Source organism: Anolis carolinensis, chromosome 2 (genome assembly GCF_035594765.1).
Source record: "Anolis carolinensis isolate JA03-04 chromosome 2, rAnoCar3.1.pri, whole genome shotgun sequence".
Classification (NCBI taxonomy): Eukaryota; Metazoa; Chordata; class Lepidosauria; order Squamata; family Dactyloidae; genus Anolis; species Anolis carolinensis.
This window is the reverse complement of record NC_085842.1, coordinates 94,475,630-94,619,808: the sequence shown is the minus strand read 5'-3', so window position 1 is coordinate 94,619,808 and position 144,179 is coordinate 94,475,630. Positions and strand designations below refer to the sequence as shown.

General features: G+C 39.7%; 2 protein-coding genes across 2 annotated transcripts; both read left to right on the top strand.

The window, feature by feature from the left end:
* The first annotated feature begins 29,704 nt into the window (after positions 1 to 29,704).
* galnt10 (polypeptide N-acetylgalactosaminyltransferase 10) lies at positions 29,705 to 116,470 on the top strand. The gene is made up of 12 exons (XM_008114777.3): positions 29,705 to 30,070; positions 66,364 to 66,466; positions 68,732 to 68,870; positions 70,594 to 70,760; positions 75,969 to 76,154; positions 79,115 to 79,298; positions 80,404 to 80,521; positions 89,738 to 89,845; positions 99,255 to 99,476; positions 100,883 to 100,999; positions 107,406 to 107,555; positions 108,610 to 116,470. Exons 1-12 carry the CDS (start codon positions 29,873 to 29,875, stop codon positions 108,775 to 108,777), a joined length of 1,860 nt encoding a protein of 619 aa, XP_008112984.2. The 5' UTR covers positions 29,705 to 29,872; the 3' UTR covers positions 108,778 to 116,470.
* Positions 116,471 to 126,427: 9,957 nt separating this feature from the next.
* On the top strand, positions 126,428 to 142,154 carry sap30l (SAP30 like). The gene is made up of 4 exons (XM_003223457.3): positions 126,428 to 127,042; positions 132,083 to 132,205; positions 133,627 to 133,725; positions 137,776 to 142,154. The coding sequence occupies exons 1-4, from the start codon at positions 126,854 to 126,856 to the stop codon at positions 137,899 to 137,901; spliced, it is 537 nt and encodes a 178-aa protein (XP_003223505.1). The 5' UTR covers positions 126,428 to 126,853; the 3' UTR covers positions 137,902 to 142,154.
* Positions 142,155 to 144,179: the final 2,025 nt, after the last annotated feature.

Here is a 144,179-nt window from a genome sequence, read left to right as displayed (position 1 = left end):
TGGGTTTAAAAACACAGGAACCCCACAAAAGAGGGAAATACTATTTTTTTATCCAACAAAACACCTCCACTGGAAGTTGACCATAGAATTGCACTGGAGGACCTAGAAAGATGTTCTCTCTGTGAATCTCCAGGTCCTCCAAAGTGTCTCTATGTTCAACTTCCACTGGTAGTTAGTTAGCCATAAAGTCATGCTATAGTCCCTAAAGATACCTTGAGAAAACATTTTAACCAAATCTATAAAAGTCAACTCCATAGGAATGCAAAAAAACAAACAAACACGTGTTTCTGTAGAATAGATCCTGGGAAATATGACTAGGATAGCAATGGTATTGTGTTCATGCCCTGCTTGTTAGGCATTTGGTCTGATCAATCATAGCTCTACTTATATAGTTAAGATTGGTGTGGATATGTGCAGATACTCAGTGGGAATAGTTAGGTATTGCAATGTTGTTTTACAAAATAAAATCTCTGATCTGTAACAAAACTCACTTCATATTGCAAGTGTATTTGATTTATATCTCCACGAGTGCAAATAGAGTTAAAAGGCACAATCAACATTTTTTTTACAAGATGAAGGGGGGCAGAAAACAAAACTAGATATAACTTTGGAAATAAGATTGTTGAATAGTGTAAGATACCAGCACCACATATTCATCCAATTGACTCATGTATTGCTTTAAGAAAATATATTCAGGAATTTACTACATGATAGGAGGGAAGGAATGAAAGAAGCAAAAAATAAATCACATGCGAAAGCCAAATTACTCTGAAAGCTGAAATGAAAATCATTAAATCTACTGTGTAGTTTGTGACCCTTCATGCTACTGAAGAACCTGACACTTTTTGTTTACAGTCTAATAAACCTAGCTATAAAACTTGATGTGGAAAAAAAACATGAGCTCTCCCTACCAGAACAAAAATACGTTACTGCCTAGATCAGAGGACCGGGAACCTGTACCCCTCCAGATATTGTTCAAGCCCAGTACCCGCAATCTCTAAGAAGGGATCACCTATGTTTTTTGCTGCATTATAAAAATGTAATTAAAATTTTATTTGGCACCTCAGTCAATATGCAGTATTTTAAAATTAAGTCCAAATCTAATTGAGCAGACACTCTCAACTGTGAATTCATGTAAGTGGCCTTTGAAAATGAATAACATTTCTTGACAGTGGAAATTTGACTGAATAAGATACATCCTTAATTTAATTTGGTGTCTGTTTTACTCTGAAGTATTTGGTGATGAAAATAACATGTAAATGCTAGCAATCCGAATATGTTTGTTGACACCAAGTCATGCATATTCAAGGCTATGGTTTACTTGGCTGAGTCTATCCATCTCTGCTGAAAAAACCAGATTTAGATCATTCGGTTCCCTCCAGCTACCGCCCAGTTTCGAATCTTTCATTTCTGGGCAAGGTGATTGAGAGGGCAGTAGCGGTGCAGCTGCAGCAGTTCCTAGATGACACAGCCGGACTGGATCCTTTCCAGTCCGGCGTCCGTGCGGGGCATGGGACAGAGACTGTATTGGTTTCCATCACGGATCATCTCCGATGCCAGCTTGACCAGGGCGGGTCGGTGCTGCTTGTGTTATTGGATCTCACAGCAGCATTTGACACAGTCAATCACAATCTTCTGACCCACCGCCTTGCCATTGCTGGAGTTAGGGGGACAGCTTTAAATTGGCTGGCCTCCTTTCTTCACAACCGTGGACAGCGAGTGGAGAGGGGAGGCCTGGTCTCTGAGAGGTCCCCTCTACATTGTGGGGTTCCTCAGGGGGCCATTCTCTCCCCTCTGTTGTTTAACATCTATATGCGACCACTTGCTCAGCTGGTCCGAGATTTCGGGCTCGAGTGTTATCAATACGCTGACGACACTCAGCTTGTGTTAAAGATGGAAGGCCGACCGGAGTCTGTACCCGACAGTTTTCATCAGTGCCTCAAGGCCATTATTGGATGGTTGTGTTCCAGTAGGTTGAGGGTGAATCCAGCAAAGACAGAGGTCCTATGGCTGGGCCGACCGGGCAGTGGGGATATCCAGTTGCCACCCCTGGATGGCGAAGTGCTACGCCCGTCTTTACTGGTAAAGAGTCTGAGAGTCCTCTTGGACCCTTCATTGACGATGGAGGCCCAGGTCTCCGCCGTTACCAAAACTGCCTTTTTTCATCTTCGGCAGGCTAGACGGCTAGCCCCCTATCTGTCTAGGGACAACCTGGCTACGGTGATCCAGGCTACAGTCATCTCAAGACTGGATTACTGTAATGCCCTTTACATTGGCCTTCCTGTGTCGGTGATCCGGAAGCTCAAATTGGTGCAAAATGCAGCTGCTTGGCTCCTTGCGGGAGTCCCGATAAGATGCCACATAACACCAATCTTACGGCAGCTGCACTGGTTACCAATTGAGCACCGGATCACTTTCAAAGTGATGGTGCTTACCTTCAAGGCCTTTCATGGTCTAGGGCCGATGTACCTGAGGGACCGCCTCACTCACTACAAACCCCAGAGATCCCTCCGTTTTGAGGACCAAGACCTATTGGAAGTCCCCAGTTTTAAGACCTTGCATCTAACAACAACTAGACGCAGAGCCTTTTCAGTAGTGGCACCATCTCTCTGGAACACCTTGCCACCTGAAGTTCGTGCCTTGCGGGACTTGTCGGCCTTCCACAGGGCATGTAAGACACATCTGTTTCGACAGGCTTTTGAGTTCTGTTGTTGATGTTTTAAAAGGTGCTTTTAGGATGTTTTTTAAGATGTTTTTAAGATGTTTTTTAAATTGTTGATTTTAGCCGGTTCTTGTAAGCCGCTCCGAGCCCTAGGGGAGTGGCGGCATATAAGTTTGAAAAATAAATAAATAAATAAAAATCTGTAATGTGCTCTTCCTCTTTTCCTACTGCCTTTTACTTTCCCAAGTATTTTTTTTTTTAGTAAGACACATCTTCTCATGGTATGTCCCAAGTACGATACTCTCAGTTTAGTCATCTTGAGTCCTAAGAGTTCATTTTTTATTTGCTCTGTGGTTCTCAACCTGGGATCCCCAGATGTTTTTGGCTTACAATTCCTGGAAATCCCAGCCAGTTTATCAGCTGGTAGGATTTCTGGGAGTTGAAGGCCAAAAAAATCTGGGGACCCCAGATTGAGAACCACTGCGCTAGGACCATTAATCATCATCATCATCATCATTTAATTACTTATTAATCGCCCTCCATCCACGATGCTCTAGGCGATTTACAAGATAAAATTGTAAAGGATAAAAATACATACATACAAATATTAATAAAATTAACATAGATTAAAAGCTCTAGTAAAGAGCCAGGTCTTGAGTGCTATTGTAAAAGGCCCTAACTCACGCATGGCTCTCATATAGGGCGGCAAGGCATTCCATAAGGCAGGGGCAGAAATAGAAAAAGCTCTGTGTCTGGTGCTTTCCAAGTGCACTTCTCTAGGACCCGGTACATAAAGTTAAGTGTTGTTGGGATGGTCGTTGCGACCTCCGATGATGGGAGAAGGAGAGACAGTCCCTAAGGTACAATGGGCCCTGGCCGTAAAGAGTTTTAAAGGTCAGAACTAGCATCTTATATAGACCACGGTAATCAGTTGGAAGCCAATGCAGATGCTGCAGCACTGGTGTTATGTGGCATTTCATGGGTGTTCTTGTGAGTAGCCTGGCTGCCGCATTCTGAACAATACAGAGCTTTCGGGTCGTGGACATCGGAAGGCCAACATACAGGGCGTTGAAATAGTCCAGCCTAGACGTGACCGTGGCATGGATGACTGTTGCCAGCGCCTCATCAGATAGATAGGGTGCCAGTTGCCTCGCTTGTCGTAGGTGGAAAAAGGCCTGTTTGCTGGCAGCAGCGACTTGAGCTTCCATTGTCAGCTGCGAATCTAAAACGACACCCAGGCTCTTAACGGTGGGCAAAGGAGATAGGGCAGCACCATCGAAGGTGGGTAGCAAGTGGGTCAGACCAGTCGAGCGGCCATGCCAGAGAATCTCAGTCTTTGCCGGGTTCACCTTCAGTCTACTAGCACGTAGCCAGTTCGACAGAGCCTCCAGACATAAGGTGAAATTGTCTGGTATTGACATTGCTCCAAGCTCCAAGCGCAGAAGGAGTTGGGTGTCGTCCGCATATTGATAGCAGTCTAGGCCGAAACTCCGAACCAAACTAGCAAGAGGTCTAACGTAGATGTTGAAGAGAAGAGGGGAGAGAATTGCACCTTGGGGTACCCCACATAGGAGGGGAGATCTGTCAGAGACTTGATCCATATACTCCACGCATTGGCTCCGGTTTCGCAGAAATGAGTTGAACCAATTGAGGGCCTGACCGCGAATTCCGGACATGGCGAGACGGTGGATCATTAGATCATAGTCAACGGTGTCAAACGCTGCGGTAAGGTCGAGAAGTACCAGTAGCGCTGATCCGCCGCTATCAGACTGGCGACGAACTGCGCTAGGACCATTAATCTTTTTGGCAATCCACAGTATCTGTAGAACTCTTCTCCAACACATTTCAAATGAGTTGATTTTCTTCCTATCAGTTTTCTTCAATGTTCAGTTTTCACAACAATGCATAGTAATGGAAAATGTAATACTATTGGCAATTTTAACTATACTATTCAATGAATACTAGTTAGAATTATCCATTTCCATTGTATGCCTAGTCCCTTTATAGCTGCTCTTCCAAGTCCTAGTCTTCTGATTTCTTGACTGCATTCTCTGACTAATGACTGAGCTAAAATATGGAAGATCTTGAACTCCTTCAAGGTCTTCATCCTGGCTGCTTCTTACCTAGGGGAATCCTATGTTGGCCTACTTGAATACCTTTGAATCACCTTGAAGTTTCAAAGCCTGGCTGCTACCTACCTAGGGAAATCCTTTGTTGGCCAGCTTCAATACCATTGAACAGCCTTGCAGTTACAAACCCTGGCTACTTCTCATTACTTTATTTTTCCATACCATCAGACTATACCACAGCAACGCGTGGCTGGGCATGGCTAGTGTCATCTAATTCATCTTTTTGTTTTAGAAATATTCAGCTACAATTTTGTCTTTGCACTTTCTGCCTTGACTTTCTACAGTAATCATTCCACGTTCATGCTATTTTCTATTAGTAGCATGTTGTCATCTACATATCTTACATCATTTATGCCTTCTTCCTCCAATCTACTGCTTTACATATTGTCAACATGCAAGTTGAATAGAAAAGGTGATAAGATGCATCCTTGTGTAATCTCCTTGCCAACTGAAAAACATTATGTCCTAACAATAGCCTCCCATCACAAGATTATGCATCAATCAAATGTTTCTTTCAGAGTGATCCAGTTTTTATGATCTACACAACCAAAGGCTTTGATATCTATATAAATAAAAATGTAATGTCCATTTGTGATGACCTGATATCTCCCAAGCTACTTCCCCTATTGCTACAAAATTTGGACACAATGTAGCATTCAAAATGATGAGTTTTAAGGTATTCACATACTTACTATCACAAGCCTGTCACACCTGAGATAGGTAAAACTATGCCTTTTAGGAACAGCCAATCAGTCCCCTCCTCCCTTAGCAACTGCCATAGCAGATGTCTCCTCCACTTAGTAATGGTGCTAGCAATGGCCAAGCAGTCTCCTCCCTTTAGCAACTGGCATGGGTGGGGCCACAATGGATGGCTAGGCCTGCCTCCTCACCACTCAGTTCGGCTTGGCAAGTTACGTGAAGCCGAGGTTCTGTGGCCTAGCCATGGAAAGGAGGGATACCGAGAGTGAAAATCCTTATTGTGGGCCCCAGCGAGGTGAACGAGAGATGCCACTACTTATATATTATTATAATTGTATTACATAATTACTATACTTTATTATTATACTTAATTATTATAATATCATATTATAACTGTATTATAGTATAATTAAATAAAATAATTATATAAATATATCTGTGGAAGGTCTAGGGTGGGAGAAAGAACTCTTTTCTGCTTGATGTAAGTGTGAATGATGCAGTTGGCCAGCTTGAATAGCATTGAATAGCCTTGCAGCTTCAAAGCCTGGCTGCTTTCTGCTTGGGGGAATCCTTTGTTGGGAGGTGTTAGCTGGCCCTAATTATTTGTCTGGAATTCCTCTGTTTTCTGAGTTGTATTCTTCATTTACTGTTTTGATTTTAGAGTTTTTAAATACTGGTAGTCAGATTTTCAATAATGGGGAGGAGGAGACACTGGGGGCGCTCCCTGGGAGGGGTCTATGGCCACTCCCAGCAGGAAAAAAAACATGATTCTCTATACTTTTTCCCACTGAATCAGACTGGGCCACAAGCAACGCGTGGCTAGGTACAGCTAGTTTATAAAGCACAAGTTGATTTTCTTATGAAATTCTTGGGTGCACTCCATTATGCAATGTATCTTCCTTCCCTGGCCACAGCTTGGGCATCTGACATTTCTCTATATTGATCATTATAGTAGTTCTCTTTGTCCCTGTGCAAATGCTCCTAAACTGTTGTATTCAATGTTCTGGCTTTATTTCGGTGTATTTACTTCTCATTTATCCTTAACTTCTTGAAGATTTTCATCCGTTATTAATTGAAATTTATCTTTGGACACAGATATCTTTCTGGATTCACCATGACAATAGCTCTGGATTCAGTCCAGAGTTCTTCTGCCTCCCAATCAATTAAGCTTAATAAATCTATTTTTTACATTACCTTTAAATTCTTTTTTTAGCATTTTTATTCAAGAAAGAAAACCTACAAACATACAAACAAAAACAAATACAGAGAAACAAATTACGCAAAGCAAAATTACACACACACACACAAAATATATTTAAATTTTATGGGGATGTTCTTCAGATTGATTTTTATATGTGTATACTTCATATACGTTTGAATTTTTCTATCTGTATACTTCTTTCTCATTCTGGGTAGTACCATAGTGCCTCTAAGGGCCCTTCCAGACAGGCCCAAAAATGCAGAACCTGTTGCGCATTTACCGGAGGTGTCCAAATTGTGATTCTGGTATTTTTTTATTTCGTGTCAAAAGCATTGTACAACAAATACATTTCAAATAATGAAAATAAAAAAAAATCACAAGCAACTAAATAGTTTTGGACCAAAAGCGGGCAACAGCAACCGCATTGTCTGTAGCTTTAAACAACTCCTCCTCCGTACATGAGGCAGGGCATTGTGGGCAAGCATACATATGCTGAGTTGTTTGTTCAGCTCCACAGTCACACAAGGTGGAGGATTCCTCCAGGTAGTGCCACCTTGCCAAGTTGTCTTTTGATCTGCCCACTCCACTTCTGAGTCTGTTCAGTGACTTCCAAGTTGCCCATTCTTGGTTTGCCCCTGGAGGAAGACCCTCATGGGGGGCCATCCAGTTGGAATTGCCAGGTTTAGCTGCCCAGAGAGACACCCTTGTTGTTGCTGGAGGAACATCAAGAGGAGTGGTGGTTCTCATGAAACCCTTCCTTGATTTGAGTCTGGTGGGAGGAGGCTGATAGCCATGCAGTGGGTGGCTTTCACAATGTTCGACCTTTTTTCTCTCACCGTTAGCAGCAACTTCCCGTCGCATGTCAGGAGGGGCAATGCCAGCTAACTTGTAGAGTTTATCAACAGGTGTAGGTTTAAGGCATCCCGTGATGATTCTGCATGTTTCATTCAGTGCTATGTCCACCTGCTTTGCATGGACAGACTTGTGCCAAACAGGACAGGCATACTCTGCAGTTGAGAAAGACAAGGCCAGGGCTGATGTTCTTATTACTTGTGGGTCTGCACCCCATGCGCTGCCAGTCAGTTTCCGCAGGATGTTGTTGCGTGCAGCTACTTTGTGCTTGATGTTCATGCAGTGTTTCCTATATGTTAGTGTTCGGTCTAAGGTGACACCAAGGTATTTAGGATGGAAACAGTGTTCGAGCTCTTGGCCTTCCCAAGTAACTTTCAGTTTCCTGTTGGCTTCGCGGTTACGTAGGTGGAAAGCACACACTTGTGTCTTGGCAGGGTTAGGCTTCAGGTGGTTCTCTTTGTAGTAGCTGGAGAGATCTTTCAAGGCATTGGTGAGTTGCTTTTCAACTGTTTCAAAATCTTTTGCTTGTGTTGTAAGGCCAAGGTCAACACATCTTTTGCTTGTGTTGTAAGGTTACCAGATGTCTAACTCAGGGAAACCCTGCTTTGTTCCAAATTAATTCCCTTTTACCAGAAGCACATCCAATTCACACAGCATTGAATGTGCTTCTGGTAAAAGTGAATTAATTTGGAACAAAGCAGGGTTTCCCTGAGTTAGACATCTGGTAAGAGCTGGAACTTAGGTAAGGTGTGGTCTCAGTATGAATTAGGCCTGGGGACTGCGTCACACAATCCCCAGACTCAACCCATACACCCATCTCGGTGTTCCGAGGTCCATGAGCCCAAAAACCCATAACGGGCCACACCCCTCCTTCAAAACCCCTTAAATAAGCCCCTTTTTAAAAAAGATATTTTTGTTTATTTTATCATAATTCAATACATTTGTTATACACCATTTGTTTTACAGCAGACACATAATATTCAATACAATCTACCATACATTAACTTTTGTCATCTACTATTATTTTAATGTTTATACATATTTTCTGTCCCTCACCACCATGTTCCCCTTCCCCCTGTTGTGGAATTTCGTTTGGACGCGGGTGAAGAAAGCAGACTGACAGCAGAAGTTGTCTTCAAGATAGTTTACTTTTGGCCAAGAGCAGGTGACAATGTTAGCTAATGCCCAAGAAACGCAATGCCACACCTTGCCTGTAGTGGCTTTCCAATTTATACAATTTTACAGAGCATGCGCAGAAAGCTAACTGACAATGGAATTTGCTGACTATTACAATCCTTTTGGACATGCGTAGTTGCCTTGTAACTTATATAACTCATTACTCATCACATCAGGTGAAGTGTCCATAGTTCGCTCCACGTATGCACTATCCTCAGGTGACATGTTCATAGTTCATCCCACGTATACATCCGGGCAGCCAAATCATTACTGCAGTTTGCATGACCTTATATTGTGAGCAAAGAGCAAATGTCAGGCAGAACATGTCCTGTCAACACTTTCATGGAAAAACAAGATTTTTGAGTAAGGGTCATCTAGGTAAGGGATTTTTAGGGTCTTTAAATAAAATATTCAAGAGCTGCTACATTATTCCCCCCTTTTTGCAAAGTGATGGTTTACAGAAGCTTTAGCAAACCCATTGTTAGCATATATATTTATATTTGATCCCATGTTGTAATAACATTACTTTTCAGCCTCAGTCAGGCTTTCTGGTGGTGGCACTTAATTTTTGGTTAAGAATTTTCAGTCCTCAGTAAGCTTCAGACCATTCTCAATTGATAAGGCAGACCCAATGGAAACTAAACTCCTATGTGTCGGCCCTGTATCAGGGGCTGGAAACACAAAGGAAAACAATATATCAATAAATAAAATAAGCAATTATCAATGGAAGTTGTTAACTATCCCTTAATTTCCAGTCATGGGACAGAACCCCCCTTTTGCTGATTGATGAACAATCCAGAACTACCTATGGTTGTATTATCATTTAACTCAGGTTTTAATTTCAGTGTACAGCGTATGACCAATCCAATTATCAGCATTATTTTCACTCAAAACAGCATGCTAAAGACCAATATAATGAAAATTAGTAGCTCATTTGTGTCAAAAAGAAATCTCATATCTGGATCTTGAATTTGTTATCCGGAACAAACACTGAAACATAGGGTATTTAGGACATCTCGGCCCAAAAAGTGTATTTCAAGGCGCGGCTGACAGCAGAGGTGGAATTGTATATGTCTTGAAGACAATTTTCACAACAAAGTCACATTCCAGCCATCGTTGCCTTATCTCTCATGTGTCTGATCCTAATGGCATCTAGGCCATCAGGGACATGTGAGAATATATTTTGAGGGCCTATGACAATACCTTGTAACCCTTTTAGAACAACCTCTGGATGTCATAACCAGAGCCAGCAGACATGATGAGCTCTCTCCTGTTTCAGGCTGTATATAGTAGAATAACAGTGTTGTGATCCAATTTCCCCATAAATCGTTAACATAGAACAAAATATAGACCATCTGTTGCAATTTCATATAAACTATCTTCATGGAACAATGTATGATTTGGGCCACCTGAGGTCAGCTTAGGTCCACTCAGACTTGTTTGAAAGGTATTTTCAGTATCCAAAAGCTTGTGTCTATAAAAATACAGAAACTTAAAGAAAGCAAGGGTCAAAACCAAAGTATCACTATAAATAAACAAAGGATATGACAGTTCACATATATCCATGGATTCACAGGTGCAGACTGTACGCTGGGCAAGACAGCGTGTCTTGTGGTAGAGTCTAGTCTTAATTTTTCTCATCCTTCTGCAGGTGTAAACAGGGCATATGTTGCGTCAGTATCTTCCAGTGTAGGTGCTGATAGGTAGGCACCTATTCAATCTTATTAGTAGTCTTTAGTCCTGAGGAATCCTGAAAATCAAAAATTATCTACCAATTTTTAATGCTGCCATTTCTCCAACTGTAGCCCACAATATTAGAAATATAGATTTTATCACCTCTTCTGTAGCTAGGTTAGTGAAAATCACAATACAAGTGTGCAGTATACACTTCTTTCATTTTCAGGTAAAACCTCATAAACATATTATCTGAAAGCCATCAAAATCATTGATTTGATTTATAAAAATCAACCTTTGGGTACTTTTGGTTAAAATAATAAAGCAATTATCTTGATTGTGTACCATTATTGTACTTAAAACTGCATTGTTAATTTTCAACATCTTTTGACAAGGTACCCTATAAGCCAAAAATTAAAATGAGCAAAGCCCTTAATGCTAGTGTAGGGCCATTGATCCTGGCGGCCCTTTCCATGAGTTTGAATGTCCTTCTTTAGTTTACCATGTCTCCAGGGCAGCCTTTAAACACTGAACCCTCTGTTGTTGCTTTCTGCTTCTCTCTTTTCTTCTTTTATTTATCATTATTTTGTCCAATCAAAACATATATACCTTGGAATTCCAGCATTTCCCAATAATTATCATACTTTCCAGGCTTCATCTTAGGATGGTATCACTAGACCATATGTTTTATACAGTTTTATTTAAACTATAAATCAAATCTTTCCATTTGTCTGTTTTCCCAGCACCCAAGTAAATGTAGACCTTTTAAAATGTAAAACCTTTATTTAACTGTAGAAATCACTTTTAACTTTTGATTAACCATGTGTATGTGATTTGAACCCCAGTTCCACTGTACCTTTCTTAATGCTGTAAAAGCAATGTTTGCACTTCCTTTCCCCTGTACCATTAATCATTAATTCTCTTGAAATGAGCAAATTCTGTTTATTCCAGAAATCTGAGGCTGCCAGCTCTGACTTTCTGAAACAAACATATATAGTCAGTAATCATTGACACAAAATTATGAATAACCAATGTCATCATTTCCAGCATGTGTGGTTTTTTTTAATGTACTCTTTTTTTCCTATTCTGGTTCTTTTGAAAACTACAAAACACAAACAATATGTGCATATTATTTATTATTCAATTGATACTGTAACTCTCAATGTATTATGGCAATTGCAATTTTCTTCATAAACTTGGTCTTCTGTAGATGGTGGCCACTTTAAATTCCTGTTAAACTTAAACAAAGTTGTTAGTTCACTTGCCAGCCTTCAAAAAGGCTTTTTCTGATGTCTCCAGTACTTTCCTTATTCTCCTGCAATTTAAATAAATACAATTAACAATCATAAAAGTTCTCAGATCCTATACATGCATATCATCTTCTGAAGCCTTTTCTTTCCTGGATCACCTCCCCCCTTTGAATCTTGATCAAAACAGGAGCCTTTTCTCCTTTTTTTTCTTTTTGGTTCTCCATGTCCTTTTGACTTTAGAGCCCTAATGCAAATATACCCAGTGGAAGAGGCCTGATTATAGTAAGATAACCCAGGATTTCAATAAAGCAGAATAAAACACAATGCTTTAACCATTAACCCCATATAACTGAAAGAGAGGGAGGAAACTGCTTAAACCATGTATCACAAACCCTCACTTTACTGTTACTATAAGATCCAAATAAAGGACTACTGAAATTCAGGAACACAGATACTAATATCACCTTTTCGTGAGGCAGGTCTCCTAACCTTTAAGAAGAAGGGAAAGGCCACCATTTCAAATATTCAAGTTTCTACATTATAGAACAACACAGATTTGCTTCAACATGAATCACAGTATACAACATAAGTTTGGCTCCTGAATCACAAACATAAGAAGGCTCATGTTTGAACCACTGACCACATAACAGAACTGATAAAAAAACACAACATACAAACAATCTACAGATCTACTAAGAAAATCCAACAAATGCTATGTACAAGAGAGATCCTCTCGCTTCTGCAAGAGTCTACCGTATACCATGCAGCTGACGACAAGTTCACATAGGGACCTCCAAATGCAGCATTATAATAATAATAATAATAATAATAATAATAATAATAATAATAATAATACTTTATTTATATCCCGCCACCAACTCCCCACGGGGACTCGGGGCGGCTTACATGGGGCAGTTGCCCAAACACAAATCAAGGAACATGAAAGGCCCCACAGAGTAACTCAACCTGAGATGTCAGCCATAGCAAAGCACCTGATGAACCAACCTGGGCACAACATATTATATGAGAACACAGAAACGATGGAACACTTCAATAACCACCATGTCAGACTACACAGAGAAGCCACTGAAACCCACAAGCATGTGGACAATTTCAACAGAAAGGAGGAAACAATGAAAATGAACAAAAAACTGGCCACCAGGAATAAAAAAACTCTAAAATCAGGAAAGCAAATAAAGAGCAACATTCAAAAAACAGGGTGAATTCCAGACAAAAACCAATCAGGGGCAGCCAACACCTTTCAACAAAGGACCCCCTCCCAGGCAGTAACCAGCCAGGCCCCGAAACTACAAGGCCACTAAACACCAATCAAGGTGGCAAACCACAACATTCACACGTGCCTCAAGCAGACAGGAGCTCCCTCTCTCCAGAATATTTAAAAATATATTACTTTTTCTTTTCTGACTTATAGCTGATTCAAAATCCCGCCTCTTCTAACAACAACTCTATTTCTCTTCTCACTTCACTTTTCCTCTGACACAAACTCTCTCCTGGCAATTTTGCTCCCAAACCTTTGCCTTTTTAAAAAAAAAATGCCTTTCATTTAGACCACAGCAATCTCTTCACTAACTTTCACTACAACCCATCTCTTCACTAACTTTCTTTAAACATTCTTAAACAACGTTTTAATCTCTTGAAGCTTTTTGCATCTAAAAACAAAACCATACAACAACAAGCTACTACACCAAGGATCCTTTTTCTTCCTTAATATGGGGATTCTGGGGATTCTAATCCACAGAACCCTCTTCAGCCTATTTCACTTTTCTCCCCAGTGCAATATTTGTATTTTCACTATCTTTTTTCTGGGCCGATGGCCAGGACATCACTCTTATCTGCTCAAAATTGACCTTTCACTTCTGGGCATAGCGCCCAGATTTTCCAAGTCCAGTCTCTTTTTACCTTTCATTAACAAATATTTTGTAAGAACGAAGATTTATTTCTACATCTCATTTCTAGCCATTTTTGTGGACTCCCTGTTCTATTTTCCTTAAGCTAAGTGTACTAGACTGCAACAAACAGCAACAAAAATGGAAATATGCTTGGATGGAAGGGCAACAGAGGCAAATTTTTGGTCTCTGAAGATCTTGGCTGGCCCATTACATTGACCATTCAAATGGTTATAGAATTTACTGACGTGTCCAGAAGTAAATCTAGTGGAATTAATGAAACCTGATGAAACAGGCAGAAAGACAACTCTTCACAGAGGTATGAAAATAAATGTGGATCACAGCTATCTTTTCATTGTGTAATTTTAAAATAGGAATCTGAAAAATCTTTACATAGCTTTCTTTTAAAACAACCTCTCCCTGTTGTGGTTGTGTGTGTGTGTTTGTACATACACAATTGCATTTCTGATAATCAATGCATATGCACAAAAGATATTTAAAATATGATGCTCACATGTATAAATATTTTTCCTATTCCTAAGCATGCATTATTCAGGAGAAGTAACAAGGATCCTCCTTTAATACCTTTTTATAGTTTTATAAACAGTTATAGAGAAAGGGGTGACCATAATCAACGGTCAAAAACATAATACAGCTGACCTCAGCTGACATGCATATAGAATTATAGAATTGGAAGAGACCTTGTGGGCCATCCAGTCCAACCCCACCACCAAGAAGCAGGAAAATCACATTCAAAGCACCCTGACAGACGGCCATCCAGCCACACATTTCAATAGACTACTCAACTGCAAGTTTCTTTCTTTCAAAACACAGAAAAGCCTCTCTTCTTTCTAAAAATATTCAGCCAAATATACAGAGAATTTTCAGTCTTTCACTTCACACATTTTCAAACATGCCGGCCTTGCACATACACATTCATTCTAAACAAACATAGTCTTTTTTGCTCTGACATTTTCTTACATACCTATGCATATTAACAAAGAAATAGTATTCCAGTATACAGTTAAGACCCTTTTGAGAATTTAACGCCGTTATAAATTTAGAGCTCATTCTAAACAATCCAATGAGAAATATTACAGTAGCCTGGCCAGGTCAAAAGTCCCCTGGACTTTTGTTTTTCTTTTAAGTACACAGATGGGTCTTGCCACCAAGATCCCACTGTATTACCCTTTTGGTGGAGGAGAGCCTGCTCTATCAAGTTCCTCCGGGGACAAGTCCTCTAATTGGAGAAGCGCCTGCTCTATTAGGTTTCTCCAGGACTCTTTTATCTGCAGCTAAACGTCCCCTTTCCATACCTTCCCTGTGGATCGATCTTTTCCTGTCAGCGCTGGCCCTACTTGTTCTTGAAAACAACTTCTCAATGTCCCCACGACCCCAGTCGGTAGCAAGAGCAGGGAGGACGAGAGGGGGTTAGCGGCTTGTTATTTGTGGGTACCCTTCTCGCTTTTCCCCTGTGTGTACACCCTGCTCACCCCGAGTGGACGTCGGGTAGGCCCCCAAATGGCCTCTAGTCCCTTTCACACTCACCCGGCCCGATATCACGTCGGGGTCACCAATTTGTTGTGGAATTTCGTTTGGACGCGGGTGAAGAAAGCAGACTGACAGCAGAAGTTGTCTTCAAGATAGTTTACTTTTGGCCAAGAGCAGGTGACAATGTTAGCTAATGCCCAAGAAACGCAATGCCACACCTTGCCTGTAGTGGCTTTCCAATTTATACAATTTTACAGAGCATGCGCAGAAAGCTAACTGACAATGGAATTTGCTGACTATTACAATCCTTTTGGACATGCGTAGTTGCCTTGTAACTTATATAACTCATTACTCATCACATCAGGTGAAGTGTCCATAGTTCGCTCCACGTATGCACTATCCTCAGGTGACATGTTCATAGTTCATCCCACGTATACATCCGGGCAGCCAAATCATTACTGCAGTTTGCATGACCTTATATTGTGAGCAAAGAGCAAATGTCAGGCAGAACATGTCCTGTCAACACTTTCATGGAAAAACAAGATTTTTGAGTAAGGGATTTTTAGGGTCTTTAAATAAAATATTCAAGAGCTGCTACATTACCCCAAGCCACTCATTTTATATATCATCTGTACAAAATTTCATTTCCTCTTGTGGCGGTAACTTTCCGTCTTTCTTTTTGAATCCTTTTTCAATAAATTTTCTCAATACATCATCAAAATCACTGTTTACATATCTTTCTTTTAACTTTTAATTTACATGTCAGCTTATTTATTGCCACTTTCCATACTTATATCATTCTTCTTCTTGTATATTTATTTCCCTCTTCCAATTCCTTGCTATAAGCAGTCTTGCTATTGTTAATAAGTTTGTTACTGCATCTTTATCCTCTTTTTCAGCTATTTATGATTATATAATGATAATAAAGCTATTCTAGAGCTTCTTTCTATTTTAATGTTCATTATATTCTCTATTTCTCTGAATACTTTGCCCCAAAAATTACTTACATATTTTCATTGCCATCACATATGTATAGATGTTCCCGATTTTTAAAACTCGCTTCGGCATGGGTTTTACCCATCTGGAAGCGCCCTGAGAGATCTTCCACCAGTTTCACCTCCCAATACTGCTTCTGCCTAAAAGCTGTTTGGCGCATTTAATCTGATTCCACAGCAAAATCCTGTCTGATATGAGAAAGCCTACTAGCAGCATTACTACCAACAGCATAGCCTCTTGCCTCACAGGAACATGCAATCCCACCACTGTAGAATTATATGCAATTGCCATTGAAGACATAATTGAACAATTAATTCTTAAATCTTAAGCATGTACCAGAGTAGCTCCCATTCCTGCATTAACTAGCTCTGAAATGCTATTACAGTAAAGTCTCACTTATCCAAGCCTCGCTTATTCAAGCCTCTGGATAATCCAAGCCATTTTTGTAGTCAATATTTTCAATATATCGTGATATTTTGGTGCTAAATTCGTAAATACAGTAATTACAACATAACATTACTACGTATTGAACTACTTTTTCTGCCAAATTTGTTGTATAACATGATGTTTTGGTGCTTAATTTGAAAAACCATAACCTAATTTGATGTTTAATAGGCCTTTCCTTAATCCCTCCTTATTATCCAAGATATTCGCTTATCCAAGCTTCTGCTGGCCCATTTAGCTTGGATAAGCGAGACTCTACTGTACTTGCAACATCATTTTATGGATAAGAATCTTCCGCCATGTTAGACCCCTGGCTGCTGGGCACCAATAACCTTACACGGAGGCCAATCTCTATCTAATATCTTTATTAAGGAAATATATAAAAGCAATAAAAACAAGTGAAGAATATAGTTCAGAAGCAGACCTTTCAAATGAGGTCAAATATAGTCCAAAAATGTATTGTCCAATAAATGATATTAGAGTTCAAAGTTCTTCATCCAATACCGAAACACACACTTTTGCCAAGCAATAGTGTGGGGAAATGTCAGAGTCTTTAGAGTCCAAGGTAGCTTGATAACAAGGCTAAAACAAGGCTGGATATAACTTGGTTCTTTAACAAGGTCCGTGACTAAAATACAAGGCAACCAGTGAAATCCTGGAACGAGGTCCTATATTGGGTCTCGTTTTCCCGCCAACAAATCTCTTTCCCTAGAGAACAAGAAGCGAAACCCAACTCTGTCCAGATGCAAGACTCCTTAGAATTTCCCAAGGGAAGCAGGCCTAATCAGCCTGTTGTTTGGCAGCGATCCGTAAACTCCTCCGATTTGCTTCTCTGACTCCTCTGTCTCTAGAATAAGATTCCTTCCTGGGAAACGGAGGCAAGGAATGCCCAAGGTCTGGTTTACTGAAGTCTTGAGGACAAACATCAACATCCGGCAGGTGAAAGGACTCCGGCTCTTGTTGAACCGGCGAAAACCCCATGTTTTCATCTTCATCTGCCACGATGGCACTAGGAACAGGACTACAAGGCCCATGAGGCATCACACGCCACAGGCAGAATATGCTCCTTTCTGCACACACTTGAGACTACCATATATGCTTCTCACATCTTCTCACTGAAGTGTTCTCCAAGGCAAGGTCAATATAATGTAATGAGGAAACCTACATAAGTATAATTGAAAGACAGTACTATGCTTTTAAATGAATAATGATTTTGCAGTGGCAAATCTGTAATCTAGTTTCCCCTTTGAGAAATGTTGGGCGAATGATAACTCCAACCAATGCCAAGGACAATTTTTCCAATGAGAAAACAGAAACACTGGGAACAAATTTATTTATTTTTTTATTTCATACATTTGTATCCCATCCTTCTCACACCCCAAAAGGGGGGGGGGGGCTAAGGATGGCTTCACTAGATGCCAAAAACAAACAGTTATAAAACAATTACAATTAAAACAGATAATTACAACATCAATTATAAAAACATCATCAAAAAACGCACAAGTCTAACTCCTAGTCCAGGGTCTGTCGAAAAAGAAAAGAAAGCTAAAAAAATATTGAAATGCTTTTCAAACATGGATTGACATATTCAAAGCAACTACATAGTATAAATAGCTATATGATAAACAGGCTACAAAATCAAATCATTCCTCTTTATACATTACGCATATATAATATCCAAAGCTGAGCTATATTTCTGCACCTAGTAAGTGTTGTCACCTTCATAAGAGGTATGACTATACAGAAATAAGAGCTTCACTGTTTGTCATAATGCATTATTGAAATGTGTATTATATTAATTTAGTGTTATAATTAGTGTTATATTAATTTACATTTTATATCCAAATACAAATATATATCCAGCTTCCTAAGATCCTGTCTGCATCTGCCCAAATAATATACATTCTTACAAAAAGTATAGCTTCTGCTTTCATTTTTTGCCTACTTCTTATTTTTGTATTTATTTATAGAATTTGTATTTCACCTCTCTCCCAAAATGTTACTTAGGGTGCCTAAATGGCAAGTAACATAGTAAGTGGCAGTTTGCAACTCTCTTTGGTACAGAACATATTCACAATTTTGTTTTACAAAATTAAAATATGTATCATTTAAAAGTTCATATGACTAACAGTATTAATTATAGTTACTGCATCATGAACAACACAGCAAAATATGTTGGTTTGATAGGAAAATAAATATTTCAGGACTTCAAAATATCTGGAATTTTTACATCTTTAGCCAAAACCCAGATAAACAAGGACAATGTTAGTATTAATTTGCCTAATGTTAAACTGGTGTGAATACTGAGTATTTTACTATGGACACTAAAGACGTGTAAGAGGAATGCCTATTAATATAGACGCTATCATTTCTAACCATAGTTTGAAGACCCTAAACAACCTAAAGGCATCAGATCCTTCCTGATCTCTGATGCTAGGCAGGATTTGTCCTGGTTAATCCTTGGATAAGAGATCTTAAATGAATATCTGGTGATGTCGGCTATATTTCAGAGGAAGGAAATCCTTGTCTAATAAAATCCTATGAAATACGTGGGGTCACCATACATCAACATTAGGGTTGGGCAAATTTTTCGTTAGTCTGTTAAATTTGTTTCAGATTTGGTTCGAAAGCACTTTTGAAGCGAGTTTTGAAACATCTGCTCAGTGCCTTCCTAATATTAAGAATTTGAATCAAAAAGTACTTTTTTTGTCTGTCTCTGATGTCTTCAGATGTAGCTGTAGCCCCTCTGAGAGGTGAAGCCATGTTGGCATGCCTCTCAGCCAATCAGGGCGGAAGGAAGAGGGACAGAGAGGCAGGGCCATCGTTCTGGTAGCTTTTAAAAAAAACGTTGTTTGAAAATTCCCCCAAAATCAGTGGATGGGTCAAACATTATGAAACTTGATAGGCAAAGAGTTATGAATATTGGCTTCCATTCTGGCAAATTTCATCTCAATAGCTTTAAAAATTAAGCAGAATGAAGCCTCGGAATTTTTCCTATTTATTTAAGTGCAAGTGAAGCAAGAAGCCATTATCTGGACAAAACTCCATTTCCCAGAAGCCTTGGGCTAACCCAATCAGAGCAGAAGGAAGAGGGGCGGAGAGGCGGGACCATTGTTCTGGTAGCGTTTTTTTAAAATGTTTGAAATTCCCAAAAAATCAGTGGATGGGTCAAACATTATGAAACTTGATAGGCATAGAGTTATGAATATTTGCTTCCATTCTAGCAAATTTCATCTCAATAGCTTTAAAAATTAAGCAGAACGAAGCCTCTGAATTTTCCCCATTTATAAAAGCATTGGGCTGAAGCAGACGTTTCTCTAATAGTACTATGCCCACTTTAAAACTACAATTCCCAGATGTCCCAGGCCCTCTCCTCTTAACATTCCGCACCCCCTTTTGTCCCCACTTAGAATCATAGAATAATAGAGTTGGAAAAGACCTCATGGGCCATCCAGTCCAACCCCTTGCCAAGAAGCAGGAAATTGCATTCAAAGCACCCCCGGCAGATGGCCATCCAGCCTCTGCTTAAAAGCCTCCAAAGAAGGAGCCTCCACCACACTCCAGAGCAGAGAGTTCCACTGCTAAACAACTCTCACCGTGAGGAAGTTCCTCCTCATGTTCAGGTGAAATCTCCTTTCCTGTAGTTTGCAGCCATTGTTCCATTGTGTCCTAGTCTCCAGGGCAGCAGAAAACAAGATTGTTTTCTCATGCCTAGGACTTCTCCTCACATATTTATACATGGCCCTCCTCATGTCTCCTCTCTCTCCGCCTTCTCTTCTGCAGGCTAAACATGCCCAGTTCTTTAAGCCACTCCTCACAGGGCTTGTTCTCCAGACCCTAGATCATTTTAGTTGCCCTCCTCTGACCATCTTGACCAAACTTTCATAAGGTATGTGAATTCTTGGAAGGTATGAGAAGTTTAGAGAGAGAGAGGGAGGGAGGGAGAGGTTTGACTGTTGGACTCCGATTGTGGCTTGATTCCCCACTCACCCACCCACTTGGGCAAGTCATACACTCTCAGCCCCAGAAAAGCCAATAAAACAGGAAATAGCACTTTCAAACCACAAACTGATTTCCTTATTCAGAGGCTGATGGTCATCTGTCAGGAATGATTTGATGGTGTACTATGATTTCTGTTTCTGGGTGATAAATGTCATTTCCTAATTGGTTCTGTCATAGAAACATGGCAAAATTTATGACACTGCCTGAACTTTGTCTTTGCACAGGGAGCATGGAGCATATTATGGTTTGCTGGGACACTATCCACCAAATTAACAAAGTTTCAGCCACAAAAACAAAGTTTCTCAAGTAGAACAATGACTTTCAAAGTAAAGACAACCCAATTAAACAGGAAATAAGACTTTCAAACCAGGAACAGATTTCTGCAATTATTAAAAAATTGTTTATTATAAAAGCTATGAAAATTCTCCAAATATCAGAGGATAAGGGAAATGTTTTGGTGAGCTAGCAGTGTTAAATGGGTTCTACCACTGTACCAAGTTTGAAGAAGATAGCTCAAAAAATAAGGATGGGAGAGTCCTGTAAAGTCCCCCCCCCCCCCCCCGGTGCTGTTTTTGGCCACTGCGCATGCGCAGCCGCCATTAACAAATTAATTTTGAATATTCCGAATATTCTTAAGTTTTGAAACTTTTTTGGGCCAAATTTCAGAAGTAGTTTCAGAAACGAAGTGCCAGCGCCCCCTACTTTAGAAGCGAGTTTAGAACCATTTTTTTCACGGATCGCTCATGCCTAATCAACATATAACGTGAGGGCACATACATATATCACACAACCACAGTTTCATAAATTAAGTAGACATTAGACCTATGTGGAATCCAAAATATAGCTAGATACCAAAGTGTAGCTATACTATTATTCATAACATTTTGTATTTTTCAGTTGCATTCTGAACCAGATTATAAAAACATATTTAAGTTTGCAATTCTATATATCAATCTTTGTGAGAATTTTGTTATAACTCTAGAATATGACATTTTAAGGTCAAGTTTTTGTATACTTTTTTATTAAAATATTTTTAATGTGCCATGGATCCATATGGGAGTTACATAGTCAGGAAAGTGATATGCTTTCAAACTCTTTGTTGGGAACCAGTGAAGAGAAGGAGCTCCAGTTCCTTGGTGCAGAATGGCCTTTGTCAACTCAGTATTTATTAGACGCGTTATATACAAAATCGGTCAGTATGACCAATGATTATGAAGGGTGAAGGTGATCAAGAAAAGGTCCAACACACCTGGGGATACCAGGCTTGAGAAAATGTCTAGAAAAGGTTCTAAACTCCCAGACTAAGTGGTAAAACACCAATACCTGAGGTGTAATTTTTAAAGATTCTGCCTTTTTCTCCCATAACCTGCAAATAATGTTCATCCACTAGAGGATTTCTTGGACTCCCTAAGCAATAAAAAATAGAGAGGTTCTTCAGAAGGTTTTGTTGTGAAAAAGGAGGCAATTACTGGATGCTGTACAGAGAAGATAGCTGAGAGGTTTCTGTATTTATTTTCCAACTTGTTGTAACCCTACCTTATTACTCTCTTAGCACCTAAACCACTGAATGAAAATCTACAAGGAACAGAAATATGGTTCAGGGAAGAAAAGGGGTAATTAATGAAGGTTTTAAAAGATCAGTGGGGTGGGGATGAGAGAAAGAAGGGAAAAGAAAGATTGCAAAGCCTTTGTGAAGTCAGCCCTTCACATTCACAGCTGCAGGTTGAACTATAGAATTGCGCTGGAAAATTCTGTGATTGCTAGAGAGATATTCTAAGAATCTCTAGGTTCGCTGGTGCAACTAGATGATCAAGATCATAGAGTCATGCGGGAGAAACTATAGATTTCTAGAGAACATTTTAATCAAATCAGTGAAAAATCAAAATCTTCAAAAGTCAAACCTACAAATGTGGGGGGGGGGGCAACTATAGTTAATGATGGTACAGTAAACTTCATGGAGAAAAGAATGATGCAGTATCTGAGAGAGACGGCTGACCTATGGTAGGACTAAGTGAGTAGTAGTTTAGGAGAAACATGAAGAAAAGGAATGGCAATTGAGAAATTGGCTTACAGAAAGAAACCTTCAGAAAGAATACTGTAAAGCTTTACTGTATTACACGAATATAGTGCGCACCCATTTTGGCAAGGTCAGCCCAAAAAGGTACACATTAGATTCGCGTAAATATGGTACTTTACAGCAAGAAGAAAAAGAGAAGCAAATGTGCTTTATTCAGCACATAGAAAAATTGGGTGGGAAGAGCAAGGAAACACTGTTTACAAAGCATTCCTGTGATCAAAGTTGTCTCCTTCTGAAAACAACAGCATCCCCTTTGTATTATACACCTTTCTTTTCTGTTGAACAAATTCAGTGGTTATTCACTTATTCACTTATTGGCAAAAGTACCATTTCCTGCTCCACTAAAAGGATACAATTAGGACAAAGAGTACAGTAAGTCTTTGCAATGATGGTGCATCTGGAATGTGTGGGGATCCTCTTATTTATGCCAAGAAATAATGAAAATACAGTAGAGTCTCACTTATCCAACACTCGCTTATGCAACGTTCTGGATTATCCAATGCATTTTTGTAGTCAATGTTTTCAATACATCGTGATACTTTGGTGCGAAATTCATAAATACAGTAATTACTACAAAGCATTAATACGTATTGAACTACTTTTTCTGTCAAATTTGTATAAAATGATGTTTTGGTGCTTAATTTGTAAAATCATAACCTAATTTGAGGTTTAATAGGATTTTCCTTAATCCCTCCTTATTATCAAATATATTCGCTTATCCAACGTTCTGCCAGCCCGTTTATGTTGGATAAGTGACACTCTACTGTACTTGCATTTCAGGGAAGGGAACTGCAACTGTGACTAACTCTAAGCCTTTGAGACTAGGTCCTCAGCTTAATGAAACTAAAAGTATAGGTGACATAGGTACTCTAAAAACAGCATGTGTTACTTAATTGTTGTTTGGGATCACTTAATTGGCTGGCATGTGATGAATTTTAAATTTGCTGGAAGGTTGCCACCTAGTGGATTACATGCCAAATTTATGTGTATATTTTTACCAGGAGTGGGAGGAGGAAGAAATATGGGGTAGTTCTATTTCCAGCTTATGCCAATACTAAAGTGAACGTATTACTGGGTTTTCTTAGCAGGGTTGCTATGAGTCTTTCGGGCTGTAAGGCCATGTTCCAGAACTTTCTCTCCTGGCGTTTCACCCACATCTATAGCAGGCATCCCCCTTCCCAATTATAAAGGAGAACTTGGAAAAATTACTTTTGGGGCCACATTTCACAGAACTGTGAGATCTGTACTGTATTTCAGAAAATAACTTGCCCAAACTCTGTTTAACAGCTTGTGGGTTCTTAACTTAAACTTGTCCTATGCACAGGATTGTGCTTTTAAGAAAGGAATATTTTCATATAATGGGAAGAGTTCTGGAGTGTTGGCTCACATCAAAGTCTTGATTTTGGTTATGACGTGGCTGACAAACATGAAGAGGTTGTGGTTGCCAAGCGCAGAATCAATGACAAGTAAGAAATCGACACGACTTATATTGCAATTCAAGACATGTAAAGAAGGAAATCCATTGTGTAAGACTTCTAAATAAACAGACCATACTTCCTGACTGTACTGTAAGGTGCTGAGCACCTGAATGACAAAGTGATATATCATGGAACTTCCTGTCTGGCAGGTTTTGAGTATTTGATTTCCTTTGTTCAAGACATCAATTGCTCACTTTCGCCATATCATAAAACGGTATTTGAGTAGCATATGATATTGAATATATTTTCTGATATTTTCTTTCACACCTTTGTAAAACCAGAGATTTCAAAAATATTTTGTTTTCCTCCGTTCCCAATTATTGTTTATCTTCAATTAACAACATAAAAACTTTAGCATTTCCATATTCTTTGGGACTGAAATTTTGATGCAAGTACTCAAACTGCACTGTGTGTAAATTTGTTCAATAAAAAAGTAACTGAAATATTGAAACAATATCACCTGTAGTGCAGTATGTCAACATGGCTGCAAATATAAGATCGCTGGTGTAATGTATATGGCATAGCTACTCTTGGTCTAGCAGTAAGAACAAAGGGATAACAGATCTACAAATATCTACATGTAAAGTGCAGTCATACAAGCAAACAACATTCATTGCCATATTTTGGGCATTTTTATAAATAATATAGCCCAGAATCCAGATGGAGATGGTCCGGTTTGCATAATTGCTCTATGTAAGATGTACTACAGCAACTGAGCCATAAACAGGACAGTGTGATTGAGCAGCAAATATATTTATATATTTATAGTTTTACATAAATGTGTGCAGATACTAGGAATCTATTTTGTCTCTTTTGGCAGTTTTTTAAAAATTCCAAGGCATTTGCTCACTTTACATTTACAATAATTAAAATTATTTACGTTTCTAAGGAGTGTTGATTAAAAGAAGCCTTTAAAATTCCCATTATGACTGTAATTACTGTCAAGTCTAAAAAGGCAAAACAAAATATTCAGCTGTTGAATACAAATTAGTGCATAATGAGTTAGAAAAAGAAGAAAAGAAATGCAGCAATGGGCAAACAAAGGGGATACTTAGAAGAACAATATGGTTAACTGTACAATTTAACTAGGCATTACAACTGAAAGGCTAGAGTCAGCTCACTGTGCCTAGCAGTTTCTTAAAAGCAGCACCTTTCTGAAAATACTTTAGCACCTTCTGAAACTACACCTTACAATATGATATATTAAATTCAGATAGAGATTACATGGGAACAGATAGAGTTAAAAGGTTTTTTTCTCTCTCAAGGTGCAAAAAGTCCTAATGGGACTTGCTGTACCTTTTGTAGCGCTTTCCATACATCCCTAAACGCTATCTATTTCTGCCTTAAAATCTCGAATAATGTAACTGTTTGTGCACCTACCTGGGAAAATGTGCCCTGGGTACTTCAGGGTTTCTGTGCAGGCATGGAGAAGGTACAGCTTGAACATTCTTTATCCAGAATTCCCAGATATTCCCAATATTGCCCCTTTGGGTGGCTGAGACAGCAACACCTTTCTTTTCTGATGGTTTACTATACACATACATTATTTTGCATAACACCATGTTCAGGCAGTATGTATAAGATGTATATGGAATATCAATAAATTCCATGTTTAGACCTGGGGCCCATCTCTATTATATTTCACGACATACATATCCTGTATAAAATTACGTTTAAGTTAGGGGCATAAAGATATATATGAAAAATCAAGATATCCCATTGTGTACCAATAAGCAAATACAGTAGAGTCTCACTTATCCAACATAAACGGGCCAGCAGAATATGTTGGATAATAAAGAGAGATTAAGAAAAAGCCTATTAAACATCAAAATAGTTTATGATTTAACAAATTAAGCACCAAAACATGTTATACAACAAATTTTACAGAAAAGGTAGTTCATTACACATTAATGCTATGTAGTAATTACTCTATTTACGAATTTAGCACCAAAATATCATGATATATTGAAAACATTGACTACAAAAATGTGTTGGATAATCCAGAACGTTGGATAAGTGAGACTCTACTGTACAGTTCTTCCAAAATAGAAAAAACAGTTTTGGTCACAGTCATTTTGGATAAGGAATATACCGTTTAAAAATAGTTCTTGGCCTCTGGGTTAGGGATCCAGTGTGTATACAAGGATTCCAAAATCCAAAACTTAAAAAAAAGACCCCTCTCAAAACTGGACCCAAGAATTCCAGATAAAGGATGCTCAACCTGTGTACTGTATATCAACCAGAAGCCCTTAAAAATGAAATCTAGTATTGCCCTAATCACATATAAAGGTGTGTTGCACACAGCCAATGTACAGGATGTTTCAAAATGATGAAACCCATTTGAAAATAGGTTTGCTTTGAAATTGGGCTCATCATTTTGAAATAGGGATTAAAATCCAAAATCTAGTCCCAAGGATCTTGGATAAATGATGCTCAACCTGTGTATGCCAATAAGAAGCCTTTTATAAATACCTTGCCTTGCTCCAATTGTGTATAAAAGGTGTGTGTTAGGGATCCAAAGGAAATGCAAGGATTCCAAATTTAAAAAACAAAACCTGGTCCATGGAATTTAGGATATGAGATGCTCACCCTGTATATGACAATAAGGATTTAAATAATAATAATAATCAGTTCATTTCATAATTGTGTATAAAGAGGATCCAATGTATACGCAAGAGCTCCAAAATCCCAAAATATCCAAAATCTGGCTCCAAGAATTTTGGGTATCTTCTATTATTATTATTATGAGCCACAGTGGCGCAATAGGTTAAACCCTTGTGCCAGTTGAACTGCTGACCTGAAGGCTGGGTTGCTGACCTGAAGGTTGCTGGTTCGAATCCTTGAGCTGGGGTGAGCTCCAATCTGTCAGCTCTAGCTTGCGGGAACATGAGAGAAGCCTCTCAGCTAACACATCTGGGCATCCCCTGGGCAACATCTCTATAGATGGCCAATTCCCTCACACCTGAAGCGACTTGCTGTATGTTCTCAAATCGCTTCTGACAGGATAAAAAGGCTCCTTCCACATAGCTGTATAAAATCCACATTGAATTGGATTATATGGCAGTATAGACTCAGATAATGCAGTTCAAAGCAGATATTATGGATTATCTGCCATGATATTCTGGGTAATATGGCTGTATGGAAGGGCTCTTAGACTCTTATCAACAGGTAATTTTGTATGTATGTTTGTTTATTCCTGATGAAAGGTGTTTCCATCCCACATCCATTTCAGACCTGGCTTCTCTCTTGGGACCCTCCCTTTCCCCTTGCTTCCCTAGCAGAGGAAGGCTTTAAAACCCAAATAACCAGTTGCTTCCTCAACCAACACTGGCGGCCATCTCTGGGCCCTTACAAACAGCCATATAGCCTAGAATATCAAGGCAGAAAATCCATCAATATATGCTTTAAACTGGAACATATGGCAGTGTGTACTCAATTTTTGTGTGTGTCAGGAGCAACTTGAGAAACTGCAAGTCGCTTCTGGTATGAGAGAACTGGCAGTCTGCAAGGACACTGCCCAGGGGACTCCTGGATATTTTGATGTTTTTACCATCCTTGTGGGAGGCTTCTCTCAAGTCCCCACATGGAGCTGGAGGTGATAGAGGGAGCTCATCCGTGCTCTCCCCAGGTTAGATTCGAACCGGCAAGCTCCAGGTCAGCAACCCAACCTTCAAGCCATCCGTCTTGCCGGCACAAGGGTTTAACCCACTGCGCCACCGGGGACTCAGAGCCCTTCCACACAGCCCTATATCCCAAAATATCAAGGCAGAAAATCCCACATTATCTGAGTGTGGACTCAGATAACCCAGTTCAAAGCAGGTATTGTGGGATTTTCTGCCTTGATATTCTGGGATATAGGGCTGTGTGTAAGGGCCTCCAGATAACCCAGTTCAAAACAGATATTGTGGGATTTTCTGTATTGATATTCTAGGGGCCCTTCCACACAAGGCAGAAAATCCCATATCTGCTTTGAACTGGTATATATGGCAATGTGGACTTGATATTCTGGGATATAGGGCTGGGTGGAAGGGCCCTTTGTTATCTGAGGGCTCTTCCACATAGTCATATAACCCAGATTAACAAGGCAGAAAATCCCACGTTTTCTGCTTTGAACTGGAAGATATGGCAGTGTGGACAGAGATAACAGGGGCGAGCTACAGGGAACGATCTACTCCCCTGTTTAAAGAGCTCCACTGGCTGCCGTTCACTTTCTGGTCCCAATTCAAGGTGCAGACCATCATCTATAAAGCCCTAAACGGTTTGGGACCCACCTACCTTAGTGACCGTATCTCCTACCATAAACCTGCTCGTTCCCTTCGTTCATCCGGGGAGGCCTTCCTTTCGCCACTGCCTTTGTCCCAGGCCCGTCTTGTGGGAACGAGGGAGAGAGCTTTTTCTGCTGTGGCCCCCCGACTGTGGAATTCATTGCCCACTGAGATTAGGCAAGCCCCCACCTTGTTAGCCTTTAAGAAAGATCTAAAAACATGGCTTTTCCGATGTGCCTTTGGGGAGTAAGTGTAATATATCAATCTGGTTATTCCCCTTGGATTTTATCCTTTAGACTGCTTCACCATTTTATATCCCTGTTCCCTTATTCCTATGTCTCTCTCTCCCGAGTTTTTAATTAAGTGTTCATGTGGCCTGCCCTGGTTTTCATTGTTTTCTCCGATTTGTGTTGTAATATATATATGATGATTTTGCACTGTTATATTGTGTTATGATTTGCTGTTTATTTTGTTATATTGTAACAAAATACAATTTGTTATATTGTTATATTGTATGGTGTCTGGGCATGGCCCCATGTAAGCCGCCCCGAGTCCTCATTGGGGAGATGGTGGCGGGGTATAAATAAAGTTTTATTATTATTATTATTATAACCCAGTTGAAAGCAGATATTGTGGAATTTTCTGCCTTGATATTCTGGGTTATATGGCTGTGTGGAAGGGCCCTGATCCTTTTAATTCAACCCATGATTTTATCATTTATTTTTGTATGTGATTTTGAACAATTTTTTATGACTGTTTTTATCGTTGCTTGATGTTTTTTATTGTTGATTTACTGTTCTGTTTTTATATTGTTGTGTCCGGGCTTGGCCCCATGTAAGCCGCCCCGAGTCCCTTCGGGGAGATGGGGCGGGGTATAAGAATAAAATAATAATTATTATTATAAATTATAAGGGCCCTGAGTCCACACTGCCATATCTTCCAGTTCAAAGCAGAAAACGTGGGATTTTATTCAGCTGTGTGGAAGGGGCCTCACGCAAACCCCCTCCTTAAGGGAACGGCCCTTAAGCCCAACTGTCACGCCTTCCTTTCCAACCGTCCTTCCTTTCAGGGTCCTCTTTTCTGTAAGAGAGACGCCCCCTCCCCTACAGCCTTGCTTTTGCATTTTAAGCATGACAAGGTCTTTGGACACATACATATAAGACGGAGTAGCGGCCTCTAATATCGTCCCTCTTCCCCTCCCTGTGGTTTCTGAAGGGGGGAGTCTGAGGCCAAGACCATTAGCAGGCGCGAGGAGGGGGGGTGTTCGGAGCCGGGAGCCGCCTCACGCTGATCCTTCCACGCAACGGGCGGCAGGGGTGGGCGTGACCTGGCTGGAGGTGTGGGCGTGGCCGCGCGCGAGCCTCCCCCTTCCCTTTCCCCCCTCCCCCTTCCCCTGGCTGGCGCCGGGACTGCTAGTGTCCACCCCTCCGGAGCGGAAGTGGCCGCGAGACTGACAGGGCTGACGGGGCGCTGGCTGGCTCATTTCCCTCAGGAAGCCAGCCCGAACGGAGCGGAGAGGAAAGTTGGGCGCTCTCCTTCCCTCCCTCCCTCCCCTCCGTGTTGTCTCGGATGCGGCGGAAGCAGAAGCGGCTGCTGCAGGCGACGGGGCTGGCACTAGCCGCCCTCGTCTTTCTCCCCAACGTGGGGCTCTGGGCGCTGTACCGGGAACGGCAGCTGGACGCCGGCGGCGGCGGAGGAGGAGGAGGAGGAGGAAGCAGCGATGGAAGAGATGGAATTGCAGCGGCCGAAGTCCGAAAGGAGGCGCAGGTGAGGGACAGCATCTTCGCTCTCTTTCCCCTCAGAAAAAAAATATCCAGCGTTGCCTCCAATGAACCCGACCTCCTTCTTCCCCCTTTTCTTAGAGGCAGAAAGGTGGTTGCATCTAAAGGGCGGCGGGAATAAGGTTGTCCCTACATCTACACCAGGCATGGGTCAACTTGGGCCCTCCCTCCAGGTGTTTTGGACTCCAACTCCCACCATTCCTAACAGCCTTAGGCCCCTTCCTTTTCCCTCTCAGCCTAGCGGAGGGCCCAAGTTGGCCCATGCCAGATCTACACTGTAGAATGAATGCAGTTTGACACCACTCTGAGTGCCATGTCTCAATGTTGTGGAATCCTGGGAGTTGTAGTTTCACAAGGGCCGAAACAAAACGAACTTCAACAGGGACAAATGCAAGATACAAATGAAATGCACAGATACAGATTGGGGGACACTTGGCTCAATGGCAGTATGTGTGAAAAACATGAGGCAACAGTGTCATGCAGCAGCTAAAAAAGCCAATGGGATTTTGGCCTTCATAAGTAGAAGTCTTGTGTCTAGATCCAGGGAAGTCATATTACCCCTCTATTCTGCCTTGATCAGACCACACCTGGAATCACAAGGTGTCCAATTCTGTACACCGCAGTCGAAGGGAGATTTGACAAGCTGGAAGGTGACCAGAGGAGGGCGACTCAAGAACAAGCCCTATGAAGAGTGGCTTAAAGAGCTGGGCATGTTTAGCCTGAAGATGAGAAGGCTGAGAGGAGACATGATAGCCATGTACAAATACATGAGGGGAAGTCATAAGGAGAAGGGAACAAGCTTGTTTTCTGCTGCCCTGGAGACTAGGATGCAGAACAATGGCTTCAGACTACGGGAAAGGAGATTCCACCTGAACATTAGGAAGAAATTCCTCACTGTGAGAGCTATTCAGCAGTGGAACTCTCTGCACCAGGGTGTGGTGAAGGCACCTTCTTTGGAGGCTTTTAAGCAGAGGCTAGAAGGCCATCTGTCAGGAGTGCTTCGAATGCAATTTTCCTGCTTCTTGACAGGGGGTGGGACTGGATGGCCCACGAGGTCTCTTCCAACTCTATGATTCTAAGGTCTTTAACCTTCTCTGCCATGAGCCATGGTATGGTGCCTCACCAAAATACAAATCCCAAGACTCCATAGCATTGAGCCATGGCGGCTAAAGCAGCATCAAACCACATTCGCTCTACAGCAGGCACATACAAACTTTGGCCCTCCAGATGTTTTGGACTGCAACTCCCTCAATTCCTAACAGCCGGGAGGCCAAAGTTTGCCCATGACTGCCCTACAGTGTAGGTGCCTCCTAAGAGAAAGCGAGAGAAGCGTAGTGCATTGTGAAGGGGCTGTGGGAAAGCAAGGACAGTCCAAAATGAAACACTGGTTCCTCAGCATTCCTTATCCAGGATACAAAAATACCCCCCACAAGCATTACTCCTGCATAAGTATTTAGAGCAGGGCTTTCCAAACATTTCATGTGGGCTGCAAGCTTTTTAAACCTGCATCATTTCACAATACAGTAATTGAGTCTTACTAGTAAATCAGTTACTTTAAACCAATCCCTTGTAAGAGATACGAACACATGTATAACTGTATTTGTGAAATGTATGGGGACGCACCATATCTAATGAAAGACTTAATTTATATTTTAATTGGAAATATATGATATGATACATTGCTTATTTCAAGTTTCTCTTTATGTTTACGCAGCAGCTGACACACTTAACATGTTCCAACACACAGTTTAGAAAGCTCTGATAGAGAGGATTGAGCCTTCCTCATGTTATAGGTTGAGCATCCCTTATCCCGAATTCCCAAATACTCCCAGATTCAATATTGTCCCTTTGGAGAGAGTGCCGCCTTCCCTTTCTGATGGTTCACTGAACAGACATTTTGTTTCATTCACAAAATTATTTGAAATATAGCGTGTCTAGAATTATTCATGGCATGTATATGAAGTGTATATGGAACATTAGTGAATTTTGTGTTTAGACTTGGGGTCTTGCCTTCAAGGTATCTTGTTATGGACATACATGTAAATACAGATGTTCCAAAATCTTTCTGATCTCAAACATTTCACACAAGGGATAGTCAACCTGTGCTGTATCCCAGGTGAGGAGAGTTGCTATAGCAGTCACAGAGGCCATTCTTTTGGCTGCACCTGGGAATTTTGCTTTACCCTCCAGACAAACCCATCTTAATCTCTGTGTTTAACAGATTTCTGGTGCAGCTACACAGCAGAATGAATGCAGTTTGACCCCACTTTAATTGCCATGGCTCAATGCTGTGAGATCCTGGGAGTTATAGATTTACAATGTTTTTCGCCTTCTCTGCCAAAGAGTGCTGGTGCCTCACCAAACTACAAATGCCATCATTCTATAACATTGAGCCATGATGGCAGTTCAGGGGGTGTCAGACTGCAGTGTAGATGCGAACTCTGTTCCAAAGCTGTGCTCACAACACCTCTCGGCCTGTGTTTTTGGAGTCAGTACCCTGTCGCATCAAAGTGCGATTTGTGATCTGATTTAACTATTCTACTCCTAGGAGTAAAAAAGGTCTGGAGCTGGAGAGTTTAAAGCATGTCTGTGTGTATTTCTTTGTCTTTCACAGTTTTGTTTTCTCATCAGATGGACTTATATGATGAACTTGCAAATGAGCGAAGTACTGTATTTAGATTATCTTAGGTGGTCTGTATAAAGGGTTCCTAAATGTTTCTTTTCCATAAACAAAAGGTTGACCTCTTTGTCATTGTGATCCTTTGCAATTAAGAATGATTAGAGTAAAAAGAGCATGACCTGCCACTGGTAGCTAAGCTTCTTAGTTGTTACACTGCCATTGTTCGGGTCACCTGAGAGCTAAAAGTATAGGGTTTCAAACCTGTACATATCCAACATGGAAGCAAGTGCCTGAAGAAAATGATACTTATACCACACTTTGTTAGTCAAATGCCACAAAAAAATCCATTTTAATTTAAGGGCAAGTCTTGTTACTATGAATGAGGCTTATCTCTGAGTAAGCCTATATTACTTAGTTTGACTTGCAGGTCTTTTGAATACAGGAATATAAAAATATTACTGGGGTATCCTTTCATAGTTTGTAAACCAAGCAAGATCTTTACGTTATTGGGGCTGTAGGAAATACTGTAGCCACGCCTTTTCATTCAGGACAAAATGTCATGGAACACAAATATTCATGCAGTGCTGAAACAATAAGCATTGAGCCTTAGGACTTCATCCCATGGTCTTCGGGCTTGGGAAACGAAGCCCCACAGGAGTCCCGCAGAGGCCATCAGATGACGTAAGGGCACTTCAGATGGGACTCCATTGTGCTCCATTTTCCAAGCACATGGAAAGTGAGCCCGAAGACCTCTATCAGGAGTTAGGTGTCAATAGACCCCTGATAGAGAAAGACAGGGTAAATCAGAGGAAAGACGTGGGATGACAGTGAAAGGACGTGGGATTGATAGCCATCCCAGAAGACTGGGAAAGATGGGAGGGAACCAGGTAAGACATTTACCTCCGCTTTCCCCCCAACCATGTGATAACATCCTTAACAATATGCACAAGTACTGAAAGTTCCTACTGGCACTCCAGTAATCATGTAATTGTTCTATGCGATTATATCATGCCTCTGATTTTTCCCTTCTGTTCTCACATTTTATTAGCCTTCCAGCCTCTCTGATATCCAAAATAGTAGTAATATTAAAATTACTATCTATAAACTGTTTGTAACTAAAGCATAGGCCCTACCCGCAGGCTAACAGACTGAGTTCTCATACTGAGCAAAGGATAAGTTGCTAGTGTAGACTGAATGACTAGGTTAAGACAGTCAATTTTTACTTATAAAGCCAGGATAGTCACAAGCACTGTGTCATCCACATGTAACAGCTGTACTCTCTCCTCTCACAAGGAACAAAGCAAGCCACGAAAACAACTGTGGCTTTTTGTTATTACCAAACCAGAAACTATGATTGATGCATTTCAAACAAGACAAGATTTAAAACTGATTTTAAACATGGAATTAAAATTGGTTTATGTACCTTGTTTTCATGTAATGAAAGCATGCCTTCCTAACTTGTTCTTGTGTTCACAGTTCACGCAATGGGAAGAGTTAAGCAACTGCAAAGGCAATGTGTTTGAGTCTAAGTACCATCCATATCTTGGCTGTTGAAACTGAGTTAAGAGTTTAGTCTGATTTGTGAAGGAAAGAAAAAGCACTACAGTGACAAAGGGAAAGAAATTGAAAGTCTGTCTCTTGTCTTCTTCCACTGTCTTCCTGAACATGCTTATGCATGTTTCAACCTTCTTAATGGGCTCTATAGTTTGCTGCAGTTTGGGAGTGAAGAAATGTAACTTCCTAATGTGCTTGTATTTTTTTCTGATTGCACAAATATCTGTTGCCTTTTTTTAGTAAATATACCTTGCCTAAGAAAACCCTATGAAATTCATGGGGTTAACATAAAACATACAACCACGTTGTTTTGGAAAAACTATGAAAATATTATCAGTTTGCAATATTCTTTGGGATACAATTTAGTTTTCAAGTGAAGAAAATTTTTGAGAAGATCTACAATACTGGACAGAGATGTGAAGCTAATCCTAAATGAAGTTGCCTTTTTGCTGAAGGACCACATACATAACTTGGGCTTTCTCCTGAATTTGTTGCTTTATATGGAAACTGGAGAGACCCTGCTCGTGATCCCGCCTGCGTCGCAAGTGCGGTTGGTGGGGACACGAGACAGGGCCTTCTCTGTGGTGGCCCCCCGACTCTGGAACACCCTCCCCAAGGATCTCAGACAGGCCCCTACATTGGCAGTCTTCAGAGAGAATTTGAAGACCTGGCTGTTCCAATGTGCCTTCCCAGATTAATAGGAAATCTCCAATACCAAGTCCCATAAGCACTTTATTAGAACTAAGATCGCATATCGCACTCTGCACTTGCCCTATAAGCCTTATATATCACCTGTCACACCAGCACTTTTAATCTTGTACCCATTACTCTGGCCCGGCCCAGTTCTATTGTGTTCTAGCGTATTGTTATTTCTTGTGGTTTATACTGTTTTAATTGTTCTAATTTGCCTTTTGTTTGTATTGCTACATTGTGTATTGTGGCCTTGGCCTTTGTAAGCCGCATTGAGTCCTTTGGGAGATGCTAGCGGGGTACAAATAAAGTTTAATAATAATAATAATAATAATAACAACAACTCGGGTGATGCAGATGCCTACTTAAACTATTACCATCTTAAGATGTTTTACCTGTGCCATTAAATCTTGCATTAATTACATACAGGGTTGGCTCCTACAATGTACTTTCATTCAAAGATGAAAGCTTCAGCTACTAAACAGTATAGCTGCTAGATATAATTAGGGACTGAGATATCAAATTGTGAACTAGTTTTGCACCAACTGTGCTAGTTACCAGAGTGTTTCTGGGCAAATTTTAGAGTTTTAAATTGGTATTGAAGAAAGTGGTTTTGCTCTGCAAATGATTACATAGGAAACCAGTTTGAGACCTGGATGGTGATTGATTACACAAACCACGGGGCACTGGTGCTTTCTTTCTCGAGCTTTTGTGGGAATTTGTTGTCTGGCCATTGCAATTTGAAGCTAACACCAAACTGCATTAAATGTTCAGTGTAAACAAGGGTTCAGTCAGAGTTTCACAAGACCAAAAGCTGGTTCCTCACAACTCTGTCTGCTCCTGCCACCACCTATGCCATATTGATCTTCTTGCTGCTCATTTCCTTCCACTTAATACATGCTGATATACAGTGTTCCGTCACTACTTCGCAGTTCACTTTTCGCGGATTTGCTGTTTTGCAGTTTTTCAATAACTCTAAAAGACTATGATAAATGATAAAAAATTACAATTTACAGCCTAAGGAAGTGAGGAAGGAGAAGCCAAAGGGAGAGAAAAGGAGTCCAAGCGGCAACAGGAGGAGAAGGAGGCGATTTATCAACACACAATTAGTTGATAAAGACTTAAAATAGTGTATAACTACTTAAACAATGTATAAATATTAAAATAAATATAGTGTCCCTACTTCACGGATTTTCACTTATTGCAGGTGGTCCTGGAACCTAACCCCAACAATAAGTGAGGGAACACTGTATTCCAGAAGGCTTAAGAAAAGTTAATCTGGTATGGTTAAAAGCCTTCCTGAATTCAGGAGTCATTCCCAACATTGACTTTCAGAAATTTGTGCTGAAATAGCAGCAGACCTAGCTTTAAGCAGTGCTTCAGGAGTGCTGTATAACTTCCCGGCATCAGCTTCTCTTGTGCACAACCTATATGGCTCCTCAATATCCACCTGAAATGGGGGGAAAGAAGCAAATAGATGACTAAAATGCAGATGATTCTAATGGAACATCAGATCTAGCCTATGATGTGATAAAGATCCTTTTCATGTGAGCACTAGAGCAGTGCATTTTAAAATTTGGCTTGGAGGAGTGGTAGACGAACCTCCAGAGTATGCTGAAAGGTACTGTAAGAGTCACATTAGTTGCATCAGTACCTGGACTCAGCACTTAATGCAGTTTTTTTAATGAATGTGTCTGTAGCACTGTCTAGACCAGTTGTGTTGGATTGTGTCCATTTGCAAAAGCACGAGGATAAATCTTGATTGGTAGATTCTATACTCAGCCCTTGTTCGGTAGGGACATAATGCCTTTGTAAAATAAGGAACTGTTCTAGCCTCTATGAAAAGCCATACCCTGTTTCCCTGAAAATAAGACAGTGTCTTATATTAATTTTTGCTCCCAAAGATGCCCTATGTCTTATTTTCAGGGGAGGTCTTATTTTTCCATGAAGAATAATTCAAATTTATTGTTAAACAAATAAATGAACATTTATTGTATACTGTACAATAGCTGTCATCACAAACCAGTATAACCAGACAAACTGTGAATCATATCAAGAATTTCTTGTTATTACCATTGTTTCCATGTATAACAACCTATGGAATGTACATTTACCAATCCTGCATACTCTGGTGTTCGGCAGGCATGCTTCCAAACAAAAACTTTGCTAGGTCTTACTTTCAGGGGAGGCCTTATATTTAGCAATTCAGCAAAACTTCTACTAGGTCTTATTTTCAGGGGATGTCTTATTTTCGGGGTAACAGGCTATTTCCATTTTTGAGAGGGAAAACCAAGGCTTTAGCCAGACAATACTGACAACTATAGGCGGTCACTAACATTCTCTTCTTGGGCAATGTGATTGAGAATGGTGACTGGGAACTTGAGTTTAGTGATCATCTAGATTACTGGTTTCCAATATTGATCTGCAAATACGGTAGAGTCTCACTTATCCAAGCCTCGCTTATCCAAGCCTCTGGATAATCCAAGCCATTTTTGTAGTCAATGTTTTTAATATATCAAGATATTTTGGTGCTAAATTCATAAATTCAGTAATTACAACATAACATTACTGCGTATTGAACTGCTTTTTCTGTCAAATTTGTTGTATAACATGAAGTTTTGGTGCTTAATTTGTAAAATCATAACATAATTTGATGTTTAATATGTTTTTCCTTAATCCCTCCTTATTATCCAACATATTCGCTTATCCAAGCTTCTGCCGGCCCATTTAGCTTGGATAAGTGAGATTCTACTGTACTTTTGAGCTACAGCTTCAGGATCCCTGTTTATTGGCTATCCTAGCTGGGGTTTCTGTTCATTTGGATTTGTGAACTGCTCTGCAACATCTATTTCAGTTGATTTTCACAAGTGAAATAAAGGTAAAAATTATCTTGATGATCAGGAAATATGTTCATGAAATAAAAGTGGGAGAATACAACCCGATTTTTATCTTGGAATTCTCAGAAGCTTTTGTTACAGTAAACTATACTAGGCTTCTGGATAATCTAGACCAGGAATGGGAGGCCTTGTTTAAAAGCAGTTCTGCTTCTGTTTCAATTGTTATTTCTGAAAGGCAGTGTTGGAGAATTACTACTCAGTCACTGAGTAGTCTGTCACTGGGTTTCTCTGGGATTTTGTTCTTTTTCTCATGATGTCTAACGTCTATGTGACAAGAGATCATCTGGAAATGTAATCTGGTCAACATGCAGATGTCACCCCACTACACAAACAAATGCTTCATCTCTTTCATCAGCTACTTCTGAATGAATGATTAGGCATGGTAATGTTCTTGGATAAGGGCAAGTATACTCACACACAGTCTAGAAGAGATAGACACATGCTTAGATAAATGGTTTTAGTATATTTTCCATGGAGCAGCAATCCCACTAAAAGATCAGGTTTCTAGTCCAAGAGCTCCTTATTGATCCAACATAGCCATGGGAGGCTTAACTGGCATCTTGGTTTGCAGTGGTTTTTAAAGCAAAACATATTTGAGTGATACACCATCTGCACATCATGGCAGTTAGGCCACAACTGATAATTGGTGTACTGTTAAAAATGGTTTGAAAACTATTGTTGGTTATTTTGGTCACACTACCGCCTTTGTAACACTAACTTCTACACTATTTCCATGCTAACTTCAGTGTGCTGGTATTTTTGGTTTTGTAAAATATCACTTTCTCCCATACCTGAACCTTACATTCTTACTACTCTGATTGCCTCAGTGAGATGAGATGATGAGGATTTGCAGGGAGGTTCACATGGTGGTGTCTGCATGATCTTTCTGTTGTTTATTAAGAACATTTTATTTTTCCAGGGTTGTTATAGAATATGTTGTTTTCCTCTTGGGCCTCTCAGTTCAATATTTGTATTATAATTTTACATTAATATTATGTTTATGTGTGCTTATCAGCCTCATAAAAATGTATAAATTAGAAATCATTTATATATTTAACATTTCAGTTGCACACTAAGATCTTAACATCTGAGACAAATAAAGCATTTTTCCTTTGTAAGAATTCTGGACTCTTATTCATAGCAAGAGTCCATTTTAATATATATTCAAAGCTCCTTCATTCTGCAGTGGTATATGAACAGAGTGGTAGTATTTAATTACTAAAAGGACTACAAAAGTGTTTCCTTGTTGCAGGATTAGTTTATTACTGGCAAAGCTGAGCACAGTAAGATCAAACTTATAATTAATAATGTATTTTCAGCTTTTTTCTCTTATTAAGAAAACATTTGTTAAATTATTACTGCAAAGCTATGACTAACCTAGTATGATTTCCTTTTTTGAAAAAAAAGTATTCAACCCTACAAATTCACAGTTACCATAAATCAAGATTTGTGGCTCATTGTAATAAAAGCATTTGTGGAGTAAGCAGTGTGTATTGGTATCTTTTTCATTCTTATAACCCTTACCGATGGAGAATGCAAACCGAGTTCCCTTTTGTTTTATTAAACTTTTTTGATGTTCCCAATTTATTCAGGAACAAATCTCAGTGTATATGTAGTCTAAAGCATTTAGATGAAACTTACATTTAATGCAAGCAATATTTTTAAGACATTGGTTTGGATTCTAAGCCAACTAAGGAAAGTTAAGGCCAGGAAAGTTTCCTCATATTCTTTCTCCTTCAGCGTCTCCTGATGAGCATCTCTCGGAGGATCAGAATGGCCTTCTGATCAGCATGGGGTGGAGAAGAAAAAACTGTCCTTCTCTGAACTTTCTTAGGCGGTCTTATTCTGAGATTCAATCTGTTATATGTATTCTTTTAAAAATAAACAACAAGGTCATGATTGTTCCTCATACCAGTACAATCTCTGTCTATATGGCAGAGTATCCCTTAGTTTTAATAGATGGTTCCTTAGTTTTTTCAAATAAGAAAAAGAAGAATTATATGGATCATGGACTGTCTCCATCCAGTCTTCTTATTAGCGCAATAAAAATTATTTAAGCATTTCATATAACTTACCCTGCCTTTTGCCATGCCATTGAGAAAAATTCCACTTTTTGGAATCACTGTGTTAGGGATTGTTGTAGTTTATTTGTTCACTTGCTCTTGGTGACCTCGTGAACCAGCCCACGCCATAGCTCCCTGTCAGCCGTGGCCATCCCCAGCTCCTCAAGGTCAAACCAGTTACTTCACATATAATATCCATCTATTTTGTCCTTGGTCTGCCCCTCTTCCTTTTTCCTTCCATTTTCCCCAACATCATTGTCTTCTCCAAGCTTTCCTATCTTCTCAGGAAAAGAGAACGTCCAATTGTAGGATGTGAAGCAATCCTTTAAAACGTATTTGGATGAAGTTTCACAGAGAAATGCATTTGATGAAACAGCAATTTTCACAGTCAGTTCCTTGTTTGCTTTATTACTTACGTTCTTTTGAAAGATAATACCGTGGAATTGACATGCTCATGAAAATTATTTTGAAAAATTTATAAACCAATGTAATGTAGTGGTTTGAATGTTGGACTGTAAACAGAATTTAAATTCCCATTAAGCCATGTAAACCCAGTGGGTGACCTTGGACAAGTCATACTATCTCATCATAAGAGGAAGGCAAAGACAAATCTAATCTCAACAAATCTTACCAAGAAAACCCCATGATAGAATCACAATCAGTTGGAAAGGACTCAAAGGCACACAACAATAAATACCTGTGTTGTCACCAGTTTGCCTAAAAGAATTAGCTACAGTAGAGTCTCACTTATCCAACATAAACGGGCCAACAGAACGTTGGATAAGCAAATATGTTGGATAATAAGGAGAGATTAAGAAAAAGCCTATTAAACATCAAAATAGGTTATGATTTTACAAATTTAGCACCAAAACATCATGTTATACAACAAATTTGACAGAAAAAGTAGTTCAATACGCAGTAATGCTATGTAGTAATTACTGTATTTACGAATTTAGCACCAAAATATAATGTTATATTGAAAACATTGACTACAAAAATGTATTGGATAATCCAGAACGTTGGATAAGTGAGTGTTGGATAAGTGAGACTCTACTGTACTTGCTGTGAAAAAGTGGCTGACTGAAGTCAGATATACTATGCTAAGCTTCTCAGTTGGGGAATACCATCTTCTAGGAGATGTGATAGATGCCAAAATTCTTCTCATTGTAGTGCCCGGTGAAAGAGTGGTTGTTCACTAAAACCTTTGACACCTCACTGATTTTAAAAAATGCTCTTATGGACATGGTTTTATAACGATGATGCAGGAATTTTACATGTCATGTATTGGTGACAATCCCCCTGCCCCAATGATCAAACATGGTAGTTGTGCATGCATGGTTCCCCCAAGAGAGTGATAGAACATATTTTATAGATGGAGTGACCCATAGTTTCTCATGTGCCATGCTTTGTCAAGAATTAAACACTTCTAGAGCAGCAAAGCACTATAATATTAGTGCTTTGAGGTAATATATGAAGAAAGAATGGCGCAACTACTTAGCTATTTTATTTGTCAGACATCAATTTGTAAGACAGATTGTGGGGTTTTTTGATAATTAAAAATGTAACATCAGACTTTAAATAGAATCTTGTTTTTCACAACTGGTTTAGACTTTCTGTATGGAATTGAATCATGCTTTTTTGTAGGAAAGGATAGAAGCTTAAGTGTGATTCTCCCAAATTATACTTAGCCCTGCTTGAAACTTTTCATAGTAACAGCACAATTCAGGAATGCTGAAAAGGAGATGAAGGATAAAGGAGATGGAAGGAAGACTTTGTGTAAGGAGGAAATTTTTTTGTGAAACAGTTGAGGTTATTTTGTGCAGCACTCCAGACACTTTCAAAGCTGTTTGACTTAACCATTGCTTATCCATTCATCAGCAAACGGTATTTATACATGGCTCTCATGTCTCCTTTCAACCTTCATTCTGTAAGTAAACAGACCCCCAGCACTTTAAGATGCTCCTCAGAGGGATTATTCATCCTTTCAGTTGCCCTCTTTCTCTGGACACCCTCCACCTCAGAATCATTATTATTGCTATATTATTATTATGAATATTACTATTATTGGGTTGCTGTGAACCATGCAAATGAACAAAACCTGGCATCCAGCATTACAAAACACTACAACCAGGACAACAAATAAAGAACAACACTCAGAAAACACGGCAATTCTAGACAGGAAACAATCAGTGCCAGATAACATCTCCCAACAAATGAGTTGTTGGCGAGAAAGATGATGTGGTATGCTAGACTGAGGCATCGGTACCCTGACCACTGTTTGGGTGGAGTGGTGGGGTGAGTCCTGCAATTCGCCTTCAGACAAGTGCTGAGGGGAGGACTGAGAGACATCACAGGCTGCTGGGCTGGTGCAATCGGCGAAGACTTTCTTGACGAAGTCGCCGAGGAAGAAGGAACATCTCTCCTTGAGGAGGTCGAGGAGGAGGAGCGTTGAGTCATCCGCCTTTTAGCCGGCGGTTGTTTAGACGGGGCCCTCATGGATTTGCTTGTTGTTGGAGGAACTGCTGCTGAGTCAGATAGAGCCCGACGAGATTCTTCTTGGGCCCTTTTAAAAGCGATTTTCATCGCCAAGGTCGATGGAGGAGATCCCGGGGAGAGGGGCATGGCTACCGCCAAAATTTCAAACTTTAGCTTGGAAGAGTTTTCCGTTGGAGCCCGCACAGGCGCAGTCTCTCCATTGGTGTGAATTCACAGAGTACACTCGAAGAAACATGGTTACAGGTAAGCAACCTGTCCTTCCCCTAGGGAGGAAACAGATAGGCTTTGAAACGACAAGGCCATTAAATGCTAATTTCCCTCTTTTCTCTGGAGACCTTCCACCTCAGAGTCGTTGTTGTTGTTATTATTATTATTATTATTATTGGGTTGCTGTGAACCATGAAAATGAACAAAACCTGGCACCCAGCATTACAAAACACTATAACCAGGACAGGGCAATTCCAGGTAAGAAACAATCAGAGCCAGCTCACCTCCCAACAAAGGATTCCCCCAGGGAGGAAACAGCCAGGCTTTGAAGCTGCAAGACCATTCAGTGCTAATCAAGGTGACTAATTAAACATTCATACTTGCCTCCACAAACAAAAACCCACTTAGGTTGATGCCACAGCAATACGTGGCCGGGCACAGCTAGTTATAAATAACAGCATCGTTGAGTGACGTCCCTTATATAAATGGCACATCAAGGATTGCTTTTTGGATTTTCCGCCTTGGAATATTTTCATACCATGAATAGTTAAATCTGTGGATCTCTGGATATGGAAGGCTGACTGTAATGTGCTTGTAGAAATAATATTGACAATGTGTACCGTACTCTGAAATCCAATTTTAAGAAGTCTGTCATTTAATGTAAAGTATAGTAGCAGGTATGCTTGCTTTATAAACAAAGGAGATTATTAAATGCATGATGAGCCTCTTACATTTGTAATGGAATTCATTAAGTAGACTATTTAAATTTAAATCTTTTAAATAGAGCATTAGAATAAAAGTTGTCCCACAATAAGATATTTTTAGTGCACTGGCAAAGTGTTTAGTCACTTTCAGTAGTAAGTGTGCCTTATTTACTCATGTAAAAGTCAACTTCATGTGTAAATCAAGGACAGATTTGGGGGACAATATTTTGACTTTAAAATGACTCGTGGGTAAGTCTAGAGTCATTCTGTAGAGAGGGGAAAGCATCAATGCCAACTCAGGGCCAGCTACCGTGTTTCTCCGAAAATAAGACAGTGTCTTTTATTATTTTTTGCTCCCAAAGATGTGCTAGATCTTATTTACAGGGGATGTCTTATATTTCTATGAAGAAAAATTCATATTTATTGTTGAAAAAAATGAACATTTATTATATACTGTACAGTAGTTGTCATCACAAACCAGCATAATCACACAAACTCTGGATCCTGTCAAGAATTTCTTGTTACAGTACTATCATTATATCCATGTAAAACAATCTATGGTACATACATTTGCATGCTCTGGTGTTCTGTTCAGCAGGAATTTTTCAAAACAAAAACTTTGCTAGGTCTTACTTTCAGGAGAGGTCTTGTATTTAGCAATTCAGCAAACCCCCTACTAGGTCTTATTTTCAGGGGATATCTTAATTTTGGGGAAACAGGGTACCCCTGACTGCCACCATTTCCTGGTCCAAGCATTCAGGAAGGCCAGAAGTGGTGCCATGCTGGAGAGAGGGTTTGTGTGTGTGTGTTTTGGGGGGGGGGGGTGTTCAGTGCTTCTTTTAGGTTCTCTCAGGATGGACTAAGATCTTGTCTTTTATCACTCAGATAATTTATTTTTTGACAGAGTTAAGAGATAGTACTCACACTGACCTGTGGATAAGTTGACCTAGTTTTTTGTGTTGGTTTTTGACTAAAATTTCTATACTTATACATAGGGCACTTGGAATAAATAAAGTCTTGGTTTTTACAGTTTATTGCCTTATGGGGCAGCTCACTAGTGTTCTTGAACCTCCACTAGATCACAGAAAATGTACCAATGTTGCAAATGACAAACTACATGATTCATAGAATTCAAAGTCTTTCATTTGTTTTTAATTACACATGGGAGTTTCCTGTTACAGATTGAGTTTCTTTTACCCAAAATGCTAGGGGCCAGGTGTTTGGAATACCTGTACATGCGGCCCCCAAATTCTGTAGGTTTGTTCTTAAGTTGAATTTGTATGTAATTTGGAACAAGTACATTTTTAAAGTGTTACACCAGCCATATATTTCTTTGGATAGCATAGGGAAAGGCTAACACCCACGTGGTGTTTGTTCTGCAGTCTGTGCCCCTGTTCACCTCACTTTCTCTCCCTATGAGAACTGGATTGTGAAAAATTTGACTTGTGGAACAAGGATTGGTGATAAAGCTTCAGTGGAGACATCTGTTCTCCATGATAACTCTTTCAAAAATGAATTTCCTTCCTAAGGGGTAGATTTCTCTCACTTCCTGTTATCTTACCCCCGTTCTTAACTATGAGTAGTTTGTAAGTCAGATGTTTGTAACTCGGCAACTGCCTGTAGTTGTGTGTATGTACATAATGAGATCACTTGAAGATGGAAACCAAGTCCAAACACAAAATTAATGTATGTTTCATATATAACTTATACACAGTATTTAAAAATAATTTTATCCACAAAACAAAGCTTTTCGGCATTGAACCATCAGAAAGCAAAAGTTTCACTATCTCAGCCACCCATGAGAATAATTCTAGATTGTGGGATAATTCATAAATCCAAATATGAGATACTAAACTTGCATTTTTAAACACCAAATTCTGAATTCATATTCTGCTAACTGGAGATACTTTTGCCAGAGAGTGTTTGGATTCAATGTCCCATGAGGCAACTTCCAGCTCTATAATTTTATTATTCCATTCACATCATTTATCTATTTTAATCTAAATATCCATTTGACAGTGAGTAGCATGTATTATTATGGTAGACAATGATAATAACTGGCAATAGATGGCAATAATTGTTTGAGACTTCAATATTTATTACAAGAAAAGAAATGGAGGCTTACTGCTTATGACCTTACTGCATAGGATTTTGTGTGTGGCTGAAATAACCTTATTCTTCAGTTACTAGAAGTTTTCATTGCAGAGCCTGTATGGGGAAAGCTGAGGCAGATAGCATTTAGGCACTGTTGTGGTGCTTCTGTTCTGTTCTGTTAGTAGTACAATAAGGTTTTGCTTTTTCTTTAAAAAATGTACTTTAAACCAAGAAAATAGTGTGCTACCTACTCTGTCAGAGTGCTGGCTTTGTGCCACAATTCTTCAGGGCTGTCAGGACTTCTAGACCAACCTTGGGACCAAAGCCTGTCTCTTTCAGGCCTAAGAAACGTGGCCCTGTGCACCCCTCCTCTTCACCGTGTCTGTGTCTACCTGGTGTCAGCAAAGTCAGAGTTTGAGAGGCAGTGAGACCAATGCATCTGCCATTTGTTCCATCACAGGGTAATAATGAAGCCGTGATGGACATGTAAATGCTACAAACCCTGGGGCATGGTAGTGTATAGGAGATCTACATTCTCCCTGTTCACAGGAACAGTTTTCTTTTGACATGACCATTGTGTGAGAGATGTTTGTGCCTGTATGTGTTCCGCATGAGCAACAGCTTTCTAGTGCTGTGGAGCATTATTTAGAGCACCATTGATAATTCAGCTTTGCCCAAAAATAGTTATAAGACGTTAGAGTTTTGTGCCCTAAAGCTTTGTGGCCTATGGTCATTTTTATCAAGATAGAACAAAGTTTGATTTGTGAATACCCTTATAAATGCTGTGAACATGAGTTTGAGGTTATTTCAAATTCTTTCCTTTGTTTTACTCACGGCAGAGTCTGTGTATCTGCCTCTCTGTATTCATTGGAAGGCAATGTACCAGGTAATTTCTTATACTATAATGATGAAATCACCAATCCTTTTCATGCAAAATTTTATTTTTTATTGCTTTTGAGTTATCTCTGAGGTATGCGGACTCTAAGGGGAACCTATCACATGGTTTTCTCAGCAATATTGGTTCAAGGTGGGGTTGCCAATCCTTTCTCTGAGACTGAGAAAGTCTAGCTATTTAAGGCCACACATTTGGTTTCATCATTAACCGGGGATTTGAACGCTGGTCTTTTAGAGTCCTAGTTCAGTACTCAAACTGTATACCATACTGGCTCTCTAAAATTATCCTCACATTTTATCTAAAATAATTATTTTGTTGAAACTTTCCAAGCTTTCTGACACTTTACAGTAGGAATTCTGCAATGTGCACATGTGCCTGCACACATACAAACTCATATGCAGTTCCCCCTTTACTGCTTTTGTTTGTGAAGTAGTAATGCATTATTGCAAAGGGATATTTTGAACTCATGTTGGAAAATGTTCAAAAACTACAACATTGACCTTTGTTAAAATGCAGACTATTTCAGACATAATATTTTCAATTTTTTTCTATTTCAGAGTAGGTACAAAATTCTGCTTTATAATAATACAAGAGACTGCTGTATAATAATCAATTGTAGATGTTTTAAACATCAATGTTTAACCGACTTTGAAAAAAATCTGAAAATCAGCTGGTTGTCAACTTCTGGTTGGGTTATAAATATATTCTTGAAGATGAGTTGAAATAAGGATTTATGTATTAAGCTTAGGAATCTTACATTCATATACTCCTTTCTTTTGAATTAGGTGTTGAAAAATGTTTTCATATTATATAGAAAAATCATCTTGATGATTTTGAATCAATTCCTTTCCTAATTTCTTTTCTGACAAAGAAGATAAACTGCTACTCTGTGTTCAATCCTTGTCATGTCCTAAAGCTCTATAGATAGCAACAAGATAGCAACAAGGACTGGGATCCTTAGATTTTTACTTTCAATCATAAATTATACCTGTGCTGAATGGAAGGAGGGGCCCTTCTTTTGTTTCTCACACAAAATAAAGGTTGTTTAAACATCTTCCATCATCAGATGCTTTGCAGCTCTCTAGATATTATTGGACTGTCTCAATCCACTAGTGTCAGTCTAGATAATGAATAGAAAATACTGATATGTGTTTCAGTCTGGAGTACTCAACAGAATATACTTTCCCCCATTTTCTATATAAATAGATTTTTGTATAAATACTATGATTAAATAAAATGAATTAGTAGGTATAATTTGAAAGTTTCAAATGTTGGCTAGGTTGCTACTTAAAATTTGACATAGTGCACATGAAGTTTTTGTGAGATCAGGCCCTGTGATTCCTAAGGATGTGTTGAGAAAAATGAGAGCATGCTCCTATTTCATATCTGCTCTGGAGGTAATATTACTGTGGTCAGTAACATCACCCACAATATCAGAAGTGCATTTACTTGCTCTTCCTTCAATATATATATGCCATTCTATGATATCAGTACATAATAATAATAATAATAATTTTATTCTTATACCCCGCCCCATCTCCCCGAAGGGACTCGGGGCGGCTTACATGGGGCCAAGCCCGGACAGAACAATATAAAAACAAAACAATAAAACAAATCAATCAGACAATAAAAGCAAGTCATTAAAACCACATACAACATAAAATGATAAAATCATGAATTGGGTTCAAAGGATCTAGGCCAAAGTGCTAAAAGTGCAAATATATCATGTCATCAGGGAAGTGTGGTTACTCAGCTACGATGGCTATAAAATGCAATTATAATACTGGGGAAGGCATACACTGTTAAATGGGCAACAGGTCGATCATACAGAGATCAGTCACCAAAAGCCTCTCGGAAGAGCCAAGTCTTCAGGCTCTTCCGAAAGGAGAGGAGGGTAGCGGCCTGCCTAATCTCCCCGGGGAGCGAGTTCCAGAGCCGGGGGGCCACGATGGAGAAGGCCCTCTCCCTCGTCCCCACCAGCCGTGACTGTGAAGGTGGTGGGAGCGAGAGGAGGGCCTCCCCCGACGAGCAAAGAGGTCGTGCAGGTTCAGCGCTGAGTCCAGGAGGACCCCCAAGCTGCGGACCTGCGCCTTCAGGGGAAGTACAACCCCGTCAAGCACAGGTTGCCACCCAATACCCCGATCAGACGTACAACTGACCTGGAGGACGTCTGTCTTGTCAGGATTAAGTTTCAGCTTGTTCGCCCTCATCCAGGCCAACACAGCGGCCAGACACTGGTCCAGTATCCAAGGGGCTTCCTTGGATTTAGGTGGAAAAGAGTAGTAGAGTTGGCACCGAACTCCAAAACTCCGGATGACCTCACCCAACGGTTTCATGTAGATATTAAAAAGCATGGGAGACAAAATAGAACCTTGCGGGACCCCACAGGTCAATAGCCAGGGGTCCGAGCAGGAGTCCCCCAGCTTCACCAACTGAGAGCGACCCTCCAGGAAGGACCGAAGCTACTGCAGAACAGTGCCCCCAAGACCCATCCCGGAGAGCCGCCCCAGAAGGATACCATGGTCGATGGTATCGAAAGCCGCTGAGATGTCCAGGAGAACCAGCAGGGTCACACTCCCCCTGTCCAGTTCTCTGCGGAGGTCATCCACCAAGGCAACCAAAGCCGTCTCGGTACTGTAGCCAGGTCTGAAGCCAGACTGCGATTGGTCCAGAAAATCAGTATCTTCCAAGAATCCCTGGAGCTGAGAAGCAACCACCCGCTCCAAGACCTTGCCCAAAAAAGGAAGGTTAGAGATTGGTCTGTAATTATTTAGGTTGGTCAGATCCAGAGAGGCCTTCTTCAAGACAGGCCTCACTATAGTTTGATTTGGCAAGATGGAAATTTGCCCTGCTCCAGAGAAGCGTTGATTATCCTCACAAACCAATCTGCTAATCCACCACCGGCCTGTTTTAAAAGCCAGGATGGGCAGGGGTCAAGGGCACAGGTGGTCGCCCTCACTGCTCCAAGGACCTTGTCCACGTCATTGTGACACCTCAGGCAGCGTGAGCACTGGGAAGTAGTAGGCCAATAAACAGTCTAATATCTTTATTAAGGAAATAAAGGAGACAACTAAAAATAAGCAGAGTATATAGTCCAGTAGTAGACCTTTCAGGAAAGGTCAAATATAGTCCAGTAATATGAAAGTAGATGTCCAGTATTAGAGTTCAAAGTTTTAAATCCAATAACCGAAACACACTCAACCTTAGGCTGTTTGAATGGGGATTAAGGCAAGGTCTGTCAAGAGTTCCAGGGCTCAATCCGAGGCTAGGATGCAAGGCAAGGCAAAGTTAGTCATGGTAAAGCTGAATCGCTGTCCAGGCTTGACAGGGAGACGAGAGGCAACGCCGGTCTACTCGAGAGTAGCGCGCTGCAGAACTAGAGTCGATGTGAATTCCTCAACTGACACGTTGAACACCGCAAAATCTATCTGGTGCCCAGAACTTTTATGGGACTTTGCTCTCCTCCTCAGCCAGGTGTCTGAACTCTTTCCCAAGGGAAAATGACCAAAGTCAACAACTTTGCCAGATGTAGTCCTCCCTGAAAACTCTCAAGGGAACCAGCTTAATTAACGCTTGCTTTCTCCGCTAAACGAGCGCTCCTTCTGGAAATCTGTTTTTCCGTGCGCGAAGCCTCCCAAAACAATCTGCGGTCAAAACTAACATTCTCTGGAGAACCGGGCTGAGAGCCAAGGCCCTTTTTTATGAACTGTGGGCTAGAACTGTAACAGGGGACATCTGGAAAGGAACGGAATCAGGCGGAAATGGCAAAAACCCCATCTCTTCTTCGGTCTGCTCCGTAATGACTCGGGGGTCTCTGAGACACTACAGTCATCAGGCTGAACAAGCTGAAACGAATCCCACAAGCTCAGACAGACAGATGCCTCGGTTACCTCCGCAGGCATTGCAACAAGGCCGGCATCCAAGTCAGAACGAATCTGAGCGATTTTATCTGCAAAATGGTGAGCAAACTCGCTACACTGAGTTGCTGAGTTGTCAGTGCCTCCCCAGCCTGAGGGGGATGGAGGAGCTCCCCAACAACCCGAAACAGCTCTGAGGATCTATTAGTTGCAGACGCGATGCGAGCAGTCAAGAAAGCCTTCCTGGCTTCCCGCAACGCCACGGAGTAGGCTCTAATGGCGGCTTTAGCCCATGCTTGGTCAGGTGCATCACGAGTTGTCCACCAGCGGCACTCTAATCTCCTTCTCGTGGGCTTCATCTCCGCCAACTCCCCAGTAAACCAGGGGGCTGGGGCAACTCCATGCAACGAGAGGGGAAGTTCGGGGACGATCATGTCTATTGCCCTGGACATCTCACTATTGTAGCGATCGACCAAGGCATCCACAGGATCGTCAGCCTCCGTGACAGACAGAACCCCAAGAGACCTCAGGAATCCGTCAGGATCCATAAGCCTCCTGGGGCGGACCATCTTAATGGGTCCCCCACCCCTGTGGAGGTTTGAGGACACGGTGAGTCTTAAACTGATCAGATGATGGTCGGACCATGACAATGGAAGAATAATTTGCTCTTCCACTCCGACCAAACCGTCACCCGCAACAAAAACCAGGTCGAGTGTATGCCCAGCTTGATGAATGGGACCCGATATTACTTGGGACAGCCCCATGGTCGTCATGGCGTCCATGAATTCTTGTGCTGCACCTGTCAAGGTGGTCTCAGCATGAATGTTAAAGTCACCCAGCACCAACAGGCACTGGGAACCCAACACCACGCTAGAGACCACCTCTGCTAGCGCAGACAGGGGTGGACGGTACACCAGCAGAATCCCCAAACTGTCCCGGGTACCCACCTTCAAGTGGAGACTCAAACCCGGCAGATTGCAGGACGGGGCATCTGACCAGGGCAATGGACTGCCGAAAGACTACCGCAACCCCACCTCCCCGCCCTCCAGGCCTGGCCTGCTGATTCACCCCGAAACCCGGAGGACAAAGCTGGGTGAAGCTTACCCCACCCATCTCGTCCAACCAGGTCTCAGTGATGCAAGGCAGATCCGCTTGCTCATCCAGGATTAGATCCTGGATAACTGAAGATTTACCGTTGACGGATCTGGCATTGAGCAGCAGGACCTTCAGCCCAGAGGGGCTGTCACGGAGGCTACCACACCTAACCTTATCCAGGGTCGCAAGAACCCTATTGCGCTTCTCCCTGGGAATCCGTCGACCGCACCTCCCCCTCCCCCACACGACCTCGATGGAACCCCCCCCCCAACCTGGTCCCCACCCCCCAAGGATCCTAGTTGCATTGGAGCAATATTAAAAGGGCCTAGTCAGCTCCCTAAATTCAGTGGGCTGCAAGGATCTCCTTCTAGTGTAGTATCTAGAGAAGGGGACAAATAGAGCCTATCAAAGGGGGGAGATCTCTATACATTGGACAAACAGGACAATCTGTGCGCATCAGAAATGACAACACTTTAAAAACAGCTGTAGAACATTTCAGTCTTCCTGCCCGTACAGTATGGAATTTACAAGTTGTCATCCTTGAACCAGGAAATTAGACTAGAAAGAGAGTTGAATTGAATTATATTTACAAATTCAAATTCATTAGCAGCTCTGTGAACAAAGGCAACAGCATCATAGCTTCCTGCGCATGTTAAAAATCCTTGCTACTGCACATATAACAAAAATTATCTTGCATATTTTTGAACCTAATAAAACTGACTTCTGCTAAGCAGATATAATTACACAGTACTACTAACTGACCACTGCAAAAATCTGAAAAAAAAATTCCCCAACCTTGTCCCAACCCTTTGAAAATTTTGGGCATAGGACATGATTTGCATCTATTTTTTTTTTACATTCTTTCCCATTCCCACAACTATATACCGTATATACTCGAAGATAAGCCGAGTTTTTCGGCCCTTATTTATGAGCTGAAAAAGCCTCCCCCGTCTTATATTCGGGTCAAGGTCAAGCCAGCAGCAGAGCCTGGAGGCCACAGTATTTCTTTTCCAAAACCTCCCTTCTTCGCTTCTCCTCCCAGGCTGGTTATCTTATTTTTTGAGAGCGAGAGAGACAGAGACAAGAAGCAAATGTTTTCAAAAGTGAAAGGAGAATGTGAGAGAAACCCTTGCAAGCCAGATTGCATGGGTAGAAGAGGAAGGAAAAAAGATATTCTTGCAAATTTGCTCGATTCATTCCTATTACTATTATTATTATTGTTATTACTACTACTACTACTACTACTACTACTATTGCAAGAACATTTGAGTCTAAAGGGAGGGAAGGAGGGAAAAGAGAGCAACAGAAGGTGTGTATTTCTTTTTATTCCTAAGGAAACAAAAATGAGGTGGGTTTTTTTGGGAGGGGGAGAGAAGTTTTAAAAAGCCTTTTCTGGCTACTTTTAGAGTTTGAAAAAGGGAGAAAGAAAAGAGGTGGGAAAGGGCAGGAGAAAAGAGGACAAAGTTATTTTTAGGGGGGCTTTGCTTGCATTTCTTCCTTGGGTAAATGCATGCCCCCAAAGCTTCTAAATATTTATATAGATGTTCCCCCTACAAATACATTAATATATGAATTTTCCCCTCATATCCTATGTAAATATAGAGATTTCCATGTACCTGTATATCTGTTCCTATATGTATGCATTAATTTTATATATGAATTTTATATTAATTTTACCCTCACATGTTTGTAAGTGCAGAGGGAAAATGTGTGTGCGCGAGTGTGCACACACACAGAGAGATGTCTAGATAGATATAAACATTGATAAATTGGGCTTGGAAATATTGCAGGAGGAAAATGCACATAGAGAGAGGATTTGCAATGGTTTCAGGGGGAAATACACATGTGAAATTAGTATATATAATGATAGATCTATATCTAGCTCTGCATTGTTTATGTAAGCATTATATGTTTGCCTGTTACTATGTTGGAAGCTGGCCTGAGTCCCCAGGGGGAGATAGATAGGGCAGGGTATAAATGAAGCTGTTGTTGATGATGATGATGATGATTATAAAGTTATTGTTGCTTTTCCACTTATAGAGTTAGTTTACTGTTTTTCTTTGAAATGCAGTAAATATTCAAAACATTTAACCCACTGATGCCTCAATTAATGTAATTTTATTGGTATCTAATTTTATTTTTGAAATTTACCAGTAGCTGCTGCATTTCCCACCCTCAGCTTATACTCGAGTCAATAAGTTTTCCCAGTTTTTTTGTGGTAAAATTAGGTGCCTCGGCTTATATTCGGATCAGCTTATACTCGAGTGTATACGGTACATATGCTTTGTATGTGAGGCCTTAACATCATTCTGTACTTCATCTGAAGAAATTGATTTATATCCATGTAAGCTCATACTGAAACCTGTCAGTTTTAAGGGTGCTGCCACCCTTTTTCCTTCCTCCTTTTTTACCTTTCTAATTAGTTACTTTTCTGGCAGGATGCTATGGAAAAACTCTTTGCTCAATTTGATTGCTGACTCTGTAGTATTATCTTCACCTTTTTGCATTTACAGATACCGTGTTTCCCCGAAAATAAGACAGTGTCTTATATTAATTTTTGCTCCCAAAGATGCACTAGGTCTTATTTTCAGGGGATGTCTTATTTTTCCATGAAGAAGAATTCACATTTATTATTGAACAAAAAATTAACATTTACTATATACTGTACAGTAGTTGTCATCACAAACCAGCATAACCAGACAAACTGAATCCTATCAAGAACTTCTTGTGACTACCAATATTTCCATGTTATGTACATTTATGTACATGTTATGTACATCTATGGTATGTACATTTACCGATCCTACATGCTCTGGTGTTCTGTTTGGCGGGCATGCTTCCTAACACAAACTTTGCTAGGTCTTACTTTGGGGGGAGGCCTTATATTTAGCAATTTAGCAAAACCTCTACTAGGTCTTATTTTCTGGGGATGTCTTATTTTAGGGGAAACAGGGTAGGATCACTATGATAAATAGATATCCCTAATCACATTGTATCTAGCGAGCACTCTCATGTTCATAGCTTTTACTATTACCTCATTATGGCTGGCATCCAAACCAATATGTGAGGTTGATTCACTCGAGCACACAGATTTTTAAAATTATTTCCATCAGGCTTAAAAGCCTTCTTTAAAGGTTAGGGATCTCTTAAAGTAGCAATCCATAAAGGAAGAGTGGGCAGCTTGCGTGGCTTCAGCAATTTCCTACTGTAAATTGCACAGATTGGCAAAAATGTCCCCTTGACAAGATAAAATGCTACCCCTGGAAGCATCTGCAAAAAGCCATCCCCCCCCCCTCCCTTTTGACCAAAAACAAAAGGGATCTCCAGTGGAGTGGATAAGGTTGGGTCAATGGCTGTGAAAACAAATTGGTAGGCATATGTTGTCATGGCACTGAACTTTGTTGACCCTCTCATAAAGCTTGAAAGACTATCACTAGCAGGATCCCCTCATTCTCCTGTAGAGGGGCACAGCAGAAATACTTTCCATCTCATCCGGTAGGTAGAATATGAACTCACCTATCCACAGTATACATTTAGATCAACTAGATTTTTGTCCAATCTTTTAGTACAACTAACTCACAAAGCATCTCACAGGAAATGAAATGAAATGTGGGACAAAATGTTGCCTGGCAGTAAAGGAAAGCTCATCTAGGACTGTGTCAATGAATTGTGGAAAGATGCCTGGTAGTAGTCTCCTTTTTTGCCATAAGTTCAGCTTCAGTAGTTAAAATACTGGCAGATAATCTGAAAAACATCATCAAAATCTCAACAAACTGTCATGTCCTTCCTGATTCTTTGTGCTCATTTTCAGAGCAATATAACATCTGCTTGTTCTCTCCTCTTCGTGTTTATAGCCTGGTGATGTGTGATTTCCAGAAAAAAGTAGTACAGTACTAGTAAAATTTTCAAGTGTTCTAAATAATGTAGACTCATCTATCACATCTACCTTATGTGTTGTATTGAACCGCTGTGGAACTTATAATGGAGTACTTGTAATTACATAAATAGAATACATTTCCCTTACATTTAACAAAAAAAAAGACCATATAGACCAGGGGTCCTCAAACTTTTAAAGCAGAGGGCCAGTCCACAATCCTTCAGACTGTTGAGGGGCCGAATTATCATTTGGGGAAAAAAACCCAAACAAATTCCTATGCACACTGCACATACCTTATTTGCAGTGCAAAACAATGATAATAACAATGAAAGAACAATACAATATTTAAAAATAAAAAAAATAACCAACATAAACCTATCAGGATTTCAATGAAGTTTGGGCCTGCTTCTGGCCAATGAGATAGTCAGGTTAATTAGGATTGTTGTTGTTGTGTGTCTTCAAGTCATTTCAGACTTTGGGCGAGCTTAAGTCCAAAATTATTTATTTATTCATTTACTACATGTATTTACTACATTTATATCCCACCCTAATCACCCCGAAGGGAACTCAGAGCAGCTGTATGTACATACAGTATATTATATTATTAGCATAGCACAATATTAGCATTATATATTATTATATTGAACTATATCACTATACTGTAATATATGTAATATACAACATATAATTAATATTATATGGTATTATTATTAGTATTATATTGTATAAAATGATAATGTTATATCAATATCATATGTATAGACAATATATTATATTATTAAAACGGATATAAAAATATTATATTATAAATGAGGGCGGGGGCCAGGTAAATGACCTTGGAGGGCCGCATCCGGCCCCCGGGCCTTAGTTTGGGGACCCCTGATATAGACCATATACCAAAAGAGAGCTGCACCTGATATGTCTTAAATCAATAATATACCTTTTTTTAAACCAGGTCATAACTGTGCTACAGGTTGAATATCTCTTATCCAGAAATCTTAAATACTTCAAAAACGGAAACGTTTTACCACCAGCCATCCGCTTCCACCTTTGAGGAAAGGGAGCTAGTCACACATCCAACACCTACCAAATTTTCTTCAAATGACATTGACAGAGGAAATGAAGGACATTGAGAGAGGAAAAGAAGGACCCTTGTAGAAAGTAGAGTTCCCAGACACTTCTGTGCTTGCTCTCCACCTGACCATTGGTGACATGGGGCAGGCTCCCTGGAAACAGCTATGAGGCCAAATAGAGAGCCAGTCCATTGGGTGATGTCTGTATCTAGCCTGGAGGTAACAAAAAGACTGGCAGAGAAGGATTGCCCCTCAGTTCCTAACTATTTTGCTAAAAGATGGGAAGCATCTGAAATATCTGTTTCTTACATGGGCCTTGTGTAAATAGATACCTCCTGGACCCCCTGCTCTTCTCTTTCTTCCATCAGGACTCCAAGAGGGAAAATTCAGCAGATGCTGGATGTGTTACTAACCTCCTTTCCCTCCATCCCTCATTCATAGTGTATGTGCAAACACATGTATTCCAAAAACTGGAAACGATCCAAAATCTGAAAAAACAACTGCTCCCAAGCATTTCAGATAAGGGAGACTCAACCTGCATCAGTGTTATTAGTATTATTATGCTGCTTTTATGTCTTGAGACACAGAGCAGCATCATTAATTCAGTCTTACTTGTTAGTTCCATTTCAAATTGATAAAAACCCAGTTGAACAATCTGCTTCACTAAAGGACAGATGTGACTCTGGGGCACAGTCAGCTCAGCACATTTTGTCTCTACTTGTTCTTATAACTAAGAAAAGATTTTGCAAAAACCAAACAATTTTAATAGTGCATTAATTTGTTAGGTTATTTCTCTGAGCACTACATATTTTCAGTGCTTATCTTCTTAGGAGAATAACTACACATTAATATATTTTATATTATATTTAGCCTGTCTAACATGATTTATTGCCGTGAAATAGTCCAAATAGCTATTTATGAATGTAGACATAGATCTGCTATGGGAAATTTTCCACAGAAAACTATAGCATCAGAAGTTTTAATAGGAAAACTGTTTGACTTAGTATCTTGAATGCTTTGATGATCTCTACTGCCTTTCCAATCCTTCTCAGGATCTCACATATCTTCTCTTCATGTATGGCTGAAATAGCCATAGGGCCAAGGTGTAACATAGATCTATTGAATCATTATACAGAATTTAGAAAGCATTATTCCTTCAATAGCTGCATGCTTACTTTGAAATATGTAATAAATTAGGCTAGTGTTTCTCAAACTCTTCTGCTCCTCCGAGTGTTTTGGACTTCAGCTCCCAAAAATTCCAGCCAGTTTACCAGCTGTTAGGAATTGTGGGAGCTGAAGTCCAAAACATCTGGAGGAACAGAGTTTGAGAAACACTGGATTAGGCTGATTAGTTTTGCCGATAGGTTTTGCTAATATTGAGCTTTGAATTCATTGTACAAAATTTGAATGCCAGTGGACTTTTCTTTCCATTGCATCTTGTTGAAAGGCACTGTTGAGGGTTGGGCACTGCCCAGAATGAAAGTATTTGGGTTACTGGAGTTGACTGGGAGGAATAAATTGGTAGAAATTGTGAAAAGGCACCTAATACAGTCAAAATCAGCTTTTAAGCTGTTGTAGGGAAACTGTTTTGGGGAAAAACAGCAGGAAAACCCAATCCGTTCTTCCAACTCCGGAAACAAACCTAATGTTTGTTTGTTTTCTGAGATCTTACAAATGTTAGCTGGGCACTGGAACTAGCTTCTGTTTTGATTAAATGCTGGGCTTAGAGGTTATAGATAGACACAGCACACATTTGCATTAAAGAGAGAGCATATGCGATTGCATGCAGGGGAGAGTACGGTGCTGCCAGTCTGCTTACACATAACAATAACACACATACAGTATATTGACTGGATTGTTGTAAGCTATTATATATATATACTGCTTTAATATATATCTATATGTATCTATATTTTCATCTTTTTTTTAAAAAAAACTTTACACTGAAGATTCTGAAAGCTTTTGGAATATATCATTAGAGACTTTTTTAAAAGTCAGTATCAGGCATCTTTTCCAACCATTTTGTATTGCTACCAAATGGTGGTGGTGTTTATTTTGGAGAACTTGAAGAGAACTTCAGTTGAAGCAACTTCAGAGAAGAAAGCATTCAAATATATGTACATTCCTCTGGATCCTTAGAATTTATTATATGTAATGTGCACCCTTGTCCGGACCATGCGGATCAAGAATTGGTCTCTACGACCTACAAACCCACCGCCAAGACGTTACATTTGGAAGGCAATCATACTAGGCCGCAAGTAATAGCCTATGATAATATGGTGATTGTAGTATATAACTGAGGAAAACTTTTACCCTTTTTCCTAAATGTTGGATGGTTGAAATTTTTGAGAACACTTGGTATTTTTTAGGAACTTCACATGCATTTCTGAGGTCAGTAAATCCAAGTACTCCAGTCTTACTAAAGATGGGCTGCTGCAGTCTCACAACTTACCTAAAGTGCACTATATCTGAAGTAAAACATAAGTTAGAGACTTCTTGGTTCAGAATGTTTTGTCTTGGGAATTTTACTCCTCATTGATGATATATAAATGAGCTATACAATGACTATTCATCTGCATTCCTCTTTATGTCTTTATTGGAAAGAGGCTTGATTAAAAAATGGTTTCTACAAATGAAAAATCAGAAGATTAGAGCTTTTGCTTCTTTTCTTTTTCTACATCAATTCCCACTGTTAAAAATAAAAGCCGCTGTTCTGTCTAAAAGGTAGCTTAACACCATATCTCGTTCTCTCCTATGTGTGCATATTTCTTCTCTAATATTAATCATGGGGCTGCCATTTTATCTTGTGAATGTAGTATATATTTCTTCTACACATGATAAAAAGCTACTCTTGATAGCAAATCCAAGTCAAAATGTCAGCGCTTTTCATATACTCCGTGTTGGAAGGAAGAAATATTGACCCAAGATACTGCATTATGGGATGTAGCTGCAACCCAGAGTTTTGTCATTGTGGCTAACTCAGCTGGTGCCACCCCGCAAAACATGTACCTGAGACCAGGTGGCACCCCACACAAAAAGGGCTTCTGGGGCATTGCAGATCAGAGTGATTGCCACACTTTTCAAGTTGTGGGGTACTTTGAGACAAGCAGCTGGAGCGATTACATAGGTCCTGCTGCAGTTGCTCATCTCAATGCACCTCTTGACTGGGTGATCACTGCAGCTGTCATTTCCTACTGCCCACATTTGCAGCATAATAAACAGGCCAGAATTCTAACCCAGTACTCAAATGACTACAACAAATTGGTTCTCCTTTTCTTCTCTGCAATGTGTTGCCCTTTTGCTCCCCCCCCCCCCAAAGTATTAAAAAAGAAGAAACAAGAGAAGAGCATGTGCGGAAGCCATGGCTAATCATTACACTGCTTCCAGAGTTCTTTCAGAGTATAGCTAAAGCATGGGCTTTTGGCAGGCTGTTTTGTTTATAATTGTACAGTTTTAATGATGTGTTATGTTTTTTAAAAGTCAAATTGTTTTTAATATAAAATAGTTTTTATTGATAGTTTCAATCATAAAAATAAACGTTGGTGGGGTTTGGGAAAGAGGAGAGGGCGGAAGGGGAAGGGTATTGGGAAGGGATGTAAGGAGGGGGAGGGGAGAGTGGTGGGTAACCCCCAAACATCCTCCACCCTGGTATATGGGGGAGGGATTGGAATGGGGGGAGGGGGGATGGAATGAGTGAAGGATTGAGGGGGAGGGTCGATAGGAAAACCGTGGTAGGGGTCTAGGAAGGGGGAGGGGGAGCCAGCCAAATAATGTCTATAGAACAGTGTGTGAATACTATTTCTACCTCATTGTTTTTGTAAAACTCCACCCCAACATTTCAGAATAAATATTTTGGTCATTTTTAATACAGAAAATATTCAAATTACATCAGCATTCACTCTTCTATTCTAGCTGGAATCAGACAAATGAAATAGTGATTAGACAAAAGATTAAAATTCCATTTGTATGTGCATCTATCTGTTGAATACTTCTAATTTCCTTTGGCAGTATGTTGAAAAAAGCTTGGTGGCAAGAGAGGATTTACAGAAATCGGTCTGAATGTTTTTTGTTGTTGTTACATTAATATATCTTTCTACTTGAATCTCTTTCATTAAAACAAGTTATGAGAACCATGGAGAAAAGATTAGCTTTAGACTAAGCCAGTTCATTTTAATTTGAGGAAAGTGCATTTTAATTTGATGTATGAATTTACTATAGAAAACGGGTATGTGAGATCCAATGAATTGTCAACCAAAAAAACAAAGCCAGATTAATTTGATTTGCTATGAAATGAAATGCAGAGCTATGATCCAATCATCCTCTGAATCATACCCATAGTTTATCTTGGCAGTCCAGAGCAAGACAGTCTCAAACACAGTATCTGTGAAAAGTTACTTCTTGCCTGAAGTTTTAATTTCAGTTAATAAACTCTCTGAGAGATTCTGCTATCCTGTTTAAATTAATACATGAACAGGGGAACAAAAGCAAGTTTCCTTTTCAGCGATCTGGTGACTTCAGACCTGATGAAGGTCTGTGGCAATTTGGTTGCTTTAAAAAGCACTAGCTGGAATCATTTTGGCTTCTTATGCATGTAAAAGTTGTCTTATGGACACTGTCTATTGGACACTTTTGTCCATTAGAGAGTGTCTAGGTTCAGTTCAAAATGGCAAAAGAAGAATTATGTATGTGTTGCTATTTTGCATGCAGATGTGCATGGTTGAACAAAGGATACACGTGGACATTAGGCTATAAACTGGATGTACAATGCTGTTTTGTAGCAGAAATACTGTACTCTAGGGGTTGAAAAAGCTGTCCTGTATCTGTGTTGTACAGGATCCTCCAATACCATATTTAAGATTTAGTTAATAAAACAAAATCATGGAGTGATCAGGTATAGCAAACACCAGAAACACTTAGCAGACAGAACTTCTGCATTTAGTATGCAGTTCAGACCTCAGTTGTGTATCAAATGGTGTGATCTCCAGCTGCATGGCCTTGGCAAGCTTCCTATTCTCTTCTCTTTGTAGTGCTCGCTGGTCTAGTTTGGCGCAATGAAAGAAACAGCAGTTGTCTTCTTATTAGATATGGCCATGCTGCTCTCAGAGCTTGGTTTACCTTGTATTGACTGCCTCCAGCCATCTTTTGACACCTTCCTTTGTCCCCATTCATTTTTATGTTTTTATCTCCACCTTACTTGCAATCCTACCACTGCCATAACCTTCCCAAAAAGCTAATTTTTCCTTAAGATCCTCTCCCCTTTTCTCTCTCTTTACCCCCATTCTTTCTGTCACTTCCCAACATCCCATAGCCACATCACATTTGCCCCTTCCATTGCCTTACTAATCTCCTCCTATTTTCCTCCTTCCCTCCCTGCCTTTACTCCACCTGTCAGTTCCCTATTTAATTCACTTGTTCCTTTGCCCAGCCCACTCCTCCTTTCTCTGCCTCACTGCTCCTTTTCTTCCTTTTGCAATGGACTGCTCCATAACATAAGAGAGTGCAAGGCATTTAATTGTCAATGGAGCAATCATTAGTGGCAGCAGATGGGAACAGCCTTGGCAGGTGATTTTTAGGTTCCAGGTGGTGAAGGATTTAGCCTGAGGAAACACTTTCTGGTAGGGAATATGCTGAGTGGTTTTTTGGACTATTCTTCTCATCATGGCTACTGACCATCCTGGCCGTGAATTCTGGAAGCTGGAAGCCAAAATAACTTTTCCTGGGACTAACAATTAAAGATGAATTCAAGCAAGAGCTGTGACATTTGTCAAATCAGATGTATTTTTTCAGAGGCAGTTGCTGATGTCTCAAAAGTAGGGTGAGGGTAGACCCAAAGCACACTTATCTTAGAATTGACAAGTTTCTCAGCCCCCTTGACCTTCAGTGTGTGGGGATTGGCTACATGTTGAGTAAATATATGCACTTTTCTTAAAACTGAATGCACAGCCTGGATCCAATTAAATTTGATTTGAAGTGGTGATGACTGGTGTTTTTGGATGATAACATAGAATCATAGAGTTGGAAGAGACTATGTGGGTAATCTAGTCCAATCCCTACCATGCAGGAAAAGCACAAAGTGCCCCTGACAAATGACCATCCAGCCTCAGTTTAAAGCATAACTGTGGGGAAGAGATGAGGGGAAACTGGGTTGGAAGAACCATTCTTGTGGAGTGGTGTTGGATGGGGCAAGGAAGTAGAAAGAATTTCAACTAGAGGGAAAAAAATCTCCATAGCATCATGGTTCCACACAGTAAGTGCAGTACAATGGGACCATAATAAATGGTCTGATATGAATACTGAGGTTCTTGAAAGCGCCTTCTGTCAATGACTGCCTCTCCTTCTCTCTATGTAGTGAGGAGAAGATGTATTCTTCTTAAGGGTAACGGAACTGGAATAGTCAGATAGTGTTGTAAATGAACATTCATTTTGTGGGAAGCTAAAAACCTTGTGGCAGAAGACCTACCTATACTTGCTAGGTCCAATTGAGCATAGATATCACAAGTGCATTGCATGAGCACTTGTTTTGCCCTAGGTCCTAGATCATTCAGAAATTGTAAAGGAAGGCCAATTTTAGCCATCTCATTGTTTAAGGCCACTACCCATGATGACTTGTGGACACGCTGGTCTTGATCCTCTAAACATAGGTGAGAAAGTATGAGGAGAAGATGTATTTCATTAGACAAGTGTATGTTTAGGCAGAATTATATTTATTTAAATGCGGATCATGGATTGAAAAATACAATCACAGTTATAATTCCTGGGATAACATAAGAGGGGAGTATATCGTTATTTAGTCTTGTTAATAGCTGCTTCTTAATTGTCAGGGCCATTCCACACCATCATACATAATAAAATCTGGATGTCCCTTATTCCTATTGTGAAAATCTGACAATTTTAGTCTCAAAGCCTAGTTAATGTGAAATTCCCCATATGAGGTCTTACTTTATACAAGTTCAATGTGTGATCTTTGTTTCTGTTCTGGATTTTGAATCTTCCTATGCATTTCTAATATGTGAGTCTACACTTATCTTTTTGTCTGCTTTGTGAATCTTTTATGTTGTTGTAATACACACAAAGATTCTAGTTGATTGTTATTAATGCACCCTTATTTAACCCAGACTATGATATACATATCTTAAACTATTTATTATAATTGATCCTTTTTTACACTTTTTTCCTCAAAATCTAATTCTGCTTTCTGTATAATATGTTCTGCATAAAAATAAATAGATAGGGTAATAATAGCCTTACTGGTTGGAAACCATTGTTTCTCCATATTCTGACTTGTCGGTGTTCCTTTGTCCAAAGTGTAAATTATACATTAGGACAGTGAAATGTTGTAACTCACCCATTTCCTTTAGAATGGTCTGTAGGTTTCCATGATCTACTCAATCAAAAGTTTTATTATAATCTGTATAGTGGAGGTTGAATTTATTCTGAATTATTTCAGTACATTCATTAGTCAATATTATATTCTTAATATTATTTTATTGAGTTTATATTCTGCATTTCTCCAAAAAAATCTTTACAAATATTGAAATGCCTATATTTGTATATACATATGCTTGGAGATCAGACCCAAGTTTAAATTCATTTATGCTTCGTATTTATTTTATATGCATCGCCTAGAAGGTACAATATTTTAAATAATTTTGTACATGAAACAAAATTTTGTGTCCATTGAACCATCAGAAAGCAAATGTGTTACCATCTCAGCCACTCACAAAGAGTATTTTGGAATATTTTATATTTTAGAACTCTGGATAAGAAATGCTCAACCTATACTTTGCTAATGTGAATACAATGGAACCTCAACTTATGAGCCTCCCAACTTACAAACATTTTGAGTTACGAACCGTTGCTCAGCTCGGTTTTGCTTTGACATGCAAGCTACCACCAGAGGGAGTACTAGTGCAAGAGTACAGGGCTTTAGGGCAGGCTTGGGCAAACGTTTTTGCTTTGGGGCCACATTGTGGGTCCAGCCAAAAGGGCTGAGCTGGAAGGGAGGATGGACGGGCACACGGTGGGCAGAGCAGGCCCAGGAGGGTGAGGACCCAGCAGAGGGCAGGGTCAGGAGTAGGCAGAGCATGGCCCGGGGTCATCCTCCAATTGTCTTCCTGACATAAGGACGGGGCTGCTCACCACATCCTTATGCCAGGAGGAAGGCGGGACACATGGCGACTGCCCTGATCCTTCTCCCCCCAATCCTCAGGCAGTTCTCTTGGTATTATGCGGGAAGGAGGGTGAGACAGGCGGTGGCTGTGAGGGCTCTCAGCTGCCGCATGTCTTCCTCAAGTCGTCCTCCCGGCTTTGGGCGGGGCTGCTCATATCGTATTTTTGCTGGGAGGAGGACAAATCATGCAGTGGCTGAGAGTGCTCCAGAGGGCTCTCAGCTGCTGCATGCCTTCCTCCCCTGTCTTTTTTGGCATAAGGATTTGATTGACCACTGTGTCCTTATGTCAAGAGGACATAGAAAATGAGGAGTGACTGAGGTAAGTGCCCAGGAGACCCCCGGGCATCCTGCTCCCGGGCCTTAATTTGCCCATGCCAGCTTTAGGATTTCAAGGGAGCTGCCTCCGTGCATCTGTGCCTCATGCTCTTGTCCGCCTTGGGAGATTGCTGTCTGCTTTGCTCTTGTCCACTTTGAGGAACTTTGGGTTAATTGAATTTTTGTTATTTTTATTCCTGGTATGTTTGGCTTCACAAAAAGAGAGAGGGGGAGAGAGGGGGAGGCTGGAATGAGTATAGTATGAAGAAAATGATGCTCCTGCCTCTTCACTTAAGCTTTGTACTTTCTTGACACAACTTTGTGCTTCTACCATTTTAAAGATCTTTCTTTAGTGTTGCTTGTGTGTGTTCAGGTTTTGCCTTTCTCTTACACTGGCCAGCACACATTTGGTTGTGTACTTCCTTGCCACAGTGGCAGGATAAAACCAAACACTGCCTATCTCTGAACATTTTCCCTTACCAATTTTCACAATAGATTAATGTTTTGAATGTTATCTGACAATTTAAATACAAGTTAGCATTTCTAACATCTGGAATAAAAGTCTGCTCTGTTTAAGTGGATCTTTTTACTGATGGGATTCTTGATGTGTATCAGTGGTTTGAGTGCTGGACTATGATTTCAATAGAATGGGAGTTTCCAGGTGTGGGAGAATGGATTAATAGCATTTCAATGATAAATTTGCTTTGAGATAAGAGTGATTTCAGTTAAGAACTTGGCCACAGAACAAATTAAACTCTTAACTCAAGGTATCACTGTACATAACAGAGGGCAGATTTCAGCCAGGGATAGCCTATCTCAGTGCTTCTCAGGAGATCAGATGAGGGCAAGGGCAGCAATATTTTATTTCCAGTGTACCAGGGAGTAACACTAAATTAGTTCCCATCTATATATATAAAAGAGTGATGGCATCACGGCGACCCACAAAACAACAAAACTACAGGCCCCCCAACCTCGAAATTTGACAACACAACCCAACATCCACGGCTCTAGGTTGATACAACAAAAAGAAAAGAAAAATAAAGTCCTAATTAGAGAGAGAGGAATAATTGCTTTTATCCAATTGCTGCCAGTTAGAAGGCTATGCTCCTCCAACTTGGTCTCCTAGCAACCCAATAAAAAATAATAAACACTAAAAAAATAATTAAAAACACTAAAAAAATTAATACAATAAAATACTATAATAACAGAAAATAACTAAAAATAATACAATAAAATAATAAAATATAATAAATAAAAAGATAACTTACAATAAAATTAATTAAAATACAAATAACATCAAATAATAAGCATTACACAACAATTTTTAACCAATACCACCACCACTTTGCCACAGCAACACGTGGCCGGGCACAGCTAGTTACATATAATTTTTTTTCTTCTTTCTTAGAAGCTCTCCTGGTACTGGCAGCCAGTGGCTCAAGGAGCACCACTTTTAGTAGCAATATATTTTTTGTAACTTCTTGTATGTCATAAGTCAGTTGCTTGCCCATTTTCTGGAAATTGATAAGGAATGAATTGAAACAGTTAAGTATCCTGAAATAAAAATCCAAGCAAATCTGCTAAATATTTTTCTAAATGTGACATGTTGGCAGTTCAGCTTAGTCTTGGTGCACTTTTACAGAAATATAATACTTATTGTGTTTGTCTAAAGGGTTTTCATACAAGACAAAAGAAAGAAGCTTCCCTTGGCAATGGAGAAAGAAAAAAGGACTGGCATGACAGAGATGTTATAAGGAGAGACTTACAACGAACAGGTAAAGATACTAACTCATTCAATCTTCATAATATACTGTATTTCAAGATTCAGAAAACAGAAGGGGAAATGGTTGACAGCATCGAATATCAAGGAAATATGTAGCTCATGTAGTTCAATATAAATTATGGTTATCACACTACATAAGAAACCCATTGCAGTTGATTCTTAAAAGTGTATTTAAATAGAAAAGTTATTGTTATCAGCAGAAGACAAATGAGGAGACATACATCGTAGTCTCTCTTGGGAAGGAGTTCCAAAGTCTAGGAGGAAGTCCTTGAGGAAGGTTCTCTCACATTCCTAATGAGTTTTGTTTTTATATCCAAAAGCTTGCAGGTGCAATCGCTTGTTCTGAGAAAAAGTCATGCCCTGCGAGACATGGAAATGGAAAATGGGGAGATTACCTGAGCAGCTACTTTTGTATGCTGTTTCCCCTGAAACCTCCCACCCCCCAGGTACCCTTAATGGGTACCAGCATGTGACAAGGGAGTGTTCTTAAGTGCAAAATCCCCAGAAAGATGAACTAAATATAAAAAGCAGGAGGAAAAGTGCTGATTTGTGTCAAGCAGATTTGTGAGTAGTACAGCTGTTTTAAGGCAAGTTGAAGTAAACAGACATGTGCATAGGGCACCCATGCAGTGTCTCCTTGCTCTAGTTGAGGCATGTCCAAAGCCCAGCCTGGGGGCCAAATGTGGCCCCTGTTCAAATTTCCACCAGCGCTCTCTCTCCAGGCCTCCCTCCCTTGACTTCCTTCCTCTCTTCCTCCCTCCCTCCCTCTCCCCCCTCCCTCCTTTCCTTCCTTTCCTCCTTCATTTGTGGGGATCAGGGCCCTGGAAAAGGTGGGCTCCTTAGGAGGAGAGAGAGATAGTGGCGTCTAGCATCTCTTCACCCTGATTGAGCATCACCTTCTTGGGTGGCTCTGGCCTCGGGCATCCCGTCCAGTGACTCCCCCCCCCCTTCCCCCACAACTTTTTCTTTATTTCTTTTCAGAGGAAGGCTCCCCAATTGCCCTGCTTGCCCCAGGAACTTGCTGCTGCTGCCACTGCCACCACTGCATGGCCAGAAATGATGGCCCCTGTAGGCCGAGTACCTGCCTAGCTTCCCTTCCTCCCTCCCTCTCCGCTCCATCTTAATCCTGCGGCACCTCCTTGCGTTTTCCAAAAAGGCTGCCCTTCACTGCGGTTCCTCCCTTTGGAAGAAAAAGGAAGAGCCAGGCGTCATGTATAAGCCCCCCGCCGCAATCAAAACCTCTACACTACACATTTTTCCACTACAAATAAGACATATGTAATGTGCATAGGAATGTGTTCATTTTTTTTCAAACTATAGTCTGGCCTTGCAACAAGCTGAGGGACCGTGAACTGGCCCTTGGTTTTAAAAGTTTGGACACCCCTGCTCTAGTTCATCCAGCGGGAAGCTGGCCTGACAGTGACTGAGCTACATGCTGGTGGAAGACAGCAGTACATCTATTCTTCGCTGGAGCCTTAGAAGAAGAAGAAAAGATATGGCAAAATTTCCAAAAGCCTCGGCAAGTGAGCTGTGTGACCCTGATTTTGGAAGCCTTTTGCCTCACACAGTAACACCCATTAGGAAGAGTTTTTAGTGAGGGTGACAGCAGCATCTTCACTGGTACTTTTGTGCCAGAGGTCCAAGTGGCAAAAGAAGCAGATGATCAGCTAGATGTAGTCAGTTATAAGGAAGCTGAATATTAGCAAATAATTTCCAGTGGTAAATAATGGAATAATTAGCGACAAATAGAAAAACTTCCCACTATTTAAACAAGTCAGTGTGGGGCCAACTTCTCTCAGGGGGAAAAGTTCATGCTGTCTAAGTGAATAACCTCAAACTGTTTCTGTAGTTCATTTCACAATAAAAATGCATGAAAAGGTAGGTCTTAAAATGGAAATGCCATTGAAAATTGCATGAACAATGAAATACATAAGTCATTTGTAAACTGGAATAATTCTAGTGAGTCTGCATTAGTGAGCCTTTTCAAAATGATAGAATTGCATTGCCCACAATTCTTAAAACAGCATTCTTAAAACTGTCATCTTTCTTTGAGACTGATTGACTGTTTAACCATTTGGGGCTGTTATGAAACCATATTGTACCACTGATGACTGGTGCCATAATTAGCATTGCCTAGAGCTGTGAGGAAAAAGAGATCTGGCTTCTTGAGGTTTAAATGTGGGTGGCTGGATGAGTAATCTTTCTTCATTTAGGAAGTGATACTAATGATTTCATTTGACTTACTTTGTACTTGTAGGAAATGGAGAACAAGGAAAACCATATCCTATGACAGATGCTGAGCGAGTTGATCAGGCATACCGGGAAAATGGCTTTAATATTTTTGTGAGTGACAAAATTTCTCTCAATCGCTCTCTACCAGATATACGACATCCAAAGTAAGTATGAATGTCCTTATTACTAGAATTTGTTTTTTATGTTCCCCCTGTAATGTTAGTTCAGCCAGCATAGACCTTAATGGCCCCCATATCCTTAATGTAGACCAGGGGTCCTCAAACTTTTTAAGTGGAGGGCCGATTCATGGTCCCTCAGATTGTTGAGGGGCCGAATTATCATTTGAAAAAAAAAATGAACCAATTCCTATGCTGACTGCACATGTCTTATTTGTAGTGCAAAAAAAACCCAACAACAACAACAACCACCCAGCAACAATTATTTATTTATTTATTTATTTACTACATTTATACCCCACCCTCTCTCACCCCGAAGGGGGGACAGAGCGGCTTACAAGTGGTATGTACATACAATATATGATATTATTAGCATAGCACAATATTAGCATTATATAATACTATATTATACTATACCATTATACCTTAATATTATTAGTAATATTACATTTAATATATAATATATAATTAATATTATCATATTATACAATATTATTATATTGTATTATTATTATTATTAGCTGCCCTGAGTCCCCTATTGGGTGAGAAGGGTGGAGTAGAAATACTATAACAAATAAATAAATAAATATTATATTGTATTACATTATAATATTATTATCAATATTATATGTATACACAATATATTATATTATTACCATATCATTCATTTACAATATTAGCAAATGAAAGAACAATACAATATTTAAAAATAAAAATAATTTTAACCAACATACTGTAAAGTTATCAGGATTGCAATGGGAAGTGTGGACCTGCTTCTGGCCAATAAGATAATCAAGTAGGATTGTTGTTGTTGTGCCTTCAAGTCATTTCAGACTTTGGATGAGCCTAAGTCTAAAACTGAGGGCGGGGGCCAGGTAAATGGCCTTGGAGGGCCGCATCCGGCCCCCGGACCTTAGTTTGGGGACCCCTGATGTAGACAGTGTTATCTAATGCTACCTTTGGAACTCTTTAGAAGTTGTAACAAAGAATCAAGAAGTTGATTCCTTTTACAAAGCAAAGCAACAATAGAATACACATATACATGCATGTTTTGACTGATGTTTTGCTTTGTATGTATTTTGGACCTTTTTAGAGCTGAAAGAAGCTAGTGCTCTTTCATAGACTCTGAGAGATTTGTTTCTTTTACCTGATATGAGCCATTGGAAATAATCCTGTCTTTCATTCATTGATTGAATACACACTAGTCATCAGTTGAAAATTTAATATTTAGCTCTGTGTGAGTAAGTGTGCCTATTTGTCTACAGTTTGCTTTTGGTATCATATGTTCTATGTCCTAAAGCAATGGCATTATCTTTCAGTTTATTTGCAAACTCAGTTCAGGATGCTGGTTTTGACTGTGTGTGTGTGTATGTGCATGAGGGTTTTTTTTTTCCAAGTAACTTGGCGACTTATGGCATCCCCATAAATTTCATAGGATTTTCTTAAGCAAGGAAACTCAGAGATGGTTTTTCCAGTTCCTTTCTCTGAAATATAGCCTACTGCACTTCATATTTATTAGTGGTCTCCCATCCAGGAGACCAGTGGTAACCCTGCTTTAACCTCCAAAATCAGACAAGATCTGGTGCCTTTGAGATAATTAGGAAGGCCAGCATTTAGCTACTTTTAAGATTAAAAAAAGTGATTAACAATTGTAGTAGTAGCATTTCATGCTTTATGATGGAGCTAGTAACTGTGTTCTTCCATCTTCTAGTTGCAATAGCAAACTATACCTGGAAAAGCTCCCCAACACCAGTGTAATAATTCCATTCCACAATGAAGGATGGTCATCGCTTCTCAGAACAGTGCACAGTGTTCTTAACCGCTCTCCACCTGAACTGATAGCTGAAATTGTGCTAGTGGATGATTTCAGTGACAGAGGTATGTTCATTGTATGATTTGTCCAAATAGATGTGTATGACTAAACAAGACACACATATTACACAGCAAGTTTGCACATACACAGAGAAAAAAATTAAAATGAGTATTTTTAAATAGCTTCTGTGGTGCTTTCAAGCAATTCAAGAGATGGAATCGGACTGTCCTCCTTTGGTAGAGATTATATATACCTTTTTAAGGTTTTTGTAATGTGTTTTAACAATGCTATTAATGGATCTGTATGTATTGTTTTGTTTTATGATTGCATTTTTGGGCATTAAATTTTGCCAATTTTTGTAAGCCGCCCTGAGTCCCCTCGGGTGAGAAGGGCAGGGTATAAATGTAAATAAATTAAAAAAATAGAGTGTTCCATAGTCAGGGGTCTGCTACAGAAAAAGCCCTGTCCTGTGCAACCTAGCTTCAGTTCTGCAAACTACATTATGTAGGAAAATATCATATGTGTTCAGATATGGTGGTTAAAAGGCTAAATTTGGTTTAAATAATCTGTGAATACTGTATTGAAATATGTTTTTACCCTAACTGTCCCCTCGTTCTAGTTTAAGATGAAAATAAGTGGCTGACTAACTTAGCAAAAATAATTTCTATTCCTTTTAGCTATATAGTTTAATAAACACACACATGGGATGGTGTGGAAGATGTTAACATTTAGATTTCATGTATCTATGAAAAAACATCTCTTATTTTAACTTTTGGATCTGTTAAGGCCATCTGAACAAATATTTTATAGGTAGTTTATGCTGAGATCACTTTCCATCCAGCCAAATATTGTCTCCTCTTCCTAAGTTCTTTAGTAGGGATCTTTGAGTCCAGCATCTGTAAACAGATCATTCAACTGATCATTTAAACTGAAGATGACAGGGACTGAATTTGGGGACTTCTTTGTGCAAAGCATGAAGCTCTGCAACTGAGCTACATTCCGCCCCCTAATTCTCACAGTTGTGTGAATATAACTGTGCATTTAATTAAATGTGATTGCATATGTAACTGAATTAATGGGAAAACAGCCTTCCACACGGACAATCTTTTGAATGAGCTAGCCTTCAGCATTTCCCTAGCATTATAACTGATTTTTCAACTGCCTTGAAAGATGTGCTCAGGAGTAAAAAAAAAAATGTCTTTGATGCTTTAACTCAAGTCCAGGTTATTTGAAAGACCATATTCTCCTTTATGAACCTGCCCATATCTTGAGATCTACTGGATAGGCCCTTCTCTCTGACCCACACCCCTCACTGGTGGAAGAGGGCCTTCTCAGTTTCTGCCTGGGGCTCTAGAAATCCCTTCCCTAAGTGGTTAGACTGCCACCCTCCCTTCTTTCTTTTCATAAACAGATGAAGACTTTTCTGTTTCTACAGAACAGAACCAATTGCGTTTTCAATTAATTAATAAATCAACATCCAAATGCTAATAAAACTGTCAAGTTATTACAATACTGAGCAGTAATTTACTCCACTTTCATGTAGTTATGTTCTGATGTTAAAATAAGCTATCAGAAGTAGTTAGTAATACAGAAAAGCATTGTCTCAGCCCAGTGCCAAGAAATATATCTAACAAGTTACTGTTCTAAAATCTGATGAAGATATTACTAAATTCTCCCTAACAACTGCAAAAATAATTTGCATGCTTGAGAAAGTTGGTTGAGTCATTCTAACCAGCTCACAGGAGTATAATTAACATTCTGTAAGTCAAGACCTAAAAGAGTTTAATTTAGATCAAATTAAAGAATAATGGTTGAAATTAAAACACAAAGCTATATATTCATGGAAAGCTCCAACAACTAAACAGTAGGGATTCTGAACCAGGTTTTCTATTAAGGCTTTCTGATTGCTGTTTTTGTTCTAATGCTGTTCTGTTTTCAGTAAATCAGATACAGACTGTTTTACACTGGTACACTGTTACTTCACTTCAAAATAATTTTTAAATAGGAGATGTTCCTCATTTTTTGGACATATAGGACATTGTGGTGTGCCAATGCATGACCATCCTTGACTGACTGTGTCCAGTTCTGGTTCTGGTAAGAAAAGTGGCAGAACTAGCCATCAAAATGATCAACAGGCTAGAACAGGCATTGTCAAACTTCAACCCTCCAGGTGTTTTGGGTTTCAGTAGGCTGTTAGGAATTGTGGGAGTTGAAGTCCAAAGTACCTGGAAAGCCGAAGTTTGCCCTTGCCTGGGTTAGAACCACATTCTTATAGGGTACATTTCTTTAAAGAGCAGGGACAATAGAGCAGTATTTAAAGTTGTGTTGGATGTAAATAATTGAATTCCTTAGGGTGTGGACAGTAAATATGGGAGGAAATGCCACCTTTGATAACCTGGGCCTTAAGGGCAAGTGAAGCACCACAATTTGGAGTTAAGTGTGGAGGAGTAACTATTGTGGATGGCAAATGCTGCCATAATATGATTGTATTAGCCAGTTCAATTAATCATCTAACTTCCTAGTTTTGAACTAACTGAAGTTGAATAATTCCAGCAAGAAACTACTGCATTCCAACTACCTCAGTTGCAGAGAATAATTCTCTCCAGGTAGGTTTGTACTTGGTAAGCGGATAAAAGGAGCTCTCAGCTACCAAAGACATTTATACCTCTAGTGGTAAATAATAGATCCAAAATACCCGGAAACTATTAATCTGTTTCTTTATGGGGAATTCAAGAGTATCCAGGGACTATGAGTATTATGTTGCGCATAAGCAGATATCAGTCAGGTCCAATGCAAAAGACACACAAACAAGAGGAAAAGGAACAAAAATCTTTACTCTTGTCAGCGGAGATACAAAATCAAATAGCTCAACAAACTTACAGTCCTAGTAAGTAGCACAGAGTAGGTTTTCTTCATCCAAATAAAGGAGTAGAACATAAAACAACCAAATAGCTATTCCATCATAGCAAGGAGCATTGCTGTTAAGTCATTGTTAATTCAGCATCTCCAAACTCTATTCTAACATCCATACAATTATACCCCACCGGGTGTGGTACAAACTTGCTTGATGACCTACATCAGCAGCTGCTCATTATAATTAACATAAGGTTTTCTTTAACACACACATACATGATCCTGTTACTACTTACTGTAACATATTATTCTTCCCTCCAGAAAGCAGTGAATTTAACTAGATGGGTAAGGCACAAATACTGTTTTTTCAACCTGTCTGGATTGGGTCTCTCTTTTTGGTCTTTATCCTGGTCATTACTCTGCCCCAGCATTAGTCCCGAATATCCATTTGCCTCATCTGTATAAAATGAAAAGATGAATCCCCCACATATTTGTGACACTCCCACTTACACCTGCAGTTAAATTTCCCCAGAGATTTCATACAAGTGTTGAAAAACATGGGCAATGTTGCAAGACAGACCCCTTAAAGTGCCAGACCAGTTTTTAGTAAAAGTAGAGTTTTAGTTTACAACAAAAAGAGCCCAAAAACAAATTCAAAAAGGCTCGAAACACTTAATTTCAGTGTGAAGCACAGTATTTCCCACAGTTAAAGCAAAACCCCAAACCCTGGAAAATAACCCTGATTTAACTAGAGTATAATCCGGATGGAACTCCAAATTTTGCAAAACAACAGAAAAAGCTCTCCAATTCACAGCAGGACGCCAGCAGGCAGGAAGAGACGAACAGCGGAGGGCCGAAGACATCTGGCGAAGTCAGTCAAACACAGTATCGTCGGCGTTGAATCCAATCCAGGTCAAAGCAGGAGAAGACAGCAAACACGAGAATCCAGTCCAGGTCAAAGCAGGAGAAGGCAGCAAACACAGGAATCCAGTCCAGGTCATACGCAGAGCCAAGGCGTAGAATGCAGCACGGCAGCTAATGCACAAGATCAACACAAGGCAGTCCAGAGAAAACCCTCACAGTTCCAACCCCCGTAGCCAAGAATAATCTGGATTAAATTTACGTCCACAGCAGTCTTCCCAAACACATCTTCCCAAACAGCTCTCAAGGACACACAAATACCCATCAACACCTTGCCGACTGCAAAGGGGCCCCATTTTCCAACCCCACTTTTATTCACAATTCCTCCTCAGAACTGGAATCAGACAACGCCCCTCCAGACCTCTTTTCAGCTGAAACCCCTTGCCGAGCCCTCCGCTCTGTCCATCTTTTATCCAAACTCATAACTCCCCAAGATTCAGCCGGATCCCCACTGTGCCAACCCTCGAACGTGTCGCTACTTGTGGGTTCTCTAAAGATGTCCTGGATCTCCTGCACCTTAGTCCAGTCCATTACCTCATCCTCTGAACTCGTCATCCCATCCTCCTGATTCTCAACCCCATCATCCTCCTCAACTGAGTCATTGTCAGTAGGCTCCGTAAGTCTCTCCCGGATCCGCTTTTCTTGTCGCTTCTCATCGGAGTCTTGCTCACAAGTAGTCTTTCTTCCCCTTCTAGTACTCCTAGTAGTATCACTACTCAAAGACACTATCACAACAGGAAAAGAACAGAGACCTATGGAGTTTAGTTTTGTTTCCGATAACTTCAGTAACAACATGATTATTCCTGGTGTTGTAGTAGAGCCTATGAGTAACGTTACAAACAGTAGTATGGGTGCCAGAAGGGGGAAAAGGATTACTCGGGAGCAGGAATCCGATGATGAGCAGCAGAGAAAGAAGATCCGGGACATACTTACAGCATCTACAGATGAGGAGTCGTTTGAGGGATTCTCTGGGGATGATAATGTTGCAGACAGTAGTATGGGTGTCAGAAGGGGGGGAAAGGGTTACTCGGGAGCAGGAATCTGATGATGAGCAGCACAGAAAGAGAATTCGGGACATACTTACAGCACCTACAGATGAAGAGTCGTTTAAGGGATTCTCCAACATTGTAATGGAAGATCTAAGAAACAACTATTTCTTTTTATTGTTCAGATATGCTGTGGAAACAGTTTTATCAAAGCTTGCAAATGTACTTATAAAAGGTTTTCTGATATTTCTGCACTTTTCTGATTTCAAGCACTTATTCTATCCTACCTGCTTCTTTTGTTGTTTTGCATTTAATACAGTTTCCAGTTTAAAAACATTACATCTGACTGACTAGATATATGTTAAATATCTAAATTGTAAAAAAAAAATGAGGAAAAAATGAACTATTAGAACTTATTAGAAATAGCTCCACGTTCTGGAAACATACTTCCAATGTTATAAAAAAGTAAGGATTCAAACAGACTAATACATACATTATTTATTTTGCATGCAGAACATCTTAGAAAACGCTTGGAGGACTATATGGCCCAGTTTACGAAAGTGCGGATTCTTCGAACCAAGAAGAGAGAAGGATTGATAAGGACCCGAATGCTGGGGGCTTCTGCCGCAATTGGAGATGTCATCACTTTCTTGGACTCCCACTGTGAGGCCAATGTGAACTGGTTGCCACCCCTTTTAGGTAAGGAGGCTATCTAATGCACATTCAAAAACCAGACCAATATTTGATTAATTAAGGAATAGTTGGTATCACTTTGACCTTTCTTAGGAGATACTGCAAAATGCCAAAAAGTAATGATCAACAATTAGTTAGAATACAGAGGTCCCTTGAATAGTGCCATCCAACTTGTCAGTCAACTAAAGTACTTGGACACAATTTTTAAAAATGTATTAAATTACAGTAAAAGGAAGTACCATAATAATTATATTACAGTTGAAAGTGAGAACTTACTCCAAACATATTTTTAGAAAAGATACACTCGGGCTGTGGCCCAGCTGCTTAGTAGCCTGCTGCAATAAATCACTACTGACAGAGAGGTTGTGAGTTCAAAGCCGGAGTCGGATTGAATGCCCAACTTAAATAGCCCCAGCTCATTGTTTACTTAAGCAACCCGAAAGACAGTTGCATCTGTCAAGTAGGAAAATTTAGGGACCGCTTATGCAGGGAGTCTAACTGATTTACAACACCATAAAAACATCCAGCAGCGTGCATGCCAGATGAGGAAGTACTCCATCAAAAGAACTCGTTGTGGATGATGAAGCAGCAGCTCCTCCTGTGGCCGGAATTGAGCATACCCTCACAAAGCTAGAAGCTGGCAAGTTAAATAGCCTCTGTGTCTGTCTGAGTGTCGTTTGTCTAAAGGCATTGAATGTTTGCTATATATATGTAAATACTGTAAATAATTAAATAAATAAATTGAATAGCAGGCAACTTTATTATACTTTAGTTTGTCGGGTAGCAAGATTACTATATACAGGTAGTCCCCAAGTTATATACAAGATAGGTTCTGTAGGTTCATTCTTAAATTGAATTTGTATGTAAGTCGGAATATGTCCAGCATGTGCTGCTAGCGGGCACGCAAGGGGAGCACAGCAGCGGCAAAAAGTGCACTCTTTGTAATTTGCCCAAAAATGTTGCACATTATAGTTCCTGTGTGATTAGTTTGAAAACAAAAGTGTTAGAACATTGACGCTTTCAAACAACGGAAATGAAAACCAGAGAAATAGATAACCCTTCCCTCAAGAAGCCTCTCATGTTTATCCTACCTCAGCTTCCTTGAGGTTTATTTATGCTGTTGAATGAATGCAGTTTGGCACCACTTGAATAGCCCTGGTACATTGCTATGGAATCATGGGACCTGTAGTTCGACAAAGTCTTTAGCCTTCTCTGGCAAAGAATGCTGCTGCGTCACCAAACTACAAATCCCAGGATTGCATATTATTGAACCAGGACAATTAAAAGTGGTGAAAAGATATCAATAGACAGAAAAAGGAAAAGAGAGATTGATAGGAACAAAAAGGGAAGGGAGTTTGGAGACATATAAATAGGAAAAAAGAGGAAACAGGGCTTGGAGAGATACCAACAGACTTTGGCTTAGCACTAAGATTTCATGGCAGGGAGGGAGGAGAGAGGCCTGTTCATAACTATGAGTCATACAAATGTTGATAACTCGGGGACTGCCTATAATATGTTGGCTTTTCAAGAAGGTATGTTCCTTTACCTGTACAATCCAGTCTTGATGTTAAAGATAAAAAAATTATAGTTTTCGTTATTTTGCCAGGATGAATTATGCTGCTTTATCTGAATTAGTTTCTACCTGAATCTGGCAAAGAGAACACATTATTTCTGTGTGGTGTTCTGCCTTATTGAAATAGTTGTGACCCTTTGCAAGAAAAAGGAAGAAAGAAGAAAGGCTGACTACCAGATAATTTTTTAAAATGAGTTTACATATTTGACGGTGTCTGTTTTGTATGCTTGTTACTGTACATTAGTCTGCATTTTAAGGAAAAATGGGAATTGTTCCTATTAAACACCAAACACATAGGTGGTTAAACAGAATGGAAAATATTTTTAGATATGGCTTCTTTGAAGACATTTGAATAGCAGAAGCCTGGATTTACACTGATTATTTGAGGTGTAGTGCATGAAAGTAGCCTTCCCTTGCTGCTTGGATCTCATTGTCTTCGTACTATTGGCTAGTAACAACACTGCTGCCACAAAAGACAGGATTCTCTTCCTGACTAATTGCTGGAACCACAGATACCCTTTCAATGTTTATCCCTCTTAGGAACTCTCCGTCTGCTATTACACAAAGATTTCAAGCCTTCTTTTTTGCCTACTTGTCCTCTGCCATTCTTGGCACTTATTCTTATATCAATATTTTGCCTCAGTCCTAAATGCTGTTTTCTCACTGATCACTTGAGTTCCACGTCTCCTTTAACCTGTTTAATTTCCTTTTCAGTGTATTTCTTTTTTCTTTCATTTCATTCAGCCTCTCTAGCATTAGTGTTTCCCCTCTACATTTCTCACATACAGGTTTTATCTACGTTTTTATGAATGCAGGCTAAACTACCATTCCCCTTCTTTGCAGTAGCATCACACTTCTGGCTTATGCTCAATACATGATCAACTGCTTTTATTCTACAGACCAACCCCTTTGGTTAGGATCAAGTCAATAGTTACTGATCCCTTTGTTCCCTCCTCTAAACATCTGTAAAGCATATCAATAATGTGTTGGAGAGCTTGTGGTTAGGAGACCTACTCTTCCAGCAGTTGTCGCAGTAATTGAAGTTCTTATTTCTTGGAGGTTTTGACACTTGTTTCAGAAAAGCATCATCCACCACCTCACCTTAGTTTTGTGACCTCCCTCCAAGGCAATCTATTCCATTGGCAAGTGCCTCCTGATTTCTAGGTAGAATCCTGTGTAATGTGTGTTTTCTGTGAGAGAAAAATAGACAAAAACAAAGCACCTCAGAGCTACTATATAGTGTACTATACTGAATCTTGAGTTTAGAATCATGTTGTATCTTGAGCTTGGCATCATTCTCTGAGGTGCTTTATTTCCACTGTAGATGTATCCTTTTGTCACAGATGAAAGAAGCAGCAAGTACAAACTTAACACGTTTTTCTTTACTCATCAGACCGCATTGCTCGAAATCGCAAGACTATTGTTTGCCCAATGATTGATGTAATCGACCATGACCACTTTGGCTATGAAACACAAGCTGGAGATGCAATGCGAGGAGCATTTGATTGGGAGATGTATTACAAGCGAATTCCAATTCCTCCTGAATTACAGAAACCGGATCCCAGTGACCCTTTTGAGTAAGTTCGTGAAACAAAGTGTGAATAGGTGTTTAACAAGCTGGGCTGTTACTGAGATGGCAGACTCTTGTTATGGGTACTTTCAAACCAATATAAACTATTTTGGAACAGTTTAGATCAGAATTCCTTTCAGGAGGGATGTTTGTTTATAGAACAGACATACTGTAATAGCATTACTATTCACTAGAACAAACAAAAAATAAACTCAGGAAACCAATGTAATAAAGCACTTCATAATTTAAATGAATGATTTCCAAATAATAAAAAATTAAGAGCACCTAACAAAATATTCAGTTGAAATTTGTGCAAAATGAACAAAATTTGCATTTGATGGCATATCAACCCTGGGGGGGGGGGGGGGGGGAATCAAGACTCCACCTGAAGAAGGTGTCATTACATTCTTTTCATACGGAGAGTTTGAAGGCTCTTCTTCATATCTCATCAAGGCACTGTGAAAGCAGAAAAAGTCCAGATTAATTTCACAAGAAACATCACTGAGTGCTCTCTTGCACAAGTATATCAGTGAAATAATCTATTGAACTTTGAAACATCTTAAGTATAGGAAGAAAACTCAGATGGATAAATCGCTCATAATTAAACAGTTTGTATATTAGTCAAGCTGTTTTTAAATTTTTTAGTTATTATAGTTAAGAGCACAAATACTTCTCTGATGTGCAACAAGTTCTTGGGTCACATGTGGCTCAAAATGCTGCATCATAAAACTGAAGATTCAGCCATTACATTCATAGGAATTATGAGATCATGTTGTATTCAGGGTGCCTTGCCAAATAGACCAGTCAGGGAGGGGGCGTATTTAACATAGGTTATTAGAGATTTCTGTATCAATTCTGTTGATTCATGATGCACAATGGAGTTGAATAATTTAAGATGGGAGCTCTGCCAAGTTCTCCTGGTTTCCATAGCATAAAGAAAATGGTTTATATAACCACATTGAAGAAATTGCCAGCAGCACTAACATGAAATGATGGAAAAAACATTAAAATTGAAATATAATGTTGGCAATGTAATTCATCTATGTCTGTAGACCTAACAGTTGGAGTAGTGTACCCACATGTGTGTAATATAGAGTCTGATTTTACCCAAGGTCTCCTGTAATGGCTGGAGGACTGTTTGCAGTTGATAGAAAATGGTTCTGGGAGCTAGGAGGATATGATGCCGGCCTGGAGATATGGGGAGGAGAACAGTATGAAATATCTTTTAAGGTGAGCTATGTTTGTCTGAAATCTTTAATCTGAAAAAGATACTGTAACATTCGTGTCAAGAGTCAGACGCCAGTTAACATACAAAACAAAGTTTATTCCGAAGATAAGCCAAAAAATAACATAAACACAGGAAATATCCTTGAAACACTTCACTTTTCAGTGTTTTGAGAGTAGATTGAACAATAATAACTCAAAAACGAGCCACGCTAATTTCCCATGCTGGCATTCAATAAAAAACTAAATAACGCTTAAATTCAGCTTTGGGAAACAAATAGAGTTAATTGCTGGAAAATAAACAAACTAGAAAAGCAGTAAAGCTGCTTCCACGGTGCAGATAAGCCGAGAGCCTCAAAGGGATGATGAATAGCCGTCGTCAGAAGAATCCAAGGTCAGGTCGGGAGGCAGCAGAAATTCCGAAAGACAAACCAATAGTCAGAAGCCGGGAGTAGCCGTCAGTCAGGGTGTAGACAGAAGCCAGGTCAAATTCAATCCAAAGTCCAAAGAGGGTGCAGTCATCCAAAACAGGTCCACGATAAGACACAGCGAGAGCCAAGCTAGATGATATCAGCAGATTCAAATCATAGTCCAAGTTCAGTCTTCATGGAAACACAGAGATCCCAATGGCGCCTCAGCAACACCTTGCCACACGCAAAGTGCAGTGGCCAAACATTCCCATTTTATTCCCCTTCCTCCTGGGTGACCAAACACTCACACCCAAACACCAGGTGTCCCAAATCTACTCAGAGTCTGAACTCCACACAGCTAGAGCTCGTGGATCTGGAGTACCTAGCAATTCGTCGGAGTCCCAATCATCCTGCCCACACTTAGCCCCATGAACACTTAAAGAACCATCCTCCCTTCTCCAAGCATCCCAATTGGGATCAGCTCCTGCAGAAACCCCAGGTTCAGAAATATCCATAAGCCCCAAATCCCCAGACATCTCCGGTGGCTGTGCCCATTCAGTGCCTGCTTCCCCAGCCACCACCTGTTCCTCAGCATCCATCTCCCCATCTGAATCTTCCTCAGAAGATCCCCCATATAGCTCTCTAAGTCGCTTCCTGCGCAACTCCTCCAGTGAACCCTCATCACGAGGGTTTTTTCTTCCTCTTCGAATTCCATCACCATCAACCATAATCCCCGAAGGCGCAGTCACAACATTCGTATTTAGAGCTGAAGCGACAATTTCCAGTTTCTTGGTTTATCTTGTGTATATATTTGTAGAATCAAATGAATATGTTGCTGCAATGAATCAGAAATCTGGTTAAGAATCCAAAATTCTTTCAAGTTACATGGTTACTACTGGTTGTGGTTTAATGCTGTCTATCAAATTTGTAAACCATTGAAACATAGGTATTATTGTCTCATTATGTTTTTAGACAAAGAAACAGAAATTGATGACCTTTATTTGTCAAAATAACCAAGTGTAAGCTACCCCAAAACTGGTTGTATAATGAATTTATAAGTTAATATCACTTTATATAGGTTAGAACTAAGAGTGGTTAGTTCTCTGTATAAAGAATGCACATTTGATTTTAAAATATGTCTACACATTTTCAAATAGCAATTGTAAACTAAATGTGAAAAAATAGTGTAACCTGAAATAGTTGCTGAGTTATGGTTTGACATTTGAGTTCTGGGTTCTGGTTTACAGACAGAAATAGAGTTTTGAGTACAGTGTTCTCTCACTTATCCCGGGGGTTAGGTTCCAAGTCCACCCACAATAAGTGAAAATCCACAGAGTAGGGACACTAATATTTATTTTAATATTTATACATTATTTTAGTAGTTATACACTATTTTAAGTCTTTATCAACCAATCGTGTGTTGATAAACCGCCGCCTCCTCCCGTTGCCGCTTGGGCTCCTTTTCTTTCCTTTCGGCCTCTCCTTCCTCCCTTCTTTAGGCTATAAATTGTAATTTTTTATGATTTATAATAGTCGTTTAGAGTTTATTGAAAAACAGCAAAACAGCAAATCCGTGAAAAGTGAACCGCGAAGTAGTGAGGGAACACTGTACTACATCAGTCCTGAAGACTGATGTCCTTTCTCCAAACTGCTGAAATTTCTCCTTGCATCTTTGAATAAAATATTCAACTATTTGGGAGATTGTAGTTTCTAGAGAAAATGATATATTGTCATATTCCGAAAACTGTGTTAAGACACAGAGGTCAGAGTTACTCCTGAAATGGGAAATAATAGACATGGAGGTTGGGAGAAGAGCCCTTTGGTTGCTCCTTTTTATTGAAGGACTGTATGTTGCATGCAGCTAGCTTGTCTCTTCCCGCCACAAAGTTGTCTTCCAAGAAATAAAGTGTAAGCTGACCTGTAAAGATTTATCTATGAACCCAGTTGACTGCTATAGTTGAAAAATGTGAGAGAGCTTTGATGTTTTGTTCTTTGTCTCAAGCCAGTGGTTTTCAACCTGTGGGTCCCCAGATGTTTTGACCTTCAACTCCCAGAAATCCTAACAGCTGGTAAACTGTCTGGCATTCCTGGGAGTTGTAGGCCAAAACACTTGGGGACCCACAGGTTGAGAACCACTGTCTCAGACAGTAAAATATCTTGGATCAGTTACAGTAAGACAGTAGTTGGGCATATAATGAAAGTACTCTGAATCCAAAGGCAAAGGTTATATTAATAAACAACTTTGCTTGCCTTCATTTTAAAAGAGTATTCTTTTTGTAGTGCTTTCTGCTTGCTTTAAATTTACCTACTCTCGTTGTCCAGTGTCCACCAAAAATAAACCACCCTGATTCTACAGGACTCCAACAGAAAGCAACAAAAAATTGCCAACAGCAGCAGGGCTCTCACATGATATGAAAAAACATTCCTTGTTTTCAATTTTTCCCATTAGCTTTCCAAATCTGAACTACTAAATGATGTTGTAAAGACCCATCAAGCTATATTCATTTGGCAATTAACATACTGCAAATGGCACTTTCTTCCCATTGTTTATTCTACAAAAAATTGTAATAAAGACTTATTGGAGGTTTCTTGTTTCCCCTTTGAGATTACAGTTGGTTCATTTATCCTTTTAACTATTATGTGCAAAGAAAGAGCATAATAATATAATTCTCTGCAGGAGAGGGTAGTAACTGTATTCATTTTTTCCAGCTTGGACCTTTGCTAAAACGGTAGTCTCCAAGAGTGATGATAGTGTCTCTACAAGCTCTTTGTCTTTGAAATGCTTGATCTACAAGAAACAAGACTACTTCATTCATTTGTCTATTTTACACACTGTGTTTCAGAGTTTTATTTCAGGGCAGATATGATGACTTATGGTGGGTTAAATTGGGTCCAATTAATTCCACCAGAAGTTCTTTCCCCCTTGTATTGTGTGACAGAAACCAAAAGAGTGTATTTTCAGAGGTTGTGATAAATAGATGCATTCATGGATTTAATTATTCTGTTGAAATTATAAGGATAAAAGATTTCTTCAACAGAATGTTTCACGCCGTGAAACTTCAAGCAGTGTTAAAGCTCCATCTATAATGTAAAAGATACTGAGAATCTTGTCTCTAAATGAGCACAAAGAATTGACCCAGGGCATATTCCAGATAAATGCTCTCCAAATTTCACACACCAGATTTGCAACCCCCCTTTAACCAGCTTTTCTTCTTTGTTAATTTGTCCCAGATAACATTACTGCTGGGAATTGGTTTGGGAGCAGTAACATCAGCTTGTTGCAGTTCTAGAAAAAAACTAAGAAGAGTGCTGAAATGGGTGACATCCATTACCCCATCACTTACTACATGTGGGCTTGATCCTTGCCTTTCCTGGCTATTAATATGTCTACAAAGTACAGTGTTGGGATCTGTATCGAAAAAGCCCCCCCCCCCCAAAAAAAGCAAAAAGCCTAAACTTGTTGATTAAAGTACTGCTAAGGAAATCCTTGTTTTATCTACTCATTAACCTAATTTATTGCAGTCTGAAACAGGGCCTATGCTGAAGATCTTAAAATCTATGCAGGTCCATACACGAGGCAGCAATATTTCCAAAGTCCTGCACTCAAGCCATTTAAGGGTTTAATCAAAAGGCATCAAAAGGGTTTAATCTCATCTGATTGTGAAAGCAAAGTAGGTTAGTATACTGCCAACAAATAACAAGTGCTGTAGGCTATATTTGAGATGAAGGACTGGCAAAACTATATCTGAGGCCCCATCTTCACTGACTATATAGTCCAGTTTCTGAATGCCGATTATCTGCTTTAAATTGGATTATATGCATCTACACTGTTATATAATCCAGTTTAAAGCAGATACATGATTATATGGCAGTGTGTGTAGATGGGGCCTAAGTTATTTCTTGTCTAAGAAAATCCTATGAAATTCATGGGATCCCCATAGGTTTGCAGGCAACATGAAGACACACAGGCACACAGTTAAAAACCAGCATCTTTGGAAAGAAACTGGATGCCAATGCAGTTGATTTGCGGTAGAGAATAGATGTTACTTCAAAGCACAGAGCAGATAAACGAACTGAGTGCTACATTTTGTAAAAGGCATGGCTTTAAATCACTTTTCAAGGGCAGCTCATGAATAATTGCCATCAATTTGTTTTCATATTATGACTAGCACATAAATGAGAGGCCCCTCTGAAGCTGAGAGACTGACTTTCCAAAGGTCACCCAATGGGTTTCCAGGCCATCAAGGCCTGGGAGCTTCCAATTTGGATTTAGCCTTAGAAATCCTGCATGGTCTTGGCCAAGCCAGTCACTGAGTTGTCCAACACTTAAACCATTATTCCTCGCTGGCTCTCAACCACATTACTACAGAGACTAATTGAGAGACAACTAAAACATTGCCCATAAATCATGACTGCTATATTTGCTCACAGGTTTTTAATGAGGGGCTTCATTTATTGAGGCTTCTAAAGGACATTTGATAATTTAGGTTGAACACCCCTTATTCTAAAATACTCCAAAAATTTTCACATGAGTGGCTGAGATAGTGACATCTTTACTTTTTGATATTTCAATGTACACAATCTTTGTTTTATGTACAAAATTATTTGAAAAATTGGTACTGTTCAATTATCTGGATGGACTCCAAAAGGGAGTGCTAGATAGAGGATAGCCCATTTGGCGGGGGGGTGGGGGGGAAGGTTGAAGGAGGAAAACCATTTTCCCCATTTTGCTAGTTATTCTCTTTAGGCTTAGATCCAATCTTCCAAGATACTTCATTTTGTACATATATGCAAATCCAGGTATTCCAGAATCTGGGCGAGGGTGGGGAGATCCAAAACACTTCTAGTCCCTAATAGTCAATCTGTATTTGCCGAGTCACATGCTGTTTTCATACACTTGTACACTAAGAGTTTTTATTCTCCAGAATACCTGTTATAGGAGCAATATTGATTCTTTTTCAATAAGACCTCCCTTTGGTACACTTGATAATTTTATCTTTAATGTTTGCATTATATCCAGAACAAGTGGTAACCACATTGAACTTTCCAAGATCCCAACTTGGATCCATTTTTAAACCTCAGAATTATTTTGGTCAGCCCTAGTTAGTACTTGGATGGGAATCTGCCAACAAATACCAGCTGCTATAAGAACTGGTAAAGCTACCTCTGAGTTTTCTTTGCCTAAGAAAACTTTATGAAATAATGGGATCACCATAAGTTGACAGGTAATTTGATGGCACACACACACACACACACACACAGTTGAACTGTTGTGGAAACAATATAATGTTTGCAGCCGTATCTGAATTGCTTGGGGATGGGAGCCCTCTTTCCTGGACAGAAAAAATATCTGCACCAATAATTTCCCCTAAGTAAGATGGTGACTTCATCCATTTCATAGCTTTCATGGAAAAGCTATCCAAAAATAACATTTGATTCACTGAACTTCAAATTACTTTAAAAAATAACCCAATATTGTAAGACATACAGTATACAGCACGTCAAAACCAAAGAATCCGGTATATATTTAGCCTTAGAAACCTTGAATGGTCTATGGCAAAACCAGTCATTGTGTTCCTTTCTCATTTAAAAAAATAAGGCTCACAGTAGGGCAATTGGGAGGTATAAACTGTGAAGTCATGTTACCTATCCCTGCATGGAGAAGTCCAAGTAGAGTTTTGCTGTCTTACAGAACTGTGAACGTTCTTCCTTATCTGGCTGCTGTTATCTCAAGGAGATACAGTTTGACAGACATTTGCTATTTTTCTTCCCTCCAGTACTGTACTGGCTTTTTAATTTCTGCTTTCTTTTTCCAATGCAAAGGATGCATCGTTTCCACTGATCTCTTTAGAGATGAAAACTGATAATTTTCTTTATCCAGGTTGTAATGAATTCTGTCATCACACAAAGGGATTGCTAATAAAATGAATCAAAGCAGCAGTGGAAATGAATAGGAAGCCTGCCTTTGAATTTAGATTTATATTCAAGTGACACATCATCAGTTGAAAATATTGAGGAGGGATTTTAAGTACTAGTTAGGTGTGAGGGAAGAGAATTTATAGCACAGGTTACTTAGGTTCCTGATAGACTGTTTGGCAGGCAACTCCGGACAAAAGTTTTTATATTGTATGTTAATGAAATGAGCGAATCTATAATCAGGTTCCATCTTCCTTGACATTTGAGGAGGCTGTATATTAAAAATGGACCTTGGCGTCTTTGCAAGGAAGTTATCCTGTCACTGTGAGGCAAATAGGAAAACCCTACCCACTCTAGGAATAGACAGTTCACATGTGTAAGTATAAATCCCTTTTTCCAAAGCCATTTCTTGGAAGTTAGAAACAACCAAAATTCCCCACAAAATGCAGGTTCCCTATAATTCATCAGGATCCCTTCCTCCGTCCTCTTGTATGTGTATGATTAATGCACATCCACATGTTTTGTGTCCTGTTTTTGTAAAGGAAACTTATTGCATTGTTCCTTATCCTCTTTGCTTTTGGATTCACAGTTGTTCTAAATCAGCAGTTCAGGTACCACCGTCACAGTAACCTGGTTGCTAATGTGGTCTTTGTAAAGATGCAGTACTTATTTATCTAGCGTCTTAAAACAAAGTGGAATGTGTATGTGTGTGTGTGTAAATTATTTGTAAAAGCTTGAAGTAGTAAGTGTTTGATAGTATTATGACACAATGGAACTTGGATTCTGCTTTCTGTACAGTAGCTGAAATTACCGCCTCTGAGAATTCCTGCCTTTCCCCCTCTTTTGCTATAAAATGTGCCACCTTTCTCAACTCTAGATCCTAGCCTCACTTTTTTCAGCACTCCCTATTCATTAAATCTTTTGCACAGTGGGACTAGAATGGTTTGCTTATACAGTAGAACCCCACTCATCCGAGCCCTGCTCATCCGAGCCTCCATGCAATCCGAACAGATGAACAGGGAGGGCCGCAAAGGCGTGTGTGTTGCTAGGTAGATAGCAAGCTACCTAGCAACACTCACGGGGTGCTGGCGTGTGTGTTGCTAGGTAGATAGCAAGCTTCCTAGCAACACGCATGGGGTGCTCGCCCGTTGGGAGGTGCCCCCTGCATGTTGCTAGGTAGCTTGCTATCTACCTAGCAACATGTACGGCTGGCTCCTTCACCACGCCGGGCGCCGGTGCTGCCGGCCCCCGGCGTGACGAAGGAGCCGAGGCACGGACGGGTGGGTGGCCTCTCTGTTGGGACGCAGGCTGGATCGGGAGGTGCTTGCAGCGCCTCCCGATCCAGCCTGCGTCCCAACGGAGAGGAAGCCTGGTAATCCGAGTGATCCGGGTTGACCGAGCTGAGGTCCGCCCGTTTAACTCGGACTACCGGGGTTCTACTGTAATACTTATTAACATTTACTGGAAAATCTGTAAGGTAGTATACAAGGTAATATGATACTACAGCTGGATTACATAAAGTACATTATAAACATACTTTCAGCATCTGTATAATTATGAGCATGTTTGTCATTGGTATTGGACAACTTGGTTTGCTGCAATCAAGTTTTTACTAAAACCGTGTCTACCTAGATTTCCAGAAAGAGCATGGTTAATGTATTTGTGGAGGAAGATGAACACAAACTTCCTCCATAAACATTATAAAATAGGATTTTGCAAGTTTGTCAAACATTGTTACCCAAATATAAATCTTAATTAAAAACTAACTCACTGAAACTGCCCACTTTGCACTGAGCAACTGATTAAAAAGTGGAAGAAAAGTGCTCCCACCTGTCATAGCCATTACATAGCAGTTAATTTTTAGAGCTCTTATCAATAATAGCAATATTTTATTTTCTTCTGGGATGGCAAATCAAGTGCAACTCAATACTGTCTTTATTTAGCTGAATAAAAATTGGGGGAAACTATTTGGAGTTCTAGTAAGGCTCCATCAAGTAGTCTTAATAAAGCCTTTGTAGGGTCACTAAAATATTAGCCTTAAGAAAACATATCCAGATAGTCTTTAAAAAGAATTTTGAAGCCAGTCTGTTTACAAATGAGCATGCTGCTTTAGAACAAATCAAGTACATTATTATAGACCAACGTGCTTACATTCATTTTAAGCCTACTGGAATGCATGTATTCAACAGTAGCTTTCCTTCATCGACTTAGACTGGCAAACCCTATATCCATATTTAATCTAGGTATGAAAGGAAGTTCTTATAGAAAGTTGGCACAGAGTCAATGTCTCTTGTAGGGCAAATACATTTTTGGGCCTCATTTGGATGTTAACTTGATCCTAATTCTGGAACTGGCTTTCTGTTAACAAATGCTCATTTTAATGCAGAATAAATATTTTAATCTGTTATGGTCTGTTGCTAATAGCAAATCTAGAGCACCATTTATGCACACTCAGTACTGGAAAACCACAATGCCTAGGAAGGACATGCATTTCAAAATCTGTTTTTCAGATGCTCTTGGAAGTTGATAATACTGTGTGAATCTACACAGAAAATGCATTTTCTAGTAAACTCAGGATACCTGTGCATTGATATTCTGTATTCTTAGAGCCATCTAGAACTAAACTTTTCATTGCTTTTTAATCTCATGCTCCAGTCATTTTGCTTTATTTCTTAGTGTTCAGTCTAGCAATGTCTTTGTGACACATGCTGACTTTGGCAGTTTCAGATATGTAAAACACAGAAAACTAACAGGGGTGTTGATAAGGTAAAATGCAGGTATGGTTAAAATGCAGTCACAAGATATGAACTGTTGCTGCCTTCTTGCTTGATAAGTCTGATTTCCATAAGATTTAAGAAAATTCTTATTTATCCTTCTGCTGTTTGCTACCCCATAGGTATGGATGTGTGGGGGTCGAATGGAAGACATCCCTTGTTCCCGTGTAGGCCATATCTACAGAAAATATGTCCCATATAAGGTTCCAACAGGAGTCAGCTTGGCAAGGGTAAGAACCATACTTATTATTTGTTCACTGAGTGCAAAGAGTGCAACTAAAAATCCATCCTTAGCTTGTGTTGTGCTAAAAGCAATCACCTGTTTGCATGGCAGGCCTGTCCCCACAGCATGGATACGTTAATAAGTGAATGAATCTTCCTTTGATTGCCAAGGCTTTTGAAATCAAATTGATCCTTGTTAGTTAATCAAGGGGGCTCCTCTGGTGGCACAGTAATGGTTTAAGATGTATATTTAAAAGATGATTGCCAAGGCTTTTGAAATCAAATGTATATTAAATGTATATTAATGTATATTAAAAAGCGCTGAGCTGCTGAACTTGCGGACCAAAAGGTGCCAGGTTCAAATCCCGGGAGCGGAATGAGCGCCCACTGTTAGCCCCAACTCCTGCCAACCTAGCAGTTCGAAAACATGCAAATGTGGGTAGATCAATAGGTACCGCTCCAGCAGGAAGATAACGGTGCTCCATGCAGTCATGCCGGCCACATGATCTTGGAGGTGTCTACAGACAATGCCAGCTCTTCGGCTTAGAAATGGAGATGAGCACCAACCTCCAGAGTCGGTCACATCTGGACTTAATGTCAGGGGAAAACCTTTACCTTTACTTTAGTTAATCAAGAAAGCCTGAAAATCTCAACCAACATATGCATAACTCATGGCATTGATATTTAATCTGCCTTTGTACAGCTAGAGGGGGCAATTGCCAGTTTACAGGATAACGGAAGGTTCTTCCTCTTTAGTTATGACTGTGCAATAATTTACATATTTCACCCATTATAGTAATTTCTATGTTAAAACTGATGGGCTTTTATTGGGTGTCCAAAGGTACATATTTTAAACATGGATAACTGCTCCCTCTGCTGGAAAAAGACAGTGACCAGAAAAAAATCTGATTTGAAGAGTTACTTTTTACTCTCTTAGTTACAAATGAGAACCTAAATTACCCATCCAGCTTTAAATTTAATTTTCTATTGATTAATTAGGTATGTCATTGTTGCTTTATGTCATCAAGTTGATGTCAATGTATGTCAATCTTGGGAACAAAACACCTCAATTTAAGAGCTAAATGTATTTAATCTTTGTAGGATTTGTATGATGTTGAATTTCTTTTTGGTAAATAATATCTATATAGATATATAAAATGATAAAGTTGTTTGCACAGTGACTATAACAACAAAACTAAACATCCCAGAAATACGAAACTTGGCAACACAACGCAAAAGCCTTGCCTCCCGGTTATAACAACACAACCACACCACAAAACCACAAACCAGACCCACAAAACTCACAATAATAATAATAACTTTAGTTTTATACCCCGCCCCATCTCCCCGAAGGGACTCGGGGCGGCTTACATGGGGCCTTGCCCGATAAAACAATCAAATATCAAAACACAGCAATAAAACAGTTATCCAATAAAAACATCAATTACAGTAAAAACAATAGTTAAAATCAACATAAAACATACAATATTAACACTGGAGACTAATTCATAGAACCCAGGCAAAGTGCAACATGTGCCGAAATGGGCCAGGTAATTTCACAGTTGAAATGGACAAAGTGCAATATAGCATTGGCAACACCTCGAGAATGGGGCTATTATAAAATGGGCAGATAGATCAGTCCGACACCAAATTAAGTATCAAAGGCCTTTTGAAAGAGCCAGGTTTTTAAGCTCCTACGGAAGGAGAGGAGGGTAGGGGCCTGCCTGATCTCTCTAGGGAGCGAGTTCCAAAGCCGGGGGGCCACGACGGAGAAGGCCCTCTCTCTCGTCCCCACCAACTGCGACTGCGAGGGTGGTGGGAGCGAGAGAAGGGCCTCCCCCAACGAGCGAAGAGAACGTGCGGGTTCGTAGGGGGAGATGCGGTCTCTAAGGTAGGTGGGTCCCAAACCGTTTAGGGCTTCGTAGGTGATAACCTGCACCTTGAATTGGGCCCGGAAAGTAAATGGGAGCCAGTGAAGCTCCTTAAACAGAGGCGTTGAACGCGCCCTGTAATTCGCTCCGGTTAGAAGCCAGGCTGCCGAACGCTGTACTAGTTGTAATTTCCGGGCCGTCTTCAAAGGCAGCCCCACGTAGAGCACATTGCAATAGTCCAGTCTAGAGGTAACTAAGGCATGGACCACCATGGTCAGATCAGACTTCTCGAGGTTTGGTCGCAGCTGGTGCACAAGTTTTAATTGTGCAAAGGCCCTCCCGGCCACGGCCGACACCTGAGCCTCAAGCGTCAGCTCCGAATCCAGGAGGACCCCCAAGCTGCGGACCTGCGCCTTCAGGGGGAGTGCGACCCCGTCAAGCACAGGTTGCCACCCAATACCCCGATCAGACGTACGACTGACCTGGAGGACCTCTGTCTTGTCGGGATTGAATCATAGAATCAGACAGTTAGGAGAGACCCCTAAAGGCCATCCAGTCTAACCCAACTCTGCCATTGGATGATACAATCCAAGTACTCCCAACAGATGGCCAGCCAGCCTCTGAATAATAATAAGAATAAGAATATCATACAATCCTAAGGTTAGCAGATACCCCTAAGGATCATCCAGTTCAACTTCCTTATATCATGCAGAAGGACATAATCCAACCACTCCTGACAGATGGCCATCCAATATCTGCACAATAATAATACACACCAAATCATAGCATCAGACAGTTAGGAGACACCCCTAAAGGCCATCCAGTCCAACCCAATTCTGCCATGCAGGACACAATCCAAGCACTCCCAACAGATGGCCACCCAGCCTCTCAATACTAATAATAATAATAATAACAACAACAACAACAACAACATACAGTCCTAAGGTTTGGAGTGACCCCTAAGGATCATCCAGCTCAACTTCCTTCTACCATGCAGGAGGACACAAGCCAAGCACTCCTGACAGATGGCCATCCAGCCTCTACATAATGATGATGATGATGATGATGATGATGATGATGATGATGATGATGATGATGATGATGATAATAGAAGCATAGAATCCAAGAGTTTGGAGAGACCCTAAGGGCCATCCAGCCCAACCCTTTCTACTATACAGCAGGACACAATCCAAGCATTCACAACACATGGACAACATATAAATACTATACAATACTACACAGGGACATAGACCCCCTCTACCATCACCACTTTCACAGTACGCAAACAACCAAATGCATACTAAACATAAAGACAACCATACAACAGACATTCAATACCACCACTACCTCAACAAGTTCTCACCAACACCACCAGACAACGCCACAGCAACGCGTGTGTCATAGACAGAACGCCAGTGAGTAAAGCAAAACTCAGTTTATTGAGATTACAAAACTAAAAATGCCCGTAGGAGACAAAAAACAGGGCAAACACTTGACTTCAGTGTGATAGGTAACAAAAAACAACTCAGATTGAGCTTAAACAACTCAAAGGGAAAAAACCGGGTTAAACAGAAGTATAATCCGGATTAAATCAAAAGTGCTTACTTCAGCCTGGCAAACAATGCAAACAAAGGAGGATCAACAGGAGTCAGAATGTAAACAACAGACTGGTAGCAGATTCCTCTCTGCTACTCAGAAACAGCAGGAGACTAAACCAGGCTTGTTTATTCCTCCCTGCAGCGAAGGAAAACGTGGTCGTAGTCAGGATTCAATTTAAGGTTCAACAGCCAACGATATCCAGGTCCAGGCTCAGCAGTCAGGGAAACGGCAGTCAGCAGGGTCCCAATCCGGTCCAGAGGTCAATAGCCAAACGTAGCCGTCTAGGAATCCAAAGGTCTCACCGATAAGCAGCAGAAGGGATAATCCAGAATCAAAGTCAGTCAGTCCAGCGTCAATCCAGTGTGAGTAGGTATTGCCCGTCAAAAAGACGACTGAGGTCCAAGCTATTGAGATTAAACACAAGTTGCACAGAGAAAAACCCCGCACAGTTCCTCCCGCCGTCGATGCCCAGTGTCCTTGGTAAACTTACGTATCCAGCAACGAATCACACCCGTCTTCAGGAAGTTCCCCAACAAAAGCCCAAGCGTCCGTCCAGATTACCTTGCCCAACGCAATTAGACATTGATCCCAAACCCCAATTTATCCCAGTTCAAGCTCATCATCGCTGTCAGCTGCCATCCCAATTCCAGGCGCCCCAAACTCATCATCCTCATCAGAGCTAAAGCACCTTTGACTACGCCCCACAGCATCCCCAGCTGTGGATCCCGCTCCATCCCTCCAGCCAGTCCATGGGTCTGATCCTGCAACCCGCCACTCACCTCCCATGCTTTCATTGCCTGTTTCCCCAACACCCAAATCCTCCCTCACACGAGTCCATTCCATGTCATCCTCCTCCGAGCTGGCCATCTCTTCCTCCAAACCCTCAGAAAAACCCTCAAATGAGTCCTCATCTGTCGGGTCTGTAAACAAATCCCGGAGTCGTTTTCGTTCACGCTCCTCGAAAGAGTCTGACTCTCGAGGAGTCTTATACCCCCTTCTTCTATTATCGGAGCCCAAAGGCTCAACCATAACAGCGTGGCCAGGCACAGCTAGTACAATATATTATATTATTTAAAATGATATAAAAATATTATATTATAAAACTGAGGACGGGGGTCAGGTAAATGACCTTGGAGGGCCGCATCTGGCCCCCGGGCCTTAGTTTGGGGACCCCTGATCTAACTTATCCAACCTTCATGACCACTACAACAACAACACCTACACAGGCAAAAAAAAAAAAGACTATTGTACCACAATAAAAATATAAACTCAGCAGAATCAGACATCAAGATTAACAACAAACCAAAGACAACAGAGATCTCAAGCAATTATCAATCAACACAAAAATTGAAAAAGGTAACAGACTTCAAATACTACTACTAATGTGAGTATAGAGAAGGGTGGAGGTCACAGTATAAATACAACCTAATGTAGACTGACCAACACCACCAGACTAAGCCATAGCAACACGTGGCCGGGCACAGCTAGTGCTATATATAGGGATGAACACATCCACATACAATGGTGAGATAAATACTTTTTCCATTGTCCAGTGCTTGGAGCTATATACTAGGCACATTTGTATATGTGGTTGTAGTTGTGCTGAGGTTGCAGTTCACAATATGTGGCCATATGATTCCCACTGATTTAGTGTACTCATTACTTTCTGTACTGGAAATTCTGTACTGGAAAGTCTCCTTCCCATGCAGGGCCCCAGATGTTTTCATTCTGTTTTCATTCCTCAAACTTGGTTGTGAACTCATGGCAAGGTAGTGTTCTGGTGTCTTGAACACACCAGATATGATTCCATGACAATATAGATGCCAAATATAGATAGTGAATATGAGCTAATATATGAAGGAATGGTCAAACTACTTTGCTATTTCATTTGTCAAACATGAACTTGCAAGGCAAATAGAATGTGTGTTTCCAACATGTGAAAAATTTAACACAAGAATTAAAGTATAATCTTGTTTTTCATGACTGGTTTAGAATTTCTGTATGGAATTGAATCATGCCTTTTTGTGGGAAAGAATAGAAAAGATGGCTTGATAACAGTATATGTGAAAAAGATATTGGAGTCTTGGACAAGTTGAATATGAGCCAACAGTGTGATGCAGCAGCTAAAAAGCCAATGTGATTTTGGGCTGCATCAAAAGTATAGTGTCTAAATCGAGGGAAGTCATGGTGCCTCTCTAGTTGGCTTTGGTTAGACCTCACCTGGAATACTGTTTCCAATTCTGGGCACCACAGTTCAAAAGAGATATTGATGAGCTGGAAGGTGTCAAGAGGAGGGCAACTAAAATTATCAAAGGTCTGAAGATCATGCCCCATGAGGAGTGTCTTCAAGAACTGGGCATTTTTAGCCTGCAGAAGATAAGGTTGAGCGGAGACATGATAGCCATGTTTACATATGTGAAAGGATGTCATAAGGAAGAGGGAGCAGGCTTGTTTTCTGTTGCCCTAGAAATCCCAGTGAGTTCAAATTACAGAAAAGGAGATTCCAGCTGAACAGTAGGAAGAACTTTCTGACTGTGAGTGCTATTCAGCAGTGGAAATCTCTGCCTAGAAGTGTGGTGGAAGCTTTTTCCTTGGAAGCTTTTAAACAGAGGCCAAATGGCCATCTTTCAGAGGTACTTCGATTGTGCTTTTCCTGCATGGCAGGGGGTTGGACTAGATGACCCACGTTGACTCTTCCAACTCTGTGATTCCATGATTCTAAGTTTAAGCATGATTCTCCCAAATTATGCTTAGCCCTGGGTTGCTGTGAGTCTTTCAGGTTGTATGGCCATATTCCAAAACCTCTGGAACATGGCATACAGCCCGAAAGACTCACAGCAACCCAATGATTCCGGCCATGAAAGCCTTTGACTATGCTTAGTCCTTCTTGAAATTATTTTTAGTGAACAGTACAATCCAGGAATGCTGGAAAGGACATGAAGGATAAGGAAGGTAGAAGGAAGACTTAGTGTAAGGAGAAAAAATGTCTTGTGAAACAGAAGATATTATTTTGTGCAGCATTCTAGAAATTTTTGAAGGTGGTTGACTAAACATTGCTTATCCATTTGTCAGCTAGAGAGAGATGGCATTTCAGATATAACTGGCATTGGGCACAGAAAATGCAGCCTGTGAAAACAAGAACACATTTGGACCATGCATTTCATTGAATTCCTTGAGATTTCAGGGACCTTCCAGAATAGTACAGTGTGTCCTTAGTATCCACTGGGATTTGGTTCCATTACCACCACCACTCTGTGGATACCAAAATGCATGCATGCTAAAGTCCTATTACTTAACCTTTATTTACAATGGCAAGATCAAGGTGGGATTTCTGGATTTTTTTTTCTGAGAATATTTTCAAACCATGGATACAGAATCTGTGGATATAGAGAGCTGGCTGTACAAATAACATTGACAGTGTGCCCTGTAATCTAAAATCCAAGTTTAAGAATTCTGTCATTTAATGCATATGTCATAATGTCATTTAAGGCAGCTAGTATTCTTGTTTTATAGAGAAATTATTATTATTATTATTATTATTATTATTATTATTATTATTATTATTATTATTATTATTATTATTATTAAATGCATGATGAGCCTCTTACATTTCTAATAATCTATTACCGTGTTTCCCCGAAAATAAGACCTCCCCAAAGAATAAGACCTAGCAGGGTTTTGGGGGGATTGCCAAATATAAGGCCTCCCCTGAAAGTAAGACCTAGCAACTAAGGCTGCAGCAGAGTTCCATTGGGAAGCATGGCTGCCGGGCAGAACCAGCACTCATACACACACCGGAGGGAGGGAGGGAAAGTGCTTGCTTTCTGTGCCTCCCTCCCTCCCTGCCTGCCTTTCCTTGCCTGTCCCCCAGCCGAGGCTTGAAAAACCTTCCGTGGCTGCTACTGCGCTGCCGTTTCTTCCTTCCTTCCGTCTCCCTCCTGGCCATGCTGCCTTGCTTCCCAGAGGCTTCTGATTGGCTCCTGGAGCCAGGGCAAGGGAGGGTGGGAGGGAGGGAAGGAAGAGGGCTTTCGTCCTGCTGCTTTCGCTCCTTAAAGGTACAGGACGCATTGGGATTCTCCTCTCATCTTCCTATCCTATGCCATGAAACTGATTATTTTATACTATTATTCTATTGCCATATTATTATCATCATATTCTGTTACTATTATTATATCCCATTATTATATTATCCTATTAATATATTTTAAATCATTATATTATATTTTTCTATTATTATTATTATATCATTATATTATTATTCTATTATTATTCTATTATATTTTCATATTATTATATTATTATTCTGTTATTATTAAATTCCATTTTATATTACCCTATTAATATATTTTATATCATTATATTCTATACTATTATTCTATTATATTATCATATTATTATTTTATTATTATTAGCATATTCTGTTATTATTATTTTATTCCATTTTATATTATCCTATTAATATATTTTATATCATTCTATTCCATTCTATTATTCTATTATATTATCCTATTATTATTATATTATTATGCTATTCTGTTATTATATCCCATTATTATATTACCCTATTAATACCATATTATTATCATTTTCTGTTATTATTATATCCTATATTATATTATCTCATTAATATACTGTATATCATTATATTATTATTATATTATCATATTATTATTATAGTATATTATATTATTCATCATTCATGACTACATTGAAACTAGAATAGAGAGAAATCAGCGTGGAAACCTTGTGAAACCTAAACTGCAAGAGGTACCATAGATTGTTGCACATGTAAATAATGGTAGTAACAAGAAATTCTTGATAGGATTCATAGTTTGTCTGGTTATGCTGGTTTGTGATGACAACTACTTTACAGTATATAATAAATGTTTATTTTGTTGTTCAACAATAAATGTGAGCTCTTCTTCATGGAAAAATAAGACATCCCCTGAAAATAAGACCTAGTGCATCTTTGGGAGCAAAAATTAATATAAGACCCTGTCTTATTTTCAGGGAAACAGGGTAGTAGATTATTTAAATTTAAATATTTTAAATATTGCCTGACTAGAATATAAGCTGTCCAACAATAAGCAGTTTTTCAGTGCACTAACACTTTCTTGTTTGAAAGTGTTGCTGTAAGCCTACCTTGAATAAATAAACCCTTCATTGTTCCAGTTATTGCCATATGGAAAAACTCACAGTTGTGTTTCAACCTCCATTAGCTCTCAAGGAATATTATGATGTGTTTGCAAATGACTAACTAGCTGACTCATAAGAGTTCAAAGTCTTATCTTACTTGTGTATTACATATGCTGTTGGGGTAAACAATTTCCTATTATCTATTTTGACGATTGTATGACGATTTCAAAATGTTTGTTTCGAGGAAATTTGACAAAAGAAAAAAATGAAAGCATTGTGATAGGAACTTTACCATTCAGCAGATTAACTTGAAGTACTTAAGTATGTTAAATGCATGTGTTCCAATTTGATACAATTCAAAACTAGTATCAGATTCATATGACACCTTTGAATACATTTCAATTGAACATTAGAAATAACTAATTGACAGAAAGAGTGGTTCACTATTGGAATCAGTTGGCTCAAGAGGTGGTGGGGGTCTCTTTTTCTAGACATTTTCATAAAAAGACCAGACAACTACCTGCTGGGAAAGCTACAGTTGGAGTTCCAATATTAAGCAGTGGATTGGACGTGATGTACCATGGGACTTATTGCAAATTTACAGTTTTATTATTCTAACTACATCATTCTTCTCTCATGCATCACAATACAGTAACTTATAACAATATGGTAATTTCCTTATTACAATAAAGATGAGATTCATGAATAAGAACCATTCTGAGATCTCTTGTACACCTAATGCAGACTCTTCAGCTGATGAATATGATTGTTTTTCACTGTTTTTTTCTCCAAAATATTGGCATTTCTGTAGAACTTGAAGCGTGTAGCTGAGGTATGGATGGATGAATACGCAGAATATATTTACCAGAGGAGACCTGAATATCGGCATCTGTCTGCAGGAGATGTGGCTACTCAGAAGGAACTTCGCAGTAATCTCAATTGCAAAAGCTTCAGGTGGTTTATGAATGAAGTTGCCTGGGACCTGAGAAAGTTCTACCCACCGGTGGAGCCTCCAGCGGCTGCTTGGGGAGAGGTTGGTTTCTGCAAGAAATTAAGCACACTAGATAATGTCGGAAAATCATATTCAGCTATGGCATATAGATTGCAGCTCTAACCACATGATTTTTAATTGATGTATCTGTTCCTAGGCTTAGGTAAGGCATTGCCGTACATATCATTTAATTTATGTTGGATTTTTCATAACTGCATAGAGAAGTTGAGTTGATCTGTGTTCGTATAGCAAGAGATATCACCTTGAAATACTGCATTGGAATTTTATTCACTTTTTTGCTACTTGCAGATCTGGAATAGGTGATGCACCTGCAGACTTTCTGTCTGATTATGTGCAGTTCTGGCTTGAGAAGGACTAGCCATTTTAATGATTATACAGCTCATAGAAACAGATTGTTTGAGAAGATGTATGAGGTCCTTCTGCTAGTACACTAATAGGGGTGTCCCATTCCTTCTCCCTCCCTGGGCTACAGGCAAACACATGTACAAATAATGCAAATGTTGTGTGCTTTCCAGTTGTTTCCAAGTTATAGGGATTCTAGAGCGGAAGTATCTTGGGTTTTCATGGCAAGATTTGTTCAGAAGGGGTTTTGAGTCTGAGATAGGAGTTTGACTTGCCCATGGTCATTCATTGGATTTCCATGGCCAAATGACGATTTAAACCCTGGTCTCCAGAGTAGTACTCCAGCACTCAAACCATTATATCACACTTGTATTCAGATCAACAGTATCAAAGTGTCAGTGCAACAGATAGCTGAATCATATCAAAGATATCATTTTCCATTCTTATGGTACTCTCTCACTAACCCAAAAAGGGATGGTCCTCCAGCCTAGTGTCGTACTGAAGGGGTAACCCAAAGAGGTCAATCTTTTTGATGTGTCTCTTTCTGGGATTACCTTGCAGGTTACCAGTGGCTAGCCTTACTTTATCTCTTCTTACCACACAGAAAGGTAAAGATTCTTGTCTGGTAGCAACAGATGCTCCCTACTGAGAATTAGTTTTGGCCCTAAGCCCTGAATCTGTGAGAGATACAGCACTTCCAATATAATAGAGGCCAGATAATAAAACTTCTTCTCTCAGTAAATGATTTTTAACGTACAGCCAGGATTTTGTTTTGTTTTCCAGGTTGCTCAGGCCCCTCCCACACAACTATATAAAATCCACATTGAACTGGATTATATGGCAGGGTGGACTCAGATAACCTAGTTCAAAGCAGATATTGTGGATTATCTGCCTTGATATAGTGGGTTATATGACTGTGTGAAAGGGCCCTAAGAGTAGATTATTCTAGATCCCTTTTTTAACATCTCAGTTCTTCAGTTTTTTTCCCCTTTAAATAAATCCATTGTGTCTTTTGTGTTTCTATTATTGGCTGCTGGTATGCCCAAAACATGATTATAAAACTAATTGCCATCTTGATCTTACAGATCCATAATGTAGGAACTAGTCTTTGTGTAGATACAAAACATGGAGCCCTAGGTTCACCACTAAAAATTGAAACCTGTGTGAAGAGCAGAGGAGAAGCAGCATGGAATAACGTCCAAGTAGGTATATTTTTTTGGAAAAATCTTAAGTTTTGAGGGGTAGCTATAGGGGAAAATGGTTTTACAAATGTTAACAATACAAAAATCCTACAGTGGATTCATTGACATAATTCTAATAAAAAGACCTTTGTTAGGGAATTAGAATATAGTTTATGTACTTTCTTAGATTTCAAACAAATAGATACTTTTAGTAATGGAACTATGAGTGTAAGGAAGGCATACTTTGTATTGTAAATAGCCTTAATTCTTTTGTAAATAAACATTTTTTGGAATTACATTTTAGGCAAACAGGACAAACAGATATAAGTTTCATAGCTAATAGTAGCACAACTGCAACATGAAAAATATTTATTTCAAAGCATCTTCAGATAAAAATGACAGAAGATAATATTAATGGATCTGCCACCAAATTTGGTAACCATTTGTATTGACTGGCACATGATTGACCGTTCAATAGTTGTCAGCAAGAGAAGAAACTAACCAGATAGTAATTTCATGCTAATGCATGGAATCCCAAAAGTAACCGTTTAGTTTTATCACATTGAGTGGCAGTGTTACTTTTAGTATAACACAGAAAAGAAGACCCAAGTAAACATACTGTTTGTTGGAAAGTGCTAAACAATTTTATTTATTCGTTTGGGAAAAAATGATTTTGAAAAACCTGCATATCATTTTGTGTGCCTGGATGCTGGAAATGAAGCAAAGCTCTTTGAATTCCAGTTTCTTCATCACACCCTGACAAAGAAGTTTGTGTAACATGTTAGGGTTTTTTAAAATTAAGGTTAGATGTTTAAATAGGTTTTTGCTTAACTCCTTTAAAAAGATACCAATTTCCCTTACATTTTATTAGGGTTAACAGTGGCAGCATGTAGCAATTACTTCTATCCTTACCATCCCAGACCGTTATATCTTCTCATTAGTGAACCAGTGTGATAGTAGTTTAATTGAATAGATCTCCTTTCTGTCCTCCAAGTGAATGCATGAATATCGAACTCAAATAACTGCATATTATACAATTGCCCTGATTGCTATGAATCGCTTGCTTTATTGCTTTATCTTATGCTTTTCTTCTCTGTGTGTTAAATCCTTCACCCCATGAAGGGATTTCACCTTTTCTTGTGGATATAAGCCCTGTTGTTCTTTTCCCGGCAGATTTATTCTACTCTTTTTTATTACAGTAGATATATTAGTAAAACTTAGACCAGTTAAATCAACCTCTTAAAACATAAACCAGAATGAACAGCCAGGTCCACTTAATAGAATGTAGCAAGAATGTTCTTTTCTCACAGGACAACTTCTATTTCTAACTATTTCACCAGATAGTGAATAAATGAAATTTATCATAGCCCTTCAACCCAGGCTTAGTGTCATATGTAGTGCTAATGAGGGCAAAAACGTATTCCAAAAGCTCCCACTTCTAGGATGCTCAAAAAAGGAGATTTTCTCCAGCCATACTTAATGTGCAGAACCACAAAGATTAATATAGGAGTTATTTGTAAAATCCAACTTCATATTTTATATAAAGTACCACAGAAGAACTACATAGGCCTCTGTACCCAACAGCGCACCATTAGAATGCAAATCAACAGAATTCTTTCATTTGGAGTAATATCAGTAATGGATGACATTAATATGAGGAAAAGATATAATTACATGGACCCAACAGTAGCCCTTTCACAATGCAGGCCATTGAATCATAGAGTTGAAAGGGACCTGTGAGCCATTGAGTCCAATCCCTTGCTCAGTGCAAAATCGCCAATAAAAGCATCCCCAGCAAATAGCTGTCCAGCATCTTCTTGAAGATATCAACAGAAGGAGATCCCACCTCTTCTCCAACCAATTGATTCCATTGCTGAACCACACTTACAGTCAAAAAAATCCTTCAATCAAATTATTGTCTTATAGCTTTGAACCATTAGACTGAATTCTGCTCTCTAAGGCAGCAAAGCCTTGCCCCCACCTCTTTCTGACAATCTTTGGGGTATTTAGAGAATCACATCACCCCTGTTTTCCTTTCACCATGCTGAACGTGCCCAGCTCCTTCAATCTGTCCTGCTGGTTTCTTCTTAGATCAGATGTCATCATATTACAAAAGTAAGAACCTTTGTGCTGATTACAACAGTTCTTGGAAGGACATCCATATGATTTATTTGTCTGTCCACGTAGGTAGTAGCTGCCACAGTAAGATTCTGCTATGACATTTCCTCCTTTTTTGATAACAGATATTGTTCAGAGGAACCAGGGCAATGGTTTCATTCACTGACTTTTTCCTAGTGTCACCTTTCCAATGTGTGTCTTGTAGCTGTGGCGGCACAAGTAGAGATGGGAAGGCCTGGAAAAAAAGCAGAAAAATGGGGGGGGGGGACAGAAATACATGGAAAAATGGGGGGAGGGAACACTTTCCCTCCCCCCAATTTTTCCATTTTGTTTTCCAAGGCTTCCCATCTCTAGTCACAACCTTCTACTTTTGGATCACCTCTACAAACTATGCACATCAGAACCTACACTATACTGAGCCATATTCCCTCCCTTTGACTCACTGAAAAGCCCCTGAAGCCACCCAAAAGGTCATTCAATGCTTTGCAACAAGCAGGCAAGCAGACTTCAAGATGCATCTGACTACAGCCCTGTAGCCAGAGTTGAAATTATCACAGCAGCACTGAAACCCCAGGAACACATATATTATCATGTTGTGTCTGGCCACAGGAATATGGGCTGGTGCTTCTCTGAGCTTCTTTGGTTGCTGCAAAGCATAAAATGGTTGTGCAGGGTGATATCAAGGGCTGTTCAGTAAGTTGGAGGGCCTTTGAGTGTTGCATGCAGATGGAGTATCAACACTCGAAGCATTTGAAACAGGTCAATCACATACATAAGGAAAACTTGTGTGTGATCCTAACAAAATGCCATATGTGTGATAATCAAACTATACAAAATGTAAGGACAGGTAGCTTGTCTGTACTCTTTATGGTCATCTGTGTGTTCATGAAATCCATCCTCCATTTTTACTGTCATGTCTTGGCCTGTTTTTGATCCCCAGAATTTTAGGGTAGGGGGGAGTTAGGAGTTATCCTTTCAAAAGATTTCTCAGTCCAGTGGTGTTTACGGTAGGCACAGGTCCCACATATGAGAATGTACAAATGGCCATTCACAAAACCAACTTAACAAGTAATCAATTTGTTCTATCTGTAGTAATCTCACCAGAGTGTAAATTAGTGCCCAAAAATACCCCTTCAATGAGTCTATTCCCATCATCTGTGTATAAATAACTAGCTGTGCCCGGCCATGCGTTGCTGTGGGGAAATATGGTGGTATGGGAAATAAAGTATTGAGGAATTGGTGGTAGTTAAGGTAAAGGGTAAAGCTTTTCCCCTGACATTAAGTCCAGTCGTGTCAGACTCAGGGGGTTGGTGCTCATCTCCATTTCTAAGCCAGAGAGCTGGCGTTGTCCATAGACTCCTCCAAGGTCATGTGGCCGGCATGACTGCATGAAGCGCTGTTACCTTCCTGCCGGAGCGGTACTTATTCATCTACTCCCATTTGCATGTTTTTGAACTTCTGGGTTGGCAGAAGCTGGGGCTAACAGTGGGGGCTCTCTCCGCTCCCCCAATTCAAACCTTTCGGTCCAGAAATTCAGCAGCTCAGCACTTTAACACACACTTATCCAACATAAACGGACCGGCAGAATGTTGGATAAGCGAATATGTTGGATAATAAGGAGAGATTAAGAAAAAGCCTATTAAACATCAGCTGACTTCCAGTTGTATTACGATGCAGCGGCGCTAGAATGGGTGAAGGAGTGGGCTACCTTGCGGAAGACCAGGATATTGGCATTAGAAGGTCAGGATTTGAATAAGGGATGGCATGCCTATCTATGGAAAAGAAAAGGCTACGAGGAAAAAAAACTTTAATAATCATTATCTGAGAAAAGCATTGCTAATAACATGGGAGAGATACAAACACAGATTTTATAGGAAGACTCCATTATGGCTCTCTCCGTTAGAATCAGAACATATGAGGGAGATCCCTAGGGAGAGATGGCTAACGTATAAACAATTAGTAAAGGAAGACAACCATGGAATAAGCTTAAAATCATACGAGGACGTTAAACAAATAGAGTCATCTTTAACTTGGTTAAATTACTGGCAGATCAAATAATGTTTTAAAATAGACAATCAAACAGGATTTGAGAGAAATGGCACAATTTGGGATAAAGTTCTAAAGCTCGAGAAGAAAGTAATTAAAGTGTTATATCAACAGCTCTTGATTTGGGAAACAGAAGAGGTCTTTGTAAAAGACAATATGATTATATGGGCAAGGGAATTTGGGCATACTATAAACTTTGAAGAATGGGAAAGATGTTGGCAAAAGAGATTAAAATACACATACTCAACAGCCATAAAGGAGAGCTGGTATAAAATTTTCTTTAGGTGGTATATTACACCGGCAAAATTGGCAAAATTTAACAAGGGAAAGAAGGGGAAGAGTGTTGGAAATGTAGGAAAGAAAAGGGGGATCTCTTTCACATGTGGTGGGGGTGCAAGAAGATCAAAAGGTTTTGGAGAATAATAAAGAAGGAGATGGAGACCGTATTACAAACAAAACTCATATTAAAACCGGAATACTTTTTATTAGGGTTAACAGACTTTCACATGGACTTAAATACTGAAAAACTGTTTATATATATATGATAAGTGCAGCCAGAACTGTGATTGCGAAACTTTGGAAAACATCGGAAGTACCGTCGCTAGAGCAATGGACATTGAAATTGATGGACATACAAAATATGGACATATTAACGCAGATAATTTCACAAAAAATATCAAACAAGAACAAAAATGGACTGGAGCAACTTAAGCAAATACTTGAAGGAAAAACGGAGTTCGGAAATATAGGGAAAACTGTTGTTTATGTAAAGACACTCTTGGGTTTTAAGGAAACTGGGTCGAGAAAATCGGGAAAAGTAAGAGATACATCGCAGAGCAGGGGAGCTGGAAGGTAACGTAAAGAAGAGGGAGGGTGGTGGGGATTTGGTTCTTTCTCTTTTTTTCTCTTTTCTTTTTCTTTTTTCTTTTTAAGTCTTTTTTTTTTGACTTCTCGAATTTATGCCTCCCTCCTTTTTTATTGTACCACAAAAATCATAAATAAAATGTTTTTTTTAAAAAAGCCTATTAAACATCAAAATAGGTTATGATTTTACAAATTAAGCACCAAAACATCATGTTATACAACAAATTTGACAGAAAAAGTAGTTCAGTACGCAGTAATGTTATGTTGTAATTACTGTATTTCCAAAATTAGCACCAAAATATCATGTTATATTGAAAACATTGACTACAAAAATGCGTTGGATAATCCAGAACATTGGATAAGCGAGTTTTGGATAAGTGGGACTCTACTGTAATTACTACATAGCATTACTGCACATGGAACTACTTTTTCTGTCAAATTTGTTGTATAACATGATGTTTTGGTGCTTAATTTGTATAACGATGACCTAATTTGATGTTTAATTGGCTTTTCCTGAATCCCTTCTTATTATCCAACATATTCACTTATCCAACGTTCTGCTGGCCTGTTTATGTTGGATAAGTGAGACTCTACTGTATATTGATAATGTTATATTATCTGCTTAGAACTGGATTATATGAGGCTCCTTCTTCACAGCTGGATAAAATGAACACTGAAGTGGATTATATGGCAGTGTGGAGTCAAGATAATCCAGTTCAAAGCAGATAATATAAGATTCTAAATGGGTTATATAGCTATGTGGAAGGGCCTTGAGTCTACACTGCCATATGATAATCTGTGGAAGAAGCCTAAACGTGAGGCCTAACTGTGCCTGTCCCCTGGGCTGAGTATTATTATTATTATTATTATTATTAAACTTTATTTGTACCCCGCTAGCATCTCCCGAAGGACTCGATGCGGCTTACAAAGGCCAAGGCCTCAACACACAATATAACAATACAAAACAAAAGGCAAATTAAAAACAATTAAAACAGTATAAACAACAAGCAATAAACAATACGCTAAAACACAATAAAACTGGTAGGTTGCTTAGTCTTCAAACTGGCAGCAATTGGATAAAAACTATTATTCTTCTCCCTGTAATTAGGACTTTATTTTTCTTTTCTTTTTGTTGTATCAACCGTGGATGATGGGTTGTGTTGTCAAATTTCGAGATTGGGGGGCCTGTAGTTTTGTTGTTTTGTCCGCTGCCCTGATGCCATCATTCTTTTATAGATAGAGATAGAGATGGCACTTTTGGATTCTGGCTTGATTTCTTGTCTGCCTTAAGGAAACAGTGGTTCTTTACACTGAGAAAATTTCTAAATGGAATAAATTACGCCAAAAGATTTTCATCCTCCTCACCACTTTTTTGAGGATTTATTATTTGTTCTGGCAGGTATTCACATTCAGCTGGCGAGAAGATATTCGTCCAGGTGACCCCCAGCATACAAAGAAATTCTGCTTTGATGCGGTTTCCCACAACAGTCCCGTGACCCTCTATGATTGTCATGGGATGAAGGGAAATCAACTCTGGAAGTATAGGAAGGTGAGTGTGTCCGATTTTGTAATCTCTGAAACAAAATGGTGGTTGTTGTAATTTTTGGTCATGTGGATTCAAGGGAAGAATAGTGGTTCATTAAAGTTGTATGTTTTACACATGAATAAACAAAGCACTGGCACATTTTTGCCAGAGATAGCAATAGTAATTTGTTTCCTGTAAGGGTTCCATGAGAAGGTGTTCTCAGCGTTTCCTCAGGAGACAATTGTACTTATCCTGCTATTTTTTTTATAACATTGTTTTGCAAATAAAATGTTGTCTTTTTACTCTTTGGAGTTTTTTCCTTTTATCTTCACACACCTGTATGTGTATGTCCACCACAGAAGTATGGGATGATGTTTACTAAGTTTGGAAATGCCAGTTAGTTCAAAATATGGCAGTCAGATTAGTTACAGGTCGAGAATGATCACATCACACCAATATTAAAATCACTCCACTGGTTGCCAATTAGTTTCCGGGCAAAACACAAAGTGCTTGTTATTACCTCTAAAGCCCCAAATGGTTTGAGTCCAGGTTGCCTGCAGAATCCCCTCTTCCCATATAATTATCATACCCTCGGCACACTTAGGTCCTCTGAGGGTCATTTACCACAGCCAGCCAGTACCTAACTGACAGCTGTCACCCAGAGAACTGGCTGCTCCAAGACTGGAATGACATGCCAGAAGAGCTTTGACAGCAAAGCATTCTAACTGAATTTTGAAAAACATTAAAGACCTATCTCTTCTGGCAGGCCTGTGCAGTCAATTTTAAATTGACACCTTAAAATTTATGTATGGATGATTTTAATGTGTAATGGTGATCCCAGTTACTTTCTTCTGAGGCTGAAAGAGTAACTTGCCCATGGCCACCTACTGAGTTTCCATGGCCATGTGGGGATTTGAACCCTGGTCTCCAGAGTCCAATGCCCAATCCACTACACTATGCTGGCTCTCAAAACTGTTGTTAAGGGATATGTAATGAAATATCCTCTACCATGAAGGTATCATTTTCCAACTATTTTGGTGCATTCTCCAATGTAATAAACTAATTATTTCATTCTCAGGACAAGACTCTTTACCATCCAATAAGTGGCAGCTGCATGGACTGTACTGAAAATGACAGAAAAATCTTCATGAACACATGCAATCCCTCATCTCCTACACAGCAATGGATATTTGAACACATAAACTCAACTGTCTTGGAAACCTTTAACAAAAACCTCGATCTTTAAAGACTGTCTATGTATATATATGTATGTATGTGTGTATGTATGTGTGTGCGTGTGTGTGTGTGTATATATACACTATAGTTTTTACATCAAAGATGACAAATTTTGTAAAAGAGTAATTTTTTTAAAAAAATTAAGGTAAAAGGGAGAATCTCAGGAGAGGGTGTGATTATCAGGCCAGTCTTTACTTTGATGATGCTGCATTGTTATCTTTTGGGTAAACAAATCTCTCCTCAATATTTGCATTCCATTATCATGCTATACATTTTGAAGCCTTATTCGCTAAGGCAGGATAGTATACTTCAGAATTTTAAATTGCTTATCTATTACAGCACATTTCAAGCTACCACTTTTATTTCATAAAGGGATGTGCAACCATCTTGAATTCTGCAACACATTTTATCTAAGCCAACTCTAGGGATTTATCATGCAAAAAGATGGCTAAGGTCAACACTGTCATTCCTCCCTTGTTTTGGTGGTATTAAGTTGGGGGGGGGGAGGTTGCCTTTGGCAGGCACAAAACAGGCGATAGCTATGCATAGGTACTCAGCCTTGGATTTACTACCTGTAACTATTGATGGTCAAGATATGAATCCTGTCTCCATAAGACTCCTTGTCTCTGTTGTAGGCAACTTTTCTCCTTTTTTATTCCAGCAGTCCCTGAAAATTTCTGATTATTATTTTAAAATTCTTTTTCTGCAGTCTGAATATACTTGAAGGGCACCATCCAGTATCAGGAGTAGAGGATCCCAGCAACTGGATCTATACTTCCTAGGTCCCTCATCCAACCCTCTTGGCAGCCCCAGGTAGCCACATCCCCTTTCCCATGACAACATTATTTAGAGATGTCCCCATCCTTGTATAGGCCCCTTTCCTATTCTGAAAGGTTGAAATGTTCCTCCTGAAGATCAACTACTGGATTAAGAACTTTCAAAATAAAATATGTTGGTCCCATTGTATATTGCCTTTGACAACCAGAATGTGGCCCAAGAGCTTATTTGTAAGTGAATTTGAGCCTCTAGTACAAAGAAGGAATTCTTTCCTTGACATTAATCTTGCATGGGGCAGGGTGGGGTGCAGCACCAAGCTGCAAAGAAAAGGGAGAAGCATCTGTGCAGCCAGTGATGTGCATTCTACCAAAAGATAGTAAAGGTAAAGGTTTCCCCTGACATTAAGTCTAGTCGTATCTGACTATGGGTGTTGGTGCTCATCTCCATTTCTAAGCTGGAGAGCCGGTGTTGTCCATAGACACCTCCAAGGTCATGTGGCCAGCATGACTACATGGAGTGCAGTACTTTCCCACTACCAAAAGATACAACTGGAAGTAATGTCATATTTCAAGTGTATGCACATTTATATAAATGGGAAATGCCTATTCTGGATTCCTACCCTCATTATTCTGGTAAGCTTCAAGGATAGGCCGCACCTACCCAGAAAATAGCAGACAAATTAAAAGAACACTCTCAAAAGAATGTGTTCATCAGTTTAAATGGACTGGGTACCCCTGTTATGAGTTGGTCATTGGCCGTAATAAAAGTTTACTTACTTACATCAGTTTAAATAAGTGAAACATAAAGTAACAGAGTTTGTTATATCTTACGCATGAATCTTGTACACAAATAATCCCAACTAAGGTCTCTTTCAAAATAGATAATTCAATATAATTAGCGGTCAAACTTGATAACTTCCTTCTGTTGTTAGAAACTGCTGTATCCTGCTGTCAACTAGGAAGAAACTAAAAGTGAGTTGTCTACTGCTGAGACAGCCTGCTGATAGAATAACTGTACAGATTTCAAGAGTCACCAGGATTGAAATGCAGACGTTTTTATAGTATAACATCCCAAGGTGTTTCACAATACATTTATTCTTCAGTTAAATCGTTCCTTTTGATGTCAGAAACTGGCATATGAAGCTTTTCTATTGCAAACAGTAGCAAGTTTACTGTAATTTCATGTTACACAGTTAGAGCACTATTATTCCATTTAATTGCCATGACAGTATTTTCTATGGCATCATGGGAGGAGTGATTATAACTCTGTGCCAGAGGTCACCAGACGATAAATCCCAGAATTCCACAGGATGCAACCATAGCAGTAAATTGGAGACATAGTGTTATAACTGTGTAGTGCAAAAATGTTCTATATCTGCAGAGTCACATTGTCCCATTGCATTCGGGTATATGCTGCACCTGAAACATCATTTGTTAAAAAAAAAATTCTAACTAACACTAGTTAGGCAAATCAGCTTTCTCTACATAACCTGTTTAGTTCACTGGCATCAAAGCCTTTGGCTCTCATATATAATGGAACTAAGACTAAAAGAATATTTGGGATTGTTCTAGCAAATCAAATGTCTGTGAGAAGCCTATAGGTTATAATGGAAGTATTATTTTTCCACTCATGTCTCCAGGCAACAGGTATTCAGAGATATGCTGCCTCTGATCCTAGAAGTCATATATAGCCAGCAGGACTAATGAGCATCAATAGGCTTATCCTCCATGATTTTGTCTAATCCTCTTTTAAAGCCATGCAAGCCGTCATTTGCTAGCAGATTCCATGATTTAACTATACACTATGACTGTGAAGCACAGCTTCTTTTTGCTTGTCTTGAATCAATGTAACTCTGTTACACGTAGAACCAATTTGTAATGACACCTACCTGCACTTTGGGCAGCATCTGCAGCATTGCAAAATTCTACAAGCTGAACTACTTTGTAAGCCACCATAAGTCCCTTCGGGTGAGAAAGGTGGGATAGAAATGACGTAAATAAATAAATAAATTGTATATCTAATGAAAAATATTCAAGAATCAATATAATTCCATATGTTTCAGACTCATAGTTCTTTTTTCCCATTTCAAAGAATGAATTTGATTTTTTAAAAATAACTATAGCAGTATCCATCTTTTTCCCATTTAGCTTTTTAGATGAACTCTCTGGTTCTAGGTTCCCTTAACATTTACCCAGTTCCAGTGATTGTCTAATTTTGCAGTATTTAGTTAGTTGGACTAACAGATTAATTACAGAAACTAATTGAGTTTGATATGCATTAACTTAGGAGTCACTACTTAAACTATTCTTTATAATAGAATATGGTTCTTCCTACCCCCATATTTTTGGGATATTGAAGGCTGAAAACTATACCTACTTTTAACTGGGAGGATGTCCCTCTAGATTTAGTCCTGAGTATATGTATAGAAGATTATACCAGAAGAGATCTTCCTTCCTTACTAACATCTTCAGTAAAATTTCAGCATTGTTACATTTTCTTGATAACTAAACTTGTTCTTTTTAAAATTCAGAATAATTGTTTTTAAATTAGTAATGGACAGTTTCCTACAGCTTCTAATAAGTGGATTGTTTTAAAAGCTTTCCAAGTGATAAAATAGGCTGGTCTGTTTTTCTTCCTTGTAACAGGTGCTCTTTTGCTTTTTTCCAGATCTACCTCACTAGTCTTTCGGTGGTTATTTAATCACTTTTCTTGGTGCATTCGGAAACTCAGTTCAAACTCAGGTTTACTTTTTCCTGTTTAATAAAGGCTCATACGGAGATTTTTCACTAAACTACTTAGATATGAAAGCTTCTTAATGCATGTTAAAACTGCTGACCAGGTTTCTGCCCTTTACTAGTTCTTTAAGCACTTGATGCTTGTTTTCAGCATTTGTTTTTCTAAGTATATTGGTAAGTTGATGGGCCTCCTCTTGATTTTTTAAAAAGATGAAACAAGAATTGTTTAAAGACAAAGCTAAGTAATAATACCTTTTATATAATGCCCTGGTATTGTGCATTCAAGTCATACGTTTTAATGTTTATAACTACTTTGCAAAATAGATCAATATTAATGTCATGTTGTGACTGAAATAAAAGATAGTGATTTTTTGAAGACTAAAAAGCAAGTTCCTGATGGAGTTGGGATTCCAAGTAGGGATTTTCAATTTACCTGAAGTTTGTCTTGCAAGTTTTGATTTAAATGAAAGTGTTAATTCCAAAGAGAGTAGACCCATTGAAGTGATGGGAACCTTTTAAGTAAAGGCCTGTATATATTAAATCCAATAAATGGGGTCTACTTTAGTTGGACTAATAGCTAGAGGTAATAATATAATAATAATGAATTATTACCGCCTCTTCCTGAAGCTTGAGGCAGGATACAACATCATTAAACAAGAGATTAAATACTAGTAAAATACATACATCAAGATATACAGTTAAAATACAAGTTAAAATCCACTGATGTAGAGCTCGGGGGTTGCATAACTGCGATATTTTCTGCAATCACCTGGAACCAAACACGATGTTAAAAGCCAAATATTAAAAGAACTGTAAAATTCTGGTCTTTAACTATTTCCTCTCTGCAGCAATATATTTTAAAACAATTATCTTTCCTACTAATCGGTCTGAAGGGCATTCCCCAAGCTTACAGCATTAACAATGAATTGTTAGAGTGGGCCACCTGCTGGCTGAAAAGCAAAACTCCATTTTATTAGTAAGACGATATTACAGTTAGAGTCTCACTTATCCAAGCTAAACAAGCCAGCAGAAGCTTGGATAAGCGAATATCTTGGATAATAAGGAGGGATTAAGGAAAAGCCTGTTAAACATCAAATTAGGTTATGATTTTACAAATTAAGCACCAAAACATCATGTTATACAACAAATTTGACAGAAAAGTAGTTCAATACGCAGTAATGTTATGTTGTAATTACTGTATTTATGGATTTAGCACCAAAATATCATGATATATTGAAAACATTGACTACAAAAATGGCTTGTACAGAAACTTAGATAAGCGAGGCTTGGATAAGTGAGACTCTATTGTACTATGTATTTAATCTATCATCATAACAGCCACAATCTGAATTTCTAAACATGTAGGTATGTTGGTTTTCCTCCTGAGAGGGCTGCCAGTTAACTGAGCAGAAAATAGACATCCTGCCTCCCCCCTATTTTTAGGATTTTTAACAAAAAAATCTTATTCTATTTGACTTGGCAGTTTTGTTGTGCTGAAATTGGATGTTGGGAGGCAAGATGTGTGTACAGTTCTTAATTTTTATTGTTTCAGTCAGGATTATTTCATGCATCTGTTCTTCAGAATGATTGCTGCTTGAAAAAAAGTTTCTTAAGGCAAAGGGTTCCTATGAAGTGGCTGCCTACTTCAGTACAACCGTTCCAATATCTTAGCAGATCATTTTGGATGTTTGAGAAGGTGCATTTGAAATGTCTGAACTGGATTGTTTCTGTAATCTGAATCCTTGGAAGCTTTCTAAATACCTGACTTGCAGGAAATTTCTCTTTCAGCTCCTTTGGGGAGAAAGGGTGGTCTGCAAATAAAGTTTTTTATTATTATTTTGAAAACTCTTGCATGCAAACATACATCACTTTGTGGTATTATACAAAAGAATCCATTTCAATAGCATCAAATTTCACAGCATCATTAAAATAAGGAAGTGCCTTTTTAAAATGCTTATGTACAGCAGATGCCTAAACTTGAAAAATTCCTAGTGCCTTGCTGGACAAAAATGAAATAGGGTGTGGGATGTACAAGAAGTCATTGCCATGTATAATTAATGTTGGGAGCGGAAATGTGTTGTGTTTTAATATCCAATTTCAAGTTTACATTGTAAGATGGAAATATTGGTCTTGATTTACAAAACAAGGAGATTTCTCAGTTCCTATATTTTATGTCATTAATTAAAAAATAGTGGGCGAACAAAGTGAGCCACCATTCAAATACACACAGTGAGGATTAATCCTATCAAAACTTCTGAGTCACTACTGATCTCAAATGTTTAGCACAGAGATATACTAAAAGGGCCTCAGTCCTCTTGCTAGTTTTGACCAGAGCAGACCTACTGAATCAGCCAGATTTACCAATATAATGACTCACTATTCAACAATTAATTCAGTGGGTTTACTCTATTTGGGATTCATCAGGATGCCAGCTCATGTGAGGCGTAAAGTACTACACTGATGTAACTTTGAAGATATATCACAGCAGAGTTAACAGGGTAATTTCCACTAAACATTTGCTTCTATGTAGTCAGACATAAGAGGAAAGAAATATGAAAGGTGTTCTCGCCCTCAAATATGCTTCAGTAACTTTTCATGGTGATATTAGTTTCATGCAACTGAACAAAGAGTTTGAGGCTCTCAGACCTTAAAACCCAAATAGCAGTCAAAGTGACACATGATCTGTTAAAAAGCAGCTGCTTACTAGTAGTATCAGAAGGGATCTATTAATATATTTCTCCTTTAGATTTTAGAAGTGGCATGGCTTTATTGTTGCAAGGCCATATAAAAAGACATATTTTTACCATCATAGCTACAAATTCACTAATTTGACAGGTTTCTTTTAAAATCAATTGAGAAAGACCAAATGGCATGCCAAAGTTAGCTTTAGTATTTCTAAGACTCACTGAGTGTCAATGGTGAGTCAAGTACTGTCCATTTGAGAAAGTACAAAGTCTAGAATTTAATAATAATGATGATAATAATGTTTTAATGGTAGCTGTGTGAAAAATTGAACATTTTATAGTATATCATGGCTGCTTACTCATCCCACTAATTTCAATGAAGCGTAATCTCTAATGTCTGTAGAATTACAACATTTGGCATGCTGTCTAACATTGAAGAATAATACATGGCACCTTAACATCCTATAAAATATAAAACATTTGCTCTCAATTGTATTTCTTTGGAGAGGTATTGCAGTGAGTAAATCTTTTAAAAATAATTGTTATCACCTGCATAGAGGTGTCCTTTAAACTTTCTGACTTTGCAGCTGCTTTGTAAAGCCAAAAAGGTGTGTGTCCAACACCTGTTATTTGCTGCCATGTGCTTCCCAGATGTTTCCGACAGATTCACATTCAGTTGACGCAGATGTGATATCAGCAGCCAGACTACAGGGAGGTATGCTATATGTAAAGTGAGGGTTGATCACCTTTCAACAGGATGCCCCTTTACTCTTAATAGTGGGCACACCTGCCTTATTTTAGTTGGTGAAAAGATACACATATGTTATGTCTATGAGATTTTAAAAATAGTAGTCGTGACTAACAATTTCCTTGCCACTTATCATCTTAAAGATTATATGTGAAATAAAATAACCATTCAGATTAAAACATATAATTCATGACACATAACTATTGGCTGTTCAAACTACTGTATATGTTGCTCCAAACTCTTCTGATGCCAGATATAGATAGGAGAACTTTAACTCAATACAGCTAAATCCATGCAAATACATTCAGTTATCACTAATAAATGGAAATTGTTTTTATCCCAAACAGAACAAACTTATGTGAATTCAGCCCATGACATTGCATTGAATGTAACTAAATTAAAATGTTAACTTTTCTGACCATAATACCAAGTGGACAAATATATTTTAAGGAGCAAGGGAGAAAAATCTACAAAGCTCAAGGGGCAGACCTTAGAGACTTTGTTTCACACCTTGTAATGCATGCTTTACAATTTCATTGAAATTGGATGTTGCCGCATAAACTGGTGTCTTTATTTTGTGCATCTTGGGACAATGTCCTGTTGTAATGGGGGAGGTAAAAGAAGTCTAGCACTTTAATGTAGTATCATTGATTACTTGGAAATCAGTTGGATGTGTAAGGTGTAGTGTTTTTAAGAACTGGATGGACTTTATTTTATAATATATTTAAAATAAATTTTTATTGTGTCCTTTTCTGACAATTTGTAGAAGTGGTCTGTTTTGTAAAAGCTGGGGCACTTTTTGTGCATGGGAAAAATGGAGCACACTTTTCTCATTTTGCTTTCCAAACTAATTCCTAGATCAATCATAAAGTTCAATTCACTCCAGACACTGACCTGTTGCTCTGTCTCTGTTTTGTAAATGCTTTTTCAAGTACATATTGTCTTTACGATAACTGAACATCTTAAACAGTTGGAGATTTTCATTTGAGCATCACAAATCATTCCCAGTTGTTATATCAGTTGCCTTTCGGAGAGGGTCTTTAAAAGTTTTTTTAAAGGCTGGGAATGGAGGGCATGGTTAGAGTAAAGCCCTCCAATGCACCATTGAGGCCTAGTGTCAGACTGTGAAACCCTGTCCTATACCAAGAGGACACGTTCCCAGAATAATATTGGGTCCAAAGATCCAATGTGCACAGACAGTCTTTCCAGCCATAAAGAGTCAAAAATTCCTGGGACTTTGGCCTTGTAAACACTGGATCCACTAAACTGCTACAGGAAGTTGATGTGTTCCTAAGTATTTCTCCTTGGGCAGGACAGGGCAGGGCAAAGGCAAGGGCATGGCAAAGCTTTCAGAGATGTAATGCCTTTTCTCCCTTTCTTGACATCAATTCTTTTAAAAGACTGAATGTAATACTTGAACCTAAAACAAGCATATTATTAAAGGTATTTATATTCTTCAGTCAATACCAGCAGAAATATATTTTATGTTGTTGTTGTTTTTGTTATCCCAATAACATTTTCCCCAGAATTGGGATCAAAAGTGGCTCATTATTTAAAAATCAACAATTAAAAACATACAAAAGATAAATATTAAAATAGAGTTAAACTAGTTATTAAAACAATTGAATTAGAATAAATTTTACAGCTGTTAAAGAACAATTCAACTAAACAAGGTAGCACCACATAGCCCCTTTCTGTTTTAAAAATAATATTCCTTTTTTGTACAGTACATAACCAACATCTGTGCCTGTTTTTTATTACATATTACAAAAGAGACATTCATTGTTTATAATTTAAAAATATGAAAAAGAAGAAACTATTCTATTTCCATGTGGCCTTCTCCTAAAGATAAACTTAACTGAGCATTGAGATTGACTTCTTTCTTGATAATTATCCAGATTAGATTATTGATCCACAGCTTATTTTTCATGAAACAGGACAACCTTAATTTGAGAGAGAAAACTCTCAATGGAAATAGAACAGCTCTGAATCCAGTAATGTTTAAATGAGCTATGATTTGCTTCAAAAATTGCTGTTGTGTGCCTTTAAGTCATTTCTGATACATAGGGACCCCAAAGTGAACTTATTGCTGGTTTTTCATGGCAGAATTTGTTTGGCAGAGGCTTGCCTTGCTTTCCTCTGAGACTGAGATAGTCTGACTTCTCCAAGGTCACCCAGTAGGTTTCCATGGCTGAGCAAGGATCTGAAACCCAATGCACCTCATGTAGCACCCAAACCACTCCATCATGCTGGCTGTACTTCACATATAACAGATCTATAACATCTTCAGGCTTCACGGATGCACTAAAGAGTGGGTTAATTATTCATATAGTTTCACATTTGACATCATGTGCTTGAGTCAAAAGAGGGAAGAGAAAAAAATGATAACTTACATTCTCCCCCCCCCCCCAAAAAAAGTATGTTTTTTATTCAAAGTAACAGATGCCATTTCTGAAAGGGGACAAAAGATTACCCCTTCCTCAAATAAGCACATACTGTTCAACATTTCACAGATGACAAATGGGACACATGTTGCCAAGCAACATCACGGAATATTCAAAATGGGAAAAGTTATTAATGAGGAATAACACGCACGCTACGAGAGGCAGCAACAATTTACTTTTGCTTGAATCTACTAGAAAGGGCAGAATTGTACGACCCCCGCCCCATGAAGTGAATGTAAACCATATTTATCTCAGTTTGCACCAAAAAATGTAAGTCAAAGACAAAGTGGAAAACCGAAAATCGGAGAGAGAAACTGGGAGGTGTTAAAGCAGCTAAAAATGGGACAAAAGAGAATTAATTGGAACTCTTCCTGCCAAAAAAGGGTATGTGGAGGGTATGTAAACAGGATTGCATTGACATCAGCAGCTGAAGGCAATTGTTTTTGATTTTGATTTTCAACAGCATTGGCCCATTTATTCAAATTAAGGTATACAATTCAGCCTCTTCCATTCTTGACTACATTATCTCAATTTTCATTATTTCTTATATATTACATCACTGATATGCGAGAAGTAATGAGATCTGGTACAATGCAGCAGAGAGTGGAAGAGGCTGAATCATCTGAGCTTTTTTGTTTAGTAAATCCTCCTTTAGGGTGTTCCTTGGGTCAAGCCACTGAGTCATGTGGTCTGAATCAGTCTCTTGTTATAATTTCACTCACACTTTAGCTGGAATCCTGCATGGGTCAGTATAGTATAGAATGGTGTAGTAGTTCTGTGCTTTCCACATATCTACTCACACAGCTACTCAAACCCTGGTAAAATCTCCATCTGTTCTGTGCCTGAGGGATGGAAACACCATCTAACTATGTCCTCATGGCCAGATGAAAAGAAATTATACCATCCACTGAAATCCTTCAGAGATATAATTATTTCATGTCTGACTACAAGGATTTAATTGGACACTCATCCCACCCACTTCCCCTAGGCACAAAAAGGGGGTGAGGGTAGGCGCAGCAGCTCCACGGTAAGTCAAAAGGGGCTTTGGTCACTTAGGAGGAAAGGAATACCAGTCTCTGCACCAACAAACATACCTTAGAACAGGGGTCCCCAAACTTTTTAAACAGGGGGCCAGTTCACGATCCTTCGAACCATTGGAGGGCCGGACTATAGTTGGCCACCAAGCAATAAATAATAATAATAATAACAACAACAACAACAACAATAATAATAAATAAGAGGGTTGGAAGAGACCCTTTGGGCCATTGAGTCCAATCCCCCTTTGCCTTTGTGCACCAAAAGCACAAGCAAAGTACCCCTGACAGATGGCCACCCAGAATCAATGTTAATAATAATAATAAGGGTTGTAACAGAAGAAGAGACCGCTTGGGTCATTTAGCCCAACCCCCTTTTGCCCTTGTGCCGTGGGGGCCGGATAAATGGCTTCGATGGGCCGCATCCGGCCCCCGGGCCTTAGTTTGGGGACCCCTGCCTTAGAATATACTCATATATATGCTGACCTCATGTATAAGTGGAGAGCAGGTTTGGGGCCAAAATTCTTTTAGGTTCTCCAGGACTAAGCTTTCGACTTTCACTACTCCACTAAGAGAAGAACATGGTTCATTTTTTATAAGAATTAAGGTACAGTACTCACACTGATCCATGGATAAGTCAACCCAAGGTTTTTGAGTTGATTTTTTTAGCTAAATATCTCGACCTATACATGCCTAGATAGGACACATAATGATATGATTAACTGATACCTTCATATGCCAATAACAGGCTGCCAGCCCACATATGCTAATTGATTTTATAGCTGTCTAAATTTCAATACAAAGAAAAAAGATAGATGCAAAGGTAACAACGAATAAATGCAAGAAATTAAATTATATATCCCAGAGTTTTGTTTTGATTGAGAGATTGGGGCTAAGACTAGATAACTCTGTGGTGAGAAATAACTCAGAGATCAAAGACACACTCAGTGTAAACCAGGATTAAAGCACATCTGGCTCTAAGTGCACTCACCTATGATTACAGAAGGGGATACCAGTGTGTTTGTTTTTCCTTCATCAACCAGCAATAGGATTTCATCTACTCTGAGATGGCCCTTGATGTACAGGCCGGGCTGTGGCACAGCTGGTTAGTAGCCAGCTGCAATAAATCACTACTGACCGAGAGGTCATAAGTTCGAAGCCCGGGTCAGATTGAGTGCCCGACCATTAAATAGACTAGCTCATTGTTTACCTAACCAACCCGAAAGACAGTTGGCATCTGTCAAGTTGGAAAATTTAGGGACCACTTATGCAGGGAGGCTAATTTAACTCATTTACATCACCATAAAAATGCCCAGCAGTGTGCATGTGGACGATGAGGAAGTATTCCATCAAAGACTCAATGTCACAGTGGATGATGAAGCAGCAGCTCTCCCTGTGCTGGAATCGAGCATACCCTCATGAAGCCAGAAGCTGGAAAATGTTAAATAGCCTCTGTGTCTTTGTCTGTGTGTGTCGTATGTCTAATGGCATTGGTTGTTTGCCATGTATATGTACATTGTGATCCGCCCTGAGTTCCTTTCGGGGTGAGAAAGGCAGAACATAAATACTGTAAATAAATAAATAAAATAAATATAGGATACTAATACAACAGCAGCAGAAATCTTTAATGGACTCGAAACACCAAGCTTAATCAAAACTTGACTAGAACTTGATAGTGAAAAGAAGCTTATTTTCCAATGGATATGTACTTCAGTAGTGAATATAAATCACTTCCATGCTCACACAACTGACAACTGCAAAGGCAATCAAATAATCATGCTCAAGTGCTTTGGGCATAGCAATCTAAGAGAACAACTTAGATAAACAAATACATGCTAACATTGCTTGAAAAAGAGGAAAGGTTATCAGCTGAGCAGACTTAAGCAAGGAGCATTGTAGTGAGGTTTGAGGAAGACAACATTTATCAAGAACAGTTCTCTAAGTAAACAATAGATGTAACACATGGCAAATGTGGTTGACACATTGGGGTCAGGTGAGCAGTATCAAGCTGTTGTCATAGACAGAATTACAGAATCAGGGGCATCGAATTGGAAGAAATCATGAAGTCCAATCCTATGCTAGGACTGTTGCCTCAAATCAGCCTAACAAAGTAAGGGTATTCAGTGGGCTTTGAATGCTATGATGAACTGGCTTTTGGAGATGTGGGAAGAGAACAGAGTTTGGACAGGGACACATGGGAGTATGTATTATACTGGACAAGAGCTCACATGTTTTACTATTTTATTGAACAGAAGGTATTTGTCCACAATTTAAAATGAGTTATATTACAAGCTCAAGGTTGAATGAAAGCAATTTAAAAGCAGAAAAGGCAAGTGACAGAAATCAAGACTGATGGGCAGGAGGCAGCGTGGATCAGACCTCAGCAGTAGAAACGGGGGCAGTCATATTTGCCCAGAGGCAGCAACATGCCACATAGAAAAGGAGTACATCAATTCATTACGCAAGGGAAATTAGACCTATTAATTGGAAAATTTTGCAAGCAAACTAGGTTTACACGGCCAGCATGTTTGGAGCATTTCAAATGCAGTTTTTTAAATATATAATTATATAAGTGCCTTCACCACAATTGGCCCTCTATATGTTTGCTCAGAAATATGAGTGAGAAAAGGGGTTCTATAAAATAAGGTTTATGTGTATATATCTATTTACAGACAAGTGCTAGCTTCAGAAGAATATATAGGCTATGCATTTTAGTTTCTAAAACAGACTTCTTCACATAGTAATAACGCTTATTTAGTTACAGAACTGTTGGATGCTAGCAGCAACTCACTGCAAAACGAGACCTGCAAACCTGTCCTCAGGCTAACCTTCTGTGAATGACATACGTGTGCACAGGTAACACAACACACACAGAGGACATTATTTGCTATAGTGCAACAGACATAAGTCTGCTGACAGCACCAGCTGCAGAGTCAAACAAATGATAATGATGTGTGTTGTTTTTTTAAATAAATTTTTATTACATTACTATTCATTTTGTTACAAAGAAAAGAAAAATCTTTACAATTCATATAATTAAATCTTTTCCTTCCCCCAATGTTCTACCCGTTGTGCTCCCCATCACAAGAGTCCATTTCTTTATAGTCCAACCAGAACCTTATTTCTTCTGGTGAGGGTTGATTCCCATCTTCTCTCCTTAAGGTTTCTTCAATAAATTTCTTCCATATAAATTCAAAATCATTTTTCTTCCTTAGGCCTTTTTAAACATTTAAATTACATGTTAATTTATCGTTTATTGCTAATTTCCGAATTTCCTTGTACCAATCTTCTATTTTAATTTCCACCTCCCCTTTCCAATTTCTTGCTATTAATAATGATGTGTGTTGTGCTTGCACATTGCACACAGCACAAGAGCACCCAATAATTGTCACAAACTGTCCAATGTTGCTATTCAATGGGGAAGAGGAGTTGCATAGTTGAACTCACTGCTTTCCCAGCTATTCTTACATAGAAACAATGTGTATTTTTACAGATACTCATAGGCTCACGTGCACATAAGTCCATCAATCCATTCACACGGGTATGTGTGTATATAAATGCATCTATGTATATACATGTGTACATGTGTATATACACACATATACATAAATATACATACACAAAAACACTAGATCTTCCTATCCTCATAGGCAGATATGCACTTGCCCTCCCATATCTACTTGTTTATCCTCTGAAGATACCTGCCATAGATGTGGGTGAAACGTCAGGAGAGAATGCTCTGGAACATGGCCATACAGCCTGGAAAACTCACAGCAATCTCACATATTTTGTCAAACTAGCCATTCAGACACACACATAATTGTCCATCCACTCTTACAGATACGCAATTATTCAGACACATCATCTATCTATCCATCCATCTATCCAGTGTTTTCAACTGCTTTCTTTCACTGTTGTTTCAGGAAGTATGCTCAAGGGGTTACCTAGGAGACTTTGCACCACCATTTTCCCAAACAATTCAGTATCAAAAGAATGGACTAAGACTGGTTTTATTGTTTCTTCTGTCTCAAAGATATGATTATTTTAAAGATAGGTAGTGCTACTCATACCCTCCCCCCCCCCCCCCCCCCGACTGTTAACCAAATTTCAAAAATGATAGGGGGAAAAAGAGACTTTCAAACTGCTAACTTTGATTTAAATAACATTAATATGTAATAAAGCAATGTAGGTTCATCTTGCTCAAATACAAAATACTAAGATATTTTCAATAATCTTGTGAATTTTTGACGACATTTACAGAAGAAAAGGCCCGTGAGGTGAGATGTTGATGAGAGTGAAACTTTTATTTTTTAACAGATTTAAATTTACAATTCATTTCAAACCAATCAAACTATATAGTTTGATTGGTTTGAAATGAATTGTAAATTTAAATCTGTTAAAAAATAAAAGTTTCACTCTCATCAACATCTCACCTTGTGGGCCTTTTCTTCTGTAAATGTCGTCATCAATTCCTTCAGCTCAAATGCTAATATATGGCAGTTGCCAAGCCAACTATAGTCATATTTTTGCAACATTGTCAAATATATGTGTTTTTCTTAAAACGGAGCTTTGAGAAACTGTATTTACTACTTGTCACTGACAATCCTCTTAGAGCCAAAGAAACACTAGGCACGTTATCCAAGAGGCTTTTTTATTATACAATAAAGAGACAGAAGTGTTCCTTCACAGACTGGAAATCTTTGTGCTGGAGCAGAAATCCAAACTGCAGATTTACTGGACCATTCAACTGGAAACACAGGAACAAACAAGACTGGAACTTGAATCAAGATACAAGGCTGCAGGAACACAGGAACACAAAGCAAAGATCTTCCTTTTTGGATTAGCAAAGTTACCAGCTCTGACTGTGTCAGAGAAAGCAACCCTTCTTACGGGAAATTCAAGGTCCCTTTCCATGAGAAGGTTGCTCATTATTTCATTTCAAAAGCAAACATCTTCTCCTCCTAACATACTACTTTTCTTTTCTCAACTGAGTTATCGCTCTTCTCCTGTCAAGCTCATTATCCCTCTTCACCTTATCACTTCCAGCATCCAAACTAGAATGTCCATCTGGAACTAGAAATCCAACCTTGACTGCTTTGAGTAATGTGGTTCAAACTGCCTACTTGCAACCATTCTGTCTCTGGTGCCAGAATCCACTGGGACAAATTGTGGCTGCATCTCAGGCCCAAACCCAGAGTCCTCTGGCAAGGCAGAGGGAGGAACAAACTCTAGCTGCACCTCTGACAAGGCAGGTGCAGGGACAATCACAGGCTGAATGGGGCCAACCTCAGGCTCACCTGACAGCTCAGATGGAGGCTGGGCTACAATACTTGCGATACAGGGCACTCTCCGAATTTTCCTCCAGCACCACAGTTCAAAAGCATCTACCTTTCTTCGCTTTGCATTCCTTATGGTCCAGCTCTTGCATCCATAGGTCACTACAGGGAATATCATTTCTTTAACTATGCAGACCTTCGTTGCCAGTGCAATGTCTCTACTCTGCACTATTTTATCACTATTTTATTTATTTTCCCTTTTCACTATTTTAAAGATTGAGAGTTCAATCTTTATAATTACAAAAGATTTATTTACAAAATAATAACTACATTTCTTAATAGTAAATAACTCTAACTCCGGGTTGTTGTATGTTTTCCGGGCTGTATGGCCATGTTCTAGAAGTATTCTCTCCTGACGTTTCGCCCACATCTATGGCAGGCATAGATGTGGGTGAAACATCAGGAGAGAATACTTCTAGAACATGGCCATACAGCCCGGAAAACATACAACAACCCTGTGATCCCGGCCATGAAAGCCTTCGACAACAAACTCTAACTCCATCTCTCTGGGGTTCAAAAGAGCGGGGGAAATCTCCAAGCACACACCTCTCCTGACAAACAAGCAGAGAGAGACCTCAATACACACAGCACACACTAAAATGTAAAAGACAAAAGGCATGGACCTGCAAAGTATCCATTCTACACAACCAATCACAATGAGAGCAAAAACAGAGAGAAGAAATAGATACATTCCAACTGTCATTCAGGAGACGGGAGGAAAGGGATTTCTCTCAGCCTATTCGAAGCTAACTACTGCTCATTAAAGACTACAGACTCGGACAGTGTGGGGTTGAACTCCAACACCACCAAGTCATTTTCAACTCATGGGAACCCCAAGGAAAGCCTGTCATGGGGTTTTCTTGGCCCGATTTGTGCAGAGGGAGTTTGTCTTTGTTTTCACAGAGGGCCCTTCCACACATCCACTCTATCCCAGAATATCAAGGCAGAAAATCCCACATTATCTGAGTGTGGACTCAGATAACCCAGTTTAAAACAGATATTGTGGGATTTTCTGCCCTGATATTCTGGGATAGAGGGCTGTGTGGAAGGGCCCTGAGGCTGAGAGAGCACGACCTGCCAAGCGCCCAAGTGGGGAGTTAAACCTGGTTTCCAGAGCCATATGCTCAAAAGTCAACATGTCAGAAACCTGCTTTGACTATGGTGCAATTCCAAAAGACAGCGACTGGCACCTGTAGCCAGAGGGCTGATGCTTTAGCGGACTAAATATCACAGGATTCCATAGCACTGAACCCCTGCAATTGAAATGGTGTCCAATTGGATCCATTCTACAGTGTAGACCAGGTATGGGCCAACTTGGGCCTTCCCTCCAGGTGTTTTGGATTTCAACTCCCACCATTCCTGGCCTCAGGCCCCTTCCTGGCCTCAGGCCAGAAATGGTGGGAGTTGAAGTCCAAAACACCTGGAGGGAAGGCCCAAGTTGGTCCGTGCCTGGTGTAGATGTATCCCTGTTGAATGAATGGGAATCATCAACATCCATGTCCATCGCTCATTGGATTGAGCCCTCAGGCTTCTTAGGCCCGTTTTGCTCCTTAATCCGTGTGTTCAGAATTCCTGCCTCACGTTCTTCCCTCTCCTTCCCGAACTCCAGTCCTCCGAGTTAGAGTTGGCATTTTTTGGACTTCAACTCCCAGAAGCCTCAGCCGCCTTGGGCAGCGAAGAGGCATTCTGGGAGCTGAAGTCCAAAACAAGACCGGAGCGGGAGAAGCACTCTCAGCGAGAGTATGTATAATGCTTTCTCTTTGCAGGAAGTAGCCTATGGCGGTGGACGGGCAGCTGCCTCGCCCAATGGGCTCCAGGAGCGGCGCGTCGGCAGCCAGTGGGCGCTCGAGGGCGGGACTTCCGCTTGGGATGGAGGAGGCGGAGCGGGCAGGTTTTGTGTGCGAGTGTGAGGGAAGCGGAGTGAGGAGCGGAGGGTCCCGCGGCCGCGGAGGGGAGCGGGCGTCCTTTCTCCCGCCCGGGCCTGGCCGCCTCCGCCTCTTCGGGCCAAGGGGTGGCCTCCTCCCGAGGGGCCGGCAGCCGGGCACAGGCTCGTCCCGGGCTGCCGGCTCCAGCGGGCTGAGGCGCGGAGGAAACGGGGAGGGGGCCGACCTGCGGGAAGAGCCGCCGAACGTCCGCTTGGAGTTTATGATCAAGGCAGTCAATCCGTCCGTCTTGAGGGGCGGGAGGGAATCAGATTGACGGAAGAGCCCTTAAAGGGAAACACTCCTCCAAGTTGGCGCCCGGTCGAGTTAAATAGTGGTTCCTTTTTTTCCGGCAAGGGGGCTTGGCTGCCTCTTTCGCCGCCGGGCTGGAGGGAGCGGGGCGGCGATGAATGGTTTCAGCACGGAGGAAGACAGCCGGGATGGGCCCCCCAGCAGCGGCCCCTTCTACGGACAGAGCTGCTGCCTCTTCGACGACGGGGACCGGTGCCTCCGCCCCGCCGGCAACGCCTCCTTCAGCAAGAGGATCCAGAAGAGCATCTCCCAGAAGAAGCTCAAGCTCGACATCGACAAAAGTGTGAGTTTGGGGGGCGGGGGGAGGATACGCCATTGGAAGCCGCTTGTCTTTGCATAATCTCCACAGCAGTATGTGTGAAAAAGATCTTGGAGTCCTCGTGGACTAGTTAAACAGGAGCCAACAATGTCATGCCGCAGCAAAAAAAAAAAAAAAAAAAACCAGTGGGGTTTTGATCTGCATAAATAGGAGTCTAGTATCTAGATCGCCCCCCTCCCCCGGTGGTGCATCGGGTTAAACTCCTGAGCTGCTGAGCTTGCTGACCAAAAAGTGGCCAGTTCGAATCTGAGGAGCGGGGGGAGCTTCTGCTATTAGCCACAGCTAATAGCAGAAGCTGGAAGGTAACAGCGCTCCATGCAGTCATACTGGCCACATGACCTTGGAGGCGACAACGCTCTCTTCGGCTTAGAAATGGAGATGAGCACCAACCCCCAGAGTTGGACATGACTGGACTTAATGTCAGGGGAAAATCTTTTAACCTAGTGTCTAGATCGGTGGTTCCCAACCTTTTCTTTTGACCAGGGACCACGCACTTGAACAGAGACCACTTTGACCAGGGACCACTCTCCAGAATTAGTACCAAAAGGGTTAGAAATCAGTTTTCGGTCAACTTTAGATTCGGTTTGGTTATCTGGGGTGCGGATTCAGAAAATTGCATTGGATAGGCCACATCGGCTCTAGTTTCTGATACAGAGCATATGCCACCCAGTAGTCGCCATCTACTCACCCATAGAAAACCATATTTAATTATCTAGAGCTGATGTGGTCTATCCAATGCAATGGTCAGCTCTGCGGAAAGGAGCGGAAATAAAATAAATAAATAAATAGGAAGGTGGTTTGCAGACCAGATTTTCATTCTCGTGGCTCACTGCTGGGCCCTGGGCCATAGGTTGGGAACCACTATATCCAGGCAAGTCATGGGACCGCTTTATTCTGCCTTGGTCAGACTAGACCAGGATTCACACTGTGTTCAATCCTGGGCACTGCAATTGAAGGGAGATGTTGAGAAGCTGGAATGTGTCCAGACGAGGGCGACTAAAATTATCAAGTGTCTGGAGAATAAGTCCTATGAGGAGCTGCTTAAAGAGCTGGGAATGTTTAGCCTGCAGAAGAGAAGGCTGAGAGAAAACATGATGAGGGCCATGTATCAAGATGTGAGGGAAAGTCATAGAGAGGAGGGAGCAGGCTTGTTTTCTGCTGCCCTGGAGACTAGGACACAGTGGAACAATGGCTTCAAACTACAGGAAAGGAGATTCCACCTGAATATTAGGAAGAAATTCCCCACTGTGAGAGCTGTTCTGCAGTGGAACTCTCTGCCCCGAAGTGTGGTGAAGGCTTTTAAGCAGAGGCTGTGTGGTCATCTCTCAGGAGTGTTTTGAATGCGATTTTCCTGCTTCTTGGCAGAGGGTTGGACTGGAGAGCTCATGAGTTCTCTTCCTACTCTGTGATTCTAAGGCTTACCCACCCAGCCCGTTTTGCACTTTTGCTGGCCTGTCTCAACACACTTTATTTGCCTTCATCTCCTTGGAATAATTCACCGCTCTTCTATTAATCCATTTGGGTGTCTTGTTCTGAAGAGTTCTGGAGTTCTTTAGGAAATGTTGTTTAAAGGGGCTACCATTCTTGCAGAGATAAGCATTGCTTCCTTTGGCGTTTCCTGGCAACGACAGCTTTTACATCAATCCAATGCTTGTCTTGTAGTGAAGATTTCCAAAGCTTGCTGTTGAAGGCCTTCATGGCTGAAAACACTGGGTTACTGTGAGTTTTCCAGACTGTATGGCCATGTTCCAGAAGCATTCTCTCCCGACGTTTCACCTACATCTATGGCAGGCGTCCTCAGAGGTTGTGACGTCTGTTGGAAACTAGACAAAAGGGATTTATATATCTGTGGAAGCCTAAGGTGGGAAAAAGAACTCGTGTCAGTTTGAGGCGAGTGTGAGTGTTGCAATTGGCCACCCTGATTAGCTTTGAAAAGCCTTTCAGCTTCAAGGTCTGGCTGCTTACTGCCTGGGAGAACACAGAAATGCTCAGCCATTTTAACAACTACCATGCCAGACTACACAGAGAAGCCGTAGAAATCCGCAAGCATATGGACAATTTCAACAGAAAAGAGGAAACCATGAAAATTAACAACATCTGGCTACCAGTATTTTAAAAAAAACTCTAAAATCGACAGAACACAACTAAAAAAATGAAGGAATTCCAGACATGAATCATTCAGGGCCAGCTAACACCTCCCAACAAAGGATTCCCCTAGTCAGTAAGCAGCCAGACCTTGAAGCTGCAAAGCTATTCAGTGCTAATCGGGGTGGCCAGTTGCACCATTCACACCTGCCTCAAACAGACAAGTGTTCTTTCTCCCACCCTGAACATTCCATAGATACATAAAAGCCCACTTGACTAGTTTCGAACAGACTTCACAACCTCTGAGGGTGTGTGCCATAGATGCAGGCGAAACATCAGGAAATAATCCTTCTGGAACATGGCCATACAGCCCGGAAAACACACAGCAATGCATTTTCAAAGTTCTCTGGGAAATGTTTCCATTTAAAGAGGCTGCCCTTGTTGGAGATCAGTATTGCTTCAAAGTTGCTCAGTCAGCTCCGTTATGTCAGCCATCTTAATTGACAATCTGTAGAATGAATGCAGTTTGACACCACTTTAACTTTTATGGCTCTGTTAGGGAATCCTGGGATTTACTGTTTAATGAAGCCCCAGCCCTTTTTGGCAAAGAAGCAAAAGAGCCCTTCAAACTACAATTCCCTTACAGTAATTCCATAGCATTGAGCCATGACAGTTAAAGTGGTGTCAATGTGCATTTAACTTGTGTTGTGAGTTGAAATATGAAACAGAACATGTTACCTCTGCTATTTTTTGTGAATGCTTGTAGTTTATCAACACAAAACTGTACAGTAAACGAGCGTTTCTCAGTTGTGTGAGAAACTTTTTAGTGACTTAAAATTGTAAAATATATTGGAAGTTAATCTATTTAAATTGCAGTAAAGCAACTTTTCAGTTTTACAAAGCAGAGTGATGCCAGTTGCACAGAAACCATAATACATGATGGGTGGGAGAATGACATGTAGATGTGTGATGTAGAAAGGATTGTTCTGGGTAGTTGAAATAAGGGGGGGCTGTAACCAGTTCTGAGCTCTTAAGTTTAAAGGTGGAAATATGGAATTGCGTATTAGTAACTTGTGCAGATAGTGCTGATTGATAAATGTGCATTGGTAGAATTTAGACTTTGAAACAGTTCATTTGGAAACTGTCAAATCTAAAACCTCATGCTATAATTAAACAATCTTTTAAATGTTGGAAACTGCAAACATATTTATTTCTTGGCAAACCCCATGCAGATTTAAACACTGTCAGCCAATTAGTGTTAACATTAAGCAACATCTGTCACATCTGGTACCTAAACTGGAGCATTATTGCTTGTGGCACTAGGGAATTGGTGGTATTCAGCATTTTAGTATTGCTCTTTATAGCCCTCTTTCATGTAAGCCCGACTTCACTCAGAACTGAAGAACTCTAAATGAGGAGTGATATAAAGACTACACAAGGTAGTACATAGGAAGGGCCTGATAATTTTATTTTGTATTTACCTGTCTGGCTAATTTAGCTATCTCTCGATAAAAAAGATACTCCTTTTAGAGGGTAGAGTTAGTAGCACTTCAAGATTGTATTGTTCTTTATTTCTTCCACCTCATACGAAATTAGATATAATTACATTTTTTCTACTGTATTACATTCTTTTTATCCTAGTTTTTACTTTTTTAATTTTTTTCCATTCCCTTCTCCCTCCCCACACCCACCCCACCCCCTTCCCTGTTGACAACTTTCTTTTTTTCTTTGTTACATGAGCCTTCTTTCCATTCTATCCATTTTTTTCTTCCAGCTTTCATCATATGGTTTAACAATCTGTAGCCATCTGCTGAATGGAGTCCATATTTCTTTAATTTTCTTCTGTTTATCTGACCATGTTGTTTTGCTTCTTATAATGTCCATAATGTCCAGTTGTATTTGATCCCACATATATTCATACCATTTTTCAAGTGTCCATTTCTTTTTATCCTTCCACCCCCACGCTATTACTAAACATTATCATCATTAATTCTTGGTCTTGGTCCTTAATTCTTCTATCCCCATATATCCCTATTAACAAAATAGGGATATATGGTGAATGTTACGTTAAATTACTTTACATCTTCTGATGTTCATGGTTCTTTCATTGGTAAAGGGATTTGCTGGAGTACTGTCTCTTACTTTGGACTAGAGATATCTATATATATAAAAGAGTGATGGCATCAGGGCAGCGGACAAAACAACAAAACTACAGGCCCCCCAACCTCAAAATTTGACAACACAAGCCATCATCCACGGCTCTAGGTTGATACAACAAAAAGAAAAGAAAAATAAAGTCCTAATTAGAGGGAGAGGAATAATTGTTTTTATCCAATTGCTGCCAGTTAGAGGGCTAAGCTCCGCCCACTTGGTCTCCTAGCAATGCACTCAGCCCAGGAGACAGGCACAAGAGTTTGGAGAGACCCCTAAGGGCCATCCAGCCCAACCCTTTCTACTATGCAGCAGGACACAATCCAAGCATACCCAACACATGGACAACGTATAAATACTATACAATACTACACAGGGACAGAGACCCCCTCTACCCTCACCACTTTCACAGTACACAAACAACCAAATGCATACTAAACATAAAGACAACCATACAACAGACATTCAATACCACCACTATCTCAACAAGTTCTCACCAACACCACCAGACATCGCCACAGCAACGCGTGGCCGGGCATAGCTAGTGTATTATAAAACCAAGTTTTTCCCTTTAACATACATAAAACTGAGTAAGCCCACTGATACTTTAATGTTTTGGTTCTGTTCTTCCATGAAGTTGCTTAGCAGCCTAGGCCCAAAACATCCCAATACTTTGTTGGTAAATACCTTTTAGTTGCCTACTCATTTTATAATTCACCATACTCTTCTCTACTGTACTGTGACCACTACACATGTTTTAATCCTTAGGTAAGACATTTGTATATATGTGATTTCCACAAGAACTTTATTCAGAGTGTTCGAAATAAAAGGAAAAGGAAGACAAGTGATGATGGAGGAGACTCTCCAGAGCATGACATGGATGTCCCAGAGGTATGTAGCTTAAGGAAATTCAAAGAGGAGTTGTTTATGTTTTGATTAACCTTTGTTTTTAGTTCTAAAGGCAACACAGTACATATGCTGCCTAATGTTGTATCTTGTAGAATCATTTCACCATCATTGGCTTTAGGGTGCTTCACTTTTACTTTTAAAGATCACTGTTTTCTAGTATTTTACAAAGGACCCACTTCTTGCTTCATTCCATTAAAATCTTTTCTGCTTGAAGTGGGAAGACCAGTTATACATAGATGAGATTAGGGAGGAGCAGAGCTGCAGATCTGCTACATTCCAAGCTCTGCCAGGTTGTACCATCCAGGACAGAAAGTGCAAGCATAGTTTTATCAAGTTTTTAAGATCAGTGGATATTTAGAACCACAACTGTATGTCTGTCCTGCCAAACAGAATTTGATGTCATTGAAGTGCCAGTCGCAACCCATCTGGAGAATGGAGTAGCTTGATTAAGATTGCTCTCCAACTCGTTCTTCTCATTCTCTGCATAATGAAAGGTAAACAGCATTAAATTGCGTCCTGTAGAAAGTTGATGGAATCCAAATGTGTATTTTCATTTTTGTGGTAGTCCGTGGTGTTCATGATTCAGATTATGAGTTTAAACATGTGATGGCAAGGCCTTAAAAGATAAAGGCAGCCCTTTAAGTTCCTAGTTACCAGTATTCCACGTACCATAGTTTTGCTGACGGGAGTCATACTTTACTGTACCATTGCTTTTATTGAACAGTAGTTATTTCCTGACTTTCCCAAATCACATATTTGCTTTGAATCCTAAGTTCCAACTTTAGTGACTCATAACTGTATAACTAAAGGTGAGAATGTACAGAATGGAGATGTTTGAATATTGTTTTTGTTTTGTTTTCCAGCTAGTGCTTCAAAAACCTAGTGTTGGTGGCATATGTATTCATTAGATGACTTGATTGCAATGGTTCAAAAACAGAATAACGGATTATCACTTTGATTTGGAAAGTGTGGCCCTGAAGATCTTGTTGCACTACTCCCTTGTTTGGCATTCTAAGAACTGACATGCAGTCTCTTCAAATAAAATGCTAAAACATGTCTGTAAAACCATTGTTTGAACTACATGTAATATATGAGTAGAATAAAGATGTAATCTCTTCGGAGAACAATCAAAAACAGTATTTTGCTGAATAACAGAGGAAATTGCTAGGATAATATATCCTCAGAACTGAACCTACATGTTTGTCTCAGTGCAGGGAACCACACAAAAGTGAGGTACCCTCTCTTCAAATAAAGTTCTAGAGTTATACTACTGTGCTTTTTGGTGGATCTTGAAATGGAACAAGGCATGTTTCTTATATGCTGATTCTTAGGGTGCATATGTATTTTGAAGATTACTATCCCTTGTTAATTCCTTTTCCGTATTAATGTCATTTCTTTTGCAGGTTGACTTGTTTCAACTTCAGGTAAATACTCTACGGCGTTACAAAAGGCATTATAAGTTGCAGACAAGGCCTGGTCTCAATAAAGCTCAACTAGCAGAAGTAAGTTGCTTAAGAAATATGTGGAACGTGTTTTCTTACTTCAGAAGGCAAATATATTTAAGGAAATATATGCTTACATTATACTAATGTTTATTTAGCATTGAGTTGGAAGAGGCCTCCTGAGTCCAGGCTCGTGCTCAATAGATTGTATATCCCGACGTGAGGGTAGGGCAGGATATAAATAAAGATTTATTTATCTCCAGCTAAAGTATTTCATCAGATACCTGGCCAGGCTCTTTTTGAAGACATTTAGAAAAGATCCTATCATTTCTTCTAGTCAATGGATTCCATTACACTTATTGTCAAGAAATTCCATCAGATGTTCAGTTGAAATCTCTCTCTTGAAACTTCAAGTCATTAAGCCTGCCCATCTCTCTTTGAGAGCCCTTAAGAAATTACGTGTGTGTGTGTGTGTGTACATTAATGTTGTGAGCAGTATTTGTTTGATCTGTTTCATTTGTGTATTTGTTTTGTACAGTCCATTTGGATGCACAAAACAAAAGATGCAATTTTCGGACGAAACAAAAGGCGACACGAAAGAGAAAGCTGCACAAATACCGTGCTTTGCTTTCATTTTCGGGCCATGTGGCATCCACTCCTGCAAACTTCTTCCTCATGCGTCAGAGGAGGAAGTGGGAGGTAATCCTTGGTCAATCAGAGGCCAAGGAAACAGTGACGTAGACTGGATGGGGTATATTGGGGGGACTGCCCCTAAAGCGGCCATTGCAGTCGTGTCTTTTGCTGCTGCTGGGCTGGCTGGTTTGCTCTCTCTCTCCTCTTGGCTTGGCTTGCTGGTTGCCTTGCCTTGCTGGTGAGAGCACTGGACACTGGGCAAAGATTTGGGCATTAATTTTTGCCTGGCTGTTTGGCATATTTTTTATTTATTTTTTCTTTGAAGGGAAGGGGCTGGGATTTTTGAAGTGGTAGGGGTTGATTTGGCTGGGAGCACATGTGGGGATTTTCTTCTTTATTCTTTGTGGAAAACCCTCTTCTCCCCCCCCCCATTGTTTTTTTTAAAAGAAATACTTTTAAAAAGTAAGAAACTGTTGGGCTTCACTTCTCTGGTTAGAAATCAAACCTGTCTCTTTATAACTGGCCCTTGGAAAAACTAGTATAGAGAAAGGTTGTCCTATTACACACAGTATATAATAGAACTGAAGTAGCAAACGTATAATTAACAAAGGCACATAAGATTTAAACCAAATATTAACTATTTCACAGCATTATAGTAAATATTGCATTCATGTTTATATATTTTCCAAAGCAACAAATGAAAGAGTTCATAAACTGAGGTTAACACTTAATTTTCAGTGTTGTTTCATGCAGATGTAAGTCTTGAAGCTTGGTTGAAGAAGTAGCACAAATGATAATCTTTATGAATGAGGGTTTTACCCTTTAAACCAGGGGTCCCCAAACTACGGCCCGCGGGCCACATGCGGCCCCCTGAAGGCATTTATCCGGCCCGCACCCTCCTCCAAGGAAGGTGCGTGCCGCTACCGCCTTTCCTGCCTTCTCCCTCCCTGCATAAGCCTTGGAGCCTTTCCTTCTTTCTCCCGCTCCCTGCACAAGCCTTTGAGCTCCCTCTCGCTGCCTTGGAGCCTTGCCTTTCCTGCCTTTCCTCCCTCTGCTGCACGAGCCTTGAGCCTTTCCCCACCTCCTCTCTCATCCAGTGCCTTTCCCCGCCTCCTCCCTCGCCCGGTGCCTTTCCCCACCTCCTCCTTCTCCCAGTGCCTTTCCCCGCCTCCTCTCTCACCCAGTGCCTTTGCCTGCCTCCTCCCTCGCCCGGTGCCTTTCCCAGCCTCCTCTCTCGCCCGGTGCCTTTCCCAGCCTCCTCTCTCGCCCGGTGCCTTTCCCCGCCTCCTCTCTCGCCCGGTGCCTTTCCCAGCCTCCTCCCTCGCCCGGTGCCTTTCCCCGCCTCCTCTCTCGCCCGGTGCCTTTCCCAGCCTCCTCCCTCGCCCGGTGCCTTTCCCCGCCTCCTTTCTCGCCCGGGGCCTTTCCCAGCCTCCTCCCTCGCCCGGTGCCTTTCCCAGCCTCCTCTCTCGCCCGGTGCCTTTCCCAGCCTCCTCTCTCGCCCGGTGCCTTTCCCAGCCTCCTCCCTCGCCCGGTGCCTTTCCCCGCCTCCTCTCTCGCCCGGTGCCTTTCCCAGCCTCCTCCCTCGCCCGGTGCCTTTCCCCGCCTCCTTTCTCGCCCGGTGCCTTTCCCAGCCTCCTCCCTCGCCCGGTGCCTTTCCCAGCCTCCTCTCTCACCCAGTGCCTTTCCCTGCCTCTTCCCTCGCCCGGTGCCTTTCCCAGCCTCCTCTCTCGCCCGGTGCCTTTCCCCGCCTCCTCTCTCGCCCGGTGCCTTTCCCCGCCTCCTTCTCCCAGTGCTTGCCTTGCAAAGCTTTGCTGGCTTCTCCCTCCCTGCATAAGCCTTGGAGCCTTTCCTTCTTTTCCCCTCTGCTGCATGAGCCTTGAGCCCTTTCCTCCCTCTGCTTCACCAGCCTTGAGCCTTTCCCCGCCTCCTCCCTCGTGTGATGCCTTTCCCAGCCTCCTTCTTCGCCCGGTGCTTGCCTTGCAAAGCTTTGTTTTGTGTTTATAAAGGTATTTTAGTTATTATTTAATTTTTAATAATTAAGGGGGTGTTTTGCTTGTGCTATTGCTGCACAAAGGCAGAAGCTGGTTGGACTACATTGCCCAAAGGGTCTCTTCCAACCCTCTTCGTTATTTTTATTTGCATTATTTTTATTTGTATTATTATTATTATTATTATTATTATTATTATTATTATTATTAACATTGAGGCTGGGTGGCCATCTATCAGGGGAGCTTTGCTTGTGCTTTTGGTGCACAAAGGCAGAAGGGGGTTGGACTGCATTGCCCAAGGGGTCTCTTCCAACCCTCTTCATTATTTTTATTTGTATTATTATTATTATTAACATTGAGGCTGGGTGGCCATCTGTCAGGGGAGCTTTGCTTGTGTTTTTGGTGCACAAAGGCAGAAGGGGGTTGGACTAAATTGCCCAAGGGATCTCTTCCAACCCTCTTCATTATTTTTATTTTTATTATTATTATTATTATTATTATTATTATTATTATTATTATTATTAATATTGAGGCTGGGTGGCCATCTGTCAGGAGTGCTTTGCTTGTGCTTTTGGTGGACAAAGGCAGGAGGGGGCTAGACTAAATGGCCCAAGTGGTCTCTTCCAACCCTCTTTATTATTTATATGATGATGATGATTTATATTATTAACATTGAGGCTGTATTTGTTCCTGTTTAGGTTTTTTTTTACTTCAAAATAAGATATGTGCAGTGTGCATAGGAATTTGTTCACAGTTTTTTTTAAAAAAAAAACTATAGACTGGCCCCCTAATGGTCTGAGGGACCGTGAACTGGCCCCCTGTTTAAAAAGTTTGGGGACCCCTGCTTTAAACCCTTGGAAAAACTACCCTTTTATTTTCCCCCATCTCTGTGTATTACCTGTGGCTTGGTCCTCCCTCTCCTTTGGGCTGTATAGAGAACAAATACAATAGGACAGTCTTATTATTTGTTATAAATTACATGTATTTTTGAAAGCAAAGACATTTTTGGGCTCCTGTCTCTAGTCAAACCTTCAGTCTCTCTCTAAAACTGGGCTTTAGGAGAGCTATAATTGTTTTCTACCAATGGTCCGAAAATGTTTGGGTTTTTTATGGACACGAGAAAAAAATATCATTCGGATAGGCGCCCCGTTTTCAGAAACGGAGACAAAAACTAAAATGAGCCAAAACGAATCAAACAAAACAAAACGAATTGCGATTCCATACAAATGCACACCACTAGTGTACATAGTTCTTCTTGTAGGTCTTATTAGAGATAATAAGGTATTTTAATTAATATTCCATGAAATACTCAAATTAAGGGAGTTTCCATAAATTCTCACTATGCCCTGAATCCTTCAAGTCAACTGTGGAAAAGCCATAGATTGTATATCCCCACGGGAAGATAGGGCAGGATATAAATAAAGTTTATTATTATTATTATATTAGCTCCATTATTCAGGGGTTCTTAATGTGTGTTTTTCCCTTTCAGACTGTGAGCCGCCATTTCAGGAACATCCCAGTGAATGAGAAAGAGACCCTTGCTTATTTCATTTACATGGTAAAGAGTAACAAGAGTCGATTGGATCATAAATCAGAAAGCAGCAAACTGGAATAAAAATTAAATAAACTCTGGACATAAGCAAGTGTGATGTTAAAGGTGCATTAGAAATATTTTTAAGCTGTTAAAAGACTTTTTTTGTAAATTAAAGTGTACAGTAGAAAGTAATATAGAAAACTTTGGTCCACAGCACTAGAGTATACAATTCCGGAAGGTATGTGATGACTTGTGTGCTTTCAAATACTAATATTTTACTGGGGAATAGAGTTCACAAAAAATCAAGATGTTAAAGACAAAAACTGCATAGAGGAGTGAAGTAAGCCTTTTATGATATAAGTCGCAAATGAAATGAATTCAGAATTCTAACATTGGATCATATTGTGTCCAGAGAATATTTATGGCACAGATCAGGCATAGCACTGGATGTCTGGTACAAAAAATATTAATTTGTAGCTCACTGCTTGTGCACAATCTGGGATTACTTGTCTCACGTTTTCATGGGTGCTAGTCTCTCGGTGGAGCCTTTGTGTCTTTTGGGCAACTGAGAGTTTTCATAGAGGAATAAGCCTTGCTTATCTGCTAAACTCTTCTAGAACCTCTGATTCATACATTAATGAGTTGCATTGATAAATACCTACGTTCTTCGGAATATTTTGTAATGGTGAGCTTCTACAATTTTGACATGCAATTTGTTGTTTTGCTAGAGTTTGGTAAATACCTTTTGATTTGTACTCACCATGATACTAAAAATGGCTTCATATAAGTTCCTGTGTGCCTTGATTCAGAGATTAAATACTAGATTAAATCTGGTGTTGTGTAGAAGCCATTTGGTGGTAGGTTCAATCAGATTTTGATGAAATATGTACCCATTAATCAGACACTTGATAACAACGGTGTATTTAATTTTCTGAGTTACGAGTGCATAATATAGTCTGCTGTGCATAATGCATACAGCACCTCCATGCTTTTCAGTGCAGAAGATTTAGCATTGTGGTCTAATGATGGCCTGCCAGTTTGTGGCCTACCAAGTTTGACCTTTTAGGTGGTGCTGCCCAGTTTTTGTATTCCCAGTTGGACATGGATGGTAGGTTTTTGGTCCTTTTTCAAACTGTTAAAAACAGACTAAACTTACTCAGGCCCATCCTAAAATAAAACTTTATTCAAAACAACAGAATTGTGATACTATTTGTAGATGCTGTTGTATTTTATTCACCGTGAATATTAAAATGAATAGCACCATTGCAGTCCTTAACTTTGCTTTGAAAAACTGCAGTCTAAGTACCACTGAAATAAATAAAATACAAGCTGTCTGGAGTCATATGAGATGCTGAGATGCCTGCTCCAAAGATGATGTCTCAAATGTTATTCTTCAGGATTATATTATGCTTTGGTGGAATACTCTGTGGGAAGATCCCACTTCAGTAAATACTGTGTGTATTTTTAATCTGAGGCTATACATTGAAACCTCTTCACTTGTTTTTATTTCTGACAAACAGTTTGAAAACCTACCATTTCTCTCAGAGATGATTAATTTTGTAACTGTTTTTTTCTGACAAACATGTTAAGAAAACATCGTCTAGTGCATATTATTCCAGTAAATTGGATGATGTGGATATTTTCAGGCAGGATATGTTCAGCCAGTATGTCATAGGCTATATACATTTAATTGATCTTATTTAAATACCTGTATGACATTGTAATGAGAAATAATGCTAGAATACTTCAGATTGCTACTTAGCATTTTAAAATTTGGCACCTGATTACACTTCCTTCATTGAATGAATAGATTGAACTACCCATAAATTTAGTTAATTTATCTTCACAGGTGAACCAGTGTTAACAATTTGTGGCTTATAAGATTAATCTTGTTCAACTTGGTACCCATGGCAAAATTCCTCAAAGATGAGCACCTTATGCCTCATGTCGAAACCAAAAACATAAGCTTTAGAGTTTTAGGGCTTATTTTGGCACAGAACTTCAGAATTTAAGCAGTTTCCAAATGAATGTACAAAAAAAATATATTCACAGTTCGTCTGCAGAAAAATGCAGAGGCAAGTGCTTTCTCTTAAGTTCAAGACTCTTCTTTCCCAAAATGAATGAATTGGAGAAAATTTTTAAAAGCAAATCAATATTCCCAAAATGAAGGGGATCACAAATCTCACCATTAGATCTGAGGGATTGTAGGTCATGTTTTGTGAATCTTGTTGCCTTTTATAAACATCTGTCTATGCCTTATATGCAGCTAAACCAACAAGTCTTGAGCCAATGTCTTGGTAGCCAGGGTGGCCCATTCTCATGGCTTATTATGCTAGAAACAGACCCTGTTAACAGCAATATCTATATTCAGGGAGAAGCCTGTGGTTCTTGAACATCTTGTTTTGAATCACCAAAAACACCATGATGCAGTTGTGTAATATAATGGCAAACTATGCTGCATGCCATTTAAGGAAACTTTCTATTCCTTGTGGTTTTAATAAAACCTTCATCAGCATTTTTGAGCTTCAAAGATATGAATCCTCAAGCAATGACTAAAATTAGAATATAGTAGAACAGAGTCACATTGACAGAGTTCATTAAGACAAGCTGGTGGGTCGCATTTTACCTTTATTTTTGTCACATATAAACTTTACATGGGGTGTAAGCTGTTCAACAGTGTACCTCAGCCTAAGAGTGACTCTTTCCGCACTTAGGGATGACCATATCTATATTGAATGAAACTTCTCAAACCAAAAGTTATGTTTGAAACCTTCAAATCCTTCTAAGAACCCACTTGCGAGAAGAAGGGCCATAAATTGTTTTAATGGGCTTTGCATCAGAGCCGAAGGTCTTACTGTGGCACATCTTCTATAATGAGTTTGACTTTGTCAAAGATGGTGGTCCTCAGTGTGTTAGTTGTTGTACATGTAATAGTAACAGTAATAGCACAAGGATTTTTGTTCATCCCTTGAATTGAATGAATAAGAGAGTGAAGAGAAGGGAAAGGTGCAATGACAATTACAGTAATGAAATGACATGGTTATGAAGACCCATCCGGCACCTCCCCCTGTTCACCTTCCAAATGTGTCTTTGCGATGTAAATATTGCATATCAAACCTCTATATTAAATTTCAGACGTTGCAAGGCATGCCATAAATTAAGATTCAGAAGGGACACGCCTGATGATCTTGCAGAACACTAGAGGCATAACGCTGAATCTAACAAGGTTTGTGTGTTCTTCCACCTGATAGATTTCCCAGTAAAATATTTCCTGATTAGGTGAGCAAAACATAAAACTAAAATAACAAATGGTAAGAACAGTTTTTCAGATTTTCAAAACAGATTTAAAAGAGCCATAAGCAAGATAGAGCCCAGAAATCTAGCTGTTGGTGGCTTGTCTAAGAGAGAACTTTAAAAATAGTATTTTAAATGTTATAATGAGCAAATTAGCCCAATGGGAGAAGGGAAGGAAACCCTTGCACTTTACCTTGTATTGATAAATCATAATGTAAAGTATGTAGAAATCCTTTGTTGTGGTTAGATTGTTTGTCTTTGAAGGCGAACCTGTGTTTGGTTCACTGGTATCACTTCACCCTTAAGATAAGGGACTGACAAATCTTCAGATAAGCATTTCAGCACTCTCAGAATTTAGTAAAAGGCCCTTACAGCAGTAAAACAGAGTATCACCAAAACCGCATACTTTGTTTTGTTTCTATATATCTACTTTTAAAAAATGTAATTAGTAATACTACAGGGTAAGCTCTGTTCTCCTATAAAATTTGCCCATTCTCATTTATTATCAGTTACTTAATTGTAAATGTTTGTGGAGGAGAAGGAGCTTATGCCTTAAACTCAGATTTCCAATGAAAGATATTGAATGAAATAATTTGGAAATAATTTTCAACATTTCTTTTCTCATCCTTCAAGCATAGACTTAGGGAGCTTTCTTCTTATGTTGCCTTCACTCTCCTGTCTTGTCTTGTGGCACACTACAAAAAGATGAACTGATATGTTTTGATACCCATTTTGATTTATAAAAGGCTTCGTGAGGGAAAAAACAATTTCCTTTTGCCTTTATTCAGTCTAGTGAGTTTTTATGTGTTGTACCGATCTTTATGCCAAATGTTTTGGGTAAAACTTGTATCTTTAATTGTGAATTATAACTATGTAAACAAAGCAATCTAGTAATTTATAGTGGAACTATAGAGTTCTTTTCTCTGAGGTGTATAGTATATTCTTCCTTCCACTGTGTGTAACACTTCAAAAACTACTGTTGGATAAAGATGTAATTCCTTGAGATTCATTTCTAATAAATGATCCTTTGAGTAACCAGATATACTCCTTACTTACTTACTTACTTCCTTTCTCATAATGCATTTTGTAATTTACACATAGTCTCCCAAGTTTTTTGTTGGTTTTTTTTTTTTCGTGTCAGGAGCCACTTGAGTCGCTTCTGGAGTGAGAGAATTGGCCGTCTGCAAGGACGTTGCCCAGGGGACGCCCGGATGTTTTGATGTTTTTACCATCCTTGTGGGAAGCTTCTCTCATGTCCCCGCATGGAGCTGGAGCTGATAGAGGGAGCTCATCCGTGCTCTCCCCGGGTTGGATTCGAACCTGGCAACCTTCAGGTCAAAAACCCAACCTTAAAATCACGAGGCTTTAATCCACTACGCCCCCGAGGGCTCCGTCTCCAAGTTGAATAAGCATAATAGTGCAGACAATATTAGCGTGCATTATATGAATTATTTCAATTTGAGAAGCTGTTAATTCACTATGTATTGCCTTTATCTGTAATAAATTCTGGAATCACTTCGTAATTATTTGACCAAAAACTCACCTGTACTCGGCTTCTTCCCAGTATTCCAAGACTACAAAGTGAATTGTGTCAATTATAATGCTTGTCATTTGACTGCCAGGTATCTGGGTTCAAGAGTGAGCAAATACCACAATAATTATATATTCAGTAATCTGATATAGAGGGGGAAAGTGGGAACATTCCTTTATGGCAAAATTGCACAGAGTAGTCAATTATAATCTAGGAGAAATCTCTCATGAAATCACCTCATCTATAATTTCCTGGCATGGCTTGCACTTCCCTCTTCTGAAATGGTAATGAATTACATGGAAGGTTTGTAATTCCTGGCCGAAATCCCTTGCGGTGCCTGACAAGAATGCCAACCCAGTGACATGATGGGCCTATAAAAAAGAGATCTGTGCAGCTCACATAATAACACTTTCAGCCCAGTCAAATTTTCAGGACTGTGAGATTAAAATTAAAGGAAGGAGCAGAGAAATTTATGTTGTCCTGAGCATCTTGAAATGAATGCAGGCTACAATCACAAAATCACATGTTTGATCTAATAGCATTTTGTCATAGAATATATAATACATTCCTGAATAAACCCTTTTTGCAATTTGTTCCTGCTTTGTACTTTTTATTGTATCACCTGAAGCCAAACTACAGCAGAAGGTATGGACCAAAAATTTCTTCATAGCTATCTTTATATAATAGTTCCAGTAACTCAGTTGCCAAAAAGCATAGAAAGCACTCAAATCTGCTCTTTTAAAAATGAACAGTGAAACATATTAGTAATTTAGACACCTTTTAGGTGTGTAGTTTTCCAAACCATCTGTTTTCCTTTGAGTCGTTTGTATTATGTAAACAATGAACCATTTTAACTATAGCTTAAGCAGTTGCCAAGAAAGAAGACGTTGTAGGTGAATGCAATATACAGACTAAATTGTATAAAATCGATGCTTGTGGTTCCTTGAGATTATGGTCTTGATCATTCCAGTCTTACTGATCTCTTCATTGTTAAAAACTGCTGATGTCAAGTCAATCTCCTGATACAGTTTTTGATGACAAAGCTTCATGTACCCATTTCATCCTAGCTATTGTTTTCATTTTAGCTATCATGCCTATATTTTGGGTGATGTGGTTGTCCACTTGGGTGCTTATTCTTCAGTTGTTCTTGAGATTGACACATCAACTGTATAGCTTACAGAGAAAATAGGAAATGCGTAAGGAAAGTGATATTTAATTAAAACATCAGTGTATGGGATTCGGCTTTTGTACCAGACTGTCCCTCAACCTTCTGGAGCGAACATGAAAGGAGGTAGGAAATTTACAAAGATTATCTTCCTCATTCCATCAGCAGAGGGTTTTCTAAGAGTTAGGTCAGACTTTCCTTGTAGGTGGAAAGAATCTTTCTGTCTTCAAGAAGCATATTTTGAATTTGAGCCAAATCCTACCTACATATTCAGGACTTTTACCTATCAAAAATGGAACAGTAACTTTGTCAAGGGAATCTATGTGGAGAGAAATCCCCTTGTTCTTAAGATTTTGTGCTCACAGCAGA

Bases quoted from the DNA above. Each gene is read 5' to 3' on its own strand.
- galnt10 (XM_008114777.3), top strand. From the start codon at position 29,873: ATGCGGCGGAAGCAGAAGCGGCTGCTGCAGGCGACGGGGCTGGCACTA. The intron at 99,477-100,882 runs GTTGGTTTCTGC...TTGATCTTACAG, and splicing joins CAGCGGCTGCTTGGGGAGAG to ATCCATAATGTAGGAACTAG. The intron at 101,000-107,405 runs GTAGGTATATTT...TTGTTCTGGCAG, and splicing joins CAGCATGGAATAACGTCCAA to GTATTCACATTCAGCTGGCG.
- sap30l (XM_003223457.3), top strand. From the start codon at position 126,854: ATGAATGGTTTCAGCACGGAGGAAGACAGCCGGGATGGGCCCCCCAGC. The intron at 127,043-132,082 runs GTGAGTTTGGGG...TTTAATCCTTAG, and splicing joins AGCTCGACATCGACAAAAGT to GTAAGACATTTGTATATATG. The intron at 133,726-137,775 runs GTAAGTTGCTTA...TTTCCCTTTCAG, and splicing joins ATAAAGCTCAACTAGCAGAA to ACTGTGAGCCGCCATTTCAG.